We start from the raw sequence: 130929 nt of genomic DNA, 5'->3' as shown, positions 1-130929 counted from the left end.
GCGGATGTTCTCCTGAAATGTGTTTGTCATTCTTATTTGGTGTGGGTTCACAGTGTGGCGCATATTTGTAACAGTGTTAAAGTTGCTTAAACGGCCACCCTCAGTGTGACATGTATGGCTGTTGACCAAGTATGCCTTCCAGGCACTAATATTTTCGTCCGGGTAGAAGTCGGGAGAAATTTGTGAGAATGGTTGCCCCGGGAGATTTTCCGGAGTGGCACTGAAATTCGGGAGTCTCCCGGAAAAATCGGGAGTGTTGGCAGGTATGCTCTGATTTCGTTGGTGAGAGGGCCCCATAGTGACTTTGGTGTGTGCACATTTTGGCAGAGCAGCACATACAGCAGCTTGTTGTTGTTTTGACTTTTTTTATTACACAGAAAGTTGATCCATCACCCACTTCTCATGTTTCGGTCATGTAAATTGTGTTCAAAGTGTACATACCTTAATTAAAATAGGGACTCATTATTCATACGTACATTGTTTCTTAATGGGAACTCTGCTTCACTAACTTTTCTATTCGCGAACCATGTATAAGAACCAATTCAGTTCGTAAATCTGGGTTCCACTGTATATAATAAGAAAAACAAAACACTGACATATTTTGTTTTTTTATAGGGAGTTGCGGGAGCAGTGCAGTATCCTAAAAACTATCTCAAGGAGGCTTACAAACTTGTAAGAGAGAAAGGAGGCGTCTGTATAGCCGATGAGGTTAGACTTATATTTTACCTATCAATATGTATTTATGTGCCATGTACAGTGTTCCCTCGCCACTTCAGTCACTTATTACCGTCTTGCTGCATCGAGAATTACCAAGTGACATTGAGTACGATGAGGTTTGAGCACACATTTAGCCTTCCATGTTTGAATTACATAAGTTTCAGAGGGTATAAAGTCTGTTAAGACCAAAAGATGGATTGATTGATTGAGACTTTTATTAGTAGATTGCACAGTTCTGTACATATTTTGTACAATTGACCACTAAATGGTAACACCCCAATAAGTTAAGTCGGGGTCCACATTTATCAATTCATGGTAAGTGTTTGTCAGTGTGTGTAAAAGTTTTGTGGGGGGCTTACTAAGACTTTAAATGCATTTATTATTTGTAAAAATAAACAGCATCACCTACCACCAGGGTAGGGAGGGAACACTGTAAAGTTATATTGTTGAGTATTGTTGATGATCCTTTGAGCTTAACTACAGGATGAGGTGAGTATCAGTAATAATTGCTTTTTATCTCAACAGATAAGGAATCCTGCACACCCAAAACCAGTGAAGTTGGCACCGTGTGCAAATCGTAAATAAAAACAGAATCCAATGATTTGCAAATCCTTTTCAACTTGTATTCAATTGAGTACACTGCAAAGACAAGATATTCAATGTTAGAACTAAGAAACACATTTTTTTTTTTTTGCAAATAATCATTAACTTACAATTTAATGGCATTAACTTACAATTTAATGGCAGTAACCCTAACTCCTCTCTGAGCTGCAACCTTATCGTGGTAGAGGAGTTTGCGTGTCCCAATGATCCTAGGAGCTATGTTGTCCGGGGGCATAAAGCCCCCTGGTAGGGTCTCCCAAGGCAAACAGGTTCTAGGTGAGGGATCAGACAGAGAGCAGCTCGAAGACCTTTATAAAGAAGAAAAATCATGGACCCAGATTTCCCTCGCCCGGACGCGGGTCACCGGGGCCCCCCTCTGGAGCCAGGCCCGGAGGTGGGGCACGATGGCGAGCGCCTGGTGGCCGGGCCTGTTCCCATGGGGCCCGGCCAGGCACAGCCCGAAGAGGCAACGTGGGTCACCCCTCCAATGGGCTCACCACCCATAGCAGGGGCCATAGAGGTCGGGTGCATTGTGAGCTGGGCGGCAGCCGAAGGCAGGGCACTTGGCGGTCCGATCCTCGGCTACAGAAGCTAGCTCTTGGGACGTGGAACGTCACGTCACTGGGGGGGAAAGAGCCTGAGCTAGTGCGCGAAGTCGAGAAATTCCGGCTGGATATAGTCGGACTCACTTCGACGCACAGCAAGGGCTCTGGAACCACTTCTCTCGAGAGGGATTGGACCCTCTTCCACTCCGGCGTTGCTGGGGTGGCAATTCTTGTTTCCCCCCGGCTCAAAGCCTGTACGTTGGAGTTCAACCCGGTGGGCGAAAGGGTAGCCTCCCCCCGCCTTCGGTAGGGGGGACGGGTCATGACTGTTGTTTGTGCTTATGCACCAAACAAGAGTTCAGAGTACCCACCCTTTTTGGGAAGACTCGAGGGAGTATTGGAAAGTGCTCCCCCGGATGATTCCCTTGTCCTACTGGGAGACTTCAACGCTCACGTTGGCAGCGACAGTGAAACCTGGAGAGGCGTGATTGGGAAGAATGGCCGCCCGGATCTGAACCCGAGTGGTGTTTTGTTATTGGACTTTTGTGCTCGTCACAGTTTGTCCATAACAAACACCATGTTCAAACATAAGGGTGTCCATATGTGCACTTGGCACCAGGACACCCTAGGCCGCAGTTCCATGATCGACTTTGTAGTTGTGTCATCGGATTTGCGGCCTCATGTTTTGGACACTCGGGTGAAGAGAGGGGCGGAACTTTCTACCGATCACCACCTGGTGGTGAGTTGGCTGCGGTGGTGGGGGAGGATTCCGGACGGACCTGGGAGGCCCAAACGCATTGTGAGGGTCTGCTGGGAACGTCTGGCAGAGTCTCCTGTCAGACAAAGTTTCAATTCCCACCTCCGGAAGAACTTTGAACATGTCACGAGGGAGGTGCTGGACATTGAGTCCAAGTGGACCATGTTCCGCACCTCTATTGTCGAGGCGGAAGATCGGAGCTGTGGCCGCAAGGTAGTTGGTGCCTGTCGGGGCGGCAATCCTAAAACCCCTTGGTGGACACCAGCGGTGAGGGATGCCGTCAAGCTGAAGAAGGAGTCCTATCGGGTCCTTTTGGCTCATAGGACTCCGGAGGCAGTGGACAGGTACCGACAGGCCAAGCGTTGTGCAGCTTCAGCGGTCGCGGAGGCAAAAACTCGGACATGGGAAGAGTTCGGGGAAGCCATGGAAAACGACTTCCGGACGGCTTCGAAGCGATTCTGGACCACCGTCCGCCGCCTCAGGAAGGGGAAGCAGTGCACTATCAACACCGTGTATGGTGCGGATGGTGTTCTGCTGACCTCGACTGCGGATGTTGTGGATAGGTGGAAGGAATACTTCGAAGACCTCCTCAATCCCACCAACACGTCTTCCTATGAGGAAGCAGTGCCTGGGGAATCTGTGGTGGACTCTCCTATTTCTGGGGCAGAGGTCGCTGAGGTAGTTAAAAAGCTCCTCGGTGGCAAGGCCTCAGGGGTGGACGAGATCCGCCCGGAGTTCCTTAAGGCTCTGGATGCTGTGGGGCTGTCTTGGTTGACAAGACTTTGCAGCATCGCGTGGACATCGGGGGCGGTACCTCTGGATTGGCCGACCGGGGTGGTGGTTCCTCTCTTTAAGAAGGGGGACTGGAGGGTGTGTTCCAACTATCGTGGGATCACACTCCTCAGCCTTCCCGGTAAGGTTTATTCAGGTGTACTGGAGAGGAGGCTCCGTCGGATAGTCGAACCTCGGATTCAGGAGGAACAGTGTGGTTTTCGTCCTGGTCGTGGAACTGTGGACCAGCTCTATACTCTCGGCAGGGTTCTTGAGGGTGCATGGGAGTTTGCCCAACCAGTCTACATGTGCTTTGTGGACTTGGAGAAGGCATTCGACCGTGTCCCTCGGGAAGTCCTGTGGGGAGTGCTCTGAGAGAATGGGGTATCGGACTGTCTTATTGTGGCGGTCCGTTCCCTGTACGATCAGTGCCAGAGCTTGGTCCGCATTGCCGGCAGTAAGTCCAACACATTTCCAGTGAGGGTTGGACTCCGCCAAGGCTGTCCTTTGTCACCGATTCTGTTCATAACTTTTATGGACAGAATTTCTAGGCGAAGTCAAGGCGTTGAGGGGTTCCGGTTTGGTAACCGCAGGATTAGGTCTCTGCTTTTTGCAGATGATGTGGTCCTGATGGCTTCATCTGACCGGGATCTTCAGCTCTTGCTGGATCGGTTCGCAGCCGAGTGTGAAGCGACCGGAATGAGAATCAGCACCTACAAGTCCGAGTCCATGGTTCTCGCCCGGAAAAGGGTGGAGTGCCATCTCCGGGTTGGGGAGGAGACCCTGCCCCAAGTGGAGGAGTTCAAGTACCTAGGAGTCTTGTTCACGAGTGAGGGAAGAGTGGATCGTGAGATCGACAGGCGGATCGGTGCGGCATCTTCAGTAATGCGGACGTTGTACCGATCCGTTGTGGTGAAGAAGGAGCTGAGCCGGAAGGCAAAGCTCTCAATTTACCGGCCGATCTACGTTCCCATCCTCACCTATGGTCATGAGCTTTGACCGAAAGGATAAGATCACGGGTACAAGCGGCCGAAATGAGTTTCCTCCGCTGTGTGGCGGGGCTCTCCCTTAGAGATAGGGTGAGAAGCTCTGCCATCCGGGAGGAGCTCAAAGTAAAGCCGCTGCTCCTTCACATCGAGAGGAGCCAGATGAGGTGGTTCGGGCATCTGGTCAGGATGCCACCCGAACGCCTCCCTGGGGAGGTGTTTAGGGCACGTCCAACCGGTAGGAGGCCACGGGGAAGACCCAGGACACGTTGGGAAGACTATGTCTCCCGGCTGGCCTGGGAACGCCTCGGGATCCCCCGGGAAGAGCTAGACGAAGTGGCTGTGGAGAGGGAAGTCTGGGTTTCCCTGCTTAGGCTGTTGCCCCCGCGACCCGACCTCGGATAAGCGGAAGATGATGGATGGATGGATGGATGGATGGATGGATAACACATTGCAAAAGTTGCATTTTTACCACTGTGTTACATGGCCTTTCCTTTTAACAACACTCAGTAAACGTTTGGAAACTGAGGAGACCAATGTTTGAAGCTTTTCAGGTGGAATTCTTTCCCATTCTTGCTTGATGTACAGCTTAAGTTGTTCAACAGTCTCCGTTGTCCTATTTGACGCTTCATAATGCGCCAGACATTTTCAATGGGACACAGGTCTGGACTACAGGCAGGCCAGGCTAGTACCCGCACTCTTTTACTATGAAGCCACGCTGTTGTAACACGTGGCTTGGCGTTGTCTTGCTGAAATAAGCAGGGGCAATCCATGAAAAAGACGTTGCTTGGATGGCAACATATGTTGGTTCAAAACCAGTAGGTACCTTTCAGCATTAATGGTGCCTTCACAGATGTGTAGGTTACCCATGCCTTGGGCACTAATACACCCCCATACCATCCCAGATGCTGGCTTTTGAACTTTGTGCTTATGAGAATCCGGATAGTTCTTTTCCTCTTTGGTCCAGAGGACACGATGTTCACAGTTTCCAAAAACAATTTGAAATGTGGACTCGTCAGACCACAGAACACTTTTCCACTTTGCATCAGTCCATCTTAGATGAGCTCGGGCCCAGCAAAGGGCGGCGTTTGTGGCTGTTGTTGATAAAGGGCTTTCACTTTGCATAGTAGAGTTTTAACTTACACTCACAGATGTAGCGACAAACTGTAGTTACTGACAGTGGTTTTCTGAAGTGTTCCTGAGCCCATGTGGTGATATCTTTTACACACTGATTTCGGTTTTTCATACAACACTGCCTGAGGGCTCAAAGGTCACGGCATTCAATGATATGTGCAGGGATTTCTCTAGATTCTTTGAACCTTTTGATGATATTACGGACCGTAGATGGTGAAACCCTTTAATTCCTGCAATAGCTTGTTAAAAATTGGTGTTCTTAAACTGTTGGGCAATTTACTCACACATTTGTGCACAAAGTGGTGACCCTCGCTCCATCCTTGTTTGTAAATGACTGAGCATTTCTTGGAAGCTGTTTTTATACCCAATCACGGCACACACCTTTTCCCAATTTGCCTGTTCACCTGTGGGATGTTCCAAATAAGTGTTTGATGAGCATTCCTCAACTTTTTCAGTCTTTTTTTCCACTAGTGCCAGATTTTTTGAGTCATGTTGTAGGCATCAAATTCCAAATGCTAATATTTGCAAAAAATAAGAAAAGTTGATCAGATCGAACATTAACTTGCTTGTCTTTGCAGTCTATTCAATTGAATATAGGTTGAAAAAAATTTGCAATTAATTGGATTCTGTTTTTTTTTTTATGATTCACACAATGTGGCAACTTTTGTAGTTTCCACCAAGCGATGGACAAAGTTTGGTTTACACTTTATGTCACGTTTTCAGGTGCAGACTGGATTCGGACGCACAGGGAGCCACTTCTGGGGTTTTCAAGGTCACGATGTCCTTCCTGACATCGTTACCATGGCCAAAGGAATTGGAAACGGGTTCCCAATGGGAGCGGTAGTCACTACACGGGGTGAGAGGCTAGAAAAAACTATTTTTGTCTACTTCACACATTGTACAGTCCATTCAGAAAGTATTCACACATTTTATTCTACATTTTGTTATGTTACATCCTTGTTCTAAAATTTTATACATACATTTTGTTCCCAAAATTTTACACAAAATACCCCCTAATGACAATGTGAAATATATATATATATATAGAATTATTTGCTAATTTATTTGAAAATGTTAAAACTAAGAAATCAGTGCTGGAGTGTTCACAGCCTTTACCATGAAGCCTAAAAGTGAGCTCAGGTGCATCCTGTTTCAACTGATTATACTTAAGATGTTTCTACAGCTTAATTGGAGTCCACCTGTAATAAATTTAGTTGGTTGGACATGAATTGGAAAAGCACACATCTGTCTATTTTAAGGTCCTATAGTATACATGACAGTGCATGGTAGAGTACAAACCAACAATGACATTGAAGGAGTTGTCTGTAGACCTCCAAGACAGGATTTTTTTGAGGCAAAAATCTGAGGAATGGTAAAGAAAAGTATCTGCTGCCTTGAAGGTGGCAATGAACACAGTGGCCTCCATCATCCGTAAATGGAAGACGTTCGGAACCACCTGGAGTCTTCCTAGAACTGGCCAGCGTCTAAACTGAGCGATCAATGGAGATGGGTCCTAGTAAGGGAGGTGACCAAACACAGCATTCCTTTGTGGAAAGAGGAGAACCTTACAGAAGGACAACCATTTCCGCAGCAATCCACCAATCAGACCTGTTTATAACCAGATGGAAGTCATTCCTTAGTAAAAAGATTGCCAAAATGTACCTGAAAGACGCTCAGACCATGAAAAACAAGATTCTCTGGTCTGATGAGACCAAGATGGAACTCTTTGGCGTGTTTGTAGCTCACCGCCAGGCCAATACCGTTTTCACAGTGAAGCACGGTGGGGCCAGCATCATGCTGTGGGGATGTTTTTCAGTAGTAGAAACTGGGCGACTAATTATGATAGAGGGAAAGATAAATGCAGAAATGTACAGGGACATTCTAGATGAAAACTGCTCTAGAGCGCTCTTTAACTCAGCAGGACTTGGACCCTAAGCACACAGCCAAGATATCAAAGGAGTGGCTTCAGGACAACTCTGTAAATGTCCTTGAGTGTCTCAGCCAGAGTCAAGACTTGAATCCCATTGAACATCTCTGGAGGGATCTGAAAATGGCTGCACTGATGCTTACCAACCCACAAGATGGAGCTGAAGAGGTGCTGCAAAGAGGAACGGGAAAAACTGCCCAACGATAGGTGTGCCAAGCTTGTGGCGTTGTATTCAAAAAGACTGCAATGGCTGCCAAAGGTACATCAACACATTAATGAGCAAAGGCTGTGAATACTTACACATAGGATTTCCACCAATAAGTCCTATGGTAAGCCAGTGCCAATGGAATGGCTGTCTTGCCACTCTTCACAACAATTAAATTCAATAGCTCTAAAGAAGCTACAGAACATAAAAACATTAAGTTTTGAATAAAAGCACTAAGGCAAGGCGAAGAGCTTGCTGCTGTATTGCATGACAGTGTGGTACGCCAGCTGCACTGGATCAGACAAACGGGCGATTCAGAGGGTCAAAAAGTCTGCACAAAAAATCATCGGCTGCCCCCTGCCCTCCCTGGAGGATTTACATAACTCCCGTTGCCTGAAGAAAGCGAAAAACATCACCAAAGACAACACACACCCTGGCTGTTCGACCTGCTACCATCGGGCAGGCGCTACAGGTGCATCAGAGCCAGAACAAACAGGCTCAGAGACAGCTTCTTTCCCAGAGTTGTCACCATCTTGAACTCTAACGTATAATAAATGGTAAAGGGGTTGTACTTGTATAGCGCTTTTCTACCCCTTTTTAAGGAGCCCAAAGCGCTTTGACAGTATTTCCACATTCACCCATTCACACACATTCACACACTGACGGCGGGAGCTGCCATGCAAGGCGCTAAATAGGACCCATCAGGAGCTAGGGTGAAGTGTCTTGCCCAAGGACACAACGGACGTGACTAGGATGGTAGAAGGTAAAGTTATTTTTTCACACAACTTCATCTGACTTTTGTTAGCTAGCTAGCAAGGTAGAAGCTAACAGTAGTCTTACCGAAGCTGTGTCCGCATACTCTCTCCAGATGGCTTCGGTCTATGACGGGATTCACCCACCAGCCGACGGCATACTTCCCAACCTTGAGACCTTCGGATTCGGCAGATTGGGGGGTTGGGGTTGAGGTGGGCGGGATTGTGGGGAATGGGGTTTGGTGGTAGCACGGGGGTGTATAATGTAGCATCCCGAAAGAGTTAGTATTGCAAGGGGTTCTGGGTATTTGGTCTTTTGTGTTTATATTGTGTTACGGTGTGGATATTCTCCCGAAATGTGTTTGTCATTCTTGTTTGGTGTGGGTTCACAGTGTGGCGCATATTTGTAACAGTGTTAACGTTGTTTATAAGGCCACCCTCAGTGTGACCTGTATGGCTGTTGATCAAGTATGCCTTGCATTCACTTGTGTGTGTGAAAGCCGCATATGTTATGTGACTGGGGCGACGCGCTGTTTGTATGGACGAAAAGCGGACATGATGACAGGTTGTAGAGTAGACTAAAGGCAGTGCCTTTAAGGCACGTCCCCAATATTTTTGTCCAGTTTAAAATCGGGAGAAATTCGGGAGAATGGTTTCCCCGGAAGATTTTCGGGACGGGAACTGAAATCTTGGAGTCTCCTGGAAAAATCAGGAGGGTTGGCAAGTATGGCCGACGGTGGAATCAGCGGTGCGCCCTGTTATCCAGCCTCTGGGACGTATACCTCTGGCAGTTAGCGATGTAGTAGAGCCGGAACTGCGACGTCTGGAAGGAGCGGGTGTCATTGAACCAGTCGACGCCTCTCCACGGGTGTCCAACCTGGTCATCGCAAAGAAAGGAGGAGATGTTCTCCACATGTACGCGGACCTGACGGACATTAACAAAGCAATCCTTCCTGACAAGTACCCCCTGTCCACGGCGAAAGAATTGGCAAGTTGCTTTCACGTCTCCACCATCTTCAGTAAAATGGACTTACGACACGGCTACCTTCAGGTCCCTATGGCGCCAGAGACAATGGACCTCACCTTATTTCTTGTTGCACATCGTGGTCTTCAGATATGGTCTTCAGATACATACGCATTGCTTTTAGACTGTTTTAGCTCCAAACTGCTTTCAGAAAGTTTTGTCCCTTATCCTAGCGGGTATTCAAGGGGTCTCCATCTTCCTCGATGACGTGGTGGTGTATGTGCCCTCAGTTGCGCTGTATGACGTTTACCTGGAGTAGGTTCCAGCGTTTCAGACAACATGGAGTAATGCTTAATGGTGAGAAATGTGTGCATGGTATGGAGGAGGTAGAGTTCCTGGGTTTCAAGCTCTCCGGAGATGGCATCACTCCAATCGTGTTACACACTGAAGCCATCTTGGCACTGCCGGACCGCCACCTGCTCTAGAAGGACACAGTGTGAGAGTCGGACCCGGCCTTTAGTGAATAAGTGCACATCAGTAAGCGGCAGATCACGTCCCCGCATACTTTGTCACACTTTAGCATGTCTTCCACCCACCCTGGTCACATGCGCAGTTCCGGCCTGGCTCTGGGTGCGGTGCTCTGCCAAACTTTTGACAGGGCAGAGGGTCTTGTTGCTTTCGCCTCAAGAGCCCTTATCCCGGGAGAACAGAAGTAGTCTGTGTTTGTACCTGTATGGAAGGGCCTTTACCATCCGCACAGATCATCAAGCGTTGACGTAATTGCTGGCCACCCATGGAGCAGGACACATGCCCATAAGGCTGTTGAGATGATCATCCCAAGATCATCATCTTGGGTTGATCACCTAAATCCATACAACTTCAAATTTAAATTCCTACCGGGTCGTTCCAATCTGGTTGCTGACCTTCTGTCAAGGGGCCGTCGCAGTCACTAAGCAGCAAACAGCAGCTAAGTGACTGTCATCAGAGGAAAAAGAGTACTGGGTCCAGGTCATGCACAGAGCTCTAAATACCGTGGTTTCCTTGACACAGCTACAGCAGGCCTCAGCAGATGATGAGGTTCTCACAACCATTTGCACTTACTGTATGTCCGGGAGGTCTGGCCAGTCAAGGTGGATTACAACCTACTGCCATATCAGTGCGTGATTAACTGTCCTGTTGGGGGTCGGCATGCGTGGTCTGGGCACAATGTGTCATATCAGAGGCTTTGAGGGACGGTGTACTTTGCATGACACAAGGGACACTTGGGGGTTGTAAAAACAAAGGAGCGTTGACGGGATACCGTGTTGCGGCAACACATTGCCGTTGAAGTGGGGGTGGTACGTAACGGCACCTGTTGCCTTCTGGGCGATAAAACGAGTCAACCTGCCACGGCGACCCTCTAATCAACCTCTGTGGCGAACTTCATGGCACACCAGTACACGCCTGGTTCTTACGGGTAATACATGTCTTGCACTCAAAGTGGCCTGAGGTGTTTGAGGTGGGCTCCACCACGACGCCCACCATTACTGAACGCCTGTACAGGCTTTTTGGTTGTTACCTCGGGCCATCACAATGGACAATGGTCCCCAATTCCATTCAGCCGAGTTTGCAGAGTTTCTGGCAAAGTGCTCTATCAAGCACATTAAATTGCCATTAATCATCCTTCCATACATCCATCTATCCATTTTTGCTGGACCTATCTCAACTGCATTCGGGCGGTAGGCGGGGTACATCCTGAGAGAAAAAAAAAAGTTTATAAAAAACGAATGGAATTTAGGCCTGTTTGGAGGAGGGGCAGACATTAGGCAAAACCCTAAACCAAACCCTTTTGACCATCTGGGCATCCAAGCACACCACTACAGGAGAGTCGCTGGCCTTGCTCATGATTGGACGAGAACTGAGGCAGCTGCAGGACTGTTTGGCGGCTGGGCCAGCCCAAGCGCAGAAGGAGCCAACACTACAGGCGGGTACGGAGATCACAAGCCAAGATGAAGGGCCAATTACATTTTTCACATTTGTCTGGTGGTGAGGGACTGGATGCGGGTCAGGTATCGCAACCGCCGGAACAAGCTGGCAACTTGCCAGTTGGAAGATGGGTCCCGATGAAATGCAAATTGATTGCAACAGATTCCAGCTGTTGCGTCTCGTGCACCAGTCCCGACCCCAGGGGCAGTTCTTATATGGCCAGCTGGGCCTAGAGAGTGGCTCGTGCCACCTGTGGTGAATAACTGCTCAGCGAGCAAAGGGGCCCACCGGGCTGGCATGGGCACTATGTAATTGTAAAAATAAAAAGGCGGGGTTTGTTTATACCTAATGAGGGTAAAATGTGATGTTCATAACATGTGTGTTAGTTAAGGTAATAGGTTACTGTCCCTTTAAGGTTGGGTCATCAAGTAGGACGGTTGTCATAATATGAGGAAGTTGCAAAAGGGTGTTAAAGAGACAACATTGTGTTGTTATTGTGCTGCACATACACAACACCTTGCAGTGGACCTGGTGTTTCAAGGCTAAAGTCATGCACTCGCAGAAATGATCCGACCCAAGTTTGACACCCTGGATAAATCACGGATAACCAATCCAAAGCCACCTCAGCACACTGTAACTGTGAGGCAGGATTGAGAGAATGTCGTACTCACGTCGCTTCAGCTTTGTTTCATGTGGCGGGCGGCTATGAGAGAAATGAGTACAGTTTCCGTTATCAACACAACTACTATCAAAGTTCTTTGACCAAGCACATAAAGTTAATGCAAAGTGGGGCTGTCATTTATTTAAGATTAATTTCTACTTGCAAAATTTTCTTAATTACCTGAAATAAAATGATCCGAACAGGGGGCAGCATGGTGAACAAGGGGTTAGTGCGTCTGCCTCACAGTACGAAGGTCCTGGGTTCAATCCTGCGCTCAGGATCTTTCTGTGTGGAGTTTGCATGTTCTCTCTGTGACTGCGTGGGTTCCCCCCGGTTACTCCAGCTTCCTTCCACCTCCAAAGACAAGCACCTGGGGATAGGTTGATTGGCAACACTAAATTGGCCCCATTGTGTGAATGTGAGTGTGAATGTTGTCTGTCTATCTGTGTGGGCCCTGTGATGAGGTGGCGACTTGTCCAGGGTGTACACCGCCTTCCGCCCGAATGCAGCTGAGATAGGCTCCAGCACCCCCCGCGACTCTGAAAGGGACAAGCGGTAGAAAATGATCTGAACAAACACAAAGTTGTCAATGGCACGTCACATCTGATCGGTTTGTGACTTTCATGGACAGGATTTCTAGGCAGAATCGTGACCATGGCGGAGAATGTAGTATAGTCCCAGGGGGTAAAGGTTGCATCACTGCTTTTTGCAGATGATGTGGTACTGATCGCACCTTCTGTTCGTGAACTTCAGCTCTCACTGGATCGGTTCGCAGCCGAGTGTTCAGAGGCTGGAATGAGGATCAGAATCTCCAAATCTGAGGCCATGGTTCTCAGCAGGAAACCGATGGTTTGTACAGTCCAGGTAGAGAACGAGAATCTGTCCCAAGTGGAGGAGTTTAAGTATCTTGGGGTTTTGTTCACGAGTGAGGGAAAGATGGAGAAGGAAATCAGCCGGAGAATCGGAGCAGCTGGGGCAGTATTGCAGTCTCTCTGCCGCACTGATGTGACGAAATGATAGCTGAGCCAGAAGGCAAAGCTCTCGGTTTACCGAGCTATCTACATTCCTACTTTCACCTTTGGTCATGAAATGTGGGTCATGACCGAAAGAGTAAGATCGCGGATACAAGCGGCCGAAATGAGTTTTTCAGAAGGGTGGCTGGCATCTCCCTTTGAGATAGGGTGAGAGGTTCAGTCACCCGAGAGAGACTCGGAGTAGAGCCGCTGCTCCTTCACTTGGAAAGGAGCCTGCTTAGTGGTTCGGGCATTTCGTTGCACGTCCCACTGGGACGATACCCCGCGGCAGGCCAAGGACCAGATGGGGGGATCACATCTCCTCTCTGGCCTGGCAACGCTTCGGGATCCCCCAGGAGGAAGTTGCTAATGTGGCTCTGGAGAGGTAAGCCGAGGGATCTCTGCTGGAGCTGTTGTCCCCGCGACCCGATTCTGGATAAGCGGTTGACGATGGATGGATTTGATCGGTTGTCCAGAAATACACTTAGGAATGCCATAAAAGCTCATTTCATCCATCTCCAATCCAATCCAATCCACTTTATTTATATAGCACATTTAAACAACAATAACGTTTCCAAAGTGCTGCACAGCCATTTTAAAAACAATTGTAAAAAAAAAAAAAAAAAAAAGTATATATATATATATATATATATATATATATATATATATTATGCTCCACCAATGACTCTCGCTTCGAATCTGGCGATTGTGGCAGTCGACAATCGCACACCTCGTCGGTATTATGATTATCACTGGGATGAATGATCAACAACGATGAGCGTGTTTACAAACAAAGCCTACCAATATGGCCTATGCATTGTGGGAAACGTAGAAAAATCGGAAGCCTTGTATTGGCCAATTGGTGTGGCTTGTCACTTAGGAATCGAACAAGACAACATGAAAAGTACAAAAACAGGACGAAAACCAAATGTAACAATACGCCAAAAGAAACCCTATATGTAGCATGATTTAAATTGGTTTCGTGGCCCCGAGTGGGTTTGGATTCGGTAGAAACGGACAGAAATTGCTGTTTTGAGGCTGAAAACTGGGATTACTTTGACAAGGAAAACTGGTCGTTCAGATTTCAGCACTTTTGAGACACACCTTGTATAGAGCTTGATTTAAAATGTATCCTTGATGCTAACACATGTTTTGTATGCATTATCATTAATACAATGTTTGGACTTACTTGCAGAGATTGCAGAATGTTTATCAAAGAAGGGCAGTCACTTCAACACCTTTGGAGGGAATCCAGTGGCTTGTTCCATTGCTTCATCCGTCCTTGATGTAAGAATACCTCTCCCTCTCACTTTTCAATATGAAAAGAGGCTGAAATATTGGTAAAAACACAAAGAACGAATCCTATTGTTGACATAAAAATGTGTCTTTGCCAAAACGTCAATGAACACAAATGCTAACGTTAACTGCTGTTGTGCCTTAGCTCTACGGATGTTTTTTTTTTTTTTGTTCCACCTTAACCGATACTGGTGCCAAATCAGTACTTTTGAAATAGAGCTGGTTAAACGGTGCAAAAATGTTTACTTAAATGTAAAACTGACATTTCTATCATGCAAATTAAACATATTAGTCATTCCAAATCTTCAATGATTCTAATTTCTGGGTGAGATTTGGTGGCAAAGCAAGGTTTGTAGTCCAATCCCTGATCGAGTTGTCTTCAACTAATATTGTCTCGACACATTTGTATGACCGTCTTTTAGACAATCAAAGAAGGCGGCACGCAGCAAAACAGTCTGAAGGTCGGCACCTACCTTATGGTGGAACTTGCCAAACTCAGAGACGAGTATGAGGTCATCGGTGACGTCCGAGGCAAAGGCCTGCAGATCGGTGTTGAAATGGTCCAAGACAAGGTAAAAGTGTTTATAATACTGTCATATGAAAATAATAAATAACAATCTATCATCTAATCATGTCTTTTTTCCAATGTTGGCATTAGTACTAAAGTAGGAAGTAAATCAATTTTACAGGCAGTGGATAAGTGCTTTTATAGGTAGCTCCATGTGTCACCATGGTAACTGCCAAACACATTTAACCGTGTATTCTCAATTCTCGCTCAAAATAATGTTCCATTCCTCTTCTGTAACCGGCACAGGCCAGCAGAGCCCCTCTATCATCTCAGGACATGAATCAGCTCTTTGAGGACATCAAGGACATGGGCGTCCTCATTGGAAAGGGTGGGCTGTATGGACAGGTACTTAACTGCAATTAAGATGGTTTATTTGGGTCGAGTAAGGGCCGGAACTGCAGCAGACTCTCGATGGACCTCATTGATGCATATGTCAAATGATTTGATCTTCAGTTATTTTTAATAGCAAGAATTGAGTGCACAATTTCAATTTGGGTAAACAAATGTATGATATGGAAACACCAGGGTATGTTGTCACACTTTTTTACTTGAATTGTTCACCAAATAATCTTTCAATCAATTGTCATTTTTTACACACATTCACCCATTCACACACACATTCCCACACTGAGGGTGGGAGTTGCCATGCAAGGCCCCCCAATATATATATATATATATATATATATATATATATATATATATATATATATATATATATATATATGTGTGTGTATGTGTGTGTGTTTGTGTGTGTGTATATATACATACTGTACATATATACATATGTAAGTATATATACATACATATATATGTACAGTACGTATATATATGTATATATAAATATGTATATATATGTACTGTATGTATATTTATATGTATGTATATATGTACATATACATCTATATGTATACATACATTTATATGTATATATATGCATATATATATATAAATGTGTGTGTGTGTGTGTGTGTGTGTGTGTGTGTGTGTGTGTGTGTGTGTGTGTGTGTGTGTGTGTGTGTGTGTGTGTGTGTGTGTGTGTGTGTGTGTACGTATATGTATATATATATATATATACATGTATATATATATGTACAGTATGTATATATACATACTGTACATATATATACATATACATGTATGTATACATATATATGTATACATGTACAGTATGTATATAGACATATATATGTATATATGTACAGTATGTATATATGTATGTATATATATGTATATATACATATATATGTATATACATACATATGTATATATACATTTATATGTATGTATATATGTACATAAACATATATGTATACATACATGTATATGTATATATATGCATGTATATATATACATTTATATGTATATATTTGCATGTGTATATATACATTTATATGTATATATTTGCATGTGTATATATACATTTATATGAATATATTTACATTTATATATGCATGTATATATACATATATAGACATATATATGTAGATATATACATTTGTATATACATAAATATATGTATATAGACACATTTATATACATATATGTATATATACATAAATGTGTATATATATGTATATATACATAAATGTGTGTATATATATATATATATATATATAAATGTATATATATATATATATATATATATATATATATATATTTATATATATATATATATAAATATATATACGGGTATATATACACATTTATGTATATATGTATACAGTACATAAACGTGTGTAAAAATGTGTATATATACAGTATATACATATATGTACAAACCCCGTTTCCATATGAGTTGGGAAATTGTGTTAGATGTAAATATAAACGGAATACAATGATTTGCAAATCATTTACAACCCATATTCAGTTGAATATGTTACAAAGACAACATATTTGATGTTCAAACTGATAAACTTTTTTTTTTTGCAAATAATCATTAACTTTAGAAATTGATGCCAGTAACACCTGACAAAGAAGTTGGGAAAGGTGGCAATAAATACTGATAAAGTTGAGGAATGCTCATAACTTATATAGAACATCCCACAGGTGTGCAGGCTAATTGGGAACAGGTTGGTGCCATGATTGGGTATAAAAGCAGCTTCCATGAAATGCTAAGTAATTCACAAACAAGGATGGGGTGAGGGTCACCACGTTGTAAGCAAATTGTCAAACAGTTTTAAAACAACATTTTTCAACGAGTTATTGCAAGGAATTTAGGGATTTTATGATCTACGGTCCGTAAAATCATCAAAAAGGAAAATCTGGGGAAATCACTGCACGTAATCAACGATATTATGGACTTTTGATCCTTAGGCGGTACTGCATCAGAAACCGACATCAGTGTGTAAAAGATATCACCACATGGGCTCAGGAACACTTCAAAAGACCACTGTCACTACATCTCTAAATGCAAGTTAAAACTCTACAATGCAAAGTTGAACCCATTTATCAACAACATCCTGAAACGCCGCCGGCTTGGCTGGGCCCGAGGTCACCTAAGATGGACTGATGCAAAGTAGAAAGGTGTTCTGTGGTCTGACGGGTCAACATTTCAAATTATATTTGGAAACAGAGGACGTGGTGTCCTCCAGAACAAAGAGTAAGAAAAACATTTGGATTGTTATAGGCGCAAAGTTCAAAAGCCAGCCTCTGTGATGGTATGGGGGTGTATTAGTGCCCAAGGCATGGGTAATTTACTAATCTGTGAAGGCACCATTAATTCTGAAAGGTCCATACAGGTTTTGGAGCAACATATGTTGTCATCCAAGCAACGTTATCATGGACGCCCCTGCTTATTTCAGCAAGACAAGTGTTACAACAGCGTGGCTTCATAGCAAAAGAGTGCGGGTACTTTCCTGGCCCGCCTGCAGTCCAGCCCTGTCTCCCATCGAAAATGTGTGGCGCATTATGAAGCGTAAAATACGACAACAAGACACCGGATGTTGAACGACTGAAGCTCTACATAAAACAAAAATGGGAAAGAATTCCACTTTCAAAGATTCAACAATTAGTTTCCTCAGTTCCCAAACGTTTATTGAGTGTTGTTAAAAGAAAAGGTGATGTAACACAGTGGTGAACATGCCTTTTCCCAACTACTTTGGCACGTGTTGCAGCCATGAAATTCTAAGTTAATTAATATTTGCAAAAAAAAATTAAGTTTAGGAGTTTGAACATCAAATATCTTGTCTTTGTAGTGCATTCAATTGAATATGGGTTGAAAAGGATTTGCAATTCATTGTATTCTGTTTATATTTACATCTAACACAATTTCCCAACACATATGAAAACGGGGTTTGTATGTGATTTTTATTTTTAATAAATTTGTAATTTTATCCCAAAACATTTTGACAATGTCATAATGGAATATAGTCTGTAGAATCTTAAGGGCAAAAATGATTTTTTTTCCCCCATTTTGGAAAAAGGCTGTATTTTTAACATAATAAAGTTTGAAAAAACTGACTGAATGCTTTCCAGATGCACTGCATGTGTTAATGCATCTCAGAAATGACGCAATTATAATCATCATAGGTCCCCTTTTATGTACCTGTTACCGACTTGACCATTAACAGGATGGTCCTAATCTCTTCTGCTATGTTTGCTTATTTTTAGACCTTCCGCATTAAACCACCCATGTGCATAACCTTGGAGGATGCCAATTTCTTCCTGTCCGTCTTTAACAAGTCCATCCAGAACTACATGGAGAGAAGATAACGTTTCACATGAAGCAAATAAAAGAGATGGTGTCATCAACAGCGTGTCCGTCTTGTGTTTTGGTAAATATGTTATTGTCAGGACGACTAATCTACCTTCAGCTAACCGTTACAAAAAGTTGTGTTGTAAAATGACAAGAAACACAGGAGTTTTAAAGAGAAGTCAAACACTTACTCTGGTTTCGGACCACCTACTTACTGTAGCCATGCTTTGATTAACGGTACACTAAATTATGGTTATGCTCTAGTACTAAGTTATTACTAATCTGGAATTTATATTCAGCCTGTATTTCAAATGAAGTGCAAATAAAAAAAACAAGGACATTGAATACATGAATGCTGTTTTATTCTATGCATTTTTTTCTAAAATTAGAATAAAATTTCTATATTTTCGTCTAAGTAATCATTTTAGGAGAAACAGGATGAAAAACTAAATTGATGCCAGCTCAATACTGCGAGCAAATTGGCAGGCAAATAAATGCAAATGTTTGCTGAATAAAGTCACTCATTGATTATTTTTTTCATACGGTGTTGATCTGGAAATGTTTGCCTCGGCATTTTGATGGTGTGGGCGTGTGGCACTGAACGGAGATATTGATATGCAGATAAAGCACTCTTCATTCTATTTTTCAAATGATGCTACATATTAGCAGTAATGCTACGTTTTGTAGCAATGCTTTTGTCCATGCACCTGACAAATTATGATTGTCTGTTCGACATATTCCCACTTGAAGCTAAACCACTGCCAGACGATGGACCCCCTGCTGTTTTTCTTGGGAATTAATTCTTCCTTCATTTGTTACCAGATTTGCACCTTCTCTCTCTCGTATTACCACTCGCATGGCTCCGCTAGCATCACAGCTGACTTTACCCATGCTGCAGTGCTACCTCTCTGTTGGGCGAGGGCGTATACGTATGTGATGTATGACATGCCAGTAATGGTAAATGGTAAATGGGTGTACTTGTATAGCACTTTTCTACACCTTTTAGAGCCCAAAGCGCTTTGACAGTATTTCCATATTCGCCCATTCACACACACATTCACACACTGATGGCGGGAGCTGCCATGCAAGGCGCTAACCAGGGCCCATCAGGAGCTAGGGTGAAGTGTCTTGCTCAAGGACACAACGGACGTGACTAGGATGGTAGAAGGTGGGAATTGAACCAGTAACCCTCAGATTGCTGGCACAGCCACTCTACCAGTATGTGACGGGCTTGATGTCTGTGAGAAAGAGACAAGAAAGAGTGAAAAAAGCCTGTAGTGCAATGCCCGCTGCTAAAAGCAACTGTGTGAGAATGTATACTCAAATATCACGATATAGTCATTTTCTATATCGCAGAGACAAACCCGCGATATATCGCGAATATCGCCCAGCCCTACACACATATATATATATATATATATATACATATATATATATATATACTGTATATATATATATATATATATATATATATATATATACACACGAATACATACATACATATATACACATATACCTACATATACATATAAATACATAAATATACATATATACATACATACAGTGGGGCAAAAAAGTATTTAGTCAGCCACCGATTGTGCAAGTTCTCCCACATAAAATGATGACAGAGGTCTGTAATTTTCATCATAGGTACACTTCAACTGTGAGAGACTGAATGTGAAAAAAAATCCAGGAATTCACATTGTAGGAATTTTAAATAATTTATTTGTAAATTATGGTGGAAAATTAGTATTTGATCACTTCAAACAAGGAAGATCTCTGGCTCTCACAGACCTGTAACTTCTTCTTTAAGAAGCTCTTCTGTCCTCCACTCGTTACCTGTATTACTGGAACCTGTTTGAACTCGTTATCTGTATAAAAGACACCTGTCCACAGCCTCAAACAGTCAGACTCCAAACTCCACTATGGCCAAGACCAAAGAGCTGTCTTAGGACACCAGGAAAAAATTGTAGACCTGCACCAGACTGGAAAGAGTAAATCTACAATAGGCAATCAGCTTGGTGTGAAAAAGTCAACTGTTGGAGCAATTGTCAAAAAATGGAAGACATACAAGATCACTGATAATCTCCCTCGATCTGGGGCTCCACGCAAAATGTCATCCCGTGGGGTCAAAATGATCATGAGAACGGTGAGCAAAAATCCCAGAATCACACGGGGGGATCTGGTGAATGACCTGCAGAGAGCTGGGACCAAAGTAACAAAGGTTACCATCAGTAACACACTACGCCGATAGGGAATCAAATCCTGCAGTGCCAGACGTGTCCCCCTGCTTAAGCCAGTGCATGTCCAGGCCCGTCTGAAGTTTGCCAGAGAGCACATGGATGATACAGCAGAGGATTGGGAGAATGTAATGTGGTCAGATGAAACCAAAATAGAACTTTTTGGTATAAACTCAACTTGTCGTGTTTGGAGGAAGAAGAATACTGAGTTGCATCCCAAGAACACCATACCTACTGTGAAGCATGGGGGTGGAAACATCATGCTTTGGGGCTGTTTTTCTGCTAAGGGGACAGGGCGATGGATTCGTATCGTGAGATTTTGAGCCAAAACCTCCTTCCATCAGTGAGAGCTTTGAAGATGAAACGTGGCTGGGTCTTCCAGCGTGACAATGATCCCAAACACACCGCACGGGAAACGAAGGAGTGGCTCCGTAAGAAGCATTTGAAAGTCCTGGAGTGGCCTAGCTAGTCTCCAGACCTCAACCCCATAGAAAATCTGTGGAGGGAGTTGAAAGTCCGTGTGGCTCGGCGACAGCCCCAAAACATCACTGCTCTCGAGAAGATCTGCATAGAGGAATTGGCCAAAATACCAGCAACTGTGTGTGCAAACCTGGTAAAGAACTATAGTAATCGTTTGACCTCTGTTATTGCCAACAAAGATTATGTTACAAAGTATTGAGTTGAATTTTTGTTATTGACCAAATACTTATTTTCCACCATAATTTACAAATAAATTATTTAAATTTCCTACAATGTGAATTCTTGGATTTTTTTTTTCACATTCAGTCTTTCACAGTTGAAGTGTACCTATGATGAAAATTACAGACCTCTGTCATCATTTTAAGTGGGAGGACTTGCACAATCGGTGGCTGACTAAATACTTTTTTGCCCCACTGTATATATACAAATATACATACATATTTATATGTATATACACATACATACATACATATATATCGTCGTCGTTGATCACTCAAAAAGAGTATGAGTGTCCTACTGTTGGTGGGTCTGCCTTCAGGAGAACACCTGTGCGTGGAATCTTTTAAAGTGGGAAGACTGGTGCACAGACAGCCACCACACTGTTCTTGGCAAAGATAAGGCCAGGGTCCAATGGCATGGAGACAAAAACAATTGGGCGCCCATCTTTGCTGCAGCCTTCTTCCGCCTTTGTGACCGTTGTGGAGCTTCTATGCAACCATCATCCACCCACTCCACCGCTGAGGTCTATTACCACGAAGTCAGGTCCGTTGTGTCCTTGTGCAAAACACTTCACCCTTGCTCCTGGTTAGGGCCTTGCATGGCAGCTCCCTCAGTGTGTGAATGGGTGAATGCGGAATTAGATTTAAAGCGCTTTGAGTACCTGGAAGGTAGAAAAGCACTATACAAGTACAACCCATTTACCATTAAATGGAAGAAATTTGGGACTGCCACAAATCTTCCTAGACCTCGCCATCCATCTAAAACAGTGGTTCTTAACCTTGTTGGAGGTACCTAACCCCACCAGTTTCATATGTGTATTCACCGAATTCTTTTTTAGTGAAGAATAAAAAAACATTATTTCAAATTCAAGACAAAGTTATATGTTTTTTTTTACTTATGCACGAAATGAACATCACCTTGTTCAAAGAACAAAACCAACACAGTGCATGAACTCACAACAAATTACACACCTGCAAATCAGATGGAAAATTAAAGGGAACATTGTTTGGTGGTATTCATAATTAGTTGATAGGAAAAAGTTTTTATTTACACGATGAGTCGAGTGTGTCTCGACCTCCGCGGTGGAGGCTTCGCCGAACCCGAGGCCGACTCACCAAACCCTTAGAGTTCAATCGAACCTAGGTTAAGAACCACTGATCTAAAGTGAGCAAATGTGGTAGAAGAGCCTTGGTGAGAAAGGTAAGGAAGAACCCAAAGATCACTGCTCCCGTCCAAAGGCAAAACCTAGTAACTCACTTATAGCTGATTTTGAGAAAACAAAGGAAAACCAATCTATCTTGATGCTGTCTTACAAAGATCTAGAAAGTCATCAAACGTATAGATGTTTTCTTGAGCTTTCATTTTCTTGCCGATTGAGCCATGGATTGAATCTGCTCTCATGAACGGGTGCCCTTCCTCCAGATATTTTATCACAATCTCGGGTGGGCCCCATTCTGCGTTTGCACATTGGGCAAGAGCCGTGTACAGCGTCCAGTTTTTATTTTGACCTCCACAGTTATCTGCCCAAAAGAGTGTGCAAGGTGAAGAATCAAGAACAATACATTTAATGAAGGTGCTTGCAACGTCCTGGGCCAATCTTCCAAATATCCCCTCGTGCCATAATATCACATAATCAGGTTGACCGTCGGCCCCCATTCGTGCAAATGTCCCATTAAAGACAATAAGGCGACTGACGAAGAAGATCCGATTGGTCCTTTGAGATACTAGGTTTTTCTGTTGTATCTACGCGGTTATGTGGTAGTTGCTAGGTCCTGCCATGCGCCGAACAGCTTACTTACGGAACAAATTACAATATCGCATACACTAATGTAAAGCATATCCCCTAGAAACTCCAAAATTATTATCAGCTCAGTTTTGACCAAAATTGAGTTACTGGGTTTTGCCTTTGGACGGGGGACTGTGGCAGAGCTCCAAGGATGCAATTAGGAAATCAGAGAATGTTCCACTAAGTCAACTATCACTGCATCCCTCCACCAGTCGGAGCTTTATGGCAGACTGGCCCGACAGAAGCGTCTCATGTGAAAGCCTGCATAAAGTTGCCAAAAAACATATGAAGGACTCCCAGACTATGAGAAATAATACATTCTACGTGGTATCTATGGAGAAAACCAGGTACTCCTCATCACCTGCCCAATACAATCAAAACAGTAAAACATGGTGGAGGCAGCATCATGCTATGGGGATGTTTTTCAGCTGCAGGGACGGGACAACTGATTGCAATTAAAGGAAAGATGAATGCAGTCAAATGCAGAAATATCCTGGTAGAAAACCTACTCCAGAGTGCAACATAATTTCTAAGAAGACTGATTGCTGTGCGAGATCAAAACTGTGCTTCTCGTCGAAAATGAGGAGCAAAGTCAATACTTATGATCGTGCTAATTATATTTTAATTTTTTTTTTTTAATTTGCAAAAATGTCTACACTTCTGTTTATTTCTGTCAAGATGGGGTGATGAGTGCACAATAATGAGAAATAAAATGAACTTTTTTTTGTCGCAGCAAATGGTTGCAATGAAACAGAGAGTAAAACATTTAAAGGGGAACATTATCACACTTTCAAAAGGGTTAAAAACAATAAAAATCAGTTCCCAGTGGCATGTTGTATTTTTTGAAGTTTTTTTCAAAATTTTACCGGTCTCCGAATATCTCTAAAAAAAGCTTTAAAGTGCTTGATTTTCGCTATTTGCGATGCCACTATCCATTTCCCTGTGACGTCATACAGTGCTGCCAATGTAAACAAACAATGGCGAATACCACAGCAAGATATAGCGACATTAGCTCGGATTCAGACTCTGATTTCAGCGGCTTAAGCGATTCAACAGATTACGCATGTATTGAAACAGATGGTTGTGGTATGAAAGTATTGAAGAAGAAACTGAAGCTATTGAGCGAATAGCTATTGACGCTATTCATAGCCATAGCATGGCCGAATAGCTGCGTTAGCATCGCCGGTAAAATGTGCGGACCAAACGATCAGGACTTTCGCATCTTTTGACACTGGAGCAACTTAAATCCGTCGATTGGTAAGTGTTTTTTTTCGCATTAAATGTGGGTGGAAGGAAACGTAATATAGTTGCAAATGCATCTGCAGGTTATCCATACATCTCTGTGCCATGTCTGCTTTAGCACCGCCGGTAAATAGCATGTTAGCATCGATTAGCGTAGCGTGTTAGCATCGATTAGCTGGCAGTCAACATCAACAAAACTCACCTTTGTGATTACTGTGACTTTATTGTTACAAATGCATCTGCAGGTTATCCATACATCTCTGTGCCATGTCTGCTTTAGCACCGATGGTAAATAGCATGTTAGCGTCGATTAGCATAGCATGTTAGCATCGATTAACTGGCAGTCACGCCGCGACCAAATATGTCTGATTAGCAAATAAGTCAACATCAACAAAACTCACCTATGTGATTTCGTTGAATTTATCATTGCAAATGCATCTGCAGGTTATCCATACATCTCTGTGCCATGTCCGTCATCGCCGGTAAAATGTGGAGACACTTTGGTACATTCAATGGGGGTCTGGCGGCAGACACTTTCGCATCTTCGGGCCAGTGGTGCAACTTGAATCCCTCCCTGTTAGTGTTGTTACACCCTCCGACAACACACCGACGAGGCATGATGTCTCCAAGGTTCCAATAAATAGTCGAAAAAATGGAAAATAACAGAGCTGAGACCCAATGTTTACAATGGGTTGAAAATGAAAATGGCGGCTGTGTTACCTCGGCGACGTCACATTCTGACGTCATCCCCTCCAGAGCGATAAACAGAAAGGCGTTTAATTCGCCAAAATTCACCCATTTAGAGTTCGGAAATCGGTTAAAAAAATATATGGTCTTTTTTCTGCACCATCAAGGTATATATTGACGCTTGCATAGGTCTGGTGATAATGTTCCCCTTTAAAGAAACCTGAATACTTTCTGTACAGAGTTGTAGGTGCCAGCTAATGTTATTTGTAGTCTTAATTTCCTTTGCATGACATTGGTGATTGGCAGGGCTGTAAGTCACGTGTGGAATGGTACATCAGCAGTAGTGGTATCAGCTGTTCAACTGGCATTTTGATGATTGGACTGAGGGGAGGCGAGAGCGAGTCCGACTTTGCTGAGTGCATTCATATTAATAATCCATCTAAATTGTTAGAAAAGTTTGCAAAGTTGTTTCACTGATTTCAACGGCAAATAAATATTTAGAACGCAACAACCTTGAAACGATCGTTTTTGGAGAACCCAGCGCGCCCGGCAGTTACATGTTTTCCCCCATTCAGCCTTTTTGCAACTATGAATGGTAAATGAGTTGTACTTGTATCGCGCTTTTCTGCTTTTTTTTTTTAAGGAACTCAAAGCGCTTTGACACTACCGTATTGCCTTGAATTGCCGCCAGGGCGCTAATTAATTTAAAACCTCTTCTCACTCCGGCGCTTACCAAAGGCATGCTGTAAATTTAGGCCTGCGCTTATATATTTGTGTGTGATGTAAGGATACTATCATGAAAAGCACATTTAATAACGGTGGAAGAGGGGTTAGTGCGTCTGCCTCACAATACAAAGTTCCTGCAGTCCTGGGTTCAAATCCAGGCTCGGGATCTTTCTGTGTGGAGTTTGCATGTTCTCCCCGTGAATGCGTGGGTTCCCTCCTGGTACTTCGGCTTCCTCCCACTTCCAAAGACATGCACCTGGGGATAGGTTGATTGGCAACACTAAATTGGCCCTAGTGTGTGAATGTGAGTGTGAATGTTGTCTGTCTATCTGCGTTGGCCCTGCGAAGAGGAGGCGACTTGTCCAGGGTGTACCCCGCCTTCCGCCCGATTGTAGCTGAGACAGGCGCCAGCGCCCCCCGCGACCCCAAAAGGGAATAAGCGGTAGAAAATGGATGGATGGTTATTATGGTCTTACCTTTAATTATAAATGAAGCCGATGCGCAGCTCCTTCTGATCAAAAGCATCAATAACTTGTTTATAGAAGTCTTCCTTATCTTTCTTCAGTTTTAAAAGTCTCTCTGTCTCGATGGAGATCTTCCTTTATTACCTCCTGTTTCGATTGAAAGTCCAGTTAAGATATGTAATCCTCCATGTTAAAAGTGCAAGCGTGAGGAGTGCCAGTGATCACTATCGCCCTCTACGAGCCGAACGATCAAAGCAAGCATGGCGTCCTTCTTGCGGTTCATCGCCCTGAAGTGAAAGCCATCTGAGTTGTGGACAAAGGAGTGTACCTCACTCCATCGGCAACTTTCTAGCGGTGGCGAGTGACGACAGCGGGGCGGCGAAGGAGTGGCTCGGCTAGCGGCTAACGGTTAGCGACCGGGAGCAGCGGGACCACCTCGCGGTGACGAGACTGGCAAAAGAAAACCAAGTGAATCAAGAAAATGACTGCGAAACACAAGAAACTCGAGGAAGACGTGGAGGAGATTAGAAAATCTATTAACTCCCTGTCGGAGGATGTAAGGACAGTGGCCAAACAGCAAGACACACTCATGGAGTTGTTGACCGAAATCAAAATGCTAAAAAACATCAAGGAGAAAAACAAGAAAATTGTCGACCTAGAAGCAAGAATTGACGAACTTGAACAATATACCAGATGGACGATTTGATTATAAGCGGACTGGAAACCAAACATCGCACGTATGCAAGAGTGGCCGGGACTCACAGCAGGGACGCTGACAAGGACGCCGAAGCCCCGGCAGACGAACTTGAGACACTTGAACGGCAAGAAATTAATTTTTTCACAAGTAAAAACATATCTCTTCAAAGTGGCAGCATTTCGGCGTGCCATACTATCCCCAGGAAGGACAGTAGAACCAACCCAGCCGTCATGATCCGGTTTGTGAATCGAAAACATAAGACGGAGTTACTACGCCAGGGAAGGAAGCTGAAGGGAACTGGGGTTTACATCAATGAACATCTTACAAAGAAGAACACCGACACTACAAGACAAGCACACATCCTCAGAAAAGAAAACAAGATACAAGCAACACGGACACGAAAATGTAAAATCATGATTCGGCTAAATGGACCATATGAAGAAGCCAAAGTTGTCACGATCCGAGAGCTCCGTGACTTGGATCAATATAGATGAGACCTGCTCGGCGTATGACCAGAGGTGGGTAGTAACGCGCTACATTTACTCCGTTACATCTACTTGAGTACCTTTTGGGATGAATTGTACTTCTAAGAGTAGTTTAAATGCAACATACTTTTACTTGAGTATATTTATAGAGAAGAAACGCCACATTTACTCCGCTCCATTTATCTACATTCAGCTCGCTACTCGCTACTTTTTTTTATCGATCTGTTAATGCACGCTTTGTTTGTTTTGATTTTGTCAGACACACATTCAAAGTAGGATCCGCGCATGCCTGCGTTTCACCAATCAAATGCAGTCACTAGTGACGTTGGGACCAATCAGACAGAGCCAGGCGGTCACATGACTGTCACACGTAGAATGTTGAAAAACTTATTGAGGTGTTACCATTTAGTGGTCAATGGTACGGAATATGTACTGTACTGTGCAATCCACTAATAAACGTTTCAATCAATCAATCAAAAGTCTAAAGGAAAAAAGACACTTGTTATTTTAACCGTACTTCCCGTCAAAAGGTTAATCGCACAGTTCCTGTCTTCACAATAAAAGCGCCGCTCCATCGAGCCTGCGCGAACAAAATAAGAGTCTCCCAAAGCCAGCGCAAACAAGCTAGCAAGCTACGGAGTTTGTCGTCAATGTATTTCTTGTAAAGTGTATAAAAACAAATATGGAAGCTGGACAAATAAGATGCCAAAAACCAACGACTTTCATGTGGTATTAGACAGAAAAGAGGAAATTTTTTTCTCCTCCATTTGAAAACGTGGACGTTATCAGCACTATAATTCCAATCAATGCAAGTCATCAGAATCAGGTAATACACCAACTTATATTCTTGTCTTCATGAAAGATAGGAATCTATGTGTTAAACATGCATGTATATTCATTAAAACTGTAACGCCGGTTCAGCATCGTGGTACCGGGTTCGATTCCCTCGAGGATGCGTCAAACGAAGAACACAACAAAGGTAAGATCTAACAAATTTATTAACAAAAAGTGAGCTCCGAACAAAAACACTGGAGCTAATAAAAAGGGAAACAAAAGACGCTAGCGTGAAAGCTAGGAAATATAAAGAACTAAGATTTGGCACGATGGCACAAAAAATGAAAACAAAGATGATTAGCATGTGAGCTAAAGATGACAACAAAGTGGCTTAGCTAATGAGCTAGCGAGAAAAACATACCTGACGTTACTTGTTGCATGTGAGCAAATTAGAGTCCCAGAAAGAATAAACAGAAGAGGCTGGTTATAAAGGGAAGGTAATTAGCAGTGAACAGGTGTGCAGGAACCGGGAGTAACAGCTGAAACTAATAAGTAACCATGGTGATGGACTAAACGGGAAATAAACGGATCAGACGGAGAATGAGAACAAAGATGGAAAAATAAACAGTAATATTTGAAGATCCGAGTCACGGATCGCAACAAAAACACCTTTAACATGTCAACAAAAACGGCAAAATAAATAAATACAAATTATATACTGTATTTATAAATGTATGTATGTATATATATATATATATATATATATATATATATATAAATATATATATATATATATATATATATATATATATATATGATATGTGTGTGTATGTATATGTATATATGAGGTAGATCACCTCGACTTGGTCATTTATTAAGTAATTGATTAACGTTGAAAATCTTATTGGGGTGTTACCATTTAGTGATCAATTGTACGGAATATGTACTGTACTGTGCAATCTAATAATACAAGTTTCAATCAATCAATAAATGAATGTCTACTGAGCCTATGGTGCTGTTAAGTTATTGTGGCTCAATTTGCCTTAATTTTTTTTACTTTAATGTATTATTATTTAATATATATTAGTGTTTTAGTTGTTTAAGAGATATTCCTGGCTCTGAATTTGCTCATTGCTATTTTTATCTTTTTGTGCATTATTTGTTGCCGTAATCATTAAAAAAACAGGTTACTCATCAGTTACTCAGTACTTGAGTAGTTTTTTCACAACATACATTTTACTTTTACTCAAGTAAATATTTGGGTGACTACTCCTTACTTTTACTTGAGTAATAAATCTCTAAAGTAACAGTGCTCTTACTTAAGTACAATTTCTGACTACTCTACCCACCTCTGTGTATGACTGACATGGCTCATCCTTGGCTGGAGACGGGGAAGGCTTTGCGTCGAGAAGGGGAGACAACTGAGAATCAAGCGTTTTCAAGAGCTGAATACATGGACTATAAATTACATGACTTTGAATATGATGTTGACGCAGATAACCATCTGTTCAACTGAATCAATGCTGCTTGTGACTACTACACCGAGGAACAATTTAATGACAATGTTAGCTTAGGTAATACATTTTCTTTAATACATTTCAACTGCAGAAGCTATATGCAAATTTCTCGAAGATTGACGAATACTTGAAGACTTTAAACAGCAAAATCAAAATAATAGCACTTTCTGAAACATGGATCGATAAAGACGGAGGTATCGACTTCTCCATTGACGGGTATGAGTTGTTTCACAGTAGTAGAAAAAACAAGAAGGGAGGAGGTGTGGCCCTGTTTGTTGACTGCGACTTGAAATGTAGACCTGTTGAATGTATGTCAGTGGTAATTGACGATTTATTGGAATGTGTAACTGGGGAGGTAGACGTAGAAAAGAAGAGAAAATGTTATTGTTACGTGTTTATATAGGACACCTGGGTCTAAGGTAGAAATATTTAATGATAGTCTGGAAGAATTACTGTGTAAGGTAAAGGAAAAGAAAACATTGGTCATGTATGGCGACTATAACATAGACCTGTTAAGCTCACCCAGAAATAAATCAAAAAGAGACTTCTTGGATGTGGTATATCGTAGAGGGCTTTATCCATTGATCACCAAACCCAGTAGAATAGCGACAAATTGTGCAACGTTAATTGATCACATCTTTATAAATGAGATAGAAAATAATATAAACAGTGGATTAGTAATTAATGATATAAGTGACCACTTACCTGTGTTTCTTACTTATGACTGTCAAATGTATAGAAAGAGGGAGGAGAAAACCCATAGGTATACAAGGAAAAGGACTGAAGAGGCAATAAATAAATTTAGGAAGGCCTTATTTGAAGCGGACTGGAATGAGGTGTATGTGGGAGAGGCAAATGCTGCATATGAGGCTTTTCTTAATATATGTTTATCATTGTATGAAATGCATTGTCCGAATGTATGGAAACAAAGAGACAGCTACAATAAAAAGCCTTGGATTATAAAGGAACTACAAAATGCTTGTAAAAAGAAAAACAAACTTTATAGAGACTTTATAAAAGTAAGAACAAAGGATGCTGAAACAAAATATAAGGTTTACAAAAACAAATTGATAACAAAAATGAGACAAGCTAAAAATGAATATTACAATGACTTACTAGAAAAAAAATAAAAACAATATTAAAGGAACTTGGAATATTCTGAACAAGGTAATAGGTAAAACATCGAGGCCTACAAACCCACCAAGCTATTTTATCAATGAGGATAATAAGATGATAACAAATATGAAAGTAGCAAATGGATTCAATTCTTTTTTTGTGAATGTTGGACCCAAATTGGCAGAGAGTATTGAAGAACATAAAGATATACAGAGTGGATGGAGAGGGGGAAGCAAAGTGCTACAGTCCATGCTTTTAGGAGATGTTAGTGAAAATGAAATTCTATCAGTAGTAACCAAACTGAAAAATAAGGCATCAACAGACAGTGATGGTATTGACATGATAATTGTAAAAAAAGACTATTGACTGTATCATCAAACCTCTATGTTATGTTTTTAATCTCTCTTTTCAAACAGGGACTTTTCCAAATAGAATGAAGGTAGCAAAGGTAATTCCACTCTATAAAACGGGAGATAAACATATATTTACTTATTACAGACCAGTGTCACTGCTGTCACAATTTTTTAAAATAATTGAAAAAATATTTGTAGAAAAATTAGACAGTTTTATTGAGAAGAACTTGCTGTTGAGTGAGAGCCAGTATGGATTCCGAACTAATAGAGCCACTGCTTCAGCTGTAATGAATATAATGAAGGATATAGCAACAGCAACTGATAATAGGAAATACACTATCGGGGTTTTTATCGATCTTAAAAAAGCATTTGACACTATAGATCAGGGGTGTCAAACTCAAATGCAGAGTGGGCCAAAATTTAAAACTGAACGAAGCCTCGGGCCAAGGTTCAACAAATTAACCGTTTTTATTGGGACCCAAACAAGTTTTGCATTGAAAATTGAACAAGCAAGGCTTATATAACTATAGAGACATGCAAAATCGAGTTTCTAATAATAAATAAAAATCAGTGGCATATCAAATAAAACTTGAATGCCTCTTTTCTTTTTGGAGCCTTCTGAGGTACATATCAAAATTAACTTTTTCCATGGATAATAATATTGAAAAGAAAATAATGAATTAATCAAACATTTCAAGCCTTGAGAAAGTGCATGAATTAAACTTTAATTATTGCTCAGTTTGCTACACTGATTTGCTTTAACACTGAATATGGAACAAGCAACGCTTATATAATTTAATAGTGCAAAATCAACTTTCAAAAAACAAACGAAAAAAACATCAATGGTATATGAAATAAAATTTAAATAAAAACATGTAATGCCTCTTTTCTATTTGCAGCCTTCTGAGGTAAATATCAACATTAACTTTTTCCACAGGCTGATAAATTTGAAAATAAAATAATGAGGTGGGCGGGGTTCGTTGGTAGCGGGGGTGTATAATGTAGCATCCCGGAAGAGTTAGTGTTGCAAGGGGTTCTGGGTATTTATTCTGTTTGTTGTGGTTACGGTGCGGATGTTCTCCCGAAATGTGTTTGTCATTCTTATTTGGTGTGGGTTCACAGTGTGGCGCATATTTGTAGCGGTGTTAAAGTTGTTTATACGGCCACCCTCAGTGTGACCTGTATGGCTGTTGACCAAGTATGCCTTGCTTGCACTTGTGTGTGTGAAAGCTACATATTGGAGGAAAAGTGGACGTGAGAACTGGATTTCTGAGGAGCAAATTTTATTTTCACTCGCATACAATACATTCTAACTTGGATTGTTTCCCTGGTTTGGAGACTCTCCCGAAGGACAGTGCAGCGAAGATACGACAAACTCCCTTCTTGTCTCTCATGGGCACACGCCTGTTGTTGTTGACTTTAGACTAGCGACTGCACAAGATCAAGGCCTTTAAGGCACGCCCCCAATATTGTTGTCCGGATGGAAATCGGGAGAAATTTGGGCTAATGGTTGCCCCGGGAGATTTTCGGGAGGGGCTCTGAACTTCAGGAGTCTCCCGGGAAAATCGGGAGGGTTGGCAAGTATGAGTTTTAGCGGTGAATGCCGCTGTATAATACCGGCGGGCCAGCTCTAATGTTAATTTGATATTGCCTCAAGGGCCACATTTAATTACAGGGCGGGCCAAATGCTATAGATCATTCTATATTATTGTCCAAGTTGCACTCACTTTGTGTGAGAGGAATAGTTTTAGAATTGCTAAGAAGTTATTTAGATAATAGACAGGAGTTTGTGGATTTTTTGGGTAATACATCTGGACAAATGAGGATTTAATGTGGAATTCCACAAGGTTCGGTTTTGGGACCTAAATTGTTTATCCTGCATATTAACGATATATGTGAGGAATCAGTTATTAAAATTTGTTTTATTTGCGGACGACACCAACTTTTATAGTTCGGGACATGACTTAAAAGCGTTATCAATCCTTATTGAACAGGAAATGATTAAACTTAAGAGATGGTTTGATGTCAACAAATTATTATTAAATGTAAAAAAAAACAAAGTTTATGATTTTTGGTAAGAGGAAAAGAGAGGACACCATCAAACTGTCAATAGATGGAATTGATATTGAAAGGGTTTCTGAACTTAGATTTTTAGGAGTGATACTGGATGACGGTCTGACATGGAAATCTCATATTGCACATGTACGAAAAAAGATGTCTAAGAGTATTTTTATATTAAACAAGGTAAAATATGTGTTAGATTATAGGGCAATGCGTATATTGTATTGTGCACTTACAATATATTGCCATATATCAGCTACTGTGTGGAAGTGTGGGGGAACACATATAAGAGGAACATAAAGGCATTGTATCAACTACAGAAGAGAGCTATAAGGATTATTCATAAAGTAGATTACTTAGAACACACTAACATATTATTTATTAACTCTGGACTATTGAAACTAGAGGAGCTAGTAAAGCTACAGACATTGTGTGTCATGTTTAAGGCTAAAAGTAAAACATTACCAGCAAATTTACAAAAAATGTTTGTCATCACTTCTGAGAATAAAGAGCATAGAAGAAAAAGTCATTTCAAACAACAATATTCAAGGACAACTTTAAAACAAATGTGTACATCAGTGGTGGGGGTAAAATTGTGGAATTCTCTTTACAACGAGATAAAAAAATGTAATAATATATTCCAATTGAAAAAAATATATAAAGATAGAACAATTAGATCATATGGACAGCCATAAGTGTTTAATTTTTGCTTTTTATTTATTATTTTACTTATTTTTTTTGTCTGGTTTTGTATTTGCTCTGTATCATTACGTGAGGTGTATATTATTATTATTAGTTTCTCTGTTTGGTTTATACTTTATAAAGTTTTGCGCTTCTTGTTTTTTTCTTTTTTGATTGTTTCATTACATTTGGATATATGTGTCGGTTTAAATGATATTCATGAAGTAAGATAATGTATAATGTCAAAGGGGGCAGGAAATTATAAGATTTTCTTCATCCTGCTACTTCTCAGGCATTGTTTTGTGAATTTATACGCAAATACGGTATTAGCTTTCACTGCTATGCTGATGACACCCAACTCTACATGCCCCTAAAGCTGACCAACACGCCGGACTGTAGTCAGCTGGAGGCGTATTTTAATGAAATTAAACAATGGATGTCCGCTAACTTTTTGCAACTTAACACCAAAAAAACGGAAATTCTGATTATCGGTCCTGCTAGACACCGACCTCTATTTAATAATACAACTTTAACATTTGACAACCAAATAATAAAACAAGGTGACTCGGTAAAAAATCTGGGTATTATCTTCGACCCAACTCTCTCCTTTGAGTCACACATTAAAAGCGTTACTAAAACGGCCTTCTTTCATCTCCGTAATATCGCTAAAATTCGCTCCATTTTGTCCACTAAAGACGCCGAGATCATTATCCATGCGTTTGTTACGTCTCGTCTCGATTACTGTAACGTATTATTCTCGCGTCTCCCCATGTCTAGCATTAAAAGATTACAGTTGGTACAAAATGCGGCTGCTAGACTTTTGACAAGAACAAGAAAGTTTGATCATATTACGCCTGTACTGGCTCACCTGCACTGGCTTCCTGTGCACTTAAGATGTGACTTTAAGGTTTTACTACTTACGTATAAAATACTACACGGTCTAGCTCCAGCCTATCTTGCCGATTGTATTGTACCATATGTCCCGGCAAGAAATCTGCCTTCAAAAGACTCCGGCTTATTAGTGATTCCTACAGCCCAAAAAAAGTCTGCGGGCTATAGAGCGTTTTCCGTTCGGGCTGCAATACTCTGGAATGCCCTCCCGGTAACAGTTCGAGATGCTACCTCAGTAGAAGCATTTAAGTCTCACCTTAAAACTCATCTGTATACTCTAGCCTTTAAATAGACCTCCTTTTTAAACCAGTTGATCTGCCGCTTCTTTTCTTTCTCCTATGTCCCCCCCTCCCTTGTGGAGGGGGTCCGGTCCGATGACCATGGATGAAGTACTGGCTGTCCAGAGTCGAGACCCAGGATGGACCGCTCGTCGGGACCCAGGATGGACCGCTCGCCTGTATCGGTTGGGGACATCTCTACGCTGCTGATCCGCTTGAGATGGTTTCCTGTGGACGGGACTCTCGCTGCTGTCTTGGATCCGCTTGAACTGAACTCTCGCGGCTGTGTTGGAGCCACTATGGATTGAACTTTCACAGTATCATGTTAGACCCGCTCGACATCCATTGCTTTCGGTCCCCTAGAGAGGGGGGGTTGCCCACATCTGAGGTCCTCTCCAAGGTTTCTCATAGTCAGCATTGTCACTGGCGTCCCACTGGATGTGAATTCTCTCTGCCCACTGGGTGTGAGTTTTTCTTGCCCTTTTGTGGGTTCTTCCGAAGATGTTGTAGTCGTAATGATTTGTGCAGTCCTTTGAGACATTTGTGATTTGGGGCTATATAAATAAACATTGATTGAGTGATTGATAATTGAGGTACAATTATGTATCGTTGAAAATGCACATCAATGAAGGAGATAAATAAAAAATGAATGAATGAATGAACTCTTGCAGCTTGTTGTTACTTCTTCTGCAGCTGAGTAGTCGCAAGAAGGATCACTATCGCCCTCTACCACCAGGAGGCGAGAGTAATTTAATGACTCATATTTGACACGCGCAGCATTGGAATATTAATACAACATAGCTGCTTACTGTGATTTTTAGCATAGTCAATAGCTTGGACCTTAAATCCTACTTAATAGCTCTTAATCTTCTTCCCTTTATGCGATTTCAAATTATTGAAATCAGCCTCCTCCATTTTGAAAATGATGACAGGTGAAGTGTCACTAGTGACGTGACGAATTTGACCCGGCGTTAATCCTGACCTGGCAGTAAAACTAAGCATGCGCTAATTATTTTGCGAAACGAGTTTGACCCGGCAGTAATTGTAGGCACGTGCATACTATATACCCGGCGGCAATTCAAGGAAATACGGTTTCCACATTCACCCATTCACACACTGATGGCGGGAGCTGCCATGCACGGCGCTAACCAGGACCCATCAGGAGCAAGGGTGAAGTGTCTTGCTCAAGGACACAACGGACGTGAAGGTGGGGATTGAACCAGTAACCGTCAGATTTCTGGCACGGCCACTCTCCCAACTTCACCACTCCGTCCCTACTATATGTATATATATATATATATATATATATATATATATATATATATATATATATATATATATATATATATATATATATATATATATATATATATATATATATATATATATATATATATATATACATATATACATATATATATATATATATATATATATATATATATATATATATATATATATATATATATAAAGGGCTTCACGGTGGAAGAGGGGTTAGTGCGTCTGCCTCACAATACGAAGTTCCTGCAGTCCTGGGTTCAAATCCAGGCTCGGGATCTTTCTGTGTGGAATTTGCATGTTCTCCCCGTGAATGCGTGGGTTCCCTCCGGGTACTCCGGCCGATGAGGTGGCGACTTGTCCAGGGTGTACCCTGCCTTCCGCCCGATTGTAGCTGAGATAGGCGCCAGCGCCCCCCGCGACCCCGAAAGGGAATAAGCAGTAGAAATGGATGGATATATATATAATATACAAATATATATATATATATATATATATATATATATATATATATATATGTTATGCTGGAAAGGTGTGAGGACATGTCGCTTCCTTGGCGAGGCACATTATAAAGTAGAGTACATACAAGTGGACATGAAAGGGATGTGCATCTGTAAGAGGAATGTGTTACCTAGGGCAACAAGGTACTTCAGAGACAAAAAGAGTGGTAACAAGATAGCAGAACTATATATATATATATATATATATATATATATATATATATATATATATATATATATATATATATATATATATATATATATATATATATATATATATATATATATATATATATATATATATATATGTATATATATATATATATATATACATATTAGGGCTTCACGATGGCAGAGGGGTTAGTGCGTCTGCCTCACAATACGAAGTTCCTGCAGTCCTGGGTTCAAATCCAGGCTTGGGATCTTTCTGTGTGGAGTTTGCATGTTCTCCCCGTGAATGCGTGGGTTCCCTCCGGGTACTCTGGCTTCCTCCCACTTCCAAAGACATGCACCTGGGGATAGGTTGATTGGCAACACAAAATTAGCCCTAGTGTGTGAATGTGAGTGTGAATGTTGTCTGTCTATCTGTGTTGGCCCTGCGATGAGATGGCGACTTGTCCAGGGTGTACCCTGCCTTCCGCCCGATTGTAGCTGAGATAGGCGCCAGCGCCCCCCGCGACCCCGAAAGGGAATAAGCAGTAGAAATGGATGGATATATATATAATATACAAATATATATATATATATATATATATATATATATATATATATATATATATATATATGTTATGCTGGAAAGGTGTGAGGACATGTCGCTTCCTTGGCGAGGCACATTATAAAGTAGAGTACATACAAGTGGACATGAAAGGGATGTGCATCTGTAAGAGGAATGTGTTACCTAGGGCAACAAGGTACTTCAGAGACAAAAAGAGTGGTAACAAGATAGCAGAACTATATATATATATATATATATATATATATATATATATATATATATATATATATATATATATATATATATATATATATATATATATATATATATATATATATATATATATATATATATATATATGTATATATATATGTATATATATATATATATATATATATATATACATATTAGGGCTTCACGATGGCAGAGGGGTTAGTGCGTCTGCCTCACAATACGAAGTTCCTGCAGTCCTGGGTTCAAATCCAGGCTTGGGATCTTTCTGTGTGGAGTTTGCATGTTCTCCCCGTGAATGCGTGGGTTCCCTCCGGGTACTCTGGCTTCCTCCCACTTCCAAAGACATGCACCTGGGGATAGGTTGATTGGCAACACAAAATTAGCCCTAGTGTGTGAATGTGAGTGTGAATGTTGTCTGTCTATCTGTGTTGGCCCTGCGATGAGGTGGCGACTTGTCCAGGGTGTACCCTGCCTTCCGCCCGATTGTAGCTGAGATAGGCGCCAGCGCCCCCCGTGACCCCGAAAGGGAATAAGCGGTAGAAAATGGATGGATGGATATATTAGGGCTGTGAATTTTGGGTGTCCCACGATTCGATTCAACATCGATTCTTGGGGTCACGATTCGATAATATATTGATTTTTTCGATTTGATTCAATTCTCGATTCAAAAACGATATTTTTCCGATTCAAAACGATTCTGTATTCATTCAATACATAGGATTTCAGCAGGATCTACCCCAGTCTGCTGACATGCTAGCAGAGTAGTAGATTTAAAAAAAAAAAAAAAAAGATTTTATAATTGTAAAGGACAATGTTTTATCAACTGATTGCAATAATGTAAATTTGTTTTAACTATTAAACGAACCAAAAATATGACTTATTTTATCTTTTTGAAAACATTGGACACAGTGTGTTGTCAAGCTTATGAGATGCGATGCAAGTGTAAGCCACTGTGACACTATTGTTTTTTTTTTTTTTATAAATGGCTAATGATAATGTAAAAGAGGGATTTTTAATCACTGCTATGCTGAAATTATAACTAATATTGATACTGTTGTTGATAATATTCATTTTTGTTTCACAACTTTTGGTTTGTTCTGTGTCGTGTTTGTGTCTCTTCTCAATTGCTCTGTTTGGTTTTGGAATCTCATTAAATTGTTATGGTATTGCTGTGTAGTGGTTTGTTGGATTGATTAAAAAAAATAAAAATTCGAATCGATTTTTTCCCACACCCCTAATATATATATATATATATATATATATATACATATATATATATATATATATATATATATATATATATATATATATATATATTTCTTAAGTCTTCAAAGTGGTGTGGAGATTGCTTCGCCACTTGACCTGGGACTTAAAGTGGTGCATTTTATGGTCAGGAGCATCGTTCTGCTATCTTGTTACCCCCCTTTTTGTCTCTGAAGTACCTTGTTGCCCTAGGTAACACATTCCTCTTACAGATGCACATCCCTTTCATGTCCACTTGTATGTGCTCTACTTTATAATTCATACCTTATTACATGACTCATCACATGTGCCTCGCCAAGGAAGCGACGTGTCCTCAAACCTTTCCAGCACTTATTTCTGGTGAAGAGCAAATTCTTGGTGAGTGTAATTCGGCACACACAGAAAACGCACATCCATCCATCCATCCATTTTCTACCGCTTATTCCCTTTCGGGGTCGCGGGGGGAGCTGGCGCCTATCTCAGCTACAATCGCACCTGGGGATAGGTTGATTGGCAACACTAAATTGGCCCTAGTGTGTGAATGTGAATGTGAGTGTGAATGTTGTCTGTCTATCTGTGTTGGCCCTGCGATGAGGTGGCGACTTGTCCAGGGTGTACCCCGCCTTCCGCCCGATTGTAGCTGAGAAAACGCACATGCTTTCCAAAAACTCCACAAGTGTTAAGAATAAACCCCGTTTTAATAACCTTTTATTTGTTAGCCAAGTAAAAGGCTAATACACATTAGACACAATTGCTTGAGGAATGGATGGGAATTATGAGCCCATTCATGCTGTGCTGTAGAGTCATGGGAAAGCTAATTTGCATCAAACTGCAGTCATTAGTTCATTCGGTTTTGAGTCCAACTCTCCCGTGGATCAAATTGCGTCATCTGTTCTTCCGTTTGTCCTTTTTGCTCTTGCTGGCCGAGACTGGACAGCCATTTGATGAGAGAGCGGAGGCATGGCCACTGGACTTCAGATGGTCAAAAAGCTTGTTTCTTGTAGGGAACTCGCCATTACAGGTCACACAGCGGAGGTTTATTGGTTTCTGGACATAGGGAGAACAATATGACATTACTTTATTTTTTTCTTTTAAATCATTATTATGGCCTCTGCCATGAGTTTGTGGTGAGTTTTGCAAATATGACATAACACTTAACTTAGTAGACGGTAAAGAAGGCATTTTACATCTTAGCGTCATTCTGGGTGAAAGTGCAGATAGTGTCGTTAAATTTTAATATTTCACAATTACAATCCACTTACCGTATTTTTCGGACAATAGGTCGCAGTTTTTTTCATAGTTTGGCCGGGTTGCGACTTATACTCTGGAGCGACCTTTGTGTGAAATTATTAAAACAGTGCCGTAAAATATCAAATTATATTTAGCTCATTCACGTAAGAGACTAGACGTATAAGATTTCATGGGATTTAGCAATTAGGAGTGAGCGATTGTTTGGTAAACGTATATCATGTTCTATATGTTGTAGTTATTTGAATGACTCTTACCATAATATGTTACGTTAACATACCAGGCACCTTCTCAGTTGGTTATTTATGCGTCATATAACGTACACTTATTCAGCCTGTTGTTCACTATTCTTTATTTATTTTTAATTGCCTTTCAAATGTCTATTCTTGGTGTTTGGTTTTATCAAATAAATTTCCCAAAAAAAATGCGACTTATACTCCAGTGCGACTTATATATGTTTTTTCCTTTCTTTATTATGCATTTTCGGTACATTGGGACATTATAACAAAAAGTACAATGTGTAATTGATAATTATATATATTAATAATAAAATAATAATAATAATAAGAATATATAAATATTGTTGCTGTCAAATTATTAATTTCTAAATCAGTTTAATCACACTAATGTCTTTGGATTAATCATTATTAGGTTACTTGCATGCATAATTTGAATAAACTTAAAAAAGACCCCAATATTTGGTCACAAATGCAGATATATTATTAGAATGTCATACGGGAACATTTTTGTAAATGTTTTACTTAAATGAATGTCATTTATTTGTTAAAAATTTGCAAACGGTATTATACTATTAAATCCAGTCAAGGTGTATTTTGAGTGAAATTTGCCAGCAGGCACAGCAGTCAGAGTCTACCCATTCATCTTTGTACTAAAAAATGCATTGACCTGATCACTGACTATAAAACAACCCGTGCCGCTTTTCAGGTAACCAGCCATGATGCCGGTAAAGGAACATGTACTGTTAAAATAAATTATGTGATTAATCTCTGTATATTTATGATTAATATTACAGCTGTTTCGACATTATTTAATGTGTTTTAAATGTACGTGTATGGAATGAATTAGGGAAAAGAGCTTTCATTGTTCTGCCCCTTTGGCTTGAAAGAACACTACAGAATAAACTGAAACTCTCTGTACTTCTTCCACTCGAAGCCTTCCGTTCCATCTTGAGGGACATACAGTCAGATGTTTGTACAGTGCCTGTGTTTTTAAAAGGTGTACATCTTAAACTGTTTTTGTTATCGTCTTACAGCTCCCATTTTCATATCTTCTTAAAAATGCATGTTTTAATTTATGTCATCACCTTCTTATAACAATTTCTGTGGTTATCTGGTATGCGTTATTATCTGGTTCCATAAAATATTGTTACATTGTTGGAAGTTACATTTCTATATTGTTATATACATAGAATAACTACGGGGGCAAAAGGCCAAATAATTGTAATGATCGCTATGGCTTTTGTTTAGCTAATTTGAAGTGAGGTGAGTTTATTTTGAACATGCATACAATTACAAGATGATACATCACAATTTCCAGGTTCTCTTTTCAACATGTTCAAAAAGAAGTTGGAAGAATTTAATCCTACCCCTTTTCCTTTTCATAGCAGTTGCTAAAACATTGGTTCACTTTCTGTTCTTAATCTATTCACAATATACCCCATAAGTCATAACATTAAAAATGAATAATTAGTGAAGTAAGTAGTATTTTATGTGGTGAGATAAATACGAAAATCAAATTCAGAATGTTTATCATGGTTCTTTTTCTTTGTACTTTGTGAACCGTTTCTTGAATTGGATCATATTAGTACACTGTTTGATTTATTTGTTTAATCCATACCATAATTTAATTCCACATACTGATATACTAAATGTCTTAAGTGTTGTAGGTGCATATTTTTTCTCTTTTGTTGAGAATAATTGTTGGACATTCTTGGGTAGCCGGTTATAGTTTTGCTTTGTACATTGTTTTAGCTGTTTGCAATTTTTGTTTGGAATTTCAATATTTTCAATTAAATTTAGGGGTTTGTCTGTTTTGTACATCCAACATTATGTATTATTCTAACTGATCTTTTTTGTAACACAGTTAATGAATAAAGTGAACTTTTGTAGTTGTTTCCCCATATTTGTGCATAATAACTCTGATACGAGTGAGCAGTAGAAAATATGAAGTGATTTTTGGTCCCATGCATATTTAGCTTTATTCATTATTAACATAATTCTTGCCACCTTATGTTGTATATTTTTCATATGAGATTTCCAATTCATTTTATCAATACACCTAGAATTTGATTTAATTTACTCTTTGAATATCTACTCCGCCTATTGGTATTTATGTTTGACTCTCCCTTCTACTGTGACTGAATAGCACTACTTTAGTTTTACTGAGGTTTAAGGACAGCTTCTTTTTGTCAAACCATCTTTTTAATTTGTTAATTTATTTTGTTATTTGTATTAGCCTGTGTGTTCTCTTCTGAACAAAACACTGTTGTACCACCTGCAAATAATACTAACTTTAAGTCTTTTGTAGCATCACCAATGTCATTTGCACTATTGACTTTATTTTGCTGAAATAATCGTGTAAGACTGTAACGATTAAGCAATTAATTTGATTAAAAAAAAGGAATGATTTATATGTTGTTACTTTGATTATTCAATAATGGGCAACTGATAAAACATTATAAAGTCCGCACCGCGTTGAGTGCCCAGCACTTTAAATATGCAGACATAGTTTCTGCACGGCCGCTTAAATTGAGCACACATCAGAGTGGTGATGTGTGGGTGTGTGATCGATGTGGGCATTTTTTTTTTCCTTTCTATTATTTCACACATTTTAAAAGTGTAATTTCACTGTTAATTAAGTGCATTTATTGGAGAAAAAAGAAGAAGATTAAAGTAAACAGAACAATATTTTTTTATTTAAACCATTTTTCCTGAAATACACATTAAGGCTATAAAATGTGTTTTATCTGATGACTTCATTAGTCAAACAAACTAATTGATAGAGTACTCGATTACTAATATACAGTAATTCTCAGTTGCAGCCCGATAAATGTATGTAATAACAGGAGATATGTTTTGATTGATTTTGATTTATTTATAGATAGTTATATTAAATATTGTTAAAGTGTTCACAAACACAATTTTCGATATAAATATTGGTATACCTAAAACTTTTTTCCTGTGTTTTATTTTGATTAGAATCACAAATTAAGGCAAAATCACAAAATCTTTCAATGATTTAAAAAAAGTAAGTACGATACAAAATATCAGCAATACTAACCCTGTATTTACTTTTTCTTAAATTTATTTTATTTGCAGTATTCCCCCACCCCTAATGGACATCTCTAATGGCTGGATGTTGGAGCTTACAGCATGAATTACATCCTTAGTACACCAGCAGGTCAACAGCACAAATAATATAAACATTATCAAATAAGGGGGCAATTATATGTAACTGGTGGTAATTAGTTGTTTTAAAGAAATCTAAACTGGTGTTACTACACAAGTCTAAAAATTGTTTTTTTCTCGATCCAAAGTAATATAGTTGAGATTTAATTTTAGGTGCCAGCTCATGATTTTTAGAGGTGATAAATGTAGAAGATTTTGCAGAGGTATGTTTGCGCTCTTATACCAACCTCAGTAACCTGATCTCCTCCTAGATGTGATGAGTTGACGTTCTTTGATTTGTCTTTTCCTGCCTTTTTTGGCTTGGTATTAACAGAGCTAGACATGTAGACAGAAGAGTATGTTAATTAACAAAAATAAAGAAACAACAAGAACAACCATAAAGCAGGAAAGATGAACCACTGACGTTGTGACTTCAGTGGGAGGAGGAAGAGGTTTCTGCTTTTCAGTCTCTGTTGGGCTCGGACACGTCTCAGTAGTATCTGCAGCGGGGTCTGTAGCATCTGTTGTCGGTGCCTCCTTTTCCGCATCCTCCTCCACTGGAAAACTCTGCTTAAGAGGAGAGGTACATGTAGTAATCAAGTTGAGATGACTTGAGCTAAGCATCACTCACATTTGCTACTTTCTGCTGCCTCTTCTTCTTCTTTTGCTTCTTGGACAACCTGTGTGGTTGAACAAGACCATTGTTGGCATGAAAAGCACAACCAGGTTACTCAAAACAGTTCTCATGTTGGCTCACCTTTGTCTTTGGTTGTCTTCCTCAGCCTCATCTTCTTCCTGTCTGTCGTCACTCTCTTGCTCATCCAGGGCCATAGCACGTGAGTCATCGTCCTCCAGCTGTTGCCGCAACAACGCAACCATGTCCTTGTGTTTTTTTGATTTCTCATGGTTTTTCATACTTTGGAGGAGAAGAAAAACATAGGTTTTTAAATGTATTTTTTTAGTTGACATAAAGCAGAGTGGGCAGCACGGTGGAACGAAGGGTTAGTGCGTCTGCCTCACAATACGAAGGTTCCTGAGTAGTCCTGAGTTCAATCCCGGGTTCGCGATCTTTCTGTGTGGAGTTTGCATGTTCTCCTCGTGACTACGTGGGTTCCCTCCGGGTACTCCGGCGTCCTCCCACCTCCAAAGACATGCACCTGGGGATAGGTTGATTGGCAACACTAAATTGGCCCTAGTGTGTGAGTGTGAGTGTAAATGTTGTCTGTCTATCTGTGTTGGTCCTGGGGTGAGATGGCGACTTGTCCAGGGTGTACACTGCCTTCCGCCCAATTGTACCTGAGATAGGTTAGAATAAAGCGGAGGGGTTTTTTTGCTGGGCAGCAGAGACGTCTGCTGGCAAATGTGAGAACTGCATGCTTTAAATAATGGCCCATTAATTAATTAATTAATATATATATATATATATATATATATATATATATATGAACCAATACAAAATAAATTTACTATTGATAAATAAATTGAATTTTATTTTCCCATCCATCTATCCATTTTCTACCGCTTGTCCCGTTCGGGGTCACGGGGAGTGCTGGAGTCTATCTCAGCTGCATTCGGGCGGAAGGCGTGCTACACCCTAGACATGTCGCCACCTTATCACAGAGCCAACACAAATAGACAGACAACATTCACACTCACATCCACACACTACAGCCAATTTAGTGTTGTCAATTAGCCTATCCCCAGGTGCATGTTTTTGGAGGTGGGAGGAAGCCGGAGTACCCGGAGAGAACCCACGCAGTCACGGGGAGAACATGCAAACTCCACACAGAAAGATCCTGAGCCCAGGATCAAACCCAGGACCTTCGTATTGTTAGGTTCATGTTTATGTTACTGTTCCGCCGTGCTGCCTAAAATAAAAATTAAGAAATAAAAACTGCCTGCGTGTCAGCTCTGTGTTAGGGGCGTCAACATGTAAACTTTCTCTCATTACCTTACATCGGTTTGCGCTTTTTTACCCATTTAGTTAGATTTTCTAAAACATATACCGTACTTTTCGGAGTATAAGTTGCACCTGCCGAAAATGCACAATAAAGAAGGAAATAAACATATATAAGTCGTACTGGAGTATAAGTCGCATTTTTTAGGGAAATTTATATGATAAAACCCAACACCAAGAATAGACATTTGAAAGGCAATTTAAAATAAATAAAGAATAGTGAACAACAGGCTGAATAAGTGTATGTTATATGACGCATAAATAACCAACTGAGAAGGTATGTTAACGTAACATATTATGGTAAGAGTCATTCAAATAACTATAACATATAGAACATGCTATACGTTTACCAAACAATCTGTCACTCCTAATCGATAAATCAGATTAAATCGTATACGTCCAGTCTCTTACGTGAATGAGCTAAATAATATTATTGGATATTTTACGGTAATGTGTTAATAATTTCACACATAAGTCGCTCCTGAGTGTAAGTCGCACCCCCGGCTTAACTATGAAAAAAACTGCGACTTATAGTCCGAAAAATACGGTACTATAAAAGTAACACATTGTTAGAGTGGTCAGTCCATTTTTTTTTTGAAAACAAAATATATTTAAAAAAATGAAAACAAATTTAATTCTGCTATAAATACACAAACAGAGATCATCATTAATTTGCATAATTGGTAATGACATGCGAATGTAACTGTAATAAACACATTAAAAACTAAGAATAACATTGTTGGCGTGTAGGAGACAAAAATTGAGTAAAAAAATAAACCCTGAAAAAAAATCTAGTTTAGAAATACAACTGAACTTTCATTTCTATCTTTTTTTTTTAATGTCACAAATAGGGCTGGGCGATCTGGCTGAAAACTCTATCACATTATAAGTTTTTCATATTGATCGATATTGATACAATTTCCAACTTATCAATGGTGCTATTTATCAGTTGCGAGGGTGTCTGATGGGGAGTAACAACAACATTTTCCAGTAGCTTGGCTACTTTTTGTGAGAGTAACTATTTCTGTAGCTTAGCCATTTTTAAACCCATGTAGCTAGGTAGCTTACATCAAAAGATACAAGCTACAAAGAGAGAAAATGAACCGCGAATCCAGGCCAAAAAAAAACATGGAAAAATACAAGGACCTGGATAAATGAGATGAATGAGAATGTTCGTGTGATGAGTCACAATTGGCTAAAGTTTGGGTAAATCATTATGGACTGGCCAGTCAGGGGAAAAATATGGCGAAACCAGGAAGCAAAACCAGGAAGTGTCCCCAAAAGTGGGACACTTCAAGCTGACTACTCAAAAAAATCTTATAAAAGAAAAACACTTGAAAATGGCAGAGGAATTCTATCCCACAGATAAGATTTTTTCTTTAGTGATAACGACTACGTCCAGGTAACCGGCAATAATGCATGTCCTCGGCAAAACCTTAGCTTTTAGTTGTTTACGCTATAAACCAAAATCATATTTTTTGTTTCATCTGACATCACATGGACTAATATAAGACCTTCTGGAGGAAAGTTTTGTGGGTGAGATGAAACAAAAACGTAGCTGTTTGGCCACAATACCCAGCAATATGTTTGGGGACAAAAGGTGATGTCTTTAATCCCAGATACACCAATCCTATCGTCGAGCATGGTGGTGGAAGTATTATGCTCTGGGCCTGTTTTGCTGCCAATGGAACTGTTGCTTTAAATGGGACAAGGAAAAAGGAGGATTACCTCCAAATTCTTCAAGACAACCTAAAATAATCAGCCCAGAGGTTGGGTCTTGGGCGCAGTTGCGTGTTCCAACAGGACAATGACCCCAAACACACGTCAAAAGTGGTAAAGGAATGGCTAAATCAGACTAGAATTAAGGTTTTAGAATGGCCTTCCCAAAACGTTGGACAATGCTGAAGAAACAAGTCCATGTCAGAAAACCAACAAATTTAGCTGAACTGCACCAATTTTGTCAAGAGGAGTGGTCAAAAATTCAGCCAGAAGCTTGCTCGAAGATTGTGAATGGCTACCAAAAGGACCTTGTTGCAGTGAGACTTGCCAAGGGACATGTTACCAAATTGGCAAATTGGCAATACCAATCCCCAATACCAATTATCTTCTGCCACCTTTTAACTCAATGGCAGATTGGGTGTGCATGAAGCGTGTTAAAAAGCAAAATTACGATGCATTCTGCCTCCTACTGTAATGAGCTAAACAAAAAGCCATATTTAGACAGTCCTTTTAAAAAGTGTTCATGAGTGAGGGGTAACAGGTAAGTGCCATATCTGCCAAATATCTATATACTTACAGGTTACAGGTGAATGTGGCAGGTCAGAAATGTTGTTCATGTGACAGTCAGACTATTATTAAAGGCTTTTCGAGATTGTTTTACCCATAGGGTAGGTCAAGCCCAAAAGTAAACATCAAACATGTCACTCACGCTTTGTCCGATTTGAAGGATTTGTCGCAGGCTGGACAGTAAAGATCATCGAAGTAGCCGAGGTTGATGTTGTCTGCATCTGGTTGGTCTCCTTTAATAGAGGTTGTATCAGGTATTTGTTTTAAGACAAAAAATCTAAAAAAAAAAAAAAGTCAGAAAAAGGAAAAACTCAGACTGACCAAGTCCTTTTTCCAAAGTCTCCAGCTCTTCGCTTTCACTCTCCGACACGTCTCCAAACACTTCCCCATACTGAGCCTCCATCTTCTGCAGCTCATTCTCCAGCTCCGACATGGCGGCCCAGCTCTGCTCCTTGTACTCCTCCGCCAACCTTGGGAGACAGACAGCAATATTTAGTAATGTTCAACGGCAAGCCTGAATATAAAAAAAAAAATCTGCATAATTAGCACTGCTCACTTAGCCTGACTGAGCTTCTGCTTGCGCCTCAGCTCCTCCACCTTTTTGCTCTTCTCGGCGTTGCGCTCCTCCACCTGCTTGCGGTGCACATGTACCCGACGGTCGCGCTTGCGGACAAAGGCCACCAGCTGGCGCACAAGCTCGTTGCGCTCCTTCCGAGCCTTGTCTCTGGTTTTCTTGTTCTCCTTCTCCATGGCTCTCTTCTGCCAGCGGTTGGAACCCTGCCTGGTGTCGTACTCCTCCTTCCAGGCAAAGTTTTTGCGTGTGCAAAAGCTCTGCCAGTAGCCATAAAAGACGTGCACCACCTGGGAAATGGGAACAATGGAGTTGACCAAGATAACATAAGCCACAACTTTTACTTAAACAATATGGAGGAAGACTTTTCATAGGAGACCTCCATCAAGGCCTAACGATATGTGACCAAGTGGTGTTTTGAATTGGTGTTGCTGGATTTGAATAGTATATAAGAAACGTGTATGTCATGTTAGTATCTTCGTGGTAAAAATCGAAGTTGTAAATATCTAGTAAATTCAATGCTTATACTGCGCAGAACAGCCAGACCTTTAAAATACCTACGTGTCAGTAGATTACAGTTCCAGTTGTATGGTCATAAAAAACCCTAATAAAGAACACATTTACATATCCTTTTTTTTGGCTGTCATCATTGTCCTTGTCATTATCGGTAGATTTCTGTGGCGGCAAAAAAAAAAAACACAAAAAAATGTACATTTTTGGTTCTGGTTCACCAGTTTCCTGTTTTGTCTGTGGCTGAATCACATACATAAAATAAATTACAGTTCTCATCACTAAGGATGGGTATCTTTTACATTTGAACCAATACTATACCAATTTTCGGTACCGGGGAATCAATACCGGTACGCAATTAAACAATTTTTTCAGGTACTTTAGTGTGTGTTCATGTAGTGATATATTGTATTTATTGATCAAATATATTTATTTTTAATTTGACACTGATCTATTGCTGTCCTGCTGTTATATCTTGATTTCTTACACTGACGAGTCTCATTTGCAAGTATTATCTAATAAATTTTGCATGTCATGTCCATTCCGATATGTTAGCTGGCAGACGTGTATAGGCTAAGGTATGTTGCTGTAGACAGGAAGTAGCCTTTGCTATAAAGCTGAATGTGCCAGTCTTTTCTTTTATTGATCTCGAAAAAAGTTTTTACTGTAAGTATTGACCTTATTACACACAAGCTGTTTGATAGTTACATGCATCTCAGTGTATCTTGGGTTTGATTACCAAATTCGGAGATGTTGCAATCAGCATTCAAAATATCGTATGTATTATTATGAGTACATCACATTATAATCACTATATAGTTTTATCGGTTATTACTTCTGTTTAAGGGGGAACTGCACTTTCTTTTGGAATTCTACCCATCATTAACAATCATTATAAAAGACATGCCGACGGATGGGTTTTTTTACGCATTCTAACTTGTAAATAAATGTAAATAAAAGTCTGCTTACAATGGAGCAAATGGGAGGTCCTCTATTTCGACCAGAAAACCAACCGCCAACAATACAATTTACATTTCATGACTTGAATATTGACCAAGGTGTAATGACATTCATGTCATTTCCAAAACAGAAAGTGCAAGATTGTCAGAGACATTTTAAAACAAGCTATGCGTGCCCTTTTATGCATAATGTCACTAAGATGACATATCAAAACAACACTAAATTAAAGTGCACTTTTTGTACAGAACGCCACTACAATAGTTTAAAACAAATAAAGTGCACTTTTGTGCATGATGCTACACAAGATATTTCAATAACTGTCAAATAAAAATGAGCTGCATAATAGGAAATCAAATAGTGTATGTCCTTCGCTATGTGGTAGGTTACTGCGGACGTTATCTACTTCTGTTGTTGACTATTTTTTTCGTACGGTGTTGATGTGGAAATAGTTGCTTCGGCATTTTGTTGGTGTGGCACTGAATGGAGATGTTGACATGCTGCGTTTCAAGCACTCCTTATTGTCTAGCGGGTGACTTTTCAAATGATGCTATATTAGCAGTGGTGCTACTTTTTGTAGCAACGCTTTTGCCGCATAATTGTTCAACATATTCCCGCCAGACGTGCTGTTTTTCTTGGGAATTAATTCTTCCTTCATTGGTTACAAGATTCGCACCTTCTCTCTCTCTTATTACCACCCGCACCACACCGTTAGCATCACAACTAACGTTACCATGTCGCTATCTGTCTGCTCCGCGGGAGCGTGTGACGTCGCACACGTTACGTATGTAAGAAGGTGTGCTTGTTTTAAGTCTCTGTGAGTAGGAGAGACAAGAAAGAGTGGGAAACGCATGCAGTGTAATGCCCGCAGCTTAAAGCAACTGCGTGAGAATGTATACTCGAATATCACGATATAGCCATTTTCTATATCGGACAGAGACAAACCCGCGATATATCGAGTGTATCAATATATCCCCCAGCCCTAACGCCGACCATAGTATCCAAACAGTCAAACTGTAAATATGCATTATGATTAATTGTTCCATCTAAATGGGAAAATGTAGACATCCTATCGGTCGCCATCACAGTGGGAGCAGACATTGTACAGTAAGCTTTCTTAGTATCATATTTGTATTTCTCGTTTTTACTGCTGAGTGTTTCACTAAAGCTGTTTAGCATAGCTTCTAAAACTTTTAGCTTGTGGTCCTTAAATTCAGGATCAGAGATATGAGTTTCTGGATCATACTTTTTCCCAAAGTAATCGTTGTTGGATCTCACAAAGTCTGCATGATTTGCATTGTTGTTGGTGGGGAAGGGATCTGCGCTTCCTACCACTACGTCTCGCCATCACGTGACTGGCTAGCTAATTATCTCTCAAAATGGCTTGGGAATCTCTGTGAGATTGATACTTTTTTGTAAGTCTTTCAGTGCCATACATCAGATATATATGATAATAGCTTCATTCTACCTCTTTTTCCACTCTACTGACACTTTAAGGTGTACAGCGACAGCGAAAAAGATGGCCTTGTTGAAGTCTCTGGTACTGTGCGACTACTTAAATGTGAAGTCCCGGTGGGAACCAGTTAGCGTGGGGCTCACTTACTGTATCGTAGTCACTTTGAGAATCCCCAAAGGGCGGAAACTCCTCCTCATCATCATCACTATCCGCTCTTCCACACTCAATCTCCTCTTTCACAATGGCCTCAAAGAGATTCCTGTAGACTGTGAAGAAGCCCTAAGGTCCAACAAGATGCAAAGCAATTGTATGGCAGTTTAGAGGACTTGGCACATCTTAAAGGTAAATCGGTTGAGGATCACCAACCTTGTCGTCGTCCCCAAAACCAGAGTAACATGTGACAGTGAAGAACTGGACCAAGTTAATGCTGTCGTCCTCGTAGTCTCCGCTTACTCCACCTTTCAACAGAGCATCCCTGTGATTGTCATACCTGATAAACACAAAATGGGGGAATTTACATATCACCCACAATAATACATAATTCCTGAACACATGCTATAGTTGAGATTAGGGCTGGTCGATATATCGATATATCGATATACTCGATATATCGTGGATTTGTGTCTGTGCGATATAAAAAATGACTATTTCGTGATATTCATGTATACGTTCTCACGCAGTTGCTTTGAGCCGCTAGCATTAAACTGCATGCTTGTTTCCCTCTTTCTTGTCTCTCCTTTTCAGAGACTTAAAACAAGCACACCATCTTACACACGTCACATACTGTCACGTGAGCAACGTCATACGCTCCCGCGGAGCAGAGAGGTAGCAGCATGGTGACATTAGCTGTGATGCTAGCGGAGTGGTGCGAGTGGTAATACGAGAGAAAGAAGGTGCGAATCTTGTAATAAATGGCGGAAGAATTCATTCCCAAGCGGGAATATGTTGAACAGTTATGCGACAGAAGCGTTTCCATAAAACGTAGCACCACTGCTAATTTGTAGCATCATTTGAAAAGCCACGCACTAGAGAATGAAGAGTGCTTCAAACAGCATGTCAACATCTCATTTTGGTGCGACACCAACAAAATGCCGAAGCAACTATTTCCACGTCCACACTGTAGGACAGTGGTTCTCAAATGGAGTTACGTGTACCCCTTGGGGTACTTGAAGGTATGCCAAGGGGTACGTGAGATTTTTCTTTAAAATATTCTAAAAATAGCAACAATTCAAAAATCTTTTATAAATATATTTATTGAATAATACTTAAACAAAATATGAATGTAAGTTCATAAACTGTGAAAAAAAAACAATGCAATATTCAGTCTTCACAGCTAGATTTTTTTATAGACATATTCCATAAATATTGATGTTAAAGATTTGTTTTTTTGTAAAAAAATGTTTAGAATGAAGTTCATGAATCCAGATTGATCTCTATTACAATCCCCAAAGAGGGCACTTTAAGCTGATGATTACCTATATGTGTAGAAATTGTATTTATAATTGAATTACTTGTTTATTTTTCAACAAGTTTTTAGTTATTTTTATATCTTTTTTTCTAAATAGTTCAAGAAAAACCACTACAAATAAATAAATCAGCAACTGATGACATAGTGCTGTATTTTACTTCTTTATCTCTTTTTTTTCATGCTTTGCTCTGATTAAGGGGTACTTGAATGAAAAAAATGTTCACACGGGTTACATCACTGAAAAAAGGTTGAGAACCACTGCTGTAGGACATACACTATTTGATATGCAGCTCCTTTTAATGTAACACTTATTAAAATATCTTGTGTGACATCATGCACAAAAGTGCACTTTATTTGTTTTAAACTATTGTAGTAGTCTGTACATAAAGTGCACTTTAATTTGGTGTTGTTTTGATATGTCATCTTAGACATCATGCACAAAAGTGCACTAATAGCTTGTTTTAAAATGTCTCTGACAGTCTTGCACTTTCTGTTTTGGAAATGGCATGAATGCTTGTGCCACTGCTTAATAACTGTTTAATAAATACAGTTTTGGTCAATTGACTTAATTGTGAATTCCCTCTCTGCATGAAAGTTTAAAATGAGCATATATCAATGAAGTATGAAGAAGAATGTTTTAATGTAGACACATAGAATCATCATACTGCTGTGACTATATGCATCAAGTGTTCATTCAAGGCTAAGGCAAAATATCGTGATATATATCCTGTATCGCGGTATGGCTTAAAAAATATCGGGATATTAATAAAAGGCCATATCCCCCAGCCCTAGTTGAGATAAAAACGTATAGTCACCATGCTCTCTCCTGGGGGTCACCTAGGACGTCATAGGCTGCCTGAATCAGCTTGAACTGTTCGGATGCTTCCTCAGCATTATCCAAATTCTTATCTGGAAACATCACACGTTGGTTTTAACCATCAGAAAGGGTCTGGTCTCCCTTTTAGAAATTCTTCCTTACCTGGATGCCATTTCAGGGCTAGTTTACGGTAAGCTTTCTTCAAATCGTCGTCATCTGCTTCCCGTTTGACTCCCAAAACGTCGTAATGACACTTCATGATTATTAATAAAATAAATAAACTACAAGTAGAGTAAATGTGTCCACCGGCGAAACTGTAGATAGCATTTAGCTAAGAGTAACACGCTACCTACCGGTATATGAACTTATAAACAACAACCGTTAGCTGGTTTTAGTTTTGAGCATATTTACATTTAATGTTTGTATTCCATTAAATGTTTTGGAATGCTTCATTTAATACATTTGTAATTAAATTCAAGCAGGCTTTTTTCGAGACCGCTGAATGATAAATGCCAACTCTCGCGATAATTCCTTCTTCTTCTTCTTTTTCATTTTATGGCGGGTCGCAACTAACGTTATAGGTGCATACCGCCGTTTACTGCATTGGAGTTTATATCCTCAGGGTGAGTACATACTGGTTACAGACTGTGTTGTTGGTATATACATATCAAATATGTTTTTACACAAAACAATTTTTTCACACAGAAAAAAAAATCATAATAATAAAAAAATATTTAAAAAATTATTAAAATAAATATTATATATCAATCAATCAATCAATCAATGATTATTTACATTGCTCTCGTCCTCTCCAAGGTTCTCATAGTCATTATTGTCACCTACGTCCCACTGGGTGTGAGTTTTCCTTGCCCTTATGTGGGCCTACCGAGGATGTGGTAGTGGTTTGTGTTGTGGTTTGTACAGCCCTTTGAGACACTCGTGATTTAGGGCTATATAAGTAAACATTGATTGATTGATTGATATAGCCCTAAATCACTAGTGTCTCAAAGGGCTGCACAAATCACAACACAAACCACAACGACATCCTCGGTAGAGCCCACATAAGGGCAAGGAAAACAATGATGACTATGAGAAACCTTGGAGAGGACCGCATATGTGGGCAAATACTCCCCCACCCCTCTAGGGGAACCGAAAGCAATGGATGTCGAGTGGGTCCAACATGATACTGTGAAAGTTCAACCATAGTGGATCCAACACAGCAGAGAGAGTCCCGTCCACAGTGGAGCCAGCAGGAAACCACCCCAAGCGGAGGCGGATCAGCAGCGCAGAGACGTCCCAGCCGATACACAGTCGAGCGGTCCATCCTGGGTCCCATCTCTGGACATGCGGACCATCCTGGGTCCCGGCTCTGGATGAGCGGTCCATCCTGGGTCCCGACTCAGGACGGCCGGAACCTCATCCATGGCCACCGGACCGGACCCCCTCCAGTGGGACAGAGGAGGAAAAGAAAAGAAACGGCAGATCAACTGCGGCATAGCTCGGTTGGTAGAGTGGCCATGCCAGCAACTTGAGGGTTGCAGGTTCGATTCCCGCTTCCGCCATCCTAGTCACTGCCGTTGTGTCCTTGGGCAAGACACTTTACCCACCTGCTCCCAGTGCCACCCACACTGGTTTAAATGTAACTTAGATATTGGGTTTCACTATGTTAAGCGCATTGAGTCACTAGAGAAAAGCGCTATATAAATATAATTCACTTCACTTCACTTCACAACTGGTCTAAAAAGGGGGTCTATTTAAAGGCTAGAGTATACAAATGAGTTTATAAATATATTATATGAGCAGCACGGTGGGAGAGGGATTAGTGCGTCTACCTCACAATACGAAGGTCCTGAGTAGTCCTGGGTTCAATCCGGGCTCGGGATCTTTCTGTGTGGAGTTTGCATGTTCTCCCCGTGACTGCGTGGGTTCCCTCCGGGTACTCCGGCTTCCTCCCACCTCCAAAGACATGCACCTGGGGATAGGTTGATTGGCAACACTAAATGGTCCCTAGTGTGTGAATGTTGTCTGTCTATCTGTGTTGGCCCTGTGATGAGGTGGCAACTTGTCCAGGGTACCGCCCGAATGCAGCTGAGATAGGCGCCAGCGACCCCAAAAAGGGACAAGCGGTAGAAAATGGATGGATGGATACTTCTTTAAAGGCCTTAGTGGCCACATGCGTGGACAGCACCTTTTAGCTCTTATTTCCAAAATCGTGTACACTACTGAATTGGGATCATATGTCGACGTATGGACACTTATACTGATATCTGGTGATGTCAGAAGAGTATACCATACAATTGAATTTGGAAAATAAAGTGTAAAAATAAAAATGTGCATGTCACTACGCATGCAGTACATGTTTGTGTACGTATGGACTAAGTACATCATATGAAAAGGTGATTTGAAAAAGGGCCGTTTTTGACATGAATAAGGGAGGTTTTTGTGGTTGGTGCACAAATTGTAAGTGTATATTGTGTTTTTATGTTGATTTAATTAAAAATATATATATATAATTTTTTTTATTTTTATAAAAATGTATAAAAAATTCTTCTGCGGCCCGGTACCTATCAGGCCACGGCCCAGTACCGGGCCACGGCCCGGTGGTTGGGGACCACTGTTTTAGATGAGTTCACATCCATCGTAACACAACATCGTTCCACAACCATGAATTGATTTACGTAGACCCCGACTTAAACAAGTTGAAAAACTTATTCGGAATTTACCATTTAGTGGTCAATTGTACGGAATATGTACTGAACTGCACAATCTACTAATAAAAGTATCAACAAATCAATCAAAGTAGACCCCGACTTAAACTAGTTGAAAAACTTATTCGGAATTTACCATTTAGTGGTCGATTGTACGGAATTTGTACTGAACTGTGCAATCGACTAATACAAGTTTCAATCAATCAATCAATCAATCAAACGAAAGTAGCGTATTCGTGTGTAATGCCACCTTTACGCCAGTAGGGGTCCCTCATTTTCACTTCTCGCACATGGGTCGAACTCTCCTCAAACCGCGCGAGAGTTGTGTGCCAGAGCGTGTGTTGTCGTACAAACAAACATGTCGGCTCCTAAGCGAAAACGTGGGGGACAGCATGTCGGTGGAAAAAAGGCAAAACAACTCAAAATGTCCGCGGAGGGAGGAACCCCACCGAGTGAAAACCCACAGGAAACAACAAATGTTATCACCGTCCCGGCACCGGTGTCTATGGTACGTGCTTGCGCTTGAATGAAGCTCGCTTGTTAGCACATAGCTTTGCAATGTGCTAACTGGATAGAAGTACTATGTCCTTATTTTAACATGACTAACTTAATGTTTGTTGTCTATGTTCTTGGTTTATTATCTCCAGGGAAAATGGATCAACAAGGAAAGAGTTCTCATTTTTTCTTCCAGAGGCATAGACTTCAGAACAAGACATTTAATGCAAGACCTGAGGAGCATCATGCCACATTCCAAAGCAGGTCAGTTGTGCACAATGTACACAACTTTTATTAATATCTCGATATTTTTAGGCCATATCACAATACACGATATAAATCGCGATATTTTGCCTTTGCCACGAATTAACACTTGATGCACATAATCACAGCAGTATGATTATATGTGTCTACATTGAAAAATTATTGTTCATACTGCATTAAAGGCCTACTGAAATGAGATTTTCTTATTCAAACGGGGATAGCAGGTCCATTCTATGTGTCATACTTGATCATTTCGCGATATTGCCATATTTTTGCTGACCGGATTTAGTAGAGAACATCGACGATAAACTCTGCAACTTTTGGTCGCTAATAAAAAAGCCTTGCCTTTACCGGAAGTAGCAGACGATGTGCGCGTGACGTCACGAGTTGTGGAGCTCCTCACATCCTCATATTGTTTGCAATCATAGCCAGCAGCAGCTAGAGCTATTCGGACCAAGAAAGCGACAATTTCCCCATTAATTTGAGCAAGGATGAACGATTCGTGGATGAGGAAATTTAGAGTGAAGGACCAGAAAAGGAAAAAAAAAAAAGGCAATTGCAATTATGAGCGATTCAGATGTTTTTAGACACATTTACTAGGATAATTCTGGGAAATCCCTTATCTGCCTATTGTGTTGCTAGTGTTTTAGTGAGTTAAATAGTACCTTAAAGTCGGACGGGTGTGGCCACGGGTGTGTTGACGCCAGAGTCTCTGAGGAAAGTCACGAAGCTGCAGCAGGACAGAAGCTCCGCGGATCTCCGGTAAAAGCCGATTATTACCACAATTTTCTCACCGAAAACTGCCGGTTGACATGTAGTCGGATCCATGTTCGCTTGACCGCTCTGATCCATAGTAAAGCTTCACCCCCGGGAATTTTAAATAAGGAAACACTGTGTGTTTGTGTGGCTAAAGGCTAAAAGCTTCTCACCTCCATCTTTCTATTTTGACTTCTCCGTTATTAATTGAACAAATTGCAAAAGATTCAGCAACACAGATGTCCAAAATACTGTGTAATTATGCGATTAAAGCAGACTACTTATAGCTTGGATCAGGCTGGAAAATAATGTCCACTACAACCCGAGACGTCAAAAGCACGCGTCATCATACGAGTCATCGACAGAGCCTCCGTCCAAACCTGACTAAATAACAAGTTCAATGTTTTATTATTATAATCAAATGACAGCAATCATTTCCATGAGATTATTTTTAATATAAGTGTTTTGGCCCACTTACAATAACATAAAAAAAAATTGTTTTTCATGAGCTCTGTACAAGGTGGGGTTTGAAATAATTTGTACCCCTTTCAGATATCGCATTTAGGTCCCACTAAAACAGTCACATGTTGCACAATGAGATGTAAACATGGGATCATGTGTACATTCCTCTAACTTTCTTTTTGTAAAATATATCTTTATTAGTATTTTCCCACTTCCAAAGACATGCACCCGGGGATAGGTTGATTGGCAACACTAAATTGGCCCTAGTGTGTGAATGTTGTCTGTCTATCCGTGTTGACCCTGCGATGAGGTGGCGACTTGTCCAGGGTGTACCCCGCCTTCCGCCCGATTGTAGCTGAGATAGGCGCCAGCGCCCCCCGCAACCCCAAAAGGGAATAAGCGGTAGAAAATGGATTGATGGATAGTATTTCTTTAATATAGTAACATCATTAAATTAAGAAAAAACATTTTATTTTTCACTAAAGAAAGGTTCGGTGAATGCGCATATTAAACTGGCGGGGTTCGGTACCTCTAACAAGGTTAAGAACCACTGCTACAGGGTATATCCAACATTATGTATTATTCTAACTGATCTTTTTTGTAACACTATTTATGAATGAAGTAAACTTTGGTAGTTATTTCCCCATATTTCTGCAAGATAAATCAGATATGGTAACACTAGTAAGCAGTAGAGGATATGGAGGGATTTTTGGTCTAGAACATTTTTTGCTTTATTCATTATCGACGTGTTTCTTGCTACTTTGTTATATATTTTTTTACATGAGATTTCCAGTTAATTTTATCATCAGTTTGTGATTGTTCTAATAGCATCATCTTAAACTCCTTTTAGATACAAAAATGGACAGGAAGGACAAGCTGTTTGTGATTAATGAAGTGAGTTTTTTTTTTTTACCTAATATGTTAATTACTGTATAATATGTTATTATTTATCTAATGTATTTGTAATAAATATTTTTCCCATAGGTGTGCGAGATCAAAAACTGCAACAAGTGCCTCTTCTTTGAAGCCAAGAAGAAACAGGACCTTTATTTGTGGTTGAGTATTTGTTCTGTAATTTCTCATGTTTGACTCAGTTGCATCGTCACACATTGTTAAAACTGAATAATGCTTTTGCCATGCAGGATTTCAAACAGCCCTCATGGACCCTCTGCAAAATTCCTGGTTCAGAATAGTAAGTTACCGCCGCTCTCCAGTCCCTCGTAGTCCAAACTGTTAAAATGTAATTGATTTAAACTTCACCACAGTACATACACTGGCTGAGCTCAAGATGACAGGAAACTGCCTGAAAGGATCCAGGCCGCTGTTGTCGTTTGATCCGGTGGGTATGACAAAAAAAAAAAAATTGGGTTAGATGGTTGCCAACTTGCCATAGTAACTGACTTGTCGTTTCTTCTTCCAGAAATTTGACCGGGAGGCCCACTATGCTTTGCTTAAAGAGCTTTTCATCCAGGTGGGTGCATTTTTTTAATTAAAGGATCAACAAGAGCGCTAATAAGTACAACATGCAGACCTCCAACAATACTGCCAAATGTAGTATTATTCCCCAGAGAGAGACAGTAAAAGGTATATTATTGTTACCTGCTTGTCCAACAATGCAATGTGGGTTTGACGACGAAGAAGCCAGGTTAGCATTCTTCCGTTGTTGAAAGGTGACAAATCTGCATCAAAATGTATACCTTTTAGTTTAGTTACTATGGGTTAATATATTCTTTAAGTAATGCTGGTAGCTTTATTCATGTTAACTCACCTTTAGGGAATGGCCTTCACAATAAATGACACATAATATATTTATACCAGCTGAGTGGCCTTGTGGTTAGAGCAGTGGTTCTTAACCTTGTTGGAGGTACCAAACCCCACCAGTTTCATATGCGCATTCACCGAACCCTTCTTTTTTTATTTTTAATTCAAGACAAAGTTATATGTTTTTTTTACTGGTGCACAAAATGAACCGTGCATCACCTTTGTTCAATGAATGAAACCATCACAGTGCATGAACTCGCAACAAATTAAACCCCTGCGAATCAGATGGAAATTAGAGGGAACATTGTTTGGGGGTATCCATAATATTTTTACGATAAGTTGGGTGTGTCTTGACCTCCGCGACAGAGGTCCCGTCGAACCCCTGAGGCCGACTCACCGAACCCCTAGGGTTCGATCGAACCCGGGATAAGAACCACTGGGTTAGAGTGTCCGCCCTGAGACTGGGAGGTTGTGAGTTCAAACCCCGGCCGAGTCATACCAAAGACTACAACAAATGGGACCCATTGCCTCTCTGCTCACTGCTCCCCTCACCTCCCAGAGGGTGAACATGGGGATGGGTGTAATGCAGAGGACAAATTTCACAACACCCAGTGTGTGTGTGACAATCGTATTTACCTATATCATGAATATAGTCCACAACACCATTGAAAAGTTCCCATTTATTTACATGTGAAAGGGTCTTCAAACTTTTGAGCTGTATAATATATTATGGTCTTCATAATTCCACTATAAAATGATGGTCTTAATTTAAAAGTCCACCATAAATATCTGCTTTGCAGATGCCATGTCTGCTCTACATGTGATTTTTATCAGTAATAAACTAGGTAAGTAATTTGTTGGGGGCCTATGAAATCCGTTTTGGTTTCTAAATGTTGTTTAAATTTTGTAGAATTAAGTTTTACACAATTTATAGTGGTATAATGTCCAAAATCTTTCCACGTATAGCTGCATACTGAAAAGTGAAAGAGATTGGATGGCCTCTTTTGTACATTAAATATGCTAAAACCAAGAAAAATGTACTGGTATAAGCTGAACTGTTCTTAAAAATGATAACCGTATTTTCTGAACTATAAGGCGCACTTAAGATCCTTTTTTTTCCTCAAAACTCGCCTAATGTGTGGAATAATTCTGGTTTTGCTTACCGACCTCGAAGCAATGGTACATTGTGTAATGATAAGTGTGACTAGTAGATTTAGTTTAGTTTATTAAGGATCCCCATTAGTCTACACCGCAGTGGAGACTATTCTTCCTGGGGTCCAGTAGATGGCAGTCAAATACAAGATATACGTGTAGACTGCACTATAATGGCAATATGACTTAAGTAAACAACATCAACATTTTATATGTTCCATTAAAAATATAAAACATTACTCACAACGCTCAAAAATCTATCAAAATGTTTTAGTACGACTTTGGTAGGCTATGAAACCGCACCGCTTGATGTGCTTCAACATCGAGTATTATTATGGTTTGTGTGTGTGTGTTTAAGGTAAGACATTATCTGGCATTTTGTTTCGCAATATTATGTGAAAGCAACTTTTTATTACCTTCTGGTCCCTGCTGATCTGTATTTGGGATCTGCATAAATCCTGAAAAATTGCGTGCGTCCGCCTTTTTAGTCCCTGTCAACACCATAATCGATAAGCTTCTTCGTTTTCTCTATCTTCTTGTTGTGGGACATTCATCCATTTCTAATATAGTGTAAAGTTCTTACTTGTATCTGTCAGTAAACTCGCCATGAAAGCGATAAAACATACCAGTGTAGTGAGTTTACATTATTCACCCAAGGAACTTTAATTATTAAAGAATTCCGGTCGAACGTTTTTTCACGGGACACGTTGTTGTTTCCGGATGAGGAGATGCTGCTCCATTATTTATATAAGTACATTCTGAATGTCATTAAAACAGTTAGTTCCATCTTTTCACACTCCTTCCACGCTACACCGCTACAACAAAGATGACGGGGAGAAGACGCTGTTGAAGGTGAGCCACGTAAATATGACCGCCCACAAAACGGCGTATCCGGAAGCGAGTGTTAACAAGCGGCTTGAAGATGATCTGTAAAACATCATCCATGCAACATTTTGACCAAAGAACCACCATTACATGTTATGTAGACCACAAGTGTTTACGTTTAGAAAAAAAAATGACTCCTTTAATGGGCCCTATAATCCGGTGTGCCGTATATATGAAAAAAGATCGAAAATAGACCATTTATCGGCAGTACGCCTTATAATCTGGTGCGCCCTATTGTCCGAAAAATACGGTAATTCATTTAATTTTCAGAACATATGAAGGGCCTATAATGGTTGGCTGTGTTCAACCTTGATTTACACTTATTTGGTGATTTTGTATCAGTGAATAAAATGTCTGTTAGTTAAATCAATCAATCAATCAATGTTTACTTATATAGCCCTAAATCACTAGTGTCTCAAAGGGCTGCACAAACCACCACGACATCCTCGGTAGGCCCACGCAAGGAAAACTCACACCCAGTGGGACATCGGTGACAATAATGACCCAGTGGGACGTCGGTGACAATGATGACTATGAGAACCTTGGAGAGGAGGAAAGCAATGGATGTCGAGCGGGTCTAACATGATACTGTGAAAGTTCAATCCACAATGGATCCAACACAGTCGCGAGAGTCCAGTCCAAAGCGGATCCAACACAGCAGCGAGAGTCCCGTTCACAGCGGAGCCAGCAGGAAACCATCCCAAGCGGAGGCGGATCAGCATCGCAGAGATGTCCCCAGCCGATACACAGGCAAGCAGTACATGGCCACCGGATCGGACCGGACCCCCTCCACAAGGGAGAGTGGGACATAGAAGAAAAAGGAAAGAAACGGCAGATCAACTGGTCTAAAAAGGGAGTCTATTTAAAGGCTAGAGTATACAAATGAGTTTTAAGGTGAGACTTAAATGCTTCTACTGAGGTGGCATCTCGAACTGTTACCGGGAGGGCATTCCAGAGTACTGGAGCCCGAACGGAAAACGCTCTATAGCCCGCAGACTTTTTTTGGGCTTTGGGAATCACTAACAAGCCGGAGTCCTTTGAACGCAGATTTCTTGCCGGGACATATGGTGCAATACAATCGGCAAGATAGGATGGAGCTAGACCGTGTAGTATTTTATACGTAAGTAGTAAAACCTTAAAGTCACATCTTAAGTGCACAGGAAGCCAGTGCAGGTGAGCCAGTACAGGCGTAATGTGATCAAACTTTCTTGTTCTTGTCAAAAGTCTAGCAGCCGCATTTTGTACCAACTGTAATCTTTTAATGCTAGACATGGGGAGACCCGAAAATAATACGTTACAGTAGTCGAGGCGAGACGTAACAAACGCATGGATAATGATCTCAGCGTCTTTAGTGGACAGAATGGAGCGAATTTTAGCGATATTACGGAGATGAAAGAAGGCCGTTTTAGTAACGCTTTTAATGTGTGCCTCAAAGGAGAGAGTTGGGTCGAAGATAATACCCAGATTCTTTACCGTGTCGCCTTGTTTAATTGTTTGGTTGTCAAATGTTAGAGTTGTATTATTAAATAGAGTTCGGTGTCTAGCTGGACCGATAATCAGCATTTCCGTTTTTTTGGCGTTGAGTTACAAAAAGTTAGCGGACATCCATTGTTTAATTTCATTGACACGCCTCCAGCTGACTACAATCCGGCGTGTTGGTCAGCTTTAGGGGCATGTAGAGTTGGGTGTCATCAGCATAACAGTGAAAGCTAATACCGTATTTGCGTATGATGTCACCTAGCGGCAGCATGTAGATGCTGAAGAGTGCAGGGCCAAGGACCGAACCCTGGGGAACTCCACACGTTACCTTAACGTAGTCCGAGGTCACATTGTTATGGGAGACACACTGCATCCTATCAGTAAGATAAGAGTTAAACCAAGACAGGGCTAAGTCTGACATACCAATTCGTGTTTTGATACGTTCTAATAAAATATTATGATCGACGGTATCGAAAGCAGCGCTAAGATCGAGGAGCAGCAACATAGATGACGCATCAGAATCCATCGTTAGCAATAGATCATTAGTCATTTTTGCGAGGGCTGTCTCCGTGGAGTGATTTGCCCTGAAACCGGATTGAAAGGTTTCACATAGATTGTTAGACGCTAAGTGTTCATTTAACTGCCCCGCAACAATTTTTTCAAGGATTTTTGAAATAAAGGGAAGGTGAGACACCGGTCGGTAGTTTACCATGAGGTCAGGATCGAGGTTAGGTCTTTTAAGAAGAGGATGAATAACCGCTTTTTTGAATGCTAGGGGAACAGTGCCCGAGGAGAGTGATAAGTTTATAATATTTAGCACTGATGGACCTAATAATACAAAGAGCCCCTTGATCAGTTTCCCAGGAAGAGGGTCAAGTAAACATGTTGTCTGTTTTATTCCATTTACACGTTGTAACAATTCCTCTAATGTTATTTCCTCAAAACGAGAGAAACTATTTTGGAGGGCAGTATCCGCCGTATATACAATCGTGTCAGTGTTAATAGAACCCCGTTGTAGCTGGGACGCATTGTCTTTTATCTCCTTTCTAATGACTTCAATTTTCTTACTAAAGAATTGCATAAAGTCATCAGCTGAGTGGGTTGAGCTACTGGAAGGGGTCCCTTGTTGGGTTAGCGATGCTACCGTACTAAACAAAAATTTAGGATCGTTTTTATTACGGTGGATGAGATTTGAGTAATATTTGGCTTTAGCTAAGGTAAGCATGCGTTTATAAGTTATTAAACCATCACTCCATGCTTGATGGTGCACCTCAAGTTTAGTCGTGCGCCATTTGCGTTCCAGCTTTCTACATAATTTCTGAGCTCTAGTTTCTTCTGTAAACCACGGGGTGCGCTTTTTTGGAGCCTTTTTTAACTTTAGCGGTGCTATGTTATCAATGGTTTCGCGCAGGGCGTCGTTAAAGTTGTTAGTGAGGTTATCAATAGAGCCCACATACTTTGGGAATGGTGCCATTACCGAGGGCAGTAGGTCAGCAAGAGTTGTCGTTGTGGCTGTATTAATGTTGCGGCTGCTATAGCAGTTATTATTATTATTAGTTTGACGAACATGCGTCTGAACCTCGAATTTTATAAGGTAATGATCGGACAATACTTTAGTATACGGGAGTATCATAACTTTGGAAACGGTGATACCCCTGACAAGCACTAGGTCTATCGTATTGCCGTTGCGATGCGTGGGTTCATTTATTATTTGTGTGAGACCACAGCTATCAATTACAGTCTGGAGTGCTACGCACGGTGGGTCCGATGGGGTATTCATATGGATATTAAAGTCCCCCATTATGATTATATTATCGGCGTATGTCACTAGATCAGCAACGAACTCTGAGAATTCATTGATAAAGTCCGAATAGGGCCCTGGGGGGCGGTAGATAACAGCCAGGTGTAGAGGCAGCGGTGTGACAGACCTCATAGTAAGCACCTCAAACGATTTATATTTATTATTTATGTTAGGACTAAGGTTAAAGTTTTCGTTGTATATTAGTGCGACCCCCCCACCCCCTTTTAAGCGGACGGGCAATATGCGCATGTGTAAAGTTAGGAGGACATGCCTCATTTAGCGCAAAAAAGTCGTTTGGTTTAAGCCAGGTTTCGCTGAGACCGATGACGTTAAGATTGTTGTCTCTGATAATATCATTAACTAACAACGTTTTGGGAGACAATGATCTTATGTTTAAAAAACCTATATTATAGGTAGTGGGCTGTTTCAGGGAATTTTTGATCAAATTATCCGTAGTAGCAATATTAATAATGTTGTGTTTATTATGCCCAGTGCATTCAGTATAATTACGACCATATCTAGGAATTGATACGACAGGAATTTTCCGATTGTTTGATTGTTGCTTTGATAAACTGCACGCATCATGGTTAGCCACCTCAGTAACGGGGATTTTCCGATTGTTTGTTTGTTGCTTTGATAAACTGCACGCATCATAGTTAGCCACCTCGGTAGAACACATGTCCAACTCTGAAACACTCAAAGCAGAAAAAACTTGTTCTAATTTAACTGACTCCTTACCCAGACCAGTAGTCTCGCATCTTTCATTTAAATCCGTCTGCAGGATGGAGGGAAGTGGTGTTCTGTGGGGATTAGCCTTCTGCTTTGTTTTTAGCCCCGCTCGACATCCGCGTTTCCGATCACACCGCTGGCGTCTGCTCCGTAGACGGCCCCCGCTGCTACTAGACTCCCCTGCTTCACAGGCCGCTGGATGTAGCCGCCGACGTATTCCCATGCTAGTTAGCAAGTCTAGCACGCAAGCGTCAATCAGTCCAAAACGGCCCGATATGTCCACATCCAGAAGTGTCTGGCGGTCGTACGTGATCACGGAGTGACCACGATGTGAGCCAGCCATAAAGTTTATAGAATTGTCCGGTATTTCTGCCAAATGTTCCATCTTTAGCAGCAGCTCCGCAATGTTGCAGCCCGTACGGGCGCCGCCATCTTGGAATCAAATGCAAAATCCTTTCATGTATTGATGTGTATTTTAACATGATCATTATCTGGATAAAACAAGCAAGGAAGAGAGGGATTCCTTTCTTTGAACTCATTCATAACTTTTTGATTTATGAATTGCAGACTTTTTCTACACCACGCTATCACCCCAAGAGTCAGCCCTTTGTGGACCATGTCTTCACTTTCACCATTGCAGACAACAGGATTTGGTTCCGAAACTACCAGGTAACTTGTTTCCCCCCTCACACTGTGTCAGAATCAAATTGATGGCTTATTTTGTCGCTTCCAGATCATGGAGGAAGATGCCGCGCTCGTTGAAATCGGACCTCGCTTTGTCCTCAACCTTATCAAGATCTTCCAGGGCAGCTTTGGCGGACCCACGCTCTATGAGAACGCAGGCTTTAAGTCTCCCAACATGGTAACACTCGCTTTTCATTTGAGATTTAGCGTTAGATGGGGGACAAGTGGTAGAAAATGGATGGATGTATAGAACTATTGGGACACTTTTCCAGTACAACTATTGGGATTGAAAATAGATTTTCCTTACAGCTATAACAGCTTTTATGCTTCTACAAAATTTTGGAGTGTCTTTTGGAATTTTTCTAAACATTTGTGTGAACTGAAAAAAGTCGTTTTTCCTCAAGATGACTCTCATGGGTCACAGTTTTAAAAAACGTTGGAAATAAAGAACAATGCATCCGGAAAGTATTCACAGCTCTTCACTTTTTCCACATTTTGTGATGTTACCACCTTATTCGAAAATGGGATGAATTATTTTTTTGTCCTCAAAAATTCTACACACCCTATGAGGACGATCTGTTTTTTTTTTTTATAGGCATTTTTTCAAATTTATTAAAAATAAAAAAATTTAAAAGCCTAGACTTGAACCCAATTGAACATATGTGGGTAAAAAAGTCTTTAAATGACTGTGCACAAAACTTCCCATCTGACCTGATGGAGCATGAGAGGGGCTGCAAAAAGGAAAGGGCAAAACTAATTGCTGGCAAAAGTGCTTTAACAAAGTATTTCATAAAGACTGTGAATAATTACGCATGTGATGTCTTAGTTTTTTTTATTTCTAATACATTTAGCTATAATTTACTAAACTTTTTCAGTCATAATTGGGTATTGTGTGTAGAATTTTGAGGGCAAAAAAAATAATTGATTCCATTTTGGAATAATTCTGTAACATAAAAAAATGTGGAGCAAGTGATGGGCAGTGAATACTTTCCGGATACACTATCATTTTTTGCCAACGGTGCTAAATCACAATTGTTAAATCTACAGCAAAGGCGAGAGATTCGTCTGGCAGCGGCGGCCCGGGTGCGCGAGAAGCAGATGGTGAAGGAGCTGCAAAATATAAAGAGGGAGCAAGCTAAGCCCAACATCATTACAGACATCACGGATGATGTTTTTGACACACCGGCGGAGAAGAAACCTGTTCAGATTGAGACGGAGCCGGCAGGGGAAAAAGTCGAAAAGAAAAAGAATAAGAAGATGTTCAAAAGGACGAGGAAGCAAATGACGAGCAGGTGAAAGGACAGACAGAAACATGCCGAAAATACATTCATTCATCTGAATATTTTTTTGTGAATTTGATGTATTTACACATTAAAAGTTACATGTCAACGTAACTTTTATTTTAGTACAATTGTTTCAGCATTTTACTAAAACAGCTTTATCAGGATTATATTGAAATTGTGTATGTTAAACTTCTTGAAATAAACACAAGCAAACAAGTGAATTATATTTATATAGCACTTACCATAGTGAAACCCGATATCTACGTTACATATAAAGCAGTGTGGGTGGCACTGAGAGCATGTGGGTATAGTGTCTTGCCCAAGGACACAACAGCAGTGACTAGGATGGCGGAGGCGGGGATCGAACCTGGAACCCTCAAGTTGCTGGCACGGCCACTCTACCAACCGAGCTATACCGCCCCAATGGTATCTTTTTGTTACCAATTGTGAAGACAATGCCCAATTAAGTTTAACTTGAGCTCGCCTTATTACCAGAAAATGTTTATAGTGCATATATAGTATAATAACTCGGATGCAAGGAAGGGTATGTTGTGGTCGTCAATGCTTTTCTAATTTCAGTAGTTTATATGCCATAATAAAATTATGACATGTCTCAGCTGGATCAAAATTATATAAGACTAGACTGTGATATGTAAAAATATTTTATTTCATGACAAAGTAGATTTTAATCCAAATTTGAAATGAGCATCCTTGGAAAATCTACCCATCACTTCTGTGCAGCGCTGCAAGAACAATGCTTAAACATGAAAGTTCTTATTAACATAGTCCGTGTACAAGAAAGTGTTCCGCTAGTTCCCCTTGCCTGAACCTGTTTTAGTCAAGAATCCACTTCACCAACCTCGTTCAAGCAGCACCTGCCATATTTGAACCACTCAACTGAATTGAAGCAAGAAGGGTAAGATGAGCCGATCACTCCTATTCCACTTCTTCATCGGGACAACAATAATACTCCACAAAGCAGATCTGCCCGTCGTCATTCCGGACCAGGTACTGCAGCGACAGGAAGCCCCGGCTGTCGGTCCTCACTGACACTTTGCAGGACAGAGCCAAAGCTTTGGTGGACGGTTTCAGCAAAGCCATCTTGTATCTGTTCAGTTGACACACATTACTTCATCATTCTTGCGAGGCAAAATGTAGTGCACTACTTGGCTGCAAACAGCAGAGATGCTGTTAAGTCAATATGCTGACTTCAGAGGTCAGGCCTATAACGACGTTAGTAAAGCCATTACTTTCACTAATGACATACTTTTATGTAAAATACATTACGCCATTACCGATGCGTTTAATCATGCAACGTGGCACCTTACTTGTGATGTGGTTGTATGTGAACATGACAAGTACAAAGTAGGATATATCTTTACTAATGAGAGCAACAACCACATTAAAATGAATTTGATGCAACATTACACAGCAAACAGCATGTAATACACACCACTACTACAAGGGAATAATGAAGAACACATTAATGAAGTGAGTAGCTTGCAATCCAAACAATACCCTGTTTGTGGACAAGAAGATGTGATGGCCATATAAGTGTTGGATTAATTATAAATAAGTTATCTAATTTTATTCAAATATGATTGTTTGCTCATGCATTGTGTAGACAAGCTGAAGAGAAATGAAACTTGGCGTTAGATTGAAATTAGGTTGACCTACCAACTTCAAAGAGGAATTGGCAGATGGCACAGTGCAACGCAGGAAGTTCCTGTATCCTCTGTATTTGCATGTTAAGTTCTCACCACAAATACGCCTTCTTCCCTTAGTGCAGCTGTGTGTGTGTGTGTGTGTTTGTAATTTAGGGTATTCCCAAATGAATTAAAAGGCGAGGACAGTGGAGAAAGTTTTCAGAGTGAATTAGGAGCCTGTAACTGACAACTTGCTCCAGGTTACTCTCGTACAAGAAATGCAATCACTGGTTTGTCTTATATTCTCTGTTTCTGTGTCTTTATAATGTCTCATGGTATTTGACCCTGACAATAAGTACATTCAATTTCTTTATTAACTACAGGTAACAAACCAGTGAAAACATTCAACAGAGCTGCTATCACCGTTGGCAAGCTGCCCTGCTAAGCTAAAAAACACAGCTGAGCTATAAACTATTAGGTCGTGAGTTCAAATCCCGGCCGAGTCATACCAAAGACTATAAAAATGGGACCCATTACCTCCCTGCTTGGCACTCAGCATTAAGGGTTGGAATTGGGGGTTAAATCACCATAAATGATTCCCGGGCGCGGCACCGCTGGTGCCTACTGCTCCCCTCACCTCCCAGGGGGTGATCAAAGGTGATGGGTCAAATGCAGAGAATAATTTCGCCACATCTAGTATGTGTGTGACAATCATTGGTACTTTAACTTTAAACCCTGCTTGGAGTGTGCCCTCGCACGTCACTTGGCGACAATTTCAAAAGGCACATACACACTGCTCTCATGAAACATCTCAGATATTTGATTTTTTTTTTTTAAAGTAATGCAATAATTACTTTTCATATAATCAATTGCATTTGTTTAAGAGTAATTCCATTAGTAATTCAATTACTATTTTAGCAAAGTAACAAGTAGGTATAAATTACTTTTTATAAGTAATTTTCTGAGCATTAGTTAACCATCCATTCGTGTTAACTTTTTTAATAAATACTTCTCATCAATTACCCTTTTTTTCACTTGAGTAAAAATGAGAAAGTCGAAACAAATGTGCCAAAATAAAACGTTCATCAAAATGATACAAACATTTCAATACAAATTAATCTAATATCTAATTTGGTCTTGTAGGCAGTAATGGATACATCCAACTATGGCTAGGGACGAGGTGGAGTTGAATTACATATGAGTTGGTGAAGTAGAGCTGCTGGATTTTCCACTGCCAGACAGTATCATATTATTGTATGTTAGAATAATGAATTTACCATGAATTGATTAACGTGGAATCCGACTTAAACAAGTTGAAAAACTTATTTGGGTGTTACGATTTAGTGTTCAATTGTACGGAACATGTACTGTACTGTGCAATCTACTAATAAAAGCTTCAATCAATCAATGTATACTAAAATGTATGCTCCTCCCTCACCTGTTGGTTTGCGTCTGGGAGCACTGGAACAGCTCCATCATGTCAGAGTCTTTAGGATAATCATAATGAGCATTCCCAGAGTTGCCAAAAGTTGAGAGCCTAAAGTGGAAAATCACCAAAAAATAAATACAGTAGTTGATTTGTTAAGAAAAAAAATACAGTTTATATTTAGCTCTTAAACAAGAGGCTATGTACCGAAAATAAGGCTGGCTGGGGGACATGGTGATCTGGAGCACCTCGCTGGTCATGTCCAGTTCAGAAAAGGCCTCCTTCAGACTTTCAGACAGCAGGATTACCTTTGATTAAATAACCAACATGAGAGTCAAAGAAAAGCACACAGTTTAACATCTCTGCACAGTGTAAAACCTTTACCTTTACCCCTCTAAAAGGTCCCCAAATTCATTAAAAAAAACATCAGCAAGACTTCAGCTCAGTGAGCACCGATCCAGCACATATTTTTCTTTGTGCAACAACACACATTGCAAAAAAATCAAACTGCTCCATTACTAAACGCCAAGATGAGAGAATGTTAACATTTCTTGTACAAAACTTTTCTTACAAGAAAATAAGAATATATAATCTCAAAAAGCATGCAGGGGCCATTTTGATATATATTTTTTTGACTTTGTGAAAAAAATTATCAAAACAGACATAAAGACAGAACACTTTGTCAGCTTTGTGTGATAGGTGACAAAACATTATTAGCTGTATCAAATTTTATTTTATTCATTACACTGTCTATTTTTTATCTTTTGCATTTTTACTGTTATTTGATGTTATTTGGACGATGTGCTGTGGGTTGCAAATGGCTCCCGGGCCACACCACAGACTGCTGCTGCTCTACAGTCTTTTTTGATTAATTGATTGATTGATTGAGACTTTTATAGGTAGATTGCACAGTAGAGTACATATTCCGTACAATTGACCACTAAATGGTAACACCCGAATACGTTTTTTAACTTGTTTAAGTCGCGGTCCACGTTAATCAATTCATGGTAGAGCCAAAGGGTTTTATGACTGTTCCGATAGAAAAAAAAGAGTCTCTAAATCAAAACAGATCGGGGGTTGAGCTGAGAGGACGCACTTCTTTTTTTCCCTTTTACGACAGAATTTGACATACTGCCAGCCACGGTTAATATAGGTCACATGACTATTTTAATTTCCATTGTTTTGCTAGGAGGAAACTGTTTTAGCAGAACAAATGGTGGGTCAACTTCAGAGGGTCCACTTTAGAGATGTCTGATAATGGCTTTTTTTCCGATATTCCGATATTGTCCAATTCTTAATTACCGATATCGATATCAACCGATACCGATATACAGGACCGTCTTAGAAAATTTGAATATTGTGATAAAGTCCTTTATTTTCTGTAATGCAACCAAAAACGTGAAAATGTCATACATTCTGGATTAATTAAACATCAACTGAAATGTTGCAAGCCTTTTATTATTTTAATTGCTGATTATGGCATACAGCTTAAGAAAACTCCAAAATCCTATCTCAAAAAATTTGAATATTTCCTCAGACCAAGTAAAAATAAAAGATTTATAACTGCAAAACAAAATCAAACATTTGAAAATGTCAATTAATGCACTCATTACTTGGTTGGGAATCCTTTTGCACGGATTACTGCATCAATGCGGCGTGGCAGGGAGGCAATCGGCCTGTGGCATTGCTGAGGTGTTATGGATGCCCAGGATGCTTCAATAGCGGCCTTCAGCTCATTTGCATTATTGGGTCTGGTGTCTTTCAGCTTCTTCTTCACAATACACCACAAATTCTCTATGGGGTTTAGGTCAGGAGAGTTGGCAGGCCAATGGAGGACAGTAATGCCATGGTCAGTACACCAGTTACTGCTGGTTTTGGCACTGTGAGCAGGTGCCAGATCATGCTGGAAAATTAAATAATCATCTCCGTAGAGCTTTATAACAGATGGAAGCAAGCTGCATTGACTCTGGACTTGATGAAACACAGTGGACCAAAACCAGCAGCTGACATGGCTCCCCAAACCATTGCTGACTGAGGGAACTTCCGTTGTCTAGAGTTCAGGAGTAGCTTGACCATGGGAATACGGCTATTGAAGCTGAATCTGTTGAAAAGCTCTATGGAGATGATGATTTCATTTTCCAGCATTATCTGGCACCTGTCCACAGTGTCAAAACCAGCAGTAACTGGTGTACTGACCATGGCAGTACTGTCTTCCATTGGCATGCCAACTCCTCTGACCTGAATTTGTGGTGTATTGTGAAGAAGAAGCTGAAAGACACCAGGCCCAATAATGCAAATGAGCTAAAGGCCGCTATTGAAGCATCCTGGGCATGCATAACACCTCAGTAATGCCACAGGCCAATTGCCTACATGCCACGCCATATTGATGCAGTAATCCGTGTAAAATGATTCCCAACCAAGTGCTGAGAGTATTAATTAACATTTTCAAATGTTTGATTTTGTTTTGCTGTTATAAATCTTTTTTTTTTTACTCGGTCTGAGGAAATATTTCTAATTTTCTGAGATAGGATTTTTGAGTTTTCTTAAGCTGTATGCCATAATCAGCAATATTAAAATAATAAAAGGCTTGCAATATTTCAGCTGATGTGTAATGAATCCAGAATGTATGACATATTCATGTTTTTAGTTGCATTACAGAAAATAAAGGACTTTATCACAATATTTAAATTTTCTGAGACAGTCCTGTATACAGTCTTGGAATTAACAAGTTATTATGCCTAATTTTGTTGTGATGCCCCGCTGGATGCATTAAACAATGTAACAAGGTTTTCCAAAATAAATTAACTCAAGTTTTGGAAAAAATGCCGACCTGGCACTGCCATATTTGTCATTGAAGTCACAAAGTGCATTATTGTTTTAAACATGCCTCAAAAAAGCAGCTTGGAATTTGGGACACGCTCTCCCATGAGGAGGTTGAGGTGGGCGGGTTGGAGGGGTTGAGGTGTTGGGGGGTTGGGAGTAGCGGGGGTGTATATTGTAGCGTCCCGGAAGAGTTAGTGCTGCAAGGGGTTCTGGGTATTTGTTCTGATGTGTTACGGTGCGGATGTTCTCCCGAAATGTGTTTGTCATTCTTGTTTGGTGTGAGTTCACAGTGTGGCGCATATTTGTAACAGTGTTAAAGTTATTTATACGGCCACCCTCAGTGTGACCTGTATGGCTGTTGAACAAGTATGCTTTGCATTCACATGTGTGTGTGAAAAGCTGTAGATATTATGTGATTGTGCCGGCACACAAAGGCAGTGCCTTTAAGGTTTAAAAAGTCATAATTTTTACTTTTTGAAACAAATGCCGATAATTTCCGATATTACATTTGAAAGCATTTTCTAGTTCACTTGTTTTTTTTTCTCGTAAAAGAGTATTAATTTTAATCTCCAGCATGTGGCACATCTACGACATAAATTACCTTTGCTATCTGCCGTCATGTTTATATAGTGAGGGTTTTATCTTTTTAACACCTCAAAATTAAACACTGGTTAATAAACTTGTTTTTACACTTGAATGACAGTTCACAACACTTGTACAGATACTAAAATGTACTTTGATGATTAATAATGTGTCCTATCTGTGTCTAGTACACAAAATCCATCCATTTATTTAAACAGCACTAAAACCCCATAGCATTTTTATATGTGGAATTATATTTCATGTATTTAGACAGAATACAGACACAAGTGCAAATAACGCTAAACCACGGTGTCTTCTATCTATCATCTATAACATATTTTATTTTTTCTATACAAGTTCATCCATTCATCCATTTTCTACCGCTTGTCCCTCTCGAATCGAGGGGGGTGCTGGAGCCTATCCCAGCTGCATTCGGGCGGAAGGAGGTGTACACCCTAGACAAGACTCCAGCTCATCGCAGGGCCAACACATATAGACATTCACACTGACATTCGCCGAGTATATTTATCATACAATATTTCAATTTAATGAGCACAATGTGTCCATCATGTCCTCATGTGTCATGTCTTTTTATGTTTTTTCGGACTAAAATGTACAATAATGTTATGTGTATATGTATATATATATGCATATGTATGGATATATGCATGTGTGTGGATATATACATATATAGATACATATCTTCTTTTCTATCTTTTTAAAAAAAAAAAAAATTACTATTTATATCACCAAATTATCGTGTATGTACCTTAGGGGATCTGCTCCAATTTCATTGTTCTTTGAACCTGTTCACTGTAATAATGACAAATAAATCCCTATTCTATTCTATTATATTTATTTTACCCGTCTTCCCACAATTTACCACTTGTTTTCTCATTTAGTTATCACACATTTTGTACCAAAAACATTTTTTCCGTCAACCGTTACTCATTTATTTATATTAGTATGAAAGCTAATAAACTCAGCTAACTATCATGCCAGGGCTGTGAAAGTCATTTTTGCTCAGGGGCCGCATGGAGGAAAATCTATTTCCAAGTGGGCCGGAATGGTAAAATCATGGCATGATAACTTCAAAATAAAGACAACGCCAAGTTGATTTGTTTGTTTCACTCTGGCCGAAAATAGAACAAGCACATTCTAAAAATGTAAAAATCACAAATAATCCTCTGGACAAAACAATTCAAGCTTGTTGAAAATTCGGAGGAAATTGGTACAGCTTCAAAAACACAATGAACTTAGACTTTGTCTCAGTGTATCTACAAAGTCGGGATTAAACTTGAAGTCACGGTCTTTCTGGGATTGAACAAACAACACAACCTGTAAACTCATCTAGGTATCAAATACCTCCTTTGTCATGTCTGCATATCAATCCAGTGCTAACTCAACAAAATGTAAGAAACAGAGGTAAAAACTATTCAAAAGAGTCAATTTCACTTTTCCCGTGTTTGACAGACATTTTGGGGGAGCATGGGTGCCAAATGACGATGTGTTCGAAGCAAAAGACATATAACGGCAGGCTTTAAGTCTCATGTGTGTCGAGGAGGAGGAGCCACAGCCACCCTTTATTGTGTCCCTCTTGCTGGGCCCCGGTATAAACCGTTTGCTTGCCTAACAGAATTGCTATTGTGGCATCCAGTGGACACATTTAGAACAGCAGTTTGTTTCGTTGAAAAAAAAAAAAATACAGCTCATTTGAATACTTGGCAAATTCATCACGCGGGCCGCATAAAACCTGTTCGCGGGCCGGACCTTACGTTTGAGACCTATTCATCCATCCATCCATTTTCTACTGCTTGTCCGGGGGGTCGCTGAAGCCGATTTCAGCTGCATTCGGGCAGTAGGCGGGGTTTGACACCCATGTATTATGCAAAACCAACTTTTATTACCTGTTGGTACTTGATTATGTGTATTTGGGATCTGCATAAGTCCCGAAAACTTGGAATTAAAAAATTAATGCATGGTAGAGATATTAATGAAACAGTCTTGCCCTCCTTCAAAGAAGCCATTAGGAATGTATAAAGTTTTTCCCAATTGTGACTAAAGTGGATATCTCTGTATAGTGTAAAAATTTACCCAAAGTGCTTTGCTGCTATTGTAGTCTCCGCTGTAGTCAATAAGCCTTTTATTTTCCTCTATCCTATGGTTATGGGGCAGACTAGTTCGTACATGCACATTCATCCTCCGCTGTTGCCATTTCTTACACAAAGTAGCATATACTGCACTTTTCGGAGTATAAGTCGCTCCGGAGTATAAGTCGCGCCTGCCGAAAATGTATAATAAAGAAGGAAATAAACATATATATGTCGCACTGGAGTATAAGTCGTATTTTTGGGGGAAATTTATTTGATAAAACCCAACACCAAGAATAGACATTTGAAAGGCAACTTAAAATAAATAAAGAATAGTGAACAACAGGCTGAATAAGTGTACGTTATATGACGCATAAATAACCAACTGAGAAGGTGCCTGGTATGTTAACGTAACATATTATGGTAAGAGTCATTCAAATAACTATAACATATAGAACATGCTATATGTTTACCAAACAATCTGTCACTCCTATTCGCTAAATCCCATGAAATCTTATACGTTTATTCTCTTACGTGAATGAGCTAAATAATATTATTTGATATTTTACGGTAATGTGTTAATAATTTCAAATATAAGTTGCTCCTGAGTATAAGTCGAACCCCCGGCTTACCTATGAAAAAAACTGCGACTTATAGTCCGAAAAATACGGTAGTTCCAACTTATGTCTGTCAATAGACCCGCTATGGAAGCGCTAAACACTACAACATGGTTGACGGGGAGAGGATGCAGTCGAATCGGAGCCACGTAAATAAGACCGCGCACAAAACGGCGTGTCCTGAAGAGACAGTAAGAAAGCGGTTTGAAGACGGTCCATAAAAAATAATTTATGCAAAATGTTATCCAAAGATCACGGGTACTAGCGGCCGAAATTAGTTTCCTCCGCTGGGTAGCGGGGCTCTCCCTTAGAGATAGGGTGAGAAGCTCTGCCATCTGGGGGGGAGCTCAAAGCAAAGCCGCTGCTTCTCCACATTGAGAGGAGCCAGTTGAGGTCGTTCGGGCATCTGGTCAGGATGCCACCCAAACGCCTCCTTAGGGAGGTGTTTAGGGCACGTCCAACCGGTAGGAGGCCACGGGGAAGACCCAGGACACGTTGGGTAGACTATGTGTCCCGGTTAGCTTGGGAGCGCCTCAAGATCCCCTGGGAAGAGCTGGATGAAGTCGCTGGGGAGAGGGAAGTCTGGCCTTCCCTGCTTAGGCTGGTGCCCCCGCGACCCGACCTCGGATAAGCGGAAGAAGATGGATTGATGGTTTTCCAAAAAAACACCGTTACATGCTATGTAGACAACAAAGAAGTTTTTAAATGTGTATGAAAAATCCATCTAAAAATTGCTACTACTACATAACTTGTTTTTTTAATTCAAATGTTTTTCAAGTACCGTATTTTTCGGACTATAAGTCGCAGTTTTTTTCATAGTTTGGCCGCGACTTTGGTGCGACTTATACTCAGGAGTGACTTATGTGTGAAATTATTAATACATTACCGTAAAATATCAATAATATTATTTAGCTCATTCACGTAAGAGACTAGACGTATAAGATTTCATGGGATTTAGCGATTAGTTTGGTATATAGCATGTTCTATATGTTATAGTTATTTGAATGACTCTTACCATAATATGTTACGTTAACATACCAGGCACCTTCTCAGTTGGTTATTTATGCGTCATATAACGTACACTTATTCAGCCTGTTGTTCACTATTCTTTATTTGTTTTAAATTGCCTTTCAAATGTCTATTCTTGTTGTTGGGTTTTATCAAATAAATATCCCGAAAAAATGCGACTTATACTCCAGTGCGACTTATGTGTTTTTTTCCTTCTTTATTATGCATTTTCGTCAGGTGTGACTTATACTCCGGAAATACTTATACTCAGAATAATACGGTATGTTGAATTGTAAACATGTGATGTACTTATAGGCATGTTTGTAATAAAAAAAAACAACATTATAGTTCATTTCTATCCATTTTCGACTGCTCGTCCCTTTTGGGGTCGCATGGGGTGCTGGAGCCTATCTCAGCTACATTCGGGCGGAAGGCGGGGTACACCCTGGACAAGTCGCCACCTCATCGCTGGGCCAACACAGATAGACAGACAACATTCACACTCACATTCACACACTAGGGACTATTTAGTGTTGCCAATCAACCTATCCCCAGGTGCATGTCTTTGGAGGTGAAAGGAAGCCGGAGTACCCGGTGGGAACCTTCGAAGTCACAGGGAGAACATGCAAACTCCAGACACAAAGATCCCGAGCCCGGGATTGAACACAGGACATTCGTATTGTGAGGCACATGCACTAACTCCTGTCTCACCGTGCTGCCCTAGTTATTTTCCTATAGGAAAAATATTTCCATTCATAATTCCATTATAGTTTATTGCAATGAGTGTCGTTTGAACTCTACCTTGTTTGTGACATTGCTGCTGCAGAACTCAAAGTCAATAGGCTCCTCGGGCTCTTGTGTGTTGATCTTGCAAACTGTCACCACACCGCCCTCCTCCAAGAACAGGGTCAGAGGGTAACCGTAGCCTCTGTAGCACATTCGCAGGGCGGTTGACACACCTGTTTAACGTACATGAACATGCACTGAGAAGATGCACAACCCAGTCTATAATGAGGCACATTTGCTCACCACCCGGTACTGTGCTTCCTCCAAAGATATTAAGGCAATCTAACAGAACAGCGAGGTTCAGCTGAAATCCAACCAGATCTTCTTTGATGGTGAACTCCTGGAAGATTTCAGCCTGCAATATAAAAGAAGCAAGCGGTGTCATAATAAACAATTCCTTCAGCAAGAGCAACTTATTTTAAGAATGATGGATTATGAACACACCTGGATAAAGGCATTGGCTTGAAGACATTTAGAATCCTCCACAGTAACCTTTAGCCCGTTGGGGGTGGCAGTGAAGATGGCGTGGTCTTTAAAAGCAATGGCTTTCAGGATGTTGGACAAATTGCGAGCGTTGTCCAAACTGCCAGTCAACACGTAGACGTCATTATCACCCTGCGATTGTGTCAATAGTGGCATTCTTGCGCTGAAAATAATTAATGCAAAAGTTATATTTCCATTCTTTACAATCGCAACATAGTACGTCACGTTTCCAGTTTCTCATTACAACATGTCCGGAAAGACTTAGACTTCCTTTAATTGTCATTCAAATTTGAACTTTACAGTACAGATAATAACAAAATTGTGTTGCATTAGCTCATGGTAGTGCAGGATAAAGGAGAAATAAGGTACAGATATAAATAAATAGATTACTGTACAGATAAACATAGTGTTCTTTTGCATATGCATCCACGTTTATGGATGTATGTTATATTGTCTTTATATTCCAGCGAGTTAATCTGTTTTTGGGGGGGAGTTGAGGGGATTATTATGATGCGTTCAAGAGTCTTATGGCCTGAGGGAAAAAGCAGTTACAGAACCTGAAGGTTCTGCTACTGAGACTGCAGAACCTCTTTTGAAAGTCCAGCAGTGAAAACAGTCCCTGGTGGGGGTGGTAGGAGTCTCTGTAGATTTTCTGAGTCTTGGTCAGGCAGCGGCTTTTTGCGATTTCCTGGGTAGGAGAATGAGGAGTCCTGATGATCTTTTCCGCCGTCCCCACCACTTTCTGCAGAGACTTCTAGTCTGAGGCACTGCAGGCTCCAGTCCAAATAGAGATGCAGTTGGTCAGTAAGCTCTCTATAGTGCCTCTGTACAATGTGGTGACGCGAAAAGTGCATGCGTTGCTGAGGTGTTTTTACAAGAGCTCCAGTGTGTAGGGACCAGGTAAAGTCAGTTATCTGCACCCCCAAGAACTTGGTGCTGCTAACCATCTCCACTGCTGTGCCGTTGATGAAGCAAATGGAGTAGGGAGAAGCAGAGCTTTTTTTATACCGATTAACCTCTAACCCAGTGGTTCTCAAATGGGGGTACGCGTACCCCTGGGGTACTTGAACGTATGCCAAGGGGTACGTGAAATTTTTCAAGAATATTCTAAAAATAGCAACAATTCAAAAATCCTTTATAAATATATTTATTGAATAATACTTCAACAAAATATGAATGTAAGTTCATAAACTATGAAAAACAAATACAACAATGCAATATTCAGTGTTGACAGCTAGATTTTTTGTGGACATGTTCCATGAATATTGATGTTAGATTTAATTCTTTGTTTAGAATTAAGTTCATGAATCCAGATGGATATCTATTTCAATCCCCAAAGAGGGCACTTTAAGTTGATTATTACTTCTATGTGTAGAAATCTTTATTTATAATTGAATCACTTGTTTATTTTCAACAAGTTTTAGTTATTTTCTATCTTTTTTTCCAACTAGTTCAAGAAAGACCACTACAAATGAGTAATATTTTGCACTGTTATACAATTTAATAAATCAGAAACTGATGAGATAGTGCTGTATTCTACTTCTTTATCTCTTTTTTTCAACCAAAAATGTTGTGCTCTGATTAGGGGGTACTTGAATCAAAAACATTTTCACAGGGGGTACATCACTGAAAAAAGGTTGAGAACCACTGCTCTAACCTACTCAGTGGCCTAGTAGTTACAGTGTCCGCCCTGAGATCGGTAGGTTGTGAGTTCAAACCCTGGATGAGTTATACCAAAGACTATAAAAAATGGGACCCCTGCTTGACACTCAGCATCAAGGGTTGGAATTGGGGATTAAAGGCCTACTGAAACCCACTACTGCCGACCACACAATCAGACGAAATCTTAACATTGCTACGCATGCCAATACGGCCTTTTTAGTTTACTAAATTGCAATTTTAAATTTTGCGCAAAGTATTCTGTTGAAAACGTCGCGGTATGATGACGCGTGGGCGTGACGTCACGGATTGTAGCGGACATATTGTTCCAGCCCGATCCCAGCTACAATTCGTCTGCTTTAATCGCATAATTACACAGTATTCTGGACATTTGTGTTGTTGAATCTTTTGCAATTTGTTCAATTAATAATGGAGACGTCAAATAAGAATGATGTAGGTGGGAAGCGGTGTATTGAGGCTGCCTTTAGCAACACAAACACAGCCGGTGTTTTCTTGTTTACATTCCCGAAGGTGAAGATTTACTATGGAACAGAGCGGTCAAGCGGACATGGTTCTTCACCACAAGTCAACCGGCAAGTTTTGGTGAGAAAATTATGGTAATAAATCGGTTCTTATCGTTAACATGAGCGAAGCTTGCGTCGTTCCTCGTGCACCTGTCAAAGAGGCAGCTGCGGACTCTCTTGCCTCCTCCGACCGGGCGCCCCTGAACGTGGGATGCTTCCACCGTGGAGGAGGGGGAGAAAAAGCTCAGCCCGGCCCGACCAGCTGCCTTCGCTTCGCCTCGTCGAGAAACGTGGCTTCCCTCAGAGACAGTGGCGGTCACCCCACCCGTGGCCACACACCTCCGACTTTCAGGTACGACTATATAATCTCACTAAAACACTAGTAACACAATAAGCAGATAAGGGATTTTCCAGAATTATTCTAGTAAATGTGTCTAGTAAATGTGTCTAATAACATCTGAATCGCTTCCACTGCCCTGTCATTTTTTTTCTAGTCCTTCACTCTCATTATCCTCATCCACAAATGTTTTATCCTCGCTCAAATTAATGGGGAAATCGTTGCTTTCTCGGTCCGAATCGCTCTCGCTGCTGGTGGCCATGATTGTAAACAATGTGAGGAGCTCCACAACCCATGACATCACGTGCACATAGTCTGCTACTTCTGGTACAGGCAAGGCTTTTTTATTAGCGACCAAAAGTTGCAAACTTTATCGTCAATGTTCTCTACTAAATTCTTTCAGCAAAAATATGGCAATAACGCGAAATGATTAAGTATGACACATATAATGGACCTGCTATCCCCGTTTGAATAAGAAAATCTCCCCAAAGGGAATGATGGATGGGCATTTCAGTATAGGCCTTTAAATCAACAAAAATTATTCCCGGGCGCGGCCACCACTGCTGCCCACTGCTCCCCTCACCTCCCAGGGGGTGAACAGAGGTCAAAATGCAGAGGACAAATTTCACCACACCTAGTGAGTGAGTGACAATCATTGGTACTTTAACTTTAACTTACCTCCTTTCCATTTCATAGCAATTAATGGGACATTTGTTCACTTCCTGTTCTAAATGTGTACATAATTTTAATCCAAACATAGTAAAGTTCTTCATAAACAGTCAAATAAATTCTGATTCACATTATGAAATGTCTTTGGAAGAGGGAGGAAACCAGAGTACCCGGAGGTAACCCACACAGTCATGGGGAAAACATGCAAACTCCACACAGAAAGATCCCGAGCCTGGGATTGGACCCTGACCCCGCAGGACCTTCGTATTGTGAAGCAGACGCACTAACCCCTCTCCCACCGTGAAGCCCCAAAGACATGCACCTGGGGATAGGTTGATTGGCAACACTAAATGGTCCCTAGTGTGTGAATGTTGTCTGTCTATCTGTGTTGGCCTGTGATGAGGTAGCGACTTGTCCAGGGTGTACTCCGCCTTCCGACCGATTGTAGCTGAGATAGGCACCAGCGCCCCCCGCCACCCCAAAGGGAATAAGCGGTAGGAAATGGATGGATGGATTATGAAATGGATATTTCATTTTTCAGGAAGTTTTAAGATTTCCATCAGGATTCTTCTTCTTTTTACTTTGTAAACAGTTTGAGTTTGAACACTTAAACTGGAAAAAATGATGGTAGAGGATGAAGCTCTCTTAATTGTGCTTTTATGTGTGATTACCTAGCTTGTTTACAACTATTACATAAAGCGCACTAAATATCTAACAGTAGCGTGTACAGCAACAAAAATAACACTGATTATTTACATTTTTACAGTTCTTAAAAAGCAAATGTAACTCACGGAGTAATAATTCAGAAATCCATTCGGTGGTGTTTTAAAGACGGGCGCCCCTCATGTTTATATCACTACTTCCGCCCGTTCCTCTTTTTATTTGACAACTTCCGCTTTACGACATCCCTTTCAGCGGAAACAGACTATGCGCATGCGTGTTGGTTTATAGTTGTGCCAGTCGTTACCGCAAACATTCTTCATGATTAATACTGCTTGAAGTGTCAACGTTTAGTGTAGGTCATTCTTCCGAAAGGTGAGGTCTGTTACCCATTTAAGTACGGTTGTTTACTATTCAATTGTTATAACTACATCATTATATCAAAACGCATCAGTTATTTAAAGCAAGATGCTAGGTAGTGTTAGCCTAGCAGCGAACCTGCTGACGTAATACTAGTTAGCCGTAGCCACACGGCAACACGTCCAGTAAACATGAAATACGGCATCAACATAATATATATACACTACTGTTCAAAAGTTTCGGATCACATGGAAATGTGCTTATTTTTTAAGGAAAAGCACTTTACTTTTCAATGAGGATAACTTTAAACTAGTCTTAACTTTAAAGAAATACACTCTATACATTGCTAATGTGGTAAATGACTATTCTAGCTGCAAATGTCTGGTTTTTGGTGCAATATCTACATAGGTGTATAGAGGTCCATTTCCAGCAACTATCACTCCAGTGTTCTAATGGTACAATGTGTTTGCTCATTGGTTCATAAGGCTAATTGATGATTAGAAAACCCTTGTGAAATAATGTTCACACATCTGAAAACAGTTTAGCTCGTTACAGAAGCTACAAAACTGACCTTCCTTTGAGCAGATTGAGTTTCTGGAGCATCACATTTGTGGGGTCTATTAAACGCTCAAAATGGCCAGAAAAAGAGAACTTTCATCTGAAACTCGACAGTCTATTCTTGTTCTTAGAAATGAAAGCCATTTCATGCGAGAAATTGCTAAGAAATTGAAGATTTCCCCCAACGGTGTGTACTACTCCCTTCAGAGGACAGCACAAACAGGCTCTAACCAGAGTAGAAAAAGAAGTGGGAGGCCGCATTGCACAACTGAGCAAGAAGATAAGTACATTGGAGTCTCTAGTTTGAGAAACAGACGCCTCACAGGTCCCCAACTGCCATCTTCATTAAATAGTAACCGCAAAACACCAGTGTCAACATCTACAGTGAAGAGGCGGCTGCGGGATTCTGGGCTTCAAGGCAGAATGGCAAAGAAAAAGCCATATCTGAGACTGGCCAATAAAAGAAAAAGATTAAGATGGGCAAAATAACAGAGACATTGGACAGAGGAATACTGGAAAAAAGTGTTGTGGACAGATAAATCAAAGTTTGGATCACAAAGAAGAACGTTTGTGAGACGCAAAACAACTGAAAAGATGCTGGAAGAATGCCTGACGCCATCTGTTAAGCATGGTGGAGGTAATGTGATGGTCTGGGGTTGCTTTGGTGCTGGTAAGGTGGGAGATTTGTACAGGGTAAAAGGGATCCTGAATAAGGAAGGCTATCACTCCATTTTGCAATGCCATGCCATACCCAGTGGACATCGCTTGATTGGAACCAATTTCATCCTACAACAGGACAATGACCCAAAACACACCTCCAAATTGTGCAAGAACTATTTAGAGAAGGAGCATGCAGCTGGTATTCTATCGGTAATGGAGTGGTCAGCGCATTCACCAGATATGAACCCAATTGAGCTGTTGTGGGAGCAGCTTGACCGTATGGTACGCAAGAAGTGCCCATCCAACCAATCCAATTTGTGGGAGCTGCTTCTAGAAGCATGGGGTGCAATTTCTCCAGATTACCTCAACAAATTAACAGCTAGAATGCCAAAGGTATCCAATGCTGTAATTGCTGCAAATGGAGAATTCTTGGATAAAAGCAAATGTTTATGTGTAAAAAAATCTTATTTCAAATACTAATCATTATTTCTAACCTTGTCAATATCTTGACTCTATTTTCTATTCATTTCACAATATATGGGGGTGAATAAGTGTGACTTTTCATGGAAAACACAAATTTGTTTGGGTGACCCCAAACTTTTGAACGGTAGTGTTAACTTTGGTGTTAAATGCAATGAGTGTTTTGATCCAAGAACATTTAATCAGCAAGTTAATAATCTCAGATCTGTATTGCAGGGTCTTCACTTTGAACAGTCTGCAGTCATGGTTTGCATCCCCTGTATTGTCATTCCTGTTCTGTTGTGGGTCTACAAGAGGTTCCTGGAGCCCATCCTTTATCCTTTTATTTCCCCGATAATCAATACATTCTGGACCAAAAAAGCAGTACAAGAATCAGGGACCGGGGACTCAAATGTTGGTGAAAAGTGTAATGGGACTTCCAAAGTGGTAGGTTGACAAGTGAAGACAATTGTGTTATAGAATATTGCTATTAATGTTATTTTTGTTTTGTTTTGACTATCCCAATGACACACATGTTAACCAATACTAACCACTAGGGGTGTGGGAAAAAATTGATTTGAATACGAATCGCGATTCTCACGTGGTGCGAATCAGAATCGATTCTCATTTTTATAAAAATCGATTTTTTTTTTTTTTTTAATGTATTTATTTTTTATCAATCCAACAAACCAATACACAGCAATACCAAAGCAATGCAATCCAATTCCAAAACCAAACCTGACCCAGAAACACTCAGAACTGAGCACCTGGCACTCATTTATTAGAAAGTGAAGCCCTTGAAAATACAATTGCAATTTTATAATAATATATTTTGTATTTTTTTCCCAAATTAATTGTTTGGAAATGTTCCACACAGCACTTCCTCTATATATCTGTATAGTATCATTTTTAATGAATGTTGCGGTCGCACCACATCACGCATGTACAACTAATTCCCAGGAATTATGGGCAGCCTTGCAAATGTGTCCAATACCCACAAATTCACATCAGATTTTGGCCAATCGAAATTTTCATCAATCCAAATCAAAACACGATGAAAACGTCTCCATCGCATCACCCCACGTCTTCACTTCCTTGTTTACATTAACATGGACATAATTCAGTCACTCCTTAATCACTCATTATTCACTCATTTGCCAACAAAAATCACCGCCATAGATCGCCAACAGTTACAAGATGTTCTCATCGAAAGTACGGATATACCACGTGCAATGTGATAGAGGAGTGAAAAGTTTACGACTGACTTTTAACTTTCAAAACATGCACAAACGGGCACAAGAATGTGTTCAACTTGTGGACGACAGAGCAGATAACATTCCGTGGTGTTTGTTATACAAATTATGCAAACGTGCGTAATTTGGTCACCTTTTAGATATGTAGGTATATGTATACCTACATATACCTACATATATGTAGGTATATGTACCTACATATGCCTACATATGTATATGTAGGTACATATACATACCTTTTAGATATGTATATGTACATATACATATGTATATGTACATATTAGGGGTGTGGGGGAAAAAATCGATTCGAAAACAAATCGCGATTCTCACGTTGTGTGATTCAGAATCGATTCTTTTTTTTTAATCAAGCCAACAAACCACTACACAGCAATACCATAACAATGCAATCCAATTCCAAAACCAAACCTGACCCAGCAACACTCACAACTGCAATAAACAGAGCAATTGAGGAGACACAAACACCAAAAGTAGTGAAACAAAAATTAATATTATCAACAACAGTATCAATATTAGTTATAATTTCAGCATAGCAGTGATTAAAAATCCCTCATTGACATTATCATTAGACTTTTATAAAAATAAAATAAAAAAGAACAATAGTGTCACAGTGGCTTACACTTGCATCGCGTCTCATAAGCTTGACAACACACTGTGTCCAATGTTTTCACAAAGATAAAATAAGTCATATTTTTGGGTCGTTGAATAGTTAAAACAAATTTACATTATTGCAATCAGTTGATAAAACATTGTCCTTTACAATTATAAAAGCTTATGTATTGAATGAATACAGAATTGTTTTAAATCGGAAAAATATCGTTTTTGAATCAAGAATTGCATTGAATCGAAAAAATCGCTATATAATCGAATCGCGACCCCAAGAATCGATATTGAATCGAATCGTGGGACACCCAAAGATTCGCAGCCCTACTAACCACCTATTTCAGGGGCATTCAATTAAATTGTTTTGGGGCCCACATTTTCAGAAAACTAGCAACAGTAAACTGGCCCTAGTGCAGTGGTTCTTAACCTGGGTTCGGTGAGTCAACCTCAGGGGTTCGGTGAAGGTCAAAACACACCCGACTCAACGTGTAAATGCAAACTTTTCCCTATCGGTGTATTACGGATAAGGCAACAGCTGACTGATTTGCAGGTGTGTAATTTGTTGTGAGTTTATGCACTGTTGATTTTGTTGTTTGAACAAGGTGATGATCATGCACGGTTCATTTTTTGCACCAGTACAAAAAACATGGTAACACTTAAGTATGGGGAACATATTCACCATTAATATAGGTCCTTATTAACATGCAAATTAGTAACATATTGGCTCTTAACTAGTCATTAAGTCCTTATTAATGCCCTATTCGGCATGGCCTAACCCTCTAACCTTTACCCTAACCAAATAACTCTAAATTAAGTCTTTATCACTTAGAATATGTTCCCCTAGTGTCCAAATAACTCTAAATTAAGTCTTCGTTACCGTATTTTTCGGACTATAAGTCGTAGTTTTTTTCATAGTTTGGCCGGGGGTGCGACCTATACTCAGGAGCGACTTATGTGTGAAACTATTAACACATTACCGTAAAATATCAAATAATATTATTTAGCTCATTCATGTAAGAGACTAGACGTATAGGAGTGACAGATTGTTTGGTAAACGTATAGCATGTTGTATATGTTATAGTTATTTGAATGACTCTTACCATAATATGTTACGTTAACATACCAGCCACCTTCTCCGTTGGTTATTTATGCGTCATATAATGTACACTTATTCAGCCTTTTGTTCACTATTCTTTATTTATTTTAAATTGCCTTTCAAATGTCTATTCTTGGTGTTGGGTTTTATCAAATAAATTTCCCCCAAAAATGCGGCTTATACTCCAGTGCGACTTACATGTTTTTTTCCTTCTTTATTATGCATTTTCGAAAAACTCAGAAAAATACGGTACTTAGAATATGTTCCCCATACTAAAGTGTTACCAAAAACATAGAACTTTGTCTTGAATTTGAAAAAAAAACATTCTATTTTTCACTAAAGAAGGGTTCGGTGAATGCATATATGAAACTGGTGGGGTTTGGTACTTCCAACAAGGTTAAGAACCACTGCCCTAGTGTGTGAATGTTGTCTATCTGTGTTGGCCCTGTGATGAGGTGACGACTTGTCCAGGGTGTACCCCGGCTTCCGCCTGAATGTAGCTGAGATAGGCTCCAGCAGCCCCCGCAACCCCAAAAGGGACAAGCAGTAGAAAATGAATGGATGGATATCAAACTAATGTTCTTATGTTTATACAGCAATGTCAATGCAAGGGTCTGCCATACCTTCACATTTTTAAATAATGATGTAAAGCATAAGAAATATGTTGTAGAATATTGATATTTTTGTTAGGTTTTATGTTTTGACTATCCCAATAACACACACGTTAACCAATACTAAACACCTATTTCAGGGGTATCCAATTAAATTGTTTTGGGGGCCACATTTTCAGAAAACTAACAAACTAATATTCTCATATTTATACAGGAATGTCAATGCAAGGCTCTGTCATACCTTCACATTTTTAAATAATGATGTAAAGCAGTGGTTCTCAACTTTTTTTCAGAACAAAGCATTTTTGGTTGAAAAAAAGAGATAAAGAAGTAAAATACAGCACTATGTCATCAGTTTCTGATTCATTAAATTGTATAACAGTGCAAAAATGTTGCTCATTTGTAGCGGTCTTTCTTGAACTATTTGGAAAAAAGGTATAAAAATAACTAAAAACTTGTTGAAAAATAAACAAGTGATTCAATTATAAATAAAGATTTCTACACATAGATGTAATAATCAACTTAAAGTGCCCTCTTTGGGGATTGTAATAAAGATCCTTCTGGATTCATGAACTTAATTCTAAACATGTTTTCCCAAAAAAAGAAATATTTAACATCAGTATTTATGGAACATGTCCACAAAAAATCTAGCTGTCAACACTGAATATTGCATTGCTGCCTTTCTTTTCACAGTTTATGAACTTACATTCATATTTTGTTGAAGTATTATTCAATAAATATATTTATAAAGGATTTTTGAATTGTTGCTATTTTTAGAATATTTAAAAAAAAAATCTCACGTAGCCCTTGACATACTTTCAAGTACCCCCAGGGGTACGCGTACCGACATCTGAGAACCACTGTGTTATAGAATATTGCTATTAATGTTACGTTGTTTTGTTTTGACTATCCCAATAACACACATGTTGACAAATACTAACCACCTATTTCAGGGGTATTCAATGAAATTGTTTTGGGGGCCACATTTTCAGAAAACTAGCAACACTAAATGGTCCCTAGTGTGTGAATGTGAGTGTGAATGTTGTCTATCTGTGTTGGCCCTGTGATGAGGTGGTGACTTGTCCAGGTTGTACTTGGCCTCCCGCCCGAATGCAGCTGAGATAGGTTCCAGCATCCCCTGGGACCCCAAAAGGGACAAGTGTTAGAAAATGGATGGATGGATAACAAACTAATATTCTTATGTTCATACAACAATGTCAATGAAAGGCTCTGCCATGCCTTCACATTTTTAAATAATGATGTAAAGCATAAGCAATATGTTGTAGAATATTGATATTAATGTTAAGTTTTTTGTTTTGACTATCCCAATAACACACACGTTAACCAATACCAACCACCTATTTCAGGGGTGTTCAACTAAATTGCTTTGGGGGCCACATTTTCAGACAACTAACAAACAAATATTCTCATGTTTATACAGCAATGTCAATGCAAGGCTCTGTCATACCTTGACATTTTTAAATAATTATGTAAAGCAGAAGAAATATGTTATAGAATATTGATATTAATGTTAAGTTTTTGTACCCCGCCTTGCGCCCGATTGTAGCTGAGATAGGCGCCAGCGACCCCCGCGACCCCAAAAGGGAATAAGCGGTAGAAAATGGATAAATGGATGTTAAGTTTTTGTTTTGACTATCCCAATAATACACACGTTAGGCAATACTAACCACCTACTTCAGGGCTATTCAATTAAATTGTTTTGGGGGCCACATTTTCAGAAAACTAACAAACTAATATTCTTATGTTTATACAGCAATGTCAAATGCAAGGCTCTGCCATACCTTTACATTTTTAAATAATGATGTAAAGCAGAAGCAATATGTTGTAGAATATTAATGTTAAGTTTATGTTTTGACTATCCCTATAACACACAAGTTAACCAATACTAACCACCTATTTCAGGGGTATTCAATTGAATTGTTTTGGGGGCCACATTTTCAGAAAACTAACAAACAAATATTTTTATGTTTATACGGGAATGTCAATGCAAGGCTCTGGCATTCCTTCACATTTTAAAATAATGATGTAAAGCAGAAGAAATATGTTGTAGAATATTGATATTAATGTTTAGTTTTTGTTTTGACTATCCCAATAACACATTAATCAATACTAACCACCTGATTCAGGGGTATTCAACTAAATTGTTTTGGGGGCCACATTTTCAGAAAACTAACAAACTGATATTTTTATGTTTATACAGCAATGTCAATTCAAGGCTCTGCCATACCTTTACATTTTTAAATAATGATGTAAAGCAGAATCAATATGTTGTAGAATATTAATGTTAAGTTTTTGTTTTGACTATCCCTATAACACACAAGTTAACCAATACTAACCACCTATTTCAGGGGTATTCAATTAAATTGTTTTGGGGGCCACATTTTCAGAAAACTAACAAACAAATGTTTTTATGTTTATACAGGAATGTCAATGCAATGCTCTCATTCCTTCACGTTTTTAAATAATGATGTAAAGCAGAATAAATTTGTTGTAGAATGCTGATATTAATGTTAAAATTTTGTTTTGATTATCCCAATAACACACACGTTAACCAATAATAACCACCTATTTCAGGGGTATTCAACTAAATTGTTTTAGGGGCCACATTTTCTGAAAACTAAGAAACTAATATTCTTATGTTTCATACAGCAATACATAAATACATAAATATTTCTAAGGACTGGACTGTGCACCTTACTTCCTTTTGCACTATTTTTCTTTTTCTTTTCTTCCTACGTTTTGCAAAGTTTGTAGACTGTCCCACTGATACTGGAGTTGCTTTTAATCTCATTGTACCTGTGTATAGTGACAATAAAATACATTCTATTCTATTCTATGTCAATGCAAGGGTCTGCCATACCTTCACATTTTAAAATAATGATGTAAAGCATAGGCTATATGTTTACATTGGTCAAAGAGTGTATGATCCTCCTGTTTTAAGTACCTACAGTGAAGAAAATAAGTATTTGAACACCCTGCTATTTTGCAAGTTCTCCCACTTAGAAATCATGGAGGGGTCTGAAATGTTCACAGTAGGTGCATGTTCACTGTATGAGGGATAAGCTAAAAAGAAAAATCAAGAAATCACAATCTATGATTTTTTAACAATTTATTTGTGTGATAAAGCTGAAAATAAGTATTTGAACACCAACATTAATATTTGGTAGAGTAGCCTTTGTTCCCAATTACAGAGGTCAAACGTTTCCTATAGTTCTTTACCAGGTTTGCACAGACTGCAGGAGGGATTTTGGCCCACTCCTCCACACAGATCTTCTCAAAATAAATGGGTTAAATGGGTTGTACTTGTATAGCGCTTTTCTACCTAAGATCAGTCAAGTTTCTGGGGTGTCGCTGAGTAACACAGACTTTCAGGTCCCTACAAAGATTTTCAATTGGATTTAGGTCTGGAGACTGGCTAGGCCACTCCGGAACCTTGATATGGTTCTTACAAAGCGACTTCTTGGTTTTCCTGACTGTGTGCTTTGGGTTATTGTTATGTTGGAAGCTCCAGCCATGACTCATCTTCAATGATCTGACTGAGGAAAGGAGGTTTTTGGCCAAAATCTCACAATACATGGCTGCAGTTATGCTTTCCTTAATACAGTACAGTCGTCCTGTCCCATGAGCAGAAAAACACCCCCAACATGATGCTACCACCCCCATGCTTCACAGTAGGGATGGTGTTCTTGGGATGGTGCGCATCATTCTTCTTCCTCCAAACACGCATAGTGGAATTATGACCAAAAAGGTAAATTTTGGTCTCATCTGTCCACAAAACTTTCTCCCATGACTCCTCTGGATCATCCAAATGGTCATTGGCAAACTCAAGACGGGCCTTAACATGTGCTGGTTTAAGCAGGGGAACCTTCCGTGCCATGCATGATTTCAAACCATAACGTTTTAGTGTATTACCAACAGTGACCTTGGAAACAGTGGTCCCAGCTCTTTTCAGGTCATTGACCAAGTCCTGCTGTGTAGTCCTGGGCTGATTCCTCACCATTCTTAGCATCATTGAGACCCCACGAGGTGATCTCTTGCATGAGGCTCCACTCCGATTGAAATTGACTGTCATGTTTACCTTCTTTCATTTTCTAATGATTGCTCCAACAGTGGACCTTTTTCACCAAGCTGCTTGGCAATTTCTCCGTAGCCCTTTCCATCCTTGTGGAGTTGTACAATTTTGTCTCCGGTGTCTTTGAACAGCTCTTTGCTCTTAGCCATGCTGAATGTTTGGGTCTTACTGTTAGTATGGGATGGACAGGTGTCTTTATGCAGCTAACGACCTCACACAGGTGCATCTAATTCAGGATAATACAGTTGTACAATTTTGTCTCTGGTGTCTTTGGACAGCTCTTTGCTCTTAGCCATGCTGAATGTTTGGGTCTCACTGATTGTATGGGGTGGACAGGTGTCTTTATGCAGCTAACGACCTCACACAGGTGCATCTGATTCAGGATAATACAGTGGTGTCGAGGAGGACTTTTAAAGGCGGACTAACAGGTCTTTGATTGTCAGAATTCTAGCTGATATACAGGTGTTCAAATACTTATTTTCAGCTGTATCGCTCAAATAAATTGTTAAAAAAATCATAGATTGTGATTTCTGGATTTTTCTTTTTGGGTCATCTCTCATACAGTGGACATGCACCTACCGTGAACATTTCAGACCCCTCCATGATTTCTAAGTGGTACAACTTGCAAATTTGCAGGGTGTTCAAATACTTATTTTCTTGACTGTATTTAATGGGTCGCCAACTGGCTGATTGCAAAAGACCGGGTTACCTTTGGGACCCCAAAATATTAGGACTAATAAATGCAGTTTTACATAATTGTCCTCCCCTCCTGGAGAGCAAACTGAACACAGAAGATAGGACATTAAGTTGTATCATACAGCTCCAGCCAAGCATACTCCCCCAAAACTAGTGTAATGGTAATGTATTGAAAAATGATTGGCTTTTAGATATTATAAACATTAATTTGGAGGTAAGGTTCACATGACACATGATTATGTATATCTGTTTAAGTTAATCCAAACTGTAGTTAATTTGTTTTTTACATTTCATTCATTCTTTCTTTCAGCCTGAGCACAATGGAGAGGCCACTGCCAATGAATCGACTGAACAGGAAGATAAGAAGACAAACTGATCATTCTTTAATTATTTGCATTCCATCTATAAAACTGTAAATATTCCCTGTTGTCTTTACAAAGTCAAATTAGTAAATAATTTCAAATGACATTTCTTTTGAATTATTTTTCGTCATATTGTTACTAATTTTACTTGTGAACAATTGCTACCATTCTGAAGAGAGAAAATAATTGTAAGTAATTTATAAGAAAATCAAACAATGTGTAACCATGAATTAAATAAATTATGTATTTATTAATCTTTATATTTTATGTGTACTTATTTCAATGAAATGTAAAAAATATTTTGGAAATTTGTATTACTTGTTGTACAAGCTCTATTGATAAAGATGGAAAGATGAACTTACACCAAGCAATTTGTTTTTTTATTTAAAAAAAATAGATACATTTTTATAAGTTATATTTATTTGAGCTTTTTAAAATTATTAATTTCCACTTCACTACTGATAGTCTGAGCCAAATATGTTTATTTTTTATTTATTAATTAGTTTTTTAATTATAAACCTGTATTTATAATAAACAACATTTACATACAATCAAGAAATAATAAACAAAACAAGTACAGAAACAGTAAAAAAAAACAGCGCCAGGGGGTTGTAGATAAATAACTAAATAATAAAGTAACTAAAATGGAATGCAATATATATATATATATGTGTGTGTAACAAAATGTAAAGCCATATGTAAGGAAAATATTGTCAAATCAACTTATATATATCAATATGATATTAAAACATATGCATATATTAATAAATATACAAATACAAATTGCTATACAAAAACATTAATTTGTATAAATAAACACGTATTTGTAAATATAGTTTTGAGATTTGAAAATATATACAAATAAAATGTATAAATATAAAATTGTGACATGCAAATAAATCAAGAATTTGGATGAATAAATGTGTATTTTTATATGTATTTTTGAGATTTGAATATAAATATGCTTGATATTTGTATTTGTATTGAATTTGCATTGGATCGCTTTTTTGCTTTTGTGTCGATGAGACATTCCTCCCACAAACTAGGCGCACAAATAAATGTGACTTACACACTCCCCTGAACAACCAGCAAAGGGCATTGAAGCCAAAGCAGTCTGGGCCACAGAGCATTATATGCCTCATATGCAAAATGCCTGGAGTTCTCTGCACATAAACAATCCACGTCTTTACAGAGAGAACACATAATGGGCCTGAGCTTGCTAACGTTAAGGTTGTAGTAGCTATTGAACTGAAAGTCCGTGCTAGCTGCTTATTTTATTGTAACAATGCTGTTTAATGACCTTGTCCCGATGTAGATACTGATCTGTGTGTCAAGTCATCATCATATATCAATCATCATATGACCCTCTCGAGTTTGCCTCTTGATTGGCTCGCCAGTGTCTGACCGTGTCTATGACCTTTGGCTCCAGTGCCCTCTGCTGGTTGTTCAGGGGAGTGTGTAGGTCACATTTATTTGTGCATCTGGTTTGTGGGAGGAATGTCTCATCGACACAAAAGCGATGTAATGCAAATTCTTCCATCCATCCATTTACCACCGCTCGTCCCTTTTGGGGCAGCAGGGGGTGCTGGAACCTATCAGCTGCATTCGGGCGGAACGGGGCGTACACCCTGGAACAGTCGCCATCTCATCACAGGGCCAACACAGATACACAACAATCACACTCACATTCACACACAAGGGCCAAGTTTGTGTTGCCAATCAACCTATCCCCAGGTGCATGTCTTTTGAGGTGGGAGAAAGCCGGAGTACCCGGAGGGATAAGTTAAAGTACCAATGATTGTCACACACATACTAGTTGACCCATCACCCTTGATCACCCCCTGGAAGGTGAGGGGAGCAGTGGGCAGTAGCGGTGCCGCGCCCGAGAGTCATTTTATGGTGATTTAACCCCCAATTCCAACCCTCGATAATGAGTGCCAAGCAGGGAGGTAATGGGTCCCATTTTTATAGTCTTTGGTATGAACTCACGACCTACCGATCTCAGGGTGGACACTAACCACTAGGCCACGGAGTAACCCACAAAGTGAAATACAAATATATTGAATTGCCGCAGGGCATATAGTATGCGCCTGCCTTGAATTACTGCCGGGTCAAACCCGCTTCGCAAAATAATTAGCGCATGCTTAGTATTACCGCTTGGTCAAACTCGTGACGTCACGAGTGACACTTCCCCTGTCATTATTTTCAAAATGGAGGAAACTGATTTCAATACCGGTAATTTGAAATCGCATAAAGGGAAGAAGATTAAGAGGATTTAAGGTCCAAGCTTATATCACACTCAAATGTTTACTGCATGCCTTTGGAATGAGAAGAGGTTTTAAATAATTAGCGCATGCTTACTTTTACCGCATGCCTTTGGTAAGCGCAGGAGCGAGAAGAGGTTTTGAAATAATTAGTGCCCCGGCGGCAATTCAAGAAAATACGGTAAATCTCAAAAATAAATTTACAAATACATGTTTATTTTTACGAATTCCTTATTTATTTGTGTGTCACATTTATTTTTCAAATCTCAAAAATATATTTACAAATATGTGTTAATTTATACAAATTATGTATTTATTTGTACATCCATCCCTTTTGGGGTCGCGGGGGGCGATGTCGCCTATCTCAGCTACAATCGGGCGGAAGGCGGGGTACAGCCTGGACAAGTCGCCACCTCATCGCAGGGCCAACACAGATAGACAACATTCACACACTAGGGCCAATTTAGTGTTGCCAATCAACCTATCTCCAGGTGCATGTCTTTGGAGGAAGCCGGAGTACCCGCAGGGAACCCACGCATTCACGGGGAGAAAATGCAAACTCCACACAGAATGATCCCGAGCCTGGATTTGAACCCAGGACTGCAGGACCTTCGTATTGTGAGGCAGACGCACTAACCCCTCTGCCACCGTGAAGCCCTTTATTTGTACATCACATTTGTATTTGTATATTTATTAATATATGCATATGTTTTAATATATGTATATGAATAAGTTGATGTGAGACAATTCTACTTCCATACCATAGACTCACTCAAATTCCGGAAATAATCCAAATTTGAGCCAAATCTGTTTATTTTTTAAATTTTTATTTTATTATTATTATTTTTAAAACTTTTATTTATAATTTTCAACATTTACAATCAAACAGACGAGAAGCAATAATCAAATTAAGTACAAAAACAGTACAGTAAAAACATAAAACAGCGCCAAGGGGTTGTAAATTCAAAATAACTAAAATAGAATACAATATATATATATATATATATATATATATATATATATATATAAACAAAGTGCAAAGCCATAGGCTCACTCAATTTCAGTAAATAACTCAAATAACTGCTCAGTGGCCTAGTGGTTGGAGTGTCCGCCCTGAAATCGGTAGGTTGGGAGTTCAAGCCAAAGACTATAAAAAAAAATGGGACCCGTTGCCTACCTGCTTGGCACTCAGCATCAAGGGTTGGAATTGGGGGTTAAATTCAAATAAATGATTCCCGGGTGCGGCATCGCTGCTGCCCACTGCTCCCCTCACTTCCCAGGGGGTGATCAAGGGGATGGGTCTAAATGCAGAGGACAAATTTCACCACACCTAGTGTGTTTGAGACAATCATTGGTACTTTAACTTTAACTTAAATTTGGAACACAGCATCATCGTTTTCACAGCTTTTTTTGTTGTTAGAGGTAGAGAGGGTTTTAATAAAGAGTTCTAAATCTTTTAAAGGCACCAAAAACAGGTCGGGTATTGAGAAACTTAACATTTATGAAAATAAAACTTAATGAGGTTGCAAAGGTAAAATTATTTTTCAAATTTTTGTTCATACAGTCCATCCATCCATCCCTCTTCTTCCGCTTATCCGAGGACGGGTCGTGGGGGCAACAGCCTAAGCAGGGAAGCCCAGACTTCCCCCTCCCGAGCCACATTGTCTAGCTCTTCCCGGGGGATCCCGAGGCGTCCCCACGGCCAGCCGGGTGACATAGTCTTCCCAATGTGTCCTGGGTCTTCCCCGTGGCCTCCCACCGGTTGGACGTGCCCTAAACACCTCCCTAGGGAGGCGTTCGGATGGCATCCTGACCAGATGCCCGAACCACCTCATCTGGCTCCTCTCCATGTGGAGGAGCAGCGGCTTTACTTTGAGTTCCTCCCGGATGGCAGAGCTTCTCACCCTATCTCTAAGGGAGAGACCCAACACCCGGCAGAGGAAACTCATTTCGGCCGCCTGTACCCGTGATCTTGTTCTTTCAGTCATGACCCAAAGCTCATGACCATAGGTGAGGATGGGAACGTAGATCAACCTGTAAATTGAGAGCTTTGCCTTCCGGCTAAGCTCCTTCTTCACCATAACGGATCGGTACAACGTCCGCATTACTGAAGACGCCGCACCGATCCGCCTGTCGATCTCACGATCCACTCCTCCCTCACTTGTGAACAAGACTCCTAGTTACTTGAACTCCTCCACTTGGGGCAGGGTCTCTTCCCCAACCTGGAGATGGCATTCCACCCTTTTCCAGACGAGAACCAAGGACTCTGACTTTGAGGTGCTGATTCTCATTCCGGTCGCTTCACACTCGGCTGCGAACCAATCCAGTGAGAGGTGAAGATCCCGGCCAGATGAAGCCATAAGTTCATACAGCAGGGGTCACCAACCTTTTTAAAACCAAGAGCTTCTTCTTGGGTACTGATTAATGTGAAGGGCTACCAGTTTGATACACACTTAAATATATTGCCAAAAATAGCCAATTTGCTCAATTTACCTTTAACTCTATATTATTGTTAATAATTAATGATATTTATGTTTTTGGAAACACTGATCATCTTAATGATTTCTCACAATAAACATATATAGAAACAGATAAATATATATTAAAAAAAAGGGTATTTCTGTCTGTCATTCCGTCGTACATTTTTTTCCCTTCTACGGAAGGTTTTTTGTAGAGAATAAATGATGAAAAAAAAACAATTGAATGGTTTATAAGAGGAGAAAACAGGAAAAAAATGAAAATTAAATTTTGAAACATAGTTTATCTTCAATTTTGACTCTTTAAAATTCAAAATTCAACCGAAAAAAAGAAGAGAAAAACTAGCTAATTAGAATCTTTTTGAAAAAATTAAAAAAATTATTTATGGAACATCATTAGTAATTTTTCCTGATAAAGATTATTTTTAGAATTTTGATGACATGTTTTAGATTAAAATCCCATCAGCACTCTGTTAGAATATATAACAAATTGGACCAAGCTATATGTCTAACAAAGGAAAATCATTATTCCTTCTAGATTTTCCAGAACAAATTTTTTAAAAATAAATTCAAAAGACTTTGAAATAAGATTTAAATTTGATTCTACAGATTTTCTAGATTTGCCAGAATAATTGTTTTGAATTTTAATCATAATAGGTTTGAAGAAATATTTCACACATATTCTTCGTCAAAAAAAACAGAAGCTAAAATGAAGAATTAAATTAAAATGTATTTATTATTCTTTACAATTATAAAAAAATACTTGAACATTGATTTAAATTGTCAGGAAAGAAGAGGAAGGAATTTAAAAGGTATATGTGTTTAAAAATCCTAAAATCATTTTTAAGGTTGTATTTTTTCTCTAAAAATGTGTTTCTGAAAGTTATAAGAAGCAAAGTAAAAAAATTCAATTTTTTTATTTTAAACAAGTGAAGAACAAGTCTTTAAAATATTTTCTTGGATTTTCAATTTCTATTTGAGTTTTGTCTCTCTTAGAATTAAAAATGTCTAGCAAAGCGAGACCAGCTTGCTAGTAAATAAATACAATTTAAAAAATAAAGGCAGCTCACTGGTAAGTGCTGCTATTTGAGCTATTTTTAGAACAGGCCAGCGGGCTACTCATCTGGTCCTTATGCGTTGGTCACCGCGTTGGTGACCCCTGTCATACAGTGTAAAACCAAATATCACATCTTTATTGCTGAGATAGGCACCAGCGCACCCGCGACCCCAAAAGGGAATAAGCGGTAGAAAATAGATGGATGGATAAAAAAAAGCATAAATTTGTCAAGAATATTGTAAGCCAAATCTGTTTTTTTTTTATTATTATTATTTTTTATTTATTTTTTTATTTTTATTTTTTTATTTTAAAGGTTTATTTATAAATTTCAACAATTACAAACAGTAAGACAAAGAACAATATACAACATTATAAAACATTATGAAAACAGTGCAAAACAGCGCCAGGGGGTTGTAAGTTCAAAATAATAAAAAAAGAATACAAACATATATATATAAATAATAAACAAAATGAAAGCCGTAGGCTTATTCAGATTCATCAAACAACTTAAATTTGGAACACAGCATCATCGTTTTCACAGCTTTTTTGTTGTTAGAGGTAGAGAGCGTTTTAATGTAAAGTTCCAGATCTTTTTTAAAGGCACAAAAGATAGGACGGGTATTAAGAAACTTACATTTATGAATATAAAACTTAGCTAATAAAATAATGAGGTTGCAAAGGTAGAATTCCTTTTCAAATTTTTGTTCATACAGTGTAAAACCAAAAATCACATCTTTAAAGTAAAGCACAAATTTGTCATAAATATTGTCCAGGATGAAGCGACAGTTGCCCTGCCATAGTGATCGAGTGTTTTCACAAGTCCAAAACAAGTGGTTAACAGTCTCTGGGTGCATGTTACAAAAGGTGCAGGTAACATCAATGTCCTTCTTGTATTTAACCATCACAGTCTTTACAGGGTAATAGCGATGGATGATTTTAAATGATATCTCTTTGACTTTGTTGGTAATTAAATACCTGTTAGGAAGGGACCACGTTTTGGTCCAACATTATTCCATAAGGAAATTACATAGGAGACAGACACACAATCATTTTGGAATAAGCTGCGGATTTTTCTGTTATTTTTTTGATCAAAGCAAAGTTTCCCCACGGGAGTGTCAAGTGGATCATTCAGAATTTTTACAGCAGAAAGAGGGGGTGTGTAAGCCCTGTTCAACATAACAACACCTGTTGGGATGGCATCAAATACAATAGCAAATTGTTTGGGAGTCACAGGTATCTTAAATTGGTTGAGAAATTCTTGGTAATTAAAAAGTTGACCTTCCTTTTTGAAAAGCTGACTCACTAAAATAATGTTATTGTTAAACCAATTGTTGAGGAAAAGAGATTTCCTTTTGTAACACATGTCTTTATTGTTCCAGATGAAATATTTGGTAGGTGAAAAATTGTGCTTGTATACAAGAGACCATGCTAGAAGGGCTTGTTTGTGGAAGTTTGAGAGCGCAACAGGAATCCTGTCAATGTTATAATTACACAATAGCAAAAATTTTAGGCCTCCAAGGTTAGAGAATACATGATGAGAAATAAAGTTCCAAATTGAGGTAGGGTCTTTCAAGTAGTGTCTTATCCAATTAATTTTAAAGGTGTTGTTTAGTGTAGTGAAGTCAAGAAAGTTTAGACCACCCTGATTGTAATTGTTCATTATAACAGATTTCTTAATATAATGAATTTTGTTTTTCCAAATAAAGTCAATCAGTATTTTGTCAATAGTTTTACATATTTTTTGGTTAACATCTAAAGAAATAGCTGCATACGTAAGCCTGGAGATACCTTCTGCTTTGGAAAGTAAGGTTCTGCCTTAAGCCAAATCTGTTTAGTCTGGTTTTGCCCTCTTCGCTCGACGTCATGACGCAAGTCAACGCCTTCTATGACGTCACCACGCACGGCGGCCCGCAACGTGGAAAACATGGTGGCCGGAAGTATGTAGAGTAAAACTTCACTCTGAAATTCCTTTGCAATTAGAGCTGCTTGTGCTTTTTAAGATAGAAGCAGTAGTGAACGGAAATAGATTGAACTGTATTTAAAACCAAGTGGGGTTATTTCACCGCCCCACGCCCAACGGAAACCACGGAGGAGCGACGAGGGAGCATAGACTGCATATGACAGGTAAGCTAGGCGGCCAGCTGATTGGGGACAGGCGGCTCACGTTAGCTCTCATGTCAACAACTCCTCATTTGGAGACTTATTTAAATGTATATCTTGACCCTCGTTACAATGCAAACACTGCTTGTTGACTATCACAATTAGAGCGACATTAACCCGACTACACGCACTAACCGGATAAACCAACCAGACGCCATGCTATAGTTAAAATTAATGACAAATCATGTATTTGTTAGTTACACGCCTGTTGGTTTAGAATACATTGTACGTTTCTAAATAGTGGATCTACGGCCACATCTAATGAAGTCAATGATATTGCTAGAATATTTGTTCACCATTTACATAGTAATCCATTAATGGTTGTTTTCCTTGAAAGACGACAATAACGTGTTTTTAGTAAGCTCTATACCAGGGGGTCACCAACGCGGTGCCCGCGGGCAACAGGTAGCCCGTAAGGACCAGATGAGTCGTCCGCTGGCCTGTTCTAAAAATAGCTCAAATAGCAGCACTTACCAGTGAGCTGCCTCTATTTTTTTAATTGTATTTATTTACTAGCAAACTGGTCTCGCTTTGTTTGACATTTTTAATTCTAAGAGAGACAAAACTCAAATAGAATTTAAAAATCCAAGAAAATATTTTAAAGACTTGGTCTTCACTTGTTTAAATAAATTCATTTATTTTTTTTACTTCGCTTCTTATAACTTTCAGACAATTTTAGAGAAAAAAATACAACCTTAAAAATGATTTTAGGATTTTTAAACACATATACCTTTTTATCTTTTAAATTCCTTCCTCTTCTTTCCTGACAATATAAATCAATGTTCAAGTATTTATTTTTTTTATTGTAAAGAATAATAAATACATTTTAATTTAATTCTCCATTTTAGCTTCTGTTTTTTCGACGAAGAAGATTTGTCAAATATTTCTTCAAACTTTTTATGATTAAAATTCCAAAAAAGGATTCTGGCAAATCTAGAAAATCTGTAGAATCAAATTTGAATCTTATTTCAAACTCTTTTGAATTATTTTAAAATTTTTGTTCGGGAAAATCTAGAAGAAATAATGATTTGTCTTTGTTAGAAATATAGCTTGGTCCAATTTGTTATATACTATACAGATTGGATTTTAACCTATTTAACATGTCATCAAAATTCTAAAATTAATCTTAATCAGGAAAAATTACTAATGATCTTCCATAAATTCTGTTTTTAATTTTTTCTTCATTTTTTTCGGTGGAATTTTGAATTTTAAAGAGTCGAAATTGAAGATAAACTATGTTTTAAAATGTAATTTTCACTTTTTCCGTGTTTTCTCCTCTTTTAAACCGTTCAAATGTTTTTTTCATCATTTATTCCCTCCAAAAAACCTTCCATAAAAGGAAAAAAAATGTACGACGGAATGACAGACAGAAATACCCATTTTTTTAATATATATATAGATTTATTTAATAAAGGTAAATTGAGCAAATTGGCTATTTCTGGCAATTTACTTAAGTGTGTATCAAACTGGTAGCCCTTTGCATTAATCAGTACCCAAGAAGTAGCTCTTGGTTTCAAAAAGGTGGGTGACCCCTGATCTACGGCAACATCTAATGAAGTCAATGATATTGCTAGAATATTTGTTCACCATTTACATAGTAATCCACTAATGGTTGTTTTCCTCAAAAGACGACAATAAAGTGTTTTTAGTAATCCCAATAGTAACCACACTTCTGTCTATCCTCGGATTTCCACTGGAATGCGAAAAGGCAGCGGAACGGTGTCAGTCTTCCCGTTATTATTCAAGTTAATTTGTCCCGGAAAAACGTCACCGCCATTCCAGCGCATAATATATATGTATTGCTTCTTTATTTGGCGGTTGCTGCAACAAATCGTTTCAATTAAGCTAAAACCTGCTTGTGTTGCACAAGACGTCATGTACAAACACAAAATAGATTATCCGATTTATTTTGAAAACACTCACTACCCAGGACTACTCAGGTCCTGAGTGGTCCTGGGTTCAATCCCAGGCTCGGAATCTTTCTGTGTGGCGTTTGCATGTTCTCCCCGTGGCTGCGTGGGTTCCTTCCGGGTACTCCGGCTTCCTCCCACCTCCAAAGACATGCACCTGGGGATAGGTTGATTGGCAACACTAAATTGGCCTTAGTGTGTGAATGTGAGTGTGAATGTTGTCTGTCTATCTGTGTTGGCCCTGTGATGAGCAGGCGACTTGTACAGGGTGTATCCCGCCTTCCGCCCGATTGTAACTGAGATAGGCTCCAGCGCCCCAAGCGACCCCGAAGGGAATAAGCGGTAGAAAATGGATGGATGGGTTTTCAAAACAAAATATATGAAGTAGGGCTGAGCGATATGGCCTTTTTTTAATATCTCAATATTTTTAGGCCATTTAACGATACACGATATACATCTCGATATTTTGCCTTAGCCTTGAATGAACACTTGATGCATATAATCACACCGGTTTGATGATTCTATGTGTCTACATTGAAACATTCTTATTCATACTGCATTAATATATACTCATTTTAAACTTTCATGCAGTGAGGGATATCACAACTCAGTCAATTGACCAAAACTGTATTTAATAAACAGTTATTAAGCAGTGGCACAAACATTCTTGTCATTTCAAAACAGAAAGTTTAAGATTGTCGGATACATTTTAAAACAAGCTATTAGTGCACTTTTGTGCATGATGTCACTAAGATGACATATCAAAACAACACTAAATTAAAGTGCACTTTTTGTACAGAACGCCACTACAATAGTTTATAACAAATAAAGTGCACGTTTGTGCATGATGTCACACAAGATATTTCAATAACTGTAAAATAAAAATGAGCTGCATAATAGGAAATCAAATAGTGTATGTCCTTCGCTATGTGGTAGGTTCTTGTGGACGTTATGTCCTTCTGTTGTTCACAATTTTTTTCATACAGTGTTGATGTGGAAATGGTTGCCTCAGCATTTTGTTGGTGTGGCACCGAACAGAGATGTTGACATGCAGAGTTTCAAGCACTCTTCATTCTCTGGCGGGTGACTTTTCAAATGATGCTACACATTAGCAGTTTCGGGAGGTGGGGTGTGGGGCGTGGTTGGGGGCGTGGTTAAGAGGTGAGGAGTATATTTACCGCTAGATTCATAGATTCACCAAGTCAATTTTTTCATATATATATATATATATAGAAGAAATACTTGATTTTCAGTGAATTCTAGCTATATATATATACATTTATTTTATTATATATATATATATATATATAAAAGAAATACTTGAATTTCAGTGTTTATTTATTTACACATATACACACACAACACCCATCTACTCATTGTTGAGTTGAGGGTTCAATATTCCATCCTTGTTTTTCTAACCATATGCATTGCACTAGATGGCAGTATTGTCCTGTTTAAGAGTGTCACAACACATTGCTGTATGGCAGACCACTGCTTTAGTTTGACGAATTTGGACAGCTGTTGTTGTGTGTTGTTTAACCACGCTGGGAGGACGATAATGAAACTGCCTAACAATAAATCCACATAAGAAACCAAGAACTCGCCCTCAATCATTCTACAGTTATAATGTCATTGGGCAGACACACTCTTTGTGCGCGTCACTCAGGTCCGCATTGAGCTGTAGGAGGAGTGACCTCCAGCTTCGTCTGAATTCCGGGAGATTTTCAGGAGAAAATTTGTCCTGGGAGGTTTTCGGGAGAGGCGCTGAATTTCGGGAGTCTCCCGGAAAATCCGTGAGGGATGGGAAGTATGGTATTACTACTTTTTGTAGCCACACTTTTACCCCACACTTGAAAAATTACGGTTGTCTGTTCGATATATTCTCGCTTGAAGCCAAACTACCGCCAGACGATGGACCCCCTGCTGTTTTTTCGGGAATTAATTCTTCCTCCATTTGTTACCAGATTCGCACCTTCTTTCTCTCGTATTACCACTCGCACCACAGCTAACGTTTCCCATGCCGCTACCTCTCTGCTCCACAAGGGTGTATACGTATGTGACGTATGTAAGAAGGTGCGCTTGTTTCACGTCTCTGTGAGAAGGAGAAACAACAAAGAGTGAAGAGCCTGTAGTGTAATGCCTGCAGCTAAAAGCAACTGAATATCACGATATAGTCATTTTCTATATCGCACAGAGACAAACCCGCGATATATCGAGTATATCGATATATCACCCAACCCTAACATGAAGTCAACTTGTCAAAGGTTTTCAGATGTAATTTCACCTCTTTGACACAAATGGATGAGAACATGCTTATCCTGAAGGTCCAAAATCATATGCAGTCATATCCCAGGCCGCTATATTGGAGTATAGGGGAAGCTGGGAAATCACTTCTTTTTTTATTATCATTATAGAAAATGTATTTGTTAGTCCACCCATCCATTTTTTACCGCTTGTCCCTTTTGGGGTCAGAGGGGTGCTGGAGCCTATCTCAGCTGCATTTGGGCGGACGGCGGGGTACACCCTGGACAAGTCGCCACCTTATTATTTGTATTATTATTATTATAATTATATATTTGTTAGTTACAAAAACTGCTTGTTGGTTTAGAATACATTGTACGTATCCAAATAGTGGATGTATGGCAAAATCAAATGAAGCCAACGTATTGCTAGAATATTTGTTTATCATTTACTTAGTAATCCACTAATGGTTGTTTTCCTTGAAAGACAACTAATATCATAAGTTGTCAGTCACTTCTTAATGGCCATTACCACTACTTGCAGGATTGGAGTGGAACTGTTAAACGGTTTCTTCAGGGTACCACAAAAGTGTGTTTGAAATGACTTGCCCAATTCCTGCAAGTTGAGTTTAGACAATGAAGTGTTTTTAGTAAGCCCTATAGTAAGCACACTTCTGTCTGTCCCCTGAGTTGCACTGGAATGCAAAACGGCAGCGGAACGGCATCGCCACGGCGTTGGTCTTTCCGTTTTGATTCAAGTCAATGCATCCTGGAAAACATCTCTGCCATTGCAGCACTAAATATACACGTAGTGCTTCTTTATTTGCCGGTTGCTGCAACAAATCAGTTCAAATTAGCTAAAATCTGCTTGTGTTGTGGGACAGTATGCCAGTTGCATAGTGGCAGAAAGAAATGCACTTCAGAGGGTCATAAAAACTGCCATGAAGATCACTGGCTGCTCTCTCCCCTCCCTAGAGGAACTGCACAGTGCCAGGTGCCTCAAAAAGACTCCAAAACATCATAAGGGACCCATCTCACCCCAGACATAAACTTTTTGAACTGCTGGCCTCAGGCAGGAGATATAGGACAATAAAATGCCGGTCAAACAGGTTCAAGAACTCTTTCTACACGAGAGCAATAGTGTCGCTGAACACAAGGCATAAAATAGAAAGACTGCAAGTGAGCTGTGTGCTTGGTATTTTTTGTTTTTTTATGTCTTATTTTTATGTATTTATCTTAGTACCATGTTTTTATGTTTTTTTTATTTATTTACATGATATATATATATATATATATATATATATATATATATATATATATATATATATATATATATATATATATATATATATATATTATGAATTTGCACTAAATGAGTTTGCTTGCAATTTAGTTGTACAATATACAATAAGGTGGCAGAGGGGTTAGTGCGTCTGCCTCACAATACGAAGGTCCTGCAGTCCTGGGTTCAAATCCAGGCTCGGGAGCTTTCTGTGTGGAGTTTGCATGTCCTCCCCGTGAATGCGTGGGTTCCCTCCGGGTACTCCGGCTTCCTCCCACTTCCAAAGACATGCACCTGGGGATAGGTTGATTGGCAACACTAAATTGGCCCTAGTGTGTGAATGTGAGTGTGAATGTTGTATGTCTATCTGTGTTGGCCCTGCGATGAGGTGGCGACTTGTCCAGGGTGTACCCCGCCTTCCGCCCGATTGTAGCTGAGATAGGTGCCAGCGCCCCCCGCGACCCCAAAAAGGGAATAAGCGGTAGAAAATGGATGGAATATACAATAAAGATATATTTTATTCTAAGTCATGAACAAACACAAAATAGGTTATCTGATTTATTTTCTAAACAAAATACTCAGTTTTCAAGGCGGATCGAATTTGACGCTTTTAAATTCCGAATGGACATGAAGTCAACTTGCCGAAGGTTTTCATATGTAATTTCACTTTGTTGACACAAATGCATGAGAACATGTTGATCCTGGAGGTCCTAAATCATATGCAGGGATATCCCAGGCAGCTATATTGGAGTTTAGGGGCCTGTGTCAATCACCCGGATTCGTGAGATCTCGTAGAGGTCCGTGCTATGTCGCTGCATGACAGAGCCACAACAGGGGGACTGCCGGACTGCCGGACTGCGAACGGCGGGATTGCAAGGGGAAACTGCCTCACTATTTGAGAAGAACTGCATTAAGCAGTGGACAAGAGGATGCACACGTCAGCAACACCAGCTTTGCTATGTGAGCTACAGTGCTAAGGTTAGAGTGTCCGCCCTGAGATCACTAGGTCGTGAGTTCAAACCCCAACCGAGTCATACCAAAGACTATAAAAATGGGACCCATTACCTCGCTGCTTGGCCCTCAGCATCAAGTGTTGGAATTGGGGGTTAAATCACCAAAAATGATTCCTGAACGTGGCCACTGCTACTGCTCACTGCTCCCCTCACCTCTCAGGGGGTGGAACAAGGAGATGAGTCAAATGCAGAGAGTAATTTCCCCACACTAGGTGTGTGTGTGACTATCAGTGGTACTTTAACTTGAACTTTTTACAAACCCCATTTCCATATGAGTTGGAAAATTGTGTTAGATGTAAATATAAACGGAATACAATGATTTGCAGATCATTTTCAACCCATATTCAGTTGAATATGCTACAAAAACAACATATTTGATGTTCAAACTGATAAACTTTTTTTTTTATGCAAATAATCCTTAACTTTAGAATTTGATGCCAGCAACAAGTGACAAAGAAGTTGGGAAAGGTGGCAACAAATACAGATAGAGTTGAGGAATACTCATCAAACACTTATTTGGAACATCCCACAGGTGTGCAAGCTAATTGGGAACAGGTGGGTGTCATGATTGGGTATAAAAACAGCTTCCCAAAAAATGCTTAGTCTTTCACAAGAAAGGATGGGGCAAGGTACACCCCTTTGTCCACAACCGCGTGAGCAAATAGTCAAACAGTTTAAGACCAACATTTCTCAAAGTGCAATTGCAAGAAATTTAGGGATTTCAACATCTACGGTCCATAACATCATCAAAAGATTCAGAGAATCTGGAGAAATCACTCCACGTGATTAAGTATTGGAAAGGATAGAAATGTAGTTTGTCTTTTTTATCCGATTATTAATCGAAGTAATAATCGACAGATTAATTGATTATCAAATTAATCGTTAGTTGCAGCCCTACATCCAACCCAATTTCCCAACTCATATGGAAACGGAGTTTGTAACATTAGTGTCGCAAACAGCACTGCCAGTATGATTTTGGAAGTGCTATAAAGATGAAAACTGTGCTGCGTTGTTCTTAGATCTGTCAAAGGCTTTTGACATGTTTGAACACTTTCTTGTCTCAGAAATGAAAGAGTATTGGAATATCTTCTGAAGTAGTAGGGTAAATATTTGAGTGGTACACAGCACTTTGAATTGCCTTTCAAACAAATTCAACTTGCCTTGCCTGGTAGTAAACAAAAGGTTTAGGTTGATGGTGTGTGTTAAAGCTTGTTATCTATTCCAGGGGTGTCAAATTCATTTTAGCTCACATAGAGAAAAATGTATTTCCAAATGTGCCGGACTGGGAAAATCATGGCATAGTAATTTAAGAATAAAGACAACTTCAGATTGTTTTTTTTTTGTTAAAATAAAGACGAAGCACATTCTGAAAATGTACAAATCACACATTGTTTTTTTTTACACTCATGTTGCGCTTAATAAAATTCTATCGTCATTTGTCATTATTCATACTTTCTGAATAGATAATATGATCATCTTCATCAGTCAAATGGGTTTAATTGAGTCAGGGTTTTTAAATGCTTTCATTGTTGTTATTTTTTAATATATCACAAACTTGAATATATATCAAAATCAAATAACAGAATATTAATGCAAGTTCCTCATTTTACACGACTGACATCACGTGGTTTATTCTGTACATTTGTAGCATCATCTACTACATCCATCCATCCAGTTTTTACCGCTTGTCCCTTTTGGGGTCACTGGAATGGCTGGAGCCTATCCCAGCTGAATTCGGGCGGAAGGCGGGGTACTCCCTGTTCAAGTTGTCAAATGCAACAAAACTTGTGAATTTAGACTCATTTCAATAATCAAACAACTTAAAAAGGTATAGCCTCCATAATATTTAAGCATATTTATGTGCGCCCAGAAAACGAGTCCCCCTTGCAGTCATAAGTACAACACAAAATGTACAGATTATCAAAAACATTTGTTTTGGTGGAAATGGCACAGGTTACATTACCAACATCATCTTTGACAATCAAGGCATGAACATAACAATCCACATTTTGTATACTGTCACTACTAAGAAGTTTAAGTACATAGTGTCCAAACTATTTCTAAGTGCTTAACAAGAAATAAAAAACTACAATTATAATAAAGTAATAATTATAATAATAATAATGGATTAGATTTATATCGCGCTTTTCTATCATTAGATACTCAAAGCGCTCACAGAGAAGTGGGAACCCATCATTCATTCACACCTGGTGGTGGTAAGCTACATCTGTAGCCACAGCTGCCCTGGGGTAGACTGACGGAAGCGCGACTGCCAGTTTGCGCCTACGGCCCCTCCGACCACCACTTAAACTCTTACTGTACAATGTCTGCTCAGAGTTGCTTCCTTGTGTTTTTTTGAGCACATAGCAGATAGTCCTGCATAGTCCCACTCCTTAATGATTCAGTCAAACACAGGAATGAGACAAAAATGCAACTTTACCAACTGTAGTCTTCCTGTTTAGATGTATAATTAATCACTATCTGTACATAGGTTAAAACAAAAAAAAGGTGGGCGCAATTAGGGCTGGGCGATATGGCCTTTTTTAAAAATCTCAATATTTATAGGCCATGTCACGATACACGATATATATCTCGATATTTTTGCCTTAGCCTTGTTAATTAACACAATTAATACATATAATCACGGCAGTATGATGATTCAGTATCATGTGTCTACATTAAAACATTCTTGTTCATACTGCATTAATATATGCTATTTTTTTTAACTTTCATGCAGAAAGGGAAGTCACAACTAATTCAATTAAAAAAAATTGTATTTATTAAACAGTTATCAAGCAGTGGCACTGTGGCACAAACATTCATGTCATTTCAAAACAGAAAGTACAAGACCCTCAGAGACATTTTAAAACAAGCTATAAGTGCACTTTTGTGAACGATGTCACCAAGATGACATATATATGAAGTAAATGACAGTTGTCAGCTGTTAGCATATATTATGACCTCAATCAAACATGGTGGAAATGTCTGTTACAAGATACTGTAGTAGTAAACAGTTGGAATGTGGTACTCGCTATAATCCTGCACGGGACAATCCACTTTAGTAAAAAAAAAAAATTAATATTAATCGAGATCGGATGATATGAAAAAATTAATTGTGATTTTTTTTTTTTGCCCGGCCTTACGTGAAGTGTTGGGTAACAACAAGAGGTGGGCTCATTTAGCTCAGGGCGTGTCATAGGTAGAGGTATGTGCAAGTTTCCCCTCGTGAATTCAAAGCTGGCCGTTTCAGCGCTTCTTCTCTCAAGCACAACGCAAACAAGTGAGGGAGACGATGGATTTGTTCAACACATGTAAGTGCACTTTGGTCATGTTTTGTGTGCTCTTTATGCCCGCAGAAGTTGGCATATGCCCGGTGAACCAGCATTGAGGTGTGAGGCTGACACTGGAGATGGGAGCCAACACCAGCCTGCTCAGTGACCTGCCCGACAACCCCAGCCTCAAGGCTTTGGTGGGCACGGAGTCCATATCGGAGAATGACCCTTTCTGGAATCAGCTCATCTCCTTCACTGTTATTAGTCCCACAAGCAGGTACAAAACATGCACACATTGTTAAGTTTAGATATTGCATGTTTGGAACTTTGATCATTAACTGTACACAATTGCCTCTTTCCTTGCTTTTGTGAAACACCCAGCACGTTTAAAGGAGACTTATATTAAAATTCCTATCCAGGATCCTCTATAACGCTTCGGACAGGATGTTTGCCGATCCTTTCACCACCTAAGTAATGATTCATCAGGGTTATTTGCTTTGGCTCTGCCTGACTAGTTGGCCTTTTGCTCTTTTAATATGACGGTTAAAAAAGTCAGAGTATTATACTTCATCTTGAATGATGCACTGGAATTGTACAACAATGCAAAATACTGCACAATGACAATAATGAATGATGACATTGTATTAATGCCACTGTGATAATGTCAGTCCTAACTGAGCAGTAATAACTTTGTAAAGGCAGAATATTTGATGCTGCTGTTGGATTGGATCACATTAGATTTGTTATTCTGTACATGCTATAATTCCTGAAACAATAGTCCCACTCCTATTGATGCTATGTCTCAATTTGTCAGTGCGCCACCTTAAATAAATGTGTATTATTTACTCATTATTTTTAGGTGGAGGTGTGTGCATCATATCATATCGTAACAAATAATATAAGATATACTGTGAACATGTTAGGGATGCAATGATATTAATATTTCATATTACATCTATCGCGACCAAAATTGTCACGGTTACAATTATTTTTAGGATACATTTCATTTATTTAGAAAAAATACATAGAAGATTAATCAGTCCAATAAACTAACACTGGCTAGAACAATCTCAATTCCAAACCAATCCCAGCCAGGCAACATTTCTAATAGCACAAATTAATAATTTCAACAACAGTACATATGTTAATTATATGGTACTAATGTCAATAACACCGATCATAAACATTAAACTACGCGTAACATTATTATCGCAGTATGGTTGAATGTGCTCAAAAAGTACTTATACACACTGAAATATTTTGCACAAATAACTTTTTTTTTAAATAACTAAAATAAATAGACACACTGTTGGAACCCAGTACTTTGCATATTTTGTGTCTTTTTATAATTCGCCGATTGTGTTTTAGTTTAATTATTTTATCTGTTTTGGTGGCTAAGCTTTTATTGTTTTAAATATTGGTTTGTACTGTAGCACTTTAAGATTTGTTTATATAAAAAGTGCCCAACAAAATCTATTATTATTATTTATTATTTCTAGTGGGCGTTGTGTGGCATCCTACTGTGTTCAGTTGTCCTTGAACGCACCATAAAACACCTCTGTCTTTCCTCTGTGTATAAATCGATCACTGCGTTCTAAGAGAGCACAGTCTGTAGGCTAAATGTGTACAATTGAATATCTTAGTTGTTTAGACAGTAATGTGTTTATATAAATTCAGATTGGGGTATGTCGTTTCTTAATTCCTCTTGTTTTCATATTAGCATTTAAGCGACTGAGCTGGCGCCAGTCCTTGAGTTAATAAAAATGTAGTTATCAATCACGGTTTTTCGGTAATTTTATTTAAAACAATAATACTCTCAAGAGTTTTACCGTAGTTATCATTGATACAGTTTATTGCTACATCCCTAGAGTAGGTATACATTGGAACCTTGGAATATGACCACCGTTTTTACAGATAACATTAAGTACCACAGATGTCAATTAGCAACTAAGGTATAATCTGTCCAATTTACAATCTGTTAATTTAAATTGTTCATCAACGCGCATTATTGGGGATGGCGTGGCTCGGGTGGTAAAGCGGCCGTGCCAGCAATTTAAGGGTTCCAAGTTCGATCCAAGTTTCCGCCATCCTGGTGACGCCTGTTGTGTCTTTGGGCAAGACACTTCACCCTTGCTCCTGATGGGTCGTGGTTAGGACCTTGCATGGCAGCTCCCGCCATCAGTGTGTGAATGTGTGTGTGAATGGGTGAATGTGGAAATTGTGTCAATGCGCTTTGAGTACCTTGAAGGTAGATTAGCTCTATACAAGTATAATCCATTTAACGTTATCCTGAATAAACAAATCCAATTTTGTTTTGGTTTTATTTTTCTCGTGTAAATTAAATACATCTTACATAGCAGGGTTTAAAGCCATCATAACTTTTTTCAACATTACACATGCCCAACTTTTACACTACAGAGGGGTCCGAGGCCCACTGTAATATTAACAGTTAGTTAGTAATCTTAATCTTGATTTTAATCATATTCCATAAATATATCCAACCAATTTATAGATTACCGGGTTAATAACATTGTCAAATAATATGAAAGCGAGTGTTAATCCAAAATATTATTAAGGCTGCCTCCAAAAATAAATACAAATCTAATCTAATCTACTAAGGAAGGGAGTCATGAAAAAATGCATTTATATACTGATACACAGTACTAAAATAGATAATTCTCTCAGCCGGCAAAAATATTAGTTTCTCAGCTGTGATCTGTATCGGCTGCAGCGGTACTTAGTTGTAATACACTTTTCCACAACTAGCGGCAGTAATGACAATCTCAGAAATCTTGAGCTAGTTTTTTAAGCACAAGAATTACGACTAAAGTGTTAAAGCAGTATTTTCATTTTGACTTTAATTTCATGACAGTTTAGATAAAAAACATATTAATTATTAATGTATTTTTATTTAAAATTTTAGCACTACATATTTGTATGTGAATGTATTTTGCGTCAGTTATTTCTGCGTTCCTTCTCATGCAGTATATTTGGTTAGTACTCATTTTTCTTTTAGTGTTAATATTTGAGTCACCCCCAGGCCCATCTGTAGTGGAAAAGTTGGGCACTAAAGGTTAAGAAACCTTGCACCACAGTATATTAAAGCTTCATTTATAGTATTCACTCTTGAAAATATATACTGTAGTGAAAATGGTTGAAGGTTATACTCTTTTATGACATACTGTATTATGTACATTTGCCTATTAATTTGTTAATTATTTTAAATGCATTTTCCATTCATAAAATGTAAGTATAGCATATACTTACATATGTATATGTAAGTACATATACATATGTATATGTACATATGTATATATACATATGCATATGTATACATACGTATGCATATGTATACATACATATGCATGCATATGTATACATACATATGCATGCATATGTATACATACATATGCATACGTATACATACATATGCATATGTACAGTATATGTACATATACATATGTATATGTACATGTGTACTAGGGCTGCGAATCTTTGGGTGTCACACGATTCGATTCAATATCGATTCTTGGGGTCGCGATACGATTATATATCGTTTTTTTTTTTTCAATTCAACGCGATTCTCGATACAAAAACGATACTTTTCCGATTCTTAATAATTCTGTATTCATTCAATACATAGGATTTCAGCAGGATCTACCCCAGTCTGCTGACACGCTAGCTGAGTAGTAGATTTTTTTTTTTTAAGTTTTTATAATTGTAAAGGACAATGTTTTATCAACTGATTGCAATAATGTAAATTTGTTTGAACTATTAAACGAACCAAAAATATGACTTATTTTATCTTTTTGAAAACATTGGACACAGTGTGTTGTCAAGCTTATGAGATGTGATCCAAGTGTAAGCCACTGTGACACTATTGTTCTTTTTTTTTTTAATTTTTATAAATGTCTAATGATAATGTCAATAAGGGAGTTTTAATCACTGCTATGCTGAAATTATAACTAATATTGATACTGTTGTTGATAATATTCATTTTTGTTTCACTACTTTTAGTTTGTTCTGTGTCGTGTTTGTGTCTCCTCTCAATTGCTCTGTTTATTGCAGTTGTGAGTGTTGCTGGGTCAGGTTTGGTTTTGGAATTGGATTGCATTGTTATGGTATTGCTGTGTAGTGGTTTGTTGGCTTGATAAAAAAAAAGAATCGATTCTGAATCGCACAACGTGAGAATCGCGATTTGTTTTCGAATCGATTTTTTTCCCACACCCCTAATACGTACATATACATATGTATATGTACATATACATATACATATCTAAAAGGTATGTATATGTACCTACATATACATATCTAGGTATATGTAGGTACATATACCTACATATATGTAGGTATATGTAGGTATACATATACCTACATATCTAAAAGGTGACCAAATTACGCACGTTTGCATAATTTGTATAACAAACACCACAAAATGTTGTCTGCTCTGTCGTCCACAAGTTGAACACATTCTTGTGCACCTTTGTGCATGTTTTGAAAGTTAAAAGTCAGTTGTAAACTTTTCACTCCTCCATCACATTGCACGTGGTATATCCGTACTTTCAATTAGAACATCTTGTAACTGTTGGCGATCTATGGTGGTGATTTTTGTTGGCAAATGAGTGAATAATGAGTGATTAAGGAGTGACTGAATTATGTCCATGTTAATGTAAACAAGGAAGTGAAGACGTGGGGTGATGCGATGGAGACGTTTTCATCGTGTTTTGATTTGGATTGATGAAAATTTCGATTGGCCAAAATCTGAGGTGAATTTGTGGGTATTGGACACATTTGCGAGGCTGCCCATAATTCCTGGGAATTAGTTGTACATGCGTGATGTGGTGCGACCGCAACATTCATTAAAAATTATACTATATAGAGGAAGTGCTGCTGTATGCAGTGTGGAACATTTCCAAACAATTAATTTGGGGAAAAAATACAAAATATATTATTATAAAATTGCAATTGTATTTTTAAGGGCTTCACTTTCTAATAAATGAGTGCCAGGTGCTCTCTACAGTTGAGGGAATACTCAGCCACTGTATTAGACACATCTCTCGTTTTGTTTTGTGCTTTAAACAGTGGTGACTCCAAGTTGCTGGAAGAAGCAGTTTTACCGTTGGCAAAGCTCTTAAGTATGTTGCCTCTCTTTATTGTATCAATTGATGAATGTTGCAGGACCTAATATTTATTTCCTGTTCAGTTGAAAACAATCCCAGAACAGGGAACTTTGGTGCTCTGGTGAGAATCTTCCTGGGAAGAACCAAAGAGCTGAAAATCTCCACAGAATGCCAAGAGTGAGTGTTAATGTGTCTAAGATGCTTGAGTTACTAATATAATAACAACATGGGAGAGGTTGACCTTTTGAAACAAAGTCACCATGAACCATGATTTTGTCTGATGTGCTCCGCCTTTGTTCCACAGTCAACTGTTCATTTGGCAGGCGCACAATGCTCTCTTTATGATCCGCTGCTTGGTCAAGGTGTTCATCCGGGAGATGAGCGAGGAGGAGCTGCAGTTGCAGTTCAGCTACCAGGAGAGGGCGCCAGGCTCCTGTGGCGGTGAGCACTGTTTCTCTCCCTCATACACTGGCACACAGAGACAGGAAGTTGTTGTCAAAGGAGGATGGAAACTGGGAAACAATCTGACATAATAATAATAATAATGACTTGTAGCAGCTGTGTTGAACCCAAAAGTGACGTATTCCGATCCATGACCTAAAATCCATGTCACAGCCAGTCAGGTTCTTGGATGGTTTTCCTCACAAAACAACATGTAAGCCCAAGCTTTATTCCTCTACCTCTCTATTTTGTCACTCTATTTGTGATACTTTTAAGAAAGCTCACATTGGAAAGACCTGCTTGGTGCTCGTAGACAAAAACATGGCTGTCAACTTCCTGCGAGAATAATAAGACGTTTGACCGTAAACATTCTTGGCACAAATCTAATGTTTAATACTGTGTATTAGAACTTATATAACAGTACATCTACATAACAATTTCCATGCAGAATTGGTTTTGACAAACATTTTCTGTAGCCCTTAAATACAGTACAAAATATGACAACATTGGACCCAAGACACATTGTATGACCTTTATTTTGTTTCGATTTATCCTTGCAAAAGTAATACAAATGAGAAAAATATCAGTATTTAGGTGTCACAGTCATTATTGAACATAATAACACAATCTAAGTTCGGATGTTAAATTTTGTCATAAATGTTATCACATACAGTCAAAAAGCTAAAGAAAAAGCAGTGCACATTTTAAACGACGGGTTATTACCGGGTTAATAACAGGGCAGCACGGTGGAGGAGGGGTTAGTGCATGTGCCTCACAATACAAAGGTCCTAAGTATCAATCAATCAATGTTTATTTATATAGCCCCAAATCACAAATGTCTCAAAGGACTGCACAAATCATTACGACTACAACATCCTCGGAAGAACCCACAAAAGGGCAAGGAAAACTCACACCCAGTGGGCAGGGAGAATTCACATCCAGTGGGACGCCAGTGACAATGCTGACTATGAGAAACCTTGGAGAGGACCTCAGATGTGGGCAAGCCCCCCCTCTAGGGGACCGAAAGGAATGGATGTCGAGCGGGTCTAACATGATACTGTGAATGTTCAATCCATAGTGGCTCCAACACAGCCGCGAGAGTTCAGTTCAAGCGGATCCAAGACAGCAGCGAGAGTCCCGTCCACAGGAAACCATCTCAAGCGGAGGCGGATCAGCAGCGTAGAGTGGTCCCCAACCGATACAGGCGAGCGGTCCATCCTGGGTCCCGACGAGCGGTCCATCCTGGGTCTCGACTCTGGACAGCCAGTACTTCATCCATGGTCATCGGACCAGACCCCCTCCACAAGGGAGGGGGGGACATAGGAGAAAGAAAAGAAGCGGCAGATCAACTGGTCTAAAAAGGAGGTCTATTTAAAGGCTAGAGTATACAGATGAGTTTTAAGGTGAGACTTAAATGCTTCTACTGAGGTAGCATCTCGAACTGTTACCGGGAGGATATTCCAGAGTACTGGAGCCCGAACGGAAAACGCTCTATAGCCCGCAGACTTTTTTTGGGTTCTAGGAATCACTAATAAGCTGGAGTCTTTTGAACGCAGATTTCTTGCGTAGTCCTGGATTCAATCCCGGACTCAGGATCATTCTGTGTGGAGTTTGCATGTTCTCCCCAAGACTGCGTGGGTTCCCTTCAGGTACTCCGACTTCTTCCCACCTGAGTTGAGTTCCTCCCTCCTGACTTTTAACTTGAGTTGCTTTTTTGTCGTACTTTATTTGTTTGGCTTCTGGATTCACATTCACTTTGACATTTTCTGGTTGACTTGAGAGTTATTTATCCGACTCAATTCCGAAGGCCCACTTTAGTCTGTAGCCTCTTTTACGCCACAAAATGGCCACATCAACGCAATAAACACACATACTTATTGCGGCAAAGCGTCCTACCTATTCAGTGGCCTAGTGGTTAGAGAGTCTGCCCTAAAATCGGTAGGTTGTGAGTTCAAACCCCGGCCGAGTCATACCAAAGACTATAAAAATGGGACCCATTGCCTCTCTGCTTGACACTCAGCATCAAGGGTTGCAATTGGCGGTTAAATCACTAAAAATGATTTCTGGGCGCGGCCACCGCTGCTGCCCACTGCTCCCCTCAACTCCCAGGGGGTACACAGGGAGATGGGTCAAATGCAGAGGATAAATTTACCACACCTAGTGTGTGTGTGACAATCATTGTTACTTTAACTTATTTTTAAGATATGTACGGTATCATATTGACTGGAATGCAGTGTTTAATGTATAGTGCCACGCTATTGAACTGACGGCCTGATGGCCAAATCTGGCCCAAGATTGACACCATACCAGCTCCCCGAAGTCAGCTAAAACTTAAGAGACAAATACTTTTGCAGCAAATTCCTTAAAACACTAAAGTGCTCCAGTTGTATAAGGGAACTTGAGCAACTGTAAATCAGATCTTTGCATTGACTTTTTAACTAGCTAGCAATCATAGGACACTGGGGTCTAAACTTGGGATTCACATAACTGAGGTGGTCCTCATAGCACCACTTTAAGTCATTTCCTTCCTGGCAGGTACAACTTTTTTTTAGTTTGTCAGTGAGGTGTTGCTGTAGCTTGTTAGATTCAGATGCGCTCAGTAGTCATTTATTCAACTTCTTTAGTTATACTTGCAGCGTTCCTCAAGGTTCCATTTTAGGTCCTCTCTTTTTTCTCATTTGGGCTATTCAACTGGTGGCCTGTGTGTTTTGTTAAGAAAAAACCTGTAGAAGACAGGATTTTGCAGCAGATTCCTAAAAACACTATCAATACATCAACGTTTATTTATATAGCCCTTAATCACAGATGTCTCAAAGGGCTGCACAAGCCACAACAACATCCTGGGTCAGATCCCACATCAGGGCAAGAAAACTCAACCCAATGGGAACAATGAGAAACCTTGGAGGGGTCTGCAGGTGTGGGAACCCCACCCCTTGGCGACCAGTGCAATGGATATTGAGTGGATCTAGTTAATAGTGTGAGAGTCCAGTCCATAGTGGGGCCAGCTGGGATCATCTTGAATGGAGACAAGTCAGAAGCACAGAGACATCCCCAACGGATGCATAGATGAGCTGTCCATCCCAGGTCCCAACTTTGAACAGCAAGCGCATCATTTGTGGTCACCTGATAACCTCTCCACGCAGGAGAGGGGTGCAGAGCAGAAAAGAGATGGCAGATCAACTGGTTTAAAAGGGGGATCTATTTAAAGGCTAGAGCATACACATGAGTTTTAAGATAGGACTTAAAGGCTTCTACTGAGGTAGCATCTGTAACTGTTACCGGGAGGGCATTCCAGAGTACTGGAGCCCGAATAGAAAACACTCTATGGCCCGCAGACTTTTTTGGGGCTCTGGGAATCACTAATAAGCCGGAGTTCTTAGAACGCAGATTCCCGCCCGGGACCTAAGGTACAATACAATCAGCAAGATAGGATGGAGCTAGACCGTTTAGTATTTTTTACGTAAGTAGTAAAACATTAAAGTCGCAGCTTGAAGGGGAACATTATCACCAGACCTATATAAGCGTCAATATATACCTTGATGTTGCAGAAAAGGACCATATATTTTTTTAACCGATTTCCGAACTCTAAATGGGTGAATTTTGGCGAATTAAACGCCTTTCTATTATTCGCTCTTGGGGCGATGATGTCACAATGTGACTTCACCTAGGTAGTCAATCCACCATTTTTTCAAACACATTACAAACATCGAGTCAAACCAGCTCTGTTATTTTCCGTTTTTTCGACTGTTTTCCGTACCTTGGAGACATCATGCCTCGTCGGTGTGTTGTCGGAGGGTGTAACAACACAATCAGGGACGGATTCAAGTTGTCTTATGTGGAGTGTGCATCGATTAGCACGGCATGCTAATCGATGTTAACATGCTATTTAGGCTAGCTGTATATACATATTGCATCGTTATGCCTCATTTGTAGCTCTATTTGCATCCAACCATTCCCTCCACCCGCACTTAATGCCAAACAAACATTTACCAATCGACGGATTTAAGTTGCTCCAGTGGTCAAAACATCCAAAAGTACCTCGTCTGCACATTTTACCGGCGATGCTACGACAGACATGGCACAGAGATGTATGGATATCCTGCGACACTCAAAGCAGATGCATTTCCAATGATAAAGTCAACGAAATCACAAAGGTGAGTTTTGTTGATGTTATTGACTTATGTGCTAATCAGACATATTTGTTTGCAGCATGACTGCCAGCTAATCGATACTAACATGCTATTTAGGCTAGCTGTATGTACATTTGTAGCTATATTTGCATCCAGCCTTTCACTCCACCTACATTTAATGTCAAACAAACACTTACCAATCGACTAATTTAAGTTGCTCCTGCCCATTTTACCGCCGATGTTACGACAGACATGGCACAGAGATGTATAGATACCCTGCGACACTCAATCGTTGGTCAGAAGGCGATCGCCGAATAGCTTCAATAGCTATTCGCTCAATAGCTTCAGTTTCTTCTCCAATTTCGTTTTCGCTATCTGCCTCCATACTCCAACCATCCGTTTCATTATATGCGTAACCTGTTGAATCGCTTAAGCCGCTGAAGTCCGTGTCTGAATCCGAGCTAATGTCGCTCTATCTTGCTGTGCTATCCGCCATGTTGGCATCACTAAATGACGTCACAGGAAAATGGACGATGGATTTAAAGAAAGCGAAAATCAGGCATTTTAAAGCCTTTTTTCGGGATATTCCATGTTGGGTAAAATTTTGAAAAAAACTTCGAAAAATAAAATAAGCCACTGGGAACTGATTTTTATTGGTTTTAACCCTTCTGAAATTGTGATAATGTTCCCCTTTAAGTGCACAGGAAGCCCGTGCAGGTGAGCCAGTATAGGCCTAATATGATCACTCTTTCTTGTTCTTGTCAAAAGTCTTGCAGCCACATTTTATGCTAACTGTAATCTTTTAATGCTAGACATAGGGAGACCCGAAAATAATACGTTACAGTAATCGAGACGGGACGTAACAAACGCATGGATAATACTCTCCGCTTCGGTGGTGGACAAAATGGAACAAATTTTAGTGATATTATGGAGATGAAAGAAGGTTGTTTCAGTAACACTTAATGTGTGACTCACATGAGAGAGTTGGGTCTAAGATAATACAGAGATTATTTACCGAGTTGCTTTGTGTAATTGTTTGGTGTCAAATGATCAGGTGGTATTATTAAAGCGCTATACAAGTACAACCCATTTATTATTAAATCGGTGCTGGTTGTTAGCAGGACCAATAATCATCATTTCCATTATCTATGCATTGAGTAGCAAAAACTTAGTGGACATCCATTGTTTGTTTTAATTTAGACACGTCTCTAGTTGACTACAATCCGGCGTGTTGGTCAACTTTAGGGGCATGTCGAGTTGGTTGTCATCGGCATAACAGTGAATGCTAACACCGTTATTGTGTATGTTTCCATGTAGAGGCAGCATATAGATGCTGAAGAGTGCAGGGCCAAGAACCGAACCCTGTGGAACTCCGCACGTTACCTTAACATACTCCGTAGTCACATTGTTATGGGAAACTCATTGCATCCTGTCAGTAAGATAGGAGTTTAGATATTAGAGTACTCACACTGCAAAAAGTCAGTGTTCAAAAAGAAGAAAAAAAAAATTAAAAAATGAGGGGTATTTTACTTGAACTAAGCAAAATGATCTGCCAATAGAACAGGACAATTTGGCTTGTCAAGACTTTCCAAAACAAGTAAAATTGGCTAACCTCAATGAACCCCAAAATACCTTAAAATAAGACAATTCTCACTAATTACAAGGAATTTTTCTTGGTAGAAAAAAATAAGTCCTTTTTGCTGAATATTTAAAAAAAATATTCTTAAATGAAGTAAATGCTAGGTCCATTATCTTGACATAATGATATGCGCTCAGTATTACATTTCTTGAAACCAGCAAACTTATACTAAAAACTAATTTATTGTTCTTAACGGAAAGACAACAATGCAACCGCTTGTTACTCTCGGGGTCTCCTAGCCGTTCAGGCAAATCATATGGTCTTAAAATGCATTTTTTCCATCGATAACATTACATCATCGCGCCAAGTGCGTGCTCTTTCAGTCTATTAGTGCGCATATATACAGCCCGGCCTCCGGCCAAAAATGTTTTAATTGTAATTTTGAAGAATTCATCTGAATGTGCATGAACTATTTATGTTCAAAATTGTTAGAAATGTCACATGTTAAATGTTTAAATATTAACTATCAGTTCACTGTACTGTGCCAACTGTACTACTATATGAGTACGTATTTTCTATTGTGTCGTTGAAAATAAAACAGCAAAGTCCATTTGGCTGTCATCTGTTTTAATTATGAGACACAATTGTGTCAAAACCTTGATTTTTTTTTCATGCTTGAAGTAAGAAATTATTACTTTGAAAAAGTCGTTTTATTCTTGTGAGTGTTGATGACACGGCTTTGCATCAGTTGATATTCTAGTTTCAAGCATGTTTTACTCAATATAGGTCATAAAATCTCAGCAACACGCTGTAATATCTTACTGAGATCATTTAGGACCAAAACCCTTACAACATGTAAAACAATCTAACATGAAATCTGCTTAGTGAGAAGAATTATCTTATCAGACAGAAAATAAGCAAATATCACCTTTATTTGAAAGATTTAATCTTACTTAGTGTTCAGTTTTTGCAGTGCATAGAGATGATCTTTGACTAGATTTGTTGTAGAAGGTTCTTAAAAAAAAGTGTGAAAAAATAAATAGACCAAACATAAATGTCTATTATAGAGGACGCTGGTTCTGCGAAATATACAAAATAGGAGTAATATTAAAGGGAGAAGTTTGGCTCCTCGATCCTTAGCTTTGTGGGAATTTAGCCCCCAAGTCAATTTAGTTGAATATCTATTCTTCAAGGTCTACGATCAAGGTGGAAACATGTCGGGTTGAGTTGTTTATTCTTTGGTGCTTGTTGTGTGACTCACAGCCATCACTCACTCAATGTATTGTGCTATCTCTGTGAAAACACTTACAGCTCCTCTCTGGCCTGTCCTGACCTTCTAAAGGTCAACAGGGAACTTCAACTTGTTTGTTGTAACGTCTACCACCTTTCTTACAGAATCGGGCTGTGAAGATCTCCTTGAAGAGCTCTTGGCCAACCTGGTGCATCTGATTGTTGAAGTACCCCTATTGTAAGTCGTTGTCTTCTTTCTCTCTGCATGACTGTTGAACATAACTTGTTTTTTAAAAGTCAAGATGTGTAATAGAATAAGATGTTTACGATGACATTCTTTATCAGGGTTGTTCCCACGCTGTTATTTAATAATGTCCGTAGTCTTGTCTGACATTTTTCATAACCAGCAGTGATGTCCTTTACAGAGTTCCTCACTTTTGATATTCCTGTTTTTATTCATCTTTTTCATTTGTGTTTATTGGGTCCAGAATTTTAGTCATTGGCATGAAAATTTTTTTTTGTAGTGTTGGCATCACTTTTGAGTGAGTCACAAAGCAAGTCCACGTCATAAAAAAAAAAAAAAAAGAAAAAGATCCTGCCTGAGTTTAATTTGAAATTACTCGGCCAGCTAGCTCGGCTGCAGGCTGAGCGTAAGAAATGAAAGTGTTGGTTAGTTTTTATGAGAAGAAGAAGAGCAGATGTTGTGCCAATCAGCCGGGTGGAGGGAATAAGAATAACAATAACAGTAATAATTGGAAAAATACTGTCAGATTTTTCTTCGAATCTGTGTACGATGTACTAACCTAGACAAGTGTAGAATGTTCAACAATTAAGACTAAAGGATCAAAAGTGTTGGGAACAATGGCCGTAATAACCATTTGTCTGAGAATGTGTTTTTGTCATTTCAAAATTATTAAAATGTTGTATGGGTTTAAAGGTCAGTGCAAGTCAAGTTCTTCTTGTTTTGGTGGTGATTTTCCTAAACTGTTCCACAAACATGGAAACAATACAGTAAGTTAGTTGCCTATTAAGTCTTGCTAAGAAGAACAGCCCCACGTAGTAATTGATTAATTAAAGTCCCTTTACATGCAAAATTGTATTTATGATGTTTTAACAATAATATGTGCCTGTTGATGAGAAAAATCACTCACATGAAAAGGTGCTAAAATGCTCCTTTTCAAGGTTGCTACACACTGGTTGCTTTGCTACACATCTTGAAATAAATCTTGGAGCTCTGCCAACTGAGCTACATACATGTGAGCTGTAAGTTGGGTCAGTTAGTTTTCCTTCAACAAATAAGCTAAATAATGCTGCTGGTAAAAAGTAACATTGGTGCTCAGGCTGTCGTCCTGCTGAGAGATTCAACGACTTGATTGGAAAGTGAAGTGAATTGTATTTATATAGCGCTTTTTCTCAAGTGACTCAAAGTGCTTTATATTGTGAAACACAATATCTAAGTTACATTATTATTACTATTTTTTTTCTATTTTTGTAAACAACGGCAGTGACTAGGATGGCGGAAGCGGGGATCGAACCTGCAACCCTGAAATTGCTGGCACATCCGCTCTACCAACCGAGCTACACCGCCCCTGATTCGACTATTAACCTCCCACTCGAATAATCTGATATTAAACACCCTCCCTCGTAATACCTGCTGTGTTCCCTGCGTACATACAGCAGGTGTGTTGGGACGATAATCATTCGATTATCGATTCATACATTGTGTGCAGACAAATACCGTATTTTCCGGACTATTGAGTGCACCGGTGTAAAAGCTGCACCCACCGTATTTTAAAAGAAAATTTTCCCCATGTATTAGTCCCATCAGACTGACTATATAACCCGCAGACATACAGTATATGTTGTGAAATTAGGTTTTTACACCGAAAGATTTTCACTAGAGATGTCCGATAATGGCTTTTTTGCCGATATCCGATATTCCGATATTGTCCAACTCTTAATTACAGATTCCGATATTAACCGATACCGATATATACAGTTGTGGAATCAACACATTATTATGCCTAATTTTGTTGTGATGCCCTGCTGGATGCATTAAACAATATAAATTTACCATGGATTGATTAACGTGGACCCTGACTTAAACAAGTTGAAAAACTTATTCGGGTGTTACCATTTAGTGGTCAATTGTACGGAATATGTACTGTACTGTGCAATCTACTATTACAAGTCTCAATCAAAAACAAGGTTTTCCAAAATAAGAGAACAACTTCAACTTGTTGTGATCCGATGGTCGGATCATCCCCATATTGTTATTTTTGTTCCATTTTTATATCACTCTGCGGTTTGACATGCTTAGTTCCTATTTTATTCGTTTCCATGGTCACTCATTAGTTTCAGCTGCTACTCTCTTTTCCAGCACACCTGTCTTTACTAATCACCACCTTTTATAAGCCAGCCTTTTCTGTTCACTCGTTGTCAAATCTTAGTTTGTTCTCATACAACTGCTTATGACTTGTCTCTCACTCTCGATTTCGCTAGCTCTCACGCTGAGCTTTATTTTATTCCCAGCTTTCACACTAGTTGTTTTGTGTTTCCTTTTGTGTGCCTTTGTGCCAAATGTTTGCTATTTCGGTTAGTTTGACCTAGCTTTCCATGCTAGCGCTTTTATTTGCCTTTTCTATTTGTACCAGTGTTTTTGTTCATAGCTCCTTTTGTTTAATAAATCCCTTAGTTCTTACCTTTTTGCTGTGTTCTTGCTGACGCATCCACGGAGGACCGAATCCGGCAACAATATGCCACGCAAGTCTAACACAACTCCAGTTATGGAGAAAAAAAAATGCCAACATGCACTGCCATATTTAGTATTGAAGTCACAAAGTGCATTATTTTTTTTTAACATGCCTCAGAACAGGTTGGAATTTGGGACATGCTCTCTCTGAGATAATCCTGATACACATTACAACTATGGGAAATACTATATTTTGACTTTCACAAAGTGCATTATTTTAAGGTTTTTTTTAAACTTGCCTCAAAACAACAGCTACAAAAACAACGAAGGCACACTGCTTCAGTCCAGAGTATACTAGAGCATACTTGCCAACCTATAAACCTTCGAATTCGGGAGATGCGGAAACCGTTGAAGTGGGGGGGCGGATTTGGGGGGTGGCGGGGTTTGGTGGTAGCGGGGTGTTTATATTGTAGCGTCCCGGAAGAGTTAGTGCTGCAACGGGTTCAGGGTATTTGTTCTTTTGTGTTTATGTTGTGTTACGATGCAGATGTTCTCCCGAAATGTGTTTGTCATTCTCGTTTAGTGTGGGTTCACAGTGTGGCACATATTTGTAACAGTGTTAAAGTTGTTTATACGGCCATCCTCAGTGTGACATGTATGGCTGTTGACCAAGTATGCATTGCATTCACTTGTGTGTGTGTACAAGCAGCATATATTATGTGATTGGGCCGTCACGCAAAGGCAGTGCCTTTAACGTTTATTGGCACACTGTACTTCTCTCTACGTCCGTGTACACAGCCATGTTTAAAGAGTCATAAATTTTACTTTTTGAATCTGATACTGATCATTTGGAACCGATACCGATAATTTAAAGCATTTATCGTCCAAGGATATTGGCAGGCCGATATTATCGGACATCTCTAATTTTCACCATAATTGTATTACAAACGGTGCCTGTCACACGGCAGAAAAGTTATTGTCATGGACCCGCTAGCTGCGGAAGCTAGCTCTTCAAAAAGCTAAACAGACTCAATAACTCCACGGTGACATTTTAATGAATTTATTGTGGAATTTGTGAAACTTGAAACAATACAAAAAGAATGCCATTGTAAGTTAATACCAACACAGACACTTATAAACGTGTTAGCGTATCAGATAATGCCAACGATGCTAGCTTGATTACGTTATGAAAGCACGTGCAAATATGAATGAAAACGCTACCACGAAACATGACGGTTTAATAAGTATTGTTTTAGTCATACTGCAAAACCTACAAACGTTGCTTTGAGTGATGCATGAAGAAACCATACCAGTAGAAACACTATTGACGAATAGTAGATGGAACTGAATTTGATTGCCAAATGGGAAATGTTTTCTGAGTTCTTTGCATGCATGTTATGTAATTTTACATTACATTTTCAATGATAATAATGTTAATAAATGATCTACTAAAAAAGTAAATATTCTTTGGTACATTACAAGGGACATGTATGTGGTAGATGAGGGTAAAATATATTGCAGGGGTGTCAAACTCAAATACAGAGTGGGCCAAAGTTTTAAACTGAACAAAGCCGCGGGCCAAGGTTGAACAAATTAACCTTTTAATAGGGACCCAAACAAGTTTTGCATTAAATATTGAATAAGCAAGGCTTATATAACTTTAGTGACATGCAAAATCCAGTTTCAAATAGTAATAATAATAATTAAAAGAATATCAATGGCATATCAAATAAAATTTGAATATAAAAATGTTATGTCTTTTTTTCTATTTGCAATCTTCTGAGGTAAATATCAATTTTTTTCCACAGGCTAATAATACATTTGAAAATAAAATAACAATAATGAATGAACCAAACATTCAAGCCTTGAAGTAGCAAGAGAAAATGCATGAATAAAACATTAACTATTGGTCAGTTTGCTGGAAGTTTCCTGGAAGAGTTAGTGGTGCAAGGGTTTCTGGGTATTTGTTCTGTTGTGTTACAGTGCGGATGTTCACCCGAAATGTGTTTGTCATTCTTGTTCGGTGTGGGTTCACATTTTGGAGCATATTTGTAACAGTGTTAAAGTTGTTTATATGGCCACCCTCAGTGTGACCTGTATGGCTGTTGACCAAGTATGCCTTGCATTCACTTGAGCGTGTGTGTGTGTGTAAAAGCCACAAATATTATGTGACACGCTGTTAGTATGGAGGAAAAGCGGACATGACGACAGGTTGTAGAGAACGCTAAAGGCAGTGCCTTAAATGTACGCCCCCAATATAGTTGTCCAGGTGGAAATCGGTAGAAATATGGGAGAATAGTTGCCCCGGGAGATTTTCGGGAGGGGCACTGAACTTCAGGAGTCTACCGGGAAAATTAGGAGGGTTGGCAAGTATGAGTATTAGCGGTGAATGCGGTATTACAGTGGCAACGACGCTGTATAACACCGGCGGGCCAGCTCTAATGCTAAATTGATATCGCCTCAAGGGCCAAATTAAATTACACAGCGGGCCAAATTTGGCCCGCGGGCCAGAGTTTGACACCCATTATATAGTGTAATTGCAGGAAATGTTGTCATGATTTTCAAAATTGTCTTTTAGGGTTTGCGTGACAGCACTTTTCCTCTTTTTTTCTCAGTTTTCCTCTTTTTTTCTCAAAGGGTGCACACATCCCTGAGTCTGTGTTTCAGCTTTATTTTAATTGGAAAAGTCGCAAGTCAGATCTGTTTTTTTTTTACTTTATTAAAAACTGTATTCCTTTTATAAGTACCTTTGACTTTGGAATATCTACATTTCATTAACAATTTCTTTAAAAAAAAACGCCTTAGATGTGACAGCTCATCAATGATGGGAAACGATTATAAAAATATATACCGGTTGTCAAAGACAACCCTACATAAGTTCCAATTGTGAGACCCCTGAGACTTATTAAACATTGATGAAAAATACTATAATATATAACATTTTAATCAGAGTTATTTGTGTCAAAACATTCCATTTCAATGTATGAGATTCTTCTTGCCCTTTCCCTGTGAAGTCTTCTCTGCGTACGTCAATCATTTAACCTCACATAAACGGATTCGACATTCCAACATATTATTCATTGTTCCTCGCTTCCAGACCCTCCCTGTTCTGTGGCCGCTCCCCCTTTCTCCCCCCTTGATCTCCACCACTTTGTGGCTCTCGGCCCGTTTCCTTTGTACGTGATGGCGGTGCAGATAGATCTATTCCTTCTGGAGGGTTTCCTCACCCCTTTCCCAAATCCCAAACAGATTTCACTCTGACTTGTTTTTAAGATAAATGTCAATTGTCTTCATTTGGTTTGCACATCTTCATGCATTTTGGCATTAAAATCCATTTGCTTCACTTTGTTTGATCCTCATCTGCTGTTTTTTGGATACACCATTTACATTATAACGGAGACATGCATGTTTAACGTGTTTATCAACACCTCTGTGGGTTTTTTATATGGTATTCTAACACAATTTAATGTGGTTATGTTATCATGAAAAGCCAATTATATCAAAACTGTTATTAATGCATCTTGCTATTCAGATTTTTAGTACTATTGCAATTTGAATTGTAAAGTTTTAGCACAAATCAGGAGAATTTGTTTTATTTGTTTTATCTTAATTCCACTACAGTT

General features: G+C 39.4%; 6 protein-coding genes across 9 annotated transcripts in view; 4 read left to right on the top strand and 2 right to left on the bottom strand.

Annotated features, from left to right (window-relative positions):
- The first annotated feature begins 577 nt into the window (after window positions 1–577).
- Window positions 578–18614, top strand: LOC133536581 (alanine--glyoxylate aminotransferase 2, mitochondrial-like). 2 transcript variants are annotated; one of them, XM_061877220.1, is made up of 6 exons: window positions 578–708; window positions 6237–6369; window positions 14196–14287; window positions 14719–14868; window positions 15111–15209; window positions 18474–18614. In XM_061877220.1, the coding sequence occupies exons 2-6, from the start codon at window positions 6315–6317 to the stop codon at window positions 18573–18575; spliced, it is 498 nt and encodes a 165-aa protein (XP_061733204.1). In that variant the 5' UTR covers window positions 578–708; window positions 6237–6314; the 3' UTR covers window positions 18576–18614. The 2 variants fall into 2 exon arrangements, with proteins under 2 accessions (XP_061733204.1, XP_061733205.1); XM_061877221.1 differs by lacking the exons at window positions 578–708; window positions 6237–6369 and adding an exon at window positions 7269–7699.
- A 21289-nt stretch (window positions 18615–39903) lies between these two features.
- On the bottom strand, window positions 39904–54429 carry LOC133536114 (dnaJ homolog subfamily C member 21-like). The gene is made up of 12 exons (XM_061876323.1): window positions 54064–54429; window positions 53900–53993; window positions 51983–52106; window positions 51764–51895; window positions 48679–48983; window positions 48444–48592; window positions 48265–48355; window positions 44637–44795; window positions 44511–44559; window positions 44304–44446; window positions 44128–44215; window positions 39904–40271 (listed from the first exon to the last, which is right to left on the bottom strand). Exons 1-12 carry the CDS (start codon window positions 54158–54160, stop codon window positions 40110–40112), a joined length of 1593 nt encoding a protein of 530 aa, XP_061732307.1. The 5' UTR covers window positions 54161–54429; the 3' UTR covers window positions 39904–40109.
- On the top strand, window positions 54068–68581 carry LOC133536115 (ribosome biogenesis protein BRX1 homolog). 2 transcript variants are annotated; one of them, XM_061876325.1, is made up of 10 exons: window positions 54068–54091; window positions 57257–57368; window positions 59437–59480; window positions 59571–59641; window positions 59729–59778; window positions 59852–59925; window positions 60007–60057; window positions 66961–67062; window positions 67127–67255; window positions 68125–68581. In XM_061876325.1, exons 2-10 carry the CDS (start codon window positions 57329–57331, stop codon window positions 68371–68373), a joined length of 810 nt encoding a protein of 269 aa, XP_061732309.1. In that variant the 5' UTR covers window positions 54068–54091; window positions 57257–57328; the 3' UTR covers window positions 68374–68581. The 2 variants fall into 2 exon arrangements, with proteins under 2 accessions (XP_061732309.1, XP_061732308.1); XM_061876324.1 differs by lacking the exon at window positions 54068–54091 and adding an exon at window positions 56917–57117.
- Window positions 68582–69004: 423 nt separating this feature from the next.
- On the bottom strand, window positions 69005–83952 carry LOC133536116 (cell cycle checkpoint protein RAD1-like). Its single transcript, XM_061876326.1, has 7 exons — window positions 83802–83952; window positions 79783–79984; window positions 79582–79693; window positions 79354–79511; window positions 71640–71740; window positions 71445–71543; window positions 69005–69468 (listed from the first exon to the last, which is right to left on the bottom strand). Exons 2-7 carry the CDS (start codon window positions 79975–79977, stop codon window positions 69297–69299), a joined length of 837 nt encoding a protein of 278 aa, XP_061732310.1. The 5' UTR covers window positions 79978–79984; window positions 83802–83952; the 3' UTR covers window positions 69005–69296.
- Window positions 83906–94699, top strand: LOC133536117 (UPF0729 protein C18orf32 homolog). Its single transcript, XM_061876327.1, has 3 exons — window positions 83906–84045; window positions 85945–86154; window positions 94388–94699. Exons 2-3 carry the CDS (start codon window positions 85972–85974, stop codon window positions 94451–94453), a joined length of 249 nt encoding a protein of 82 aa, XP_061732311.1. The 5' UTR covers window positions 83906–84045; window positions 85945–85971; the 3' UTR covers window positions 94454–94699.
- A 7448-nt stretch (window positions 94700–102147) lies between these two features.
- The window catches only part of LOC133536113 (dymeclin-like), a 53161-nt gene continuing 24379 nt past the window's right edge, over window positions 102148–130929 (top strand). Inside the window, exons 1-6 of one of the 2 annotated variants that reach the window (XM_061876320.1) lie at window positions 102148–102361; window positions 112199–112391; window positions 117197–117249; window positions 117318–117411; window positions 117539–117675; window positions 124780–124852. In XM_061876320.1, coding sequence (XP_061732304.1) covers window positions 112252–112391; window positions 117197–117249; window positions 117318–117411; window positions 117539–117675; window positions 124780–124852 — 497 coding nt within the window. In that variant the 5' untranslated portion in view covers window positions 102148–102361; window positions 112199–112251. Of the gene's footprint in view, window positions 102362–112022; window positions 112123–112198; window positions 112392–117196; window positions 117250–117317; window positions 117412–117538; window positions 117676–124779; window positions 124853–130929 lie in introns of those variants that run through there. The other variant, XM_061876321.1, reaches the window with a different exon arrangement.

This window comes from Nerophis ophidion, linkage group LG17, assembly GCF_033978795.1.
Source record: "Nerophis ophidion isolate RoL-2023_Sa linkage group LG17, RoL_Noph_v1.0, whole genome shotgun sequence".
NCBI lineage: Eukaryota > Metazoa > Chordata > Actinopteri > Syngnathiformes > Syngnathidae > Nerophis > Nerophis ophidion.
This window is presented reverse-complemented; position numbering and strand designations above follow the sequence as displayed.

Excerpts from the sequence above, each read along its gene's own strand:
- LOC133536581 (XM_061877220.1), top strand. The coding sequence starts at position 6,315 with ATGGCCAAAGGAATTGGAAACGGGTTCCCAATGGGAGCGGTAGTCACT. Across the intron at positions 6,370-14,195 it reads AGCGGTAGTCACTACACGGG|AGATTGCAGAATGTTTATCA; the intron begins GTGAGAGGCTAG and ends ACTTACTTGCAG. Across the intron at positions 15,210-18,473 it reads AGGGTGGGCTGTATGGACAG|ACCTTCCGCATTAAACCACC; the intron begins GTACTTAACTGC and ends GCTTATTTTTAG.
- LOC133536114 (XM_061876323.1), bottom strand. The coding sequence starts at position 54,160 with ATGAAGTGTCATTACGACGTTTTGGGAGTCAAACGGGAAGCAGATGAC. Across the intron at positions 51,896-51,982 it reads GTTTTGGGGACGACGACAAG|GGCTTCTTCACAGTCTACAG; the intron begins GTTGGTGATCCT and ends GTTGGACCTTAG. Across the intron at positions 48,593-48,678 it reads CAGAAGCTCAGTCAGGCTAA|GTTGGCGGAGGAGTACAAGG; the intron begins GTGAGCAGTGCT and ends CTGTCTCCCAAG.
- LOC133536115 (XM_061876324.1), top strand. The coding sequence starts at position 56,968 with ATGTCGGCTCCTAAGCGAAAACGTGGGGGACAGCATGTCGGTGGAAAA. Across the intron at positions 57,118-57,256 it reads TCCCGGCACCGGTGTCTATG|GGAAAATGGATCAACAAGGA; the intron begins GTACGTGCTTGC and ends TATTATCTCCAG. Across the intron at positions 59,481-59,570 it reads AGCTGTTTGTGATTAATGAA|GTGTGCGAGATCAAAAACTG; the intron begins GTGAGTTTTTTT and ends TTTTTCCCATAG.
- LOC133536116 (XM_061876326.1), bottom strand. The coding sequence starts at position 79,977 with ATGCCACTATTGACACAATCGCAGGGTGATAATGACGTCTACGTGTTG. Across the intron at positions 79,694-79,782 it reads AAGCCAATGCCTTTATCCAG|GCTGAAATCTTCCAGGAGTT; the intron begins GTGTGTTCATAA and ends TTTATATTGCAG. Across the intron at positions 71,544-71,639 it reads CCCAGCCAGCCTTATTTTCG|GCTCTCAACTTTTGGCAACT; the intron begins GTACATAGCCTC and ends TTTCCACTTTAG.
- LOC133536117 (XM_061876327.1), top strand. The coding sequence starts at position 85,972 with ATGGTTTGCATCCCCTGTATTGTCATTCCTGTTCTGTTGTGGGTCTAC. Across the intron at positions 86,155-94,387 it reads GTAATGGGACTTCCAAAGTG|CCTGAGCACAATGGAGAGGC; the intron begins GTAGGTTGACAA and ends TCTTTCTTTCAG.